At 38.7% G+C, this 143,829-nt stretch overlaps 1 protein-coding gene and 1 pseudogene across 1 annotated transcript; both read left to right on the top strand.

Annotated features, from left to right (window-relative positions):
• The first annotated feature begins 39,399 nt into the window (after window positions 1–39,399).
• On the top strand, window positions 39,400–118,094 carry LOC102406977 (annotated as a pseudogene).
• Window positions 118,095–123,504: 5,410 nt separating this feature from the next.
• LOC102406664 (olfactory receptor 1052-like) lies at window positions 123,505–124,556 on the top strand. The gene has a single exon (XM_006051171.4). It carries the CDS (start codon window positions 123,612–123,614, stop codon window positions 124,554–124,556), a length of 945 nt encoding a protein of 314 aa, XP_006051233.4. The 5' UTR covers window positions 123,505–123,611.
• The last annotated feature ends 19,273 nt before the right edge of the window (window positions 124,557–143,829 follow it).

Genomic DNA, 143,829 nt, shown 5'->3' with positions numbered 1-143,829 from the left:
TCTAGTAGAGTTAGGTTATTTATTTGATTTCTCTCCTGTTTCTTGAGGTAAGCTTGTATTGCTATGAACCTTCCCCTTAGCACTGCTTTTACTGAATCCCATAGGTTTTGGGATGTTGTGTTTTCATTTTCATTCATTTCTATGCATATTTTGATTTCTTCTGTGATTTGTTGGTTATTCAGAAGTGTGTTGTTTAGCCTCCATATGTTTGTCTTTTTAGTAGTTTTTTTCCTGTAGTTGACATCTAATCTTACCACATTGTGATCAGAAAAGATGCTTGAAATGACTTCAGTTTTTTTGAATTTACCAAGGCTAGATTTATGGCCCAGGATGTGATCTATCCTGGAGATGGTTCCGTGAGCATTTGAGATAAAGGTGAAATTCATTGTTTTGGGATGAAATGTCCTATAGATATCGATTAGGTCTAACTAGTCTATTGTATCATTTAAAGTTTGTGTTTCCTTGCTAATTTTCAGTTTAGTTCATCTATCCATAAGTGTGAGTGGGGTATTAAAGTGTCCCACTATTATTGTGTTACTGTTAATTTCCCCTTTTATACTTGTTAGCATTTGCCTTACATATTGCAGTGCTCCTGTGTTGGGTGCATATATTTATAATTGTTGTATCTTCTTGGATTGATCCTTTGATCATTATGTAGTGTCCTTCTTTGTGTCTTTTCACGGCCTTTACCTCAAAGTCTGTATTATCTGATATGAGTATTGCTACTCCTGCTTTCTTTTGGTCTCCATTTGCGTGAAATATCATTTTCCAGCCCTTCACTTTCTGTCTGTATGTGTCCCTAGGTTTGAGGTGAGTCTCTTGTAGACAGCATATATAGGGGTCTTGTTTTTGTATCCATTCAGCCAGTCTTTGTCTTTTGGTTGGGGCATTCAACCCATTTACCTGTAAGGTAATTATTGATAAACATGGTCCCATTGCCATTTACTTTGTTGTTTGGGTTCCCGTTGATAAACCTTTGCTGTGTTTCCTGTCTAGAGAAGATCCTTTAGCATTTGTTGAACAGCTGGTTTGATGGTGCTGAATTCTCTGAGCTTTTGCTTGTCTATAAATCTTTTGATTTCTCCTTCATATTTGAATGAGATACTTGTTGGGTACAGTAATCTGGGTTGTAGGTTTTTCTCTTTCATCACTTTAAGTATGTCCTGCCATTCCCTTCTGGCTTGAAGAGTTTCTGTTGAAAGATCAGCTGTTACCCTTATGAGGATCTGCTTGTGAGTTATTTTTTTTCCCTTTCTGCTTTTAATATTTGTTCTTTGTGTTTGATCTTTGTTAATTTGATTAATATGTGTCTTGGGTGTTTCACCTTGGGTTTATCCTGTTTGGAACTCTCTGGGTTTCTTGGACTTAGGTGGCTATTTCCTTCCCCATTTTAGGGAAGTTTTCAACTATTATCTCCTCAAGTATTTTCTCATGGCCTTTCTTTTTGTTTTCTTCTTCTGGGACTCCTGTGATTCAAATGTTGGGGCATTTCACACTGTCCCAGAGGTCTCTGAGGTGGTTCTCATTTCTTCTGATTCTTTTTTCTTTTTTCCTCCCTGCTTCATTTATTCCCACCAATCTGTCTCCACCTCACTTATCCTGTCTTCTGCCTCAGTTATTCTACTGTCGGTTCCCTCCAGAGTGCTTTTGATCTCAGTTATTGCATTATTCATTATTGATTGACTTTTTTATTTCTTCTATGTCCTTGTTAAATTTTTCTTGCATCTTCTCAATCCTTGTCCCCAGACTATTTGTGTCCATTTTGTTTTCAAGATTTTGGGTCATTTTTACTACCATTGTTCTGAATACTTTTTCAGGTAGACTTCTTATCTCCTCCTCTTTGGTTTGGTTTAGTGGGCTTTTATCATGTTCCTTTATCTGCTGAATATTCTCTGCCGTTTCATCTTGTTTAGGTTGCTGTGTTTGGGGTGGCCTTTCTGTATGCTGGTAGTTTGTGGTTCCTCTTTATTGTGGAGGTTCCTCCCTGTGGGTGGGGTTGGACGAGTGGCTTGTCAGTTTCCTGGTTAAGGAAGCTTGTGTTGGTGTTCTGGTGGGTGGAGCTGCATCTCTTCTCTCTGGAGTACAATGAAGTGTCCAGTAGTGAGTTTTGAGGTGTCTGTGGGTTTGGTGTGACTTTTGGCAGCCTTTATTTTTGTGCTCAGGGTTATGTTCCTGCATTGTTGGAGAATTAGTCTGGTATGTCTTGCTCTGAAACTTGTTGGCTCTTGGGTGGAGCTTGTTTTTAGTGTAGGTATGGAGGCTTTTGGATGAGCTCTTGTCAATTAATGTTCCCTGGAGTCAAGAGTTTTCTGGTGTTCTCAAGTTTTGGATTTAAGCCTCCTGCCTCTGGCTTTCAGTTTTATACTTACAGTAGCCTCAAGACTTCTCCATCCATACAACACCAATGATAAAACATCTAGGCTAATGGTGAGAAGAGTCTCCACAATGGGGGGACAGCCAGAGAGGTTCAGAGTTACATGGAGAAGAGAAGAGGGATGAGGGAGTTGGAGGTTACCAGGAGGAGAAGAGGAGGAATCAAAAAGGGAGAGAGCAATCTAGGCAGTAATCAGATCCCTATGTGCTCTCCACAGTCTGGAACACTCAGAGAGGTTCTCAGAGTTCCATAGAGAAGAGAGGAGGGAGGAAGGAGATAGAGGTGACCAGGAGGAGAAGAGTGGGAATCAAAAGGGGAGAGAACAATCTAGACAGTAATCAATTCCCTATTTGCTCTCCACAGTCTGGAACACTCAGAGAGGTTCACAGAGTTACATAGAGAAGAGAAGAGAGAGAGGAGGGAGATAGAGGTGACCAAGAAGAGAAGAGGGGGAATCAAAAGGGGAGAGAACAGTCTAGCCTGTGATCAGTTCCCTAAGTGTTCTCCACAGCCCGGAACACCCAAAGAGATTCAGAGTTAAGTAGAGAAGAGACAGTGGAGGGAGGAGATAGAGGTGACCTGGGGGAAAAATAGGAAGGTCAAAAGGGGAAAGAGCAATCAAGCCAGTAATCACACTCCTAAGTAAAAATGGGTACTGAAGATTGCATTCTTAAAGGTACAGAATTGATACCAAATATAAAAAGCAAAGATTAAAATATATCTAGGAATTTCTCTGGAGCCATTGAGGGCAGTGTGGGGTCTGTTCAGTTTTAGATAGTTACTTGTTCCACCTTATACTTCTTCTCAAGGTCTATAGGTCCCTTCCAGTGTAGCCAATGCCAACTCCAGGGTTTTAATTTGTTGCACCTGTCACTTCCAAAGCGGTTCCCTCTTTATTTTGGCTTCCTCTGTTTGCAGGTCTCTTCAGTATCTAACATCTGCCCTGATACAAGGGTGGTCTTGTTCAGTTGTGCTCTGGGGAGGGAGGAACACTGCAAACAAATACCACTGGCGTGTGTGGGGAGTGCTCGTAGTGTCTGGGCTGCACTGGGTTTGCCCCCGCTCACGGCGTGTGTGCTTTCCCGGTCTACACTGCTCAGGCTCCAGGTTGCTCTGCAGGGGCACTAAGGTGGGCCCTGGGTTGTGTGCACTTCCCAGATGTACGCTGCTCAGATTCTGGTTCTCAGGTACTCCACAAAGGCACAGACTCAGTTGGCCCAGCCTTTTGTGCCCTTTCCAGGTCCAAGCAGCTCAGGAAACCAGGTGCTTGGCCAGCGGTGCATCTTATTACCTCCCCCGTCCCAGCTGCTCAGTTTCCTGGGTGCACAGTGAGAGCGCTGTCTCAGGAGTGCCACGTGTCTCCTCTGGGGAGCTGATCTGGCTGCAACCCTCCTGGTGGATGTCAACCATCCAGGATCCCAGGATGACATGATTAGCCACTGGGAGTCTGCTCGCAGTTTGGTAGAGGATGCCCCTTGCCTTCCAGCTCTGGCTGTTGCCTGCCTGCCTGCCTCCCTGCCTCCAGCAGGGGATGGGCCAGTCCGCTGCCGGCTAGCTCTCATGTGGTATTTCCTCAGTCCTTTGTTTTGTGAGAGGCCTTCAGATCAGATCAGATCAGTCGCTCAGTCATGTCCGACTCCTTGCGACCCCATGAATCGCAGCACGCCAGGCCTCCCTGTCCATCACCAACTCCCTGGAGTTCACTCAGACTCACATCCATCGAGTCAGTGATGCCATCCAGCCATCTCATCCTCTGTCGTCCCCTTCTCCTCCTGCCCCCAATCCCTCCCAGCATCAGAGTCTTTTCCAATGAGTCAACTCTTCGCATGAGGTGGCCAGAGTACTGGAGTTTCAGCTTTAGCATCATTCCTTCCAAAGAAATCCCAGGGCTGATCTCCTTCAGAATGGACTGGTTGGATCTCCTTGCAGTCTAAGGGACTCTCAAGAGTCTTCTCCAACACCACAGTTCAAAAGCATCAATTCTTCAGCGCTCAGCCTTCTTCACAGTCCAACTGTCACATCCATACATGACCACAGGAAAAACCATAGCCTTGACTAGACGAACCTTTGGTGGCAAAGTAATGCCTCTGCTTTTGAATATGCTATCTAGGTTGGTCATAACTTTCCTTCCAAGGAGTAAGTGTCTTTTAATTTCATGGCTGCAGTCACCATCTGCAGTGATTTTGGAGCCCAGAAAAATAAAGCCTGACACTGTTTCCACTGTTTCCCCATCTATTTCCCATGAAGTGATGGGACCGGATGCCATGATCTTCGTTGTCTGAATGTTGAGCTTTAAGCCAACTTTTTCACTCTCCACTTTCACTTTCATCAAGAGGCTTTTGAGTTCCTCTTCACTTTCTGCCATAAGGGTGGTATCATCTGCATATCTGAGGTTATTGATATTTCTCCCGGCAGTCTTGATTCTGGCTTGTGTTTCTTCCAGTCCAGCGTTTCTCATGATGTACTCTGCATATAAATTAAATAAACAGGGTGATAATATACAGCCTTGACGTACTCCTTTTCCTATTTGGAACCAGTCTGTTGTTCCACGTCCAGTTCTAACTGTTGCTTCCTGACCTGCATACAAATTTCTCAAGAGGCAGATCAGGTGGTCTGGTATTCCCATCTCTTTCAGAATTTTCCACAGTTGATTGTGATCCACACAGTCAAAGGCTTTGGCATAGTCAATAAAGCAGAAATAGATGTTTTTCTGGAACTCTCTTGCTTTTTCCATGATCCAGCGGATGTTGGCAATTTGATCTCTGGTTCCCCTGCCTTTTCAAAACCAGCTTGAACATCAGGAAGTTCATGGTTCACATATTGCTGAAGCCTGGCTTGGAGAATTTTGAGCATTACTTTACTAGCGTGTGAGATGAGTGCAATTGTGCGGTAGTTTGAGCATTCTTTGGCATTGCCTTTCTTTGGGATCGGAATGAAAACTGACCTTTTCCAGTCCTGTGGCCACTGCTGAGTTTTCCAAATGTGCTGGCATATTGAGTGCAGCACTTTCACAGCATCATCTTTCAGGATTTGGAATAGCTCCACTGGAATTCCATCACCTCCACTAGCTTTGTTCGTAGTGATGCTTACTAAGGCCCACTTGACTTCACATTCCAGGATGTCTGGCTCTAGGTCAGTGATCACACCATCGTGATTATCTGGGTCGTGAAGATCTTTTTTGTACAGTTCTTCTGTGTATTCTTGCCATGTCTTCTTAATATTTTCTGCTTCTGTTAGGTCCATACTATTTCTGTCCTTTATCGAGCCCATCTTTGCATGAAATGTTCCTTTGGTATCTCTGATTTTCTTGAAGAGATCCCTAGTCTTTCTCATTCTGTTGTTTTCCTCTATTTCTTTGCATTGATCGCTGAAGAAGGCTTTCTTATCTCTTCTTGCTATTCTTTGGAACTCTGCATTCAGATGTTTATATCTTTCCCTTTATCCTTTGCTTTTTGGTTCTCTTCTTTTCCCAGCTATTTGTAAGGCCTCCCCAGACAGCCATTTTGCTTTTTTGCATTTCTTTTCCATGGGGATGGTCTTGATCCCTGTCTCCTGTACAATGTCACGAACCTCATTCCATAGCTCATCAGGCACTCTATCAGATCTAGGCCCTTAAATCTATTTCTTACTTCCACTGTATAATCATAAGGGATTTGATTTAGGTCATACCTGAATGGTCTAGTGGTTTTCCCTACTTTCTTCAATTTCAGTCTGAATTTGGCAATAAGGAGTTCATGGTCTGAGCCACAGTCAGCTCCTGGTCTTGTTTTTGCTGACTGTATAGAGCTTCTCCATGTTTGTCTGCAAAGAATATAATCAATCTGATGTCAGTTGACCATCTGGTGATGTCCATGTATAGAGTCTTCTCTTGTGTTGTTGGAAGAGGGTGTTTGTTATGACCAGTGCATTTTCTTGGCAAAACTCTCTTAGTCTTTGCCCTGCTTCATTCCGTCTTCCAAGGCCAAATATGCCTGTTACTCCAGGTGTTTCTTGACTTCCTACTTTTGCATTCCAGTCCCCTATCATGAAAAGGACATCTTTTTGGGTGTTAGTTCTAAAAGGTCTTGTAGGTCTTCATAGAACCGTTCAACTTCAGCTTCTTCTGCGTTACTTGTTGGGGCATAGACTTGGATTCCTGTGATACTGAATGGTTTGCCTTGGAAACGAACAGAGATCATTTTGTCGTTTTTGAGATTGCATCCAAGTACTGCATTTCAGACTCTTGTTGACCATGATGGCCACTCCATTTCTTCTGAGGGATTCAGAGGCAGTGCCTTAGGTTAGAGCTTTTCAAGGGAAAATTCTCTCTCTCTCTCTCTCCCCTCTTTTTTTTCCTCTCTCTGGCTATCCCATGGTTTGGGTTGCTATCTCACATTAGCTCCCTCAGATTGCCCTCAGGGCATTCAGCCCTTGTCCTTAGCCTAAGCAATGCAGCCCACGCGTCCCTATTCACCCAGCGCTTGCTGGTGGCAGACGCGAGCATCTGGGCTACTTCTCCGCTGGGAGTTGCAGTTAGGTGTGTAATCTCTGGGTTTTATTTATTTATTTTTTTCCTCCCAGTTATGTTGCTCTCTGAGATTCCAAAACCCCACAGACCACCAGTGAGAGGGTTTCCTGGTGTTTGGAAACCTCCTCTTTTATGACTCCCTCCCTGGGACGGGTCTCCATCCCTAAATCTTTTGTCTCTCTTTTTATCTAGTTTGTCCTGCCTCCTTTTGAAGAGAATGGGCTGCCTTTTCTGGGTTCCTGGTGTCCTCCTCCAATGTTCAGAAGTTGTTTTGTGGTATTTGCTCAGCATTCAAATCTTTCGATGAATTTGTGGGGGAGAAAGTGGTCTCCCCGTCCTATTCCTCTGCCACCTTAGGGCTGCCCCATTCCTTAACATTTTTTTCCTAAAAAATTTTATTTTTTTGCCTCCTATCTGTTCCTCTTACTCTACTCTGTATAGTCAAAGCTATGGTTTTTGCCGGCAGTCATATATGAATGTGAGAGTTGGACTGTAAAAAAGGCTGAGAGCCAAAGAATTGATGCTTTTGAACTGTGGTGCTGGTGAAGATTCTTGAGAGTCCCTAGGACAACTAGGAGTTCAGTCACTCCTAAAGGAAATCAACCCTAATATTCCCTGGAAGGACTGATGCTGAAGCTCCAGCTCCAGCTCCAATACTTTGGCCACCTGATACAAAGTGCCAGCTCATTGGAAAAGACCCTGATACTGGGAAATATTGAAGGCAGGAGGAGAAGGGAGTGACAAAGGAGATGGTTGGATGGCATCCCCAAATCAATGGACATGAGTTTGGGCAAATTCCAAGAGATCATGAAGGACAGAGAAGCCTGGCGTGTTGCAGTCCTTGGGGTTCGCAAAGAGTCAGACATGACTTAGCGACTAAACAAGAATCTATTACTCTTACCACCAGTCCTTGACACTTGGGTGATTATAATAACTTTAACCTCTTGACTGGCATCTTAAGTCTTAGAAGGAGAACTAGAACTCCAACAAGAGAGAACGTAGAGAAATTTAACCTAATGCACAAATAAGCTGCCTGGTGTTCGAAAGCAGCGAAAGTCCAAACAGGTAAGGTATAAGCAGATGCAAAGAAAACTTGATTGTTTGAAAGCTGTATACCCTCCCAAAGAGCTGTACTCCCTTCAGATAGCAAAGTGTGTAAGGCTAGCCACGGAGGTTTCTGAGCATCTGAGAGGGGCATCAGAACAGGGAACTCACTCCCAAGGGGAGCATAGCTAACCTTTTTCAGAGACACAGGCGATATTTTGAAAAACGGGCTGCTTTTTCACCCTATACTGTCCCCCTTGCCCCAGCCACATGAGGTTTTTCTCTGGATCAAGGCTCTGTCCATGACTGTCTGCTCCATAAGGGGGACAGGGGGAAAACAACACAGAAGTAGATCAGAAAACAACATAGCATCTTTTCCCTTAAACATGGGCCCCCTGTTAGTGGCACCTGCCTGGTTTCCCTTTTGACCTCTCTTAGCTCAGAGTCAAAAATGCTGCTCTGCCTTATCTCTGTATGTCTTTCCTGTCTCATAATCCCCTTGCTCTTCTCATCAGACGGTATCACTTTCTGGGAAGGAAGAATGAAGCTACCTACTTTATTTATCCTAAGGGTTCTGTTCCATTTCTTCCACAATGTCTTTGATGCCATCTGGCCCTCCCCTCAGAGGAGGCCAAGATAGGTCCATGAAGATAATACAAGATTTTGTTCACTGGAGAGCTTTTGTGGGGAAGTTTATACCCTAAACATCAATAAAATTCTCTGCCTATTGAGATAGTGAGGAACTTAACTTTGAAATTTGCTATGTGTACCATCTCATATATTTTCTCAATTTTTAATAAACTCTCCTTCACTTTGTAACATGCCTGTGACTTTAGTTTTTGTTCCATCAACCTAAACTACATTCTATTAAGTTAACTAATCCTTGAATTAGAGCTTGAATCAGCCATTTTAGAGCCCAGCCCATCTCTAGGCCAATGTGTTTTCTGTATTTTGCTGGCTACTTGGGGGCAGGAGGAAAAGGGGACGACAGAGGCTGAGATGGCTGGATGGCATCACCAACTCAATGGATGTGTTTGAGTGAACTCCGGGAGATGGTGATGGACAAGGAGGCCTGGCGTGCTGTGATTCATGGGGTCACAAAGAGTCGGACACAACTGAGCGAATGAACTGAACTGAACTGAAGAATAAACTCACTCTAGCATTACATGTCTTTCTCCATAATTTAACCTTATTTCCCAGAGACATCCCACAGTTGCTTCCTTGGGCCTTTGCTCATTCTAGTCCCTTCCTAGACCATCTTTATCCTCTAAACCTCTTCCCTTATTTCCAGCACCCTATTGTCCCCTGTCCAGTATAATTCTTTAAGAATCCAGAAAAATCTAATCTCTCTGTACTTGAATTACTAATGATAATTGGATTTGTGGCACTTAATTTGTTAACCTCATATTTTACTCATTGGTATATTTATTTAGTTCTCAGCTAAATCCTAAGGCCTTTGAGAAAGGTGATGTTTCATTTATTTTTCACATCACACAAACCAATTAGTAAGTACTCAGATATTGAATTGAAATGGAATGTAACTGGCTAGCAACTTGGGAAGAATATTAGACTTCCTGAATACATTGTAAACTCCAGATGGCTTAAGTACTTAAATATAAAACTTGAGAATGTAGAAAGAAACTTATCATTTTTATGGTGTCTGACAAGCAACTGCCCTTTGAAGCTTCTCCCGACTTCTCACTAAAATATCAATGGCATTAAGGTGAAGACTCACAATCACACTGAAAATAAGACAACCAACCAAATGCCAGAATATGAGAGGAAATGACACCAGTTATAAGACAAAGCTGAACTGAGACTTCATTTTAGGAAACAAAGATTGCTTAAAAACCTAGGACCTTCACCAGCTAGAAAATGAGCAGCCATCCTTCTATCCTTTCCTTACATTAACAAAAAGATCAACTGCCACACATGCCCACCCCATCTCTTCTGTGAACTCTGTCTCCACCAGCCTTCTCAATATTATCCTTCCAATTACTCTTTCTCTTACATACTCGGTTTCTTCTTTGACTTAGAATGTTTCCATTGACTTATAAACAAGTTCAAGTCACTCATTTAAAAGAACTCCCTAAATCCTTATTCCCTCCCTGTCACAGCCAAACCTTAAAAGAGTTGTTTATCTACAGTGCTTTATTTCTTCACCTCCCACTCACTCTTTAACCCAGATCATTCTGACTTTCTGCATCCTCACTTTACCAAGAGTCCGTTTGGATTAGGGCCTATCTTAATAGCCTCACTTTAACTTAATGCCCCTTTAAAGGCACTGTCTACAAATAGTCATATTTTGAGGTACTGGGGATTAAGGCTTCAGCATGTGAATTTTGAAAGACACAATTCAGCCCAAAACACTCAGCGGTTAACTGTTGGAGTTCCTCAAGGCTAATTCCCAGGCCCCACTCTCCTCCTCCCATTCTGAACTCTATCAAGACTATTTCATCCACTTAAATCTGTGAGTTAGCCTCTCAGGTCTCCAGCTCAGCTGTCTCCTCTGAATTCCAAGCCTGTTACATTCAGCTGCCTACTTGACTTCTCTTCTGAATATTTCAAAGGCACCACAAATTTACATACCCCAAATCGAGTTAATATCAGTCCTTTCCCTTTCTTCCAAACAAATATATCTATTCCGTGTAAGGCTGACCTTTGATATTTCATCCCCAATAAATTCAACCTATCATCAAGATACTGCAATTTAACTTCCTAAGTATCTATTGAATTCATCCACTTTGCTCGTTCTCCACCATCACCTTAGTATAAACCATTATACTTCACCTGGACAACCTCAAGCTTTCTGACTCTGTCCTTGTGTTGACTTTAGTTCTCCATTCTGACTGTTCACAGCCAGCATAGTCTTCTCAAAATTAAATCTATCCTGTCATCACTCATCTTAAAACTTACTATGGCTTCTCATTGTTCTTCAGATAAAACCCCAAATCCTTAATATAACTTAGTATGAATGTTATGCATCCATCATTTGCAAGTTCCAAACAATTTGGACTGAAAATAGGACATACTAGTCCCTGCCAAAATGTCAAATTAACCTGGGTACCTTCCAGAATCAACCCTGGAGGAACTAAAAATGGAAGCATGGGATCTAAGAAATAACAACATAGACCTGAGCAAATCCCAGCGGCATGGAAAGTGTTTTGAACTGGTGTGTAGGGGTAGTTGACTGGCGTGGTTGTGGGAAGCTGTTCAGGAAGAGCTGTTCTAATCATGCCACCAGCCTTCCAATCTGACCTTTGCTTTGATCCATTTTTTCCTGACACCTCTCTGCAGAAATCTGAAACAAGGACCCAGATACCCACTGGGGTAAAATCAGGGCAGGACAAAAACCTCTTGGGTCCCACAGACTGGGAATGAACAGCCTTGGGTATCTACTCATCTCTCCTTTCCCTTTGAATTCCAGGGCTGGTAGAGGACAATCTAGGGAGTGCTTCCTCCTCCCAGTACTGTTTTTCTATATAAGATGTAGTTCAGATCTAAGGAACTACTAGGTAGAATAAAATTTTCTTTAAAGCATGACAGTGGATCTGTGATGCCTGAGGCTCTCTGCCCTAAGGCTATTCCCCTCCTCTCTTCTTAAGCTGAGGATCTAAACTTCTGGGCTGAGAGCTGGACATCTAGCCTTTTCCACTGCATGTTAACATATAGAGTAGTCAAATATCCCTAGGGGAATATAGCTCATAACTGCATATCTGAGGATTTAAACAGCCTTAGTGGAAAACATTAATAACATTAAAAGAAATTTTAATGTTATTAAACAGGGACTTCCCTAGTGGTCCAGTGGCTAAGACTCTGTGCTCCCAATGCAGGGGACCCAGGTTTGATCCCTGGTCAAGGAACTAGATGCCACAACTAAGTTTGCCTGCCACAACTAAAGATTCCACATGCTACAATGAAGATCAAAGATCCTGCATGTTGCAACTAAGACCTGGTGCCGCCAAATAAATAACTTTTAAAAAATATTACAACAGAAAAACTTAAGAATTTATAATAAGTAAAATAGAAATATCAGAGACCTAAAGGAAGATTATCAGCAATATGAAATTGAAGTATTGAAGTCAAATGAAAATATTACATATGAAAAATAGATGAAAAAAAGAACTCAAGATTGGGTAAATAGTGGAATAAATAGAGCAGATGAATGACTTAGAGTTTTTTTAAAAAGTAGACAGGAATTCTTCCAAAAGGAAATGAAAGAATAAAGAAATGTAAAAATTAAATATAAATAAATGATAGAGACCACTTTCCCATAATCACAGGGAGGAATCAAGATGGCAGAATAGAAGATATAGAGCTCACCTCCTCCCACAAATACATAAAAAAATACACCAATACATGGAAAAATTCTCATAGAAAACCTACTGAACTCGGGCAGAATATCTCAAGACGCCCAAAGATGCAAGAAAGATCTTCACGTAACTGGATAGGATGAAAGAGAAAGGGGGTGGGACCTACCCCACTGGGAGGGAGCTGGGAAGGAAGAAAGGTTCCTGCATCCTAGGAGTCCCCTTCACATGTAGGGAGATCAGCCAAGACAGATAGCTTCAGAAGCTCAGAAGAGAGTACAGCAGCCAGTTTGTGGCAGAAAAGAGAGAGACCTGCATAGATGCTCCATGCTACTGCCCTGAGTTCCCCAGCCTGAGATGCATATCTCCTTCTGCCTACACAGAAGAAGCCGATGCCTGCTATAAAAGGGAAGCTCACCTCACCTGGAGGGAGGGGTGGGGCACACGATAGGCGCCTCACTCCTTGTGTGCTCACCATGGGCAAGACACCACCATTGATGACCCATTGTACCTGAAGGGAGGGGTGAGGCCTGCCATAGCAGCCTCTTTCTCAGCACACTCTGCATGAAAAGGATCATTCACCATGATCAAGTGGGATTTATCTCAGGAATGCAGGGATTTTTCAGTATCTGTTCCCTGACATCAGACTATACTACAGAGCTACAGTAATCAAGAAAATATCGCACAAAAACAGAAATACAGATCAATGGAACAGGATAGAAACCCCTAAGATAAACCCACACACCTATGGTCACCCAATCTATGACAAAGGAAGCACAGATATACAATGGAGAAAAGACAGTCTCTTCAATAAGTGGTGCTGGAAAAAACTGAACAGCCACATGTAAAAGAATGAAATTAGAACATTCTTTAACATCATACACAAAAATAGACCCAGAATAGATTAAAGACCTAAAATACTGAACACCATTAAACTCTCAGAAGAAAACATAGGAAGAACACTCTTTGACATAAATCACAGCAAGATTTTTGATCCACTTCCTAGAGTAATGAGAATAAAAGCAAAAATAAATGGTACCTAATTAAACTTAAAAGCTTTTGGGCAGCAAAGGAAACCCAAAGACAACCCTCAGAATGGGAGAAAATATTTGCAAACAAAGCAACTGACAAGGTATTCATCTCCAAAATATACTAACAGCTCATGCATCTCAGTATCAAAAAACAACCAGTCAATGGGTGGAAGATCTAAATAGACATTTCTCCAAAGAAGACATACAGATGGCTAAAAGACATGAAAGGATGCTCAACATTGCCATTTTTTAGAGAAATGCAAGTCAAAATGAGAGTATGGGGGAAAAGGAGCCCTCTTGCACTGTTAGTGGAAATGTAAATTAATATAGCCACTAGGCAGAACAGTATGAAAGTTTCTTTAAAAACTAAAAATAGAACTACCATACCACCCAGCAATCCTACTACTGGACATATACTCTGATAAAGCCATAATTCTAAAAGACACATGTACCCCAATGTTCATTGCAGCACTATTTACAATAGTCAGGACATGGAAACAACCTAAAGTGTCCATCAGCAGATGAATGGATAAAGATGTAGCACATATATACAATGAACTAATACTTAGCCATAAAAAGGACCAAAATGGGGTCATTTTATGAGATGTGTGAGGACCTAGTGGCTGTCACAGAGAGTGAAGTCAGAAAGAGAAAGACAAATACTATATATTAATGCATATACATGGAATATAGAAAAATGGTACAGATCAACCTAGTTCCAGAGCAGGAATAGAGATGCAGATGTACAAAACAGATATGTGGACACAGTGTGGGAAAGGGAGGGTGAAATAAATTGGGAGATTAAATTTAACAGAAATACACTACCGTGTGTACAATAAATAGATAGATAGTAAGAACCAGCTGTATAGCACAAGGAGCTCAGCTCAGTGCTCTGTGATGACCTAGATGGGTGGCATCGGGAAGGGAGGTCCGAGACAGAAGGAATATACATATGTATACATATATCCGATTCTCTTCATTGTTCAGCAGAAACTAACACAGCATTGTAAAGCAACAATGCTCCAATAAAAAAATGTTAACAAACACAATGAGAAAACAGCCATTTCAACACTTGAGATAGTACATATGATGAAAATTGAATATCTACCTCTCTGTCATAAATTTTATGCCAGAATCATAATATGGTTTGCACATACATGGAAATAAAGTCAACTAACATTTGGATTGTCAGTCAGCAAGAACTGCACAGGTGCTGAACAACAATGTATTAAACAGCCAACTACCTCCCTTATCATAATAAGATAATAATACATAAAAAATACATGCCAAGGAAATATAGCCAGAATCGGGATTGGCAAATGTTAATTTTAAATTAAATAGAATTCAAGACAAGGCATCAAAGAAAATTACCTCACATTGATAATTGGTGTAACATAAATATAGCTGTCCTTAACTGTTTGGTACTTAATGACTATAATTTCAAATTATTTCTCTTGCTATATCTATATGGATATATGTTGTAGTTTTATATGTCAGTTATACTTCAATAAGGTCAAAATTCTAAAAAGAAACTTAAAGTCACATGAAATAAGATGAACTATACCAAATTATATATATGGCATAGATTGAGGTTATTGTCTCTATATTAACAATATTGAAGGATATCAGAGATGCCAAGAAAATCTTTAACAAACTTCACTATTCATTCTGATGTTTTTAAATACTCAAATTAGGGTGTTTCCTGCTAGCTCACTTGATAGAACAGGAGACTCTTAAAATACTCAAATTAAGAACTGATAGATACAGGCTGAACATGATAAAATATATACACCCTACTCCTACAACCAGTATTTTACTAAATGGGAAAACACTAAGCCATTTTTATAAGGTCAAGAACCAAGAAAGATACCTATTACCTCCTCTACTGTTTAATATTGTGCTGGAGGTGGGACAAATTGAGAGAGTAGTATTGAGATATACACACACACACACACACACACACACACACGTATACTTGTAGTTTTTGTTCAGTAACTCAACTGTGTCTGACTCTGGCCTGAGGGACTGCAGCACACCAGGTTTCCCTGTCCTTCATCATCTCCCAGAACTTGTTGAAACTCATGTCCATTGAATTGGTGATGCCACAGAACCATCTCATTCTCTGTTGTCCCCCTCCCCTCCTGTCTTCTATCTTTCCTAACATCAAGGTCTCTTCCAGTGAGTCAGCTCTTCGCATCAGGTGGCCAAAGTATTGGAGCTTCAGCTTCAGCATCAGTGGTTCCAATGAATATTCAGGGTTGATTTCCTTTAGGATTGACTGGTTTGATCTCCTTGCACTCCAAGGGACTCTCAAGAGTCTTCTCCAGAGGTGGTCCTAAGATGACAAAGGAATAGGACGGGGAGACCACTTTCTCCCCTACAATTTCATCGAAAGAGCATTTGAACACTGAGCAAACTCCAAAAAACAACTTCGGAACGCTGGCAGAGGACATCAGGCACCCACTGTCTTCGAAAGGAGCTAGGACAAAATATAAAAGATAAAAAGAGAGACAAAAGAGTTAGGGACGGAGATCCCCATCCCGGGAAGGGAGTCCTAACAGAGAAGTTTCCAAACACCAGGAAACCCTCTCACCAGGGAAGTTTTCAAATGTTTGGGGGGGGGAGGGGAGGCGGGGGAAGGAGAGAGAGAGAACTATCCCGCGAAAAGCCCTAACCTAAGGCATTGCTGGCCCCGCTCACAGCACAAAGGACTGAGCAAATACCAGAGAAGAGCTAGCTGGCTGCGGACCGGCCCATCCCCCGCCGGACACAGTGGGCAGGTGGGTGCCAGCCAGAGCCGGAAAGGGGCAAACTCGGCCCCAGAGAGGGCATCCCCTACCAAACTGCGAACAGGCTTCCAATTTCTAACCAAAGACTTCCTGAGATTCTGGACGGTTGACATCTACCAGGAAGGTCATAGCCAGAGATCAGCTCCTCAGAAGAGACACACGGCACACCTGAGCAGCTGAGACCAGGGAGGTGATAAGACTCACTGCACCTGAGGAGAGTGCATTCGCCAAGCACCAGGTCTCCTGAGTTGCTCCGACCAGGGAATGGCACAAAACACAGGCCCAACCGAGTCTGCGCCTTTGTGGAGTACCCGAGAACCTGAACCTGAGCGGCTTAGACCTGGGAAGTGCACGCAACCCAGGACCCGCTCCCTGCAGAGCAACCTGAAGCCTGAGCAGTGTAGACTGGGGAAGCACACACGCCGTGAGCAGGGGCAAACCCAGTGTGGCCGAGACACTGTGAGCACATGCCAGTGATATTTGTTTGCAGTGTTCCTCCCTCTCTACAGCACGACTGAACAAGTGAGCCTAAACAAGAGACCACCTTCGCCCCTTGTGTCAGGGCGGAAATTAGACACTGAAGAGACCTGCAAACAGAAGAAGCCAAATAAACAGAGGCAAGCGCTTTGGAAGTGACAGATTAAAATCCCTGTAGTTAACACTGACTACACTGGAAGGGGCCTATAGATCTTGAGACTTATAAGCTGGAAGAAGGAACTATCTGAAACTGAACTGACCCTACACTGCCCGTAACAGTTCCAGAGAAATTCCTAGATATATTTGTACTATTATCATTTTTTTAATTAAAAATTTTTTTAATCCTCTATTACTCCTTTAATTTTCATTTTTATAACCTACTACTACCTTGCAAAAAAAAAAGACCCTATTTTTAAAGCAAACTTCATGTATATTTCTTATACATTTTGTAATTTTTTTAATATTGTATTTTTGAGAGTCTAACCTCTACTCTATAGATTTTTAATCTTTGCTTTATAGTATTTGTTATCAATTTTTTACATTTAAGAATCCAATCTTCAGTACCCATTTTTACTTAGGAGTGTGAACACTGGCTTGATTACTGTCTCCTGCTTTTGACCCTCCTTTTTCTCCCCCGGGTCACCTCTATCTCCTCCCTCCCCCTTCTCTTCTCAGCCCAACTCTGTGAATCTCTGTGGGTGTTCCGGGCTGCCAAGAACACTTAGGGAACAGTACTGCCTAGATCTATCTCTTTCCTTTTGATTTCCCCTTTTCTCCTCCAGCTCACCCCTATCTCCTTCCTCCCTCTTATCTTCTCCATGTAACTCTGTGAACCTCTCTGGGTGTCCCTCACAGTGGAGAATCTTTTCACTATTAACCTAGAAGTTTTATTATCAGTGCTGTATGGATGGAGAAGTCTTGAGGTTACTGTGAGAATAAGACTGAAAACCAGAGGCAGGAGGCTTAAGCCCAAAACCTGAGAACACCAGAGAACTCCTGACTCCAGGGAACATTAATTGATAAGGAATCATCCAAAAGCCTCCACATCTACACTGAAACCAAGCACCCACAAGTGCCAATAAGTTCCAGAGCAAGACATACCACGCAAATTCTCCAGCAACACAGGAACATAGCCCGGAGCTTCAATATACAGGCTGCCCAAACAGCAAACCCATAGACATCTCAAAACTCACCACTGGACACTTCATTGCACTCCGGAGAGAAGTCCAGCTAAACCCACCAGAACAGGGACGCAAGCTTCCCTAAGCAGGAAACCTTGACAAGCCACTCACACAACCCCACCCACAGTGAGGAACCTCCACAATAAAGAAGACCCACAAGCTGCCGGAATACAGAAAGGCCACCCCAAATGCAGCACTCTAAACAAGATGAAAAGGCAGAGAAATACTCAGCAGGTAAAAGAACATGATAAATGCCCACAAAACCAAACCAAAGACAGGTTCACAGAGTTACATGGAGAAGAGAAGAGGGAGGAGGGAGATAGAGGTGACCATGAGGAGAAGGGGGGAATCAAAAGGGGAGAGAGCAATCTAGCCAGTAAACAATTCCCTATGTGCTCTCCACAGTCTGGAACCCTCAGAGAGGTTCACAGAGTTCCATAGAGAAGAGAAGAGGGAGGAAGGAGATAGAGGTGAGCTGGAGGAGAAAAGGGGGAATAAAAAGGAGAAGGAGTCTACCTGAAAAAGACTTCAGAATAATGATAATAAAAATGATCAAAAATCTTGAAAACAAAATGGAGTTACAGATAAATAGCCTGGAGACAAGGATTGAGAAGATGCAAGAAATGTTTAACAAGGACTTAGAAGAAATAAAAAAGTCAATTAATAATGAATAATGCAATAAATGAGATAAAAAAACACTCTGGAGGGAACCAACAGTAGAATAATGGAGGCAGAAGATAGGTTAAGTGAGTTAGAAATTAGAATGGTAGAAATAAATGAAGCATAGAAGAAAAAAGAAAAAAGAATTAAAAGAAATGAGAACAACCCCAGGGACCTCTGGGACAATGTGAAATGCCCCAACATTTGAATCATAGGAGTCCCAGTAGAAGACGGAAAAGCCATGAGAAAATACTCGAGGAGATAATAGTTGAAAACTTCCCTAAAATGGGGAAGGAAATAGTCACACAAGTCCAAGAAACCCAGAGAGTTCCAAACAGGATAAACCCAAGGTGAAACACCCCAAGACACATATTAATCAAATTAACAAAGATCAAACACAAAGAACAAATATTAAAAGCAGAAAGGGAAAATAAATAACACACAAGGGGATTCACATAAGGATAACAGCTGATCTTTCAATAGAAACTCTTCAAGACAGAAGGGAATGGCAGGACATACTTAAAGTGATGAAAGCGAAAAACCTACAACCCAGATTACTATACCCAGCAAGGATCTCATTCAGATATGAAGGAGAATTCAAAAGCTTTACAGACAAGCAAAAGCTCAGAGAATTCAGCACCACCAAACCAGCTCTTCAACAAATGCTAAAGGATCTTCTCTAGACAGGGAACACAGAAAGGGTGTATAAATTCGAACCCAAAACAACAAAGTAAATGGCAACGGGATCATACTTATCAATAATTACCTCAAATGTAAATGGGTTGAATGCCCCAACCAAAGGAAAAAGACTGGCTGAATGGATACAAAAACCAGACCCCTATATATGCTGTTTAAAAGAGACCCACAACAAAACAAAGGACACATACAGACTGAAAGTGAAGGGCTAGAAAAAGATATTTCATGCAAATGGAGACCAAAAAAAAAGCAGGAGTAGCAATACTCATATCAGATAAAATAGACTTTAAAATAAAGGCTGTGGAAAGAGACAAAGAAGGACACTACATAATGATCAAAAGATCCATCCAAGAAGAAGATATAACAATTATAAATATATATGCACCCAACATATATATGCAATATATATGCATATGTAAGATGCATATATTGTAATATATGTAATATGTAAGACATATGTAAGACAAATGCTAACTGCAATATGTAAGACAAATGCTAACAAGTATGAAAGGGGAAATTAACAATAACACAATAATAGTGGGAGACTTTAATAGCCCACTCACACCTATGGCTAGGTCAACTAAACAGAAAATTAACAAACACAAACTTTAAATGACATAATGGACCAGCTAGACCTAATTGATATCTATAGGACATTTCACCCCAAAACAATGAATTTCACCCTTTTCTCAAGTGCACACGGAACCTTCTCCAGGATAGATCACATGCCGGGCCATAAATCTAGCCGTGGTAAATTCAAAAAAATTGAAATCATTCCAAGCATCTTCTCTGACCACAATGCAGTAAGATTAGATCTCAATTACAGGAAAAAAACTATTAAAAATTCAAACATATAGAGGCTAAACAACACGCTTCTGAATAACCAACAAATCATAGAAGAAATCAAAAAAGAAATCAAAATATGCATAGAAATGAATGAAAATGAAAACAAAACAACCCAAACCCTATGGAACACTATAAAAGCAGTGCTAAGGGGAAGGTTCATAGCAATACAGGCTTACCTCAAGAAACAAGGAAAAAGTCAAATAAATAACCTAAATCTACACCTAAAGCAACTAGAAAAGGAAGAAATGAAGAACCCCCCAGAGTTAGTAGAAGGAAAGAAATCTTAAAAATTAGGACAGAAATAAATGCAAAAGAAACAAAACAGACCATAGCAAAAATCAAAAAACTAAAAGCTGGTTCTTTGAGAGGATAAAATTGACAAACCATTAGCCAGACTCATCAAGAAACAAAGGGTGAAGAATCAAATCAACAAAATTAAAATGAAAATAGAGAGATCACAACAGACAACACAGAAATACAAAGGATCATAAGAGACTACTATCGGCGACTGTATGCCAATAAAATGGACAACTTGAAAGAAATGGAAAAATTCTTAGAAAAGTATAACTTTCCAAAACTGAACCAGGAAGAAATAGAAGATCTTAACAGGCCCATCACAAGCACGGAAATCGAAACTGTAATCAGAAATCTTTCAGCAAACAAAAGCCCCGGACCAGACGGCTTCACAGCTGGATTCTACCAAAAATTTAGAGAAGAGCTAACACCTGTCTTACTCAAACTCTTCCAGAAAATTGCAGAGGAAGGTAAACTTCCAAACTCATTCTATGAGGCCACCATTACCTTAATACCAAAACCAGACAAAGATGCCACAAAAAAAGAAAGAAAGAAAGAAAGAAAACTACAGGCCAATATCACTGATGAACATAGATGCAAAAATCCTTAACAAAATTCTAGCAAACAGAAAACAATAACATATTAAAAAGATCATACATCATGACCAAGTGGGCGTTATCCCAGGGATGCAAGGATTCTTTAATATTGCAAATCAATCAATGTAATACACCACATTAACAAATTGAAAGATAAAAAACACATGATTATCTTAATAGATGCAGAGAAAGCCTTTGACAAAATTCAACATCCATTTATGATAAAAACTCTCCAGAAAGCAGTAATAGAAGGAACATACCTCAAGATAATAAAAGCTATATATGACAAATCCACAGCAAACATTATCCTCAAGGGTGAAAAATTGAAAGCATTTCCCTCAAGTCAGGAACAAGACAAGGGTGCCCACTCTCACCACTACTATTCAACATAGTTTTGGAAGTTTTAGCCACAGCAATCAGAGCAGAAAAATAAATAAAAGGAATCCAAATTGGAAAAGAAGAAATAAAACTCTCACTGTCTGCAGATGACATGATCCTCTACCTAGAAAACCCTAAAGACTCCACCAGAAGTCTAGAGCTAATCACTGAATATAGTAAAGTTGCAGGCTATAAAATTAACACAAAGAAATCCCGTGCATTCCTATACACTAACAATGAAAGAACAGAAAGAGAAATTAAGGAAATAATTCCATTCACCGTTGCAACGAAAAGAATAAAATACTTAGGAATAAATCTACCTAAAGAAAGAAATCACCTCATGCGAAAAGTTGACTCATTGGAAAAGACTCTGACGCTGGGAGGGATTGGGGGCAGGAGGAGAAGGGGACGACAGAGGATGAGATGGCTGGATGGCATCACCGATTCGATGGACGTGAGTTTGAGTGAACTCCGGGAGTTGGCGATGGACAGGGAGGCCTGGCATGCTGCAATTCATGAGGTCGCAAAGAGTCGGACACGACTGAGCAACTGAACTGAACTGAACTGAAAGAAACAAAAGACCTATATATAGAAAACTATAAAACACTGATGAAAGAAATCAAAGAGGACACAAGTAGATGGAGAAATATACCATGTTCATGGATTGGAAGAATCAGTATAGTGAAAATGAGTATACTACCCAAAGCAATCTATAGATTCAATGCAATCCCTATCAAGCTACCAATGGTATTTTTCAGAGAACTAGAACAAATAATTTCACAATTTGTATGGAATAGCAAAAAACTTGAATAGCCAAAGCAATCTTGAGAAAGAAGAATGGAACAGGAGGAATCAACCTGCCTGACTTCAGGCTCTACTACAAAGCCACAGTCATCAAGACAGTATGGTACTGGCACAAAGACAGAAATATTGATCAATGGAACAAAATAGAAAGCCCAGAGATAAATCCGTGCACCTATGGACATCTTATCTTTGACAAAGGAGGCAAGAATATACAGTGGAGAAAAGACAATCTCTTTAACAAGTGGTGCTGGGAAAACTGGTCAAACACTTGTAAAAGAATGAAACTAGAACACTTTCTAACACCACACACAAAGATAAACTCAAAATGGATTAAAGACCTAAATGTAAGACCAGAAACTATAAAACTCCTAGAGGAAAACATAGGCAAAACACTCTCCAACATAAATCACAGCAGGATCCTCTATGACCCACCTCCCAGAGTAATGGAAATAAAAGCAAAAATAAACAAATGGGACCTAATTAAACTTAAAAGCTTTTGCACAATGAAGGAAACTATAAGCAAGGTGGAAAGACAGCTTTCAAAATGGGAGAAAATAATAGCAAACGAAGCAACTGACAAAGAATTAATCTGAAAAACATACAAGCAACTCCTGCAGCTCAATTCCAGAAAAATAAGTGACCCAATCAAAAAATGAGCCAAAGAATTAAACAGACATTTCTCCAAAGAAGACATACAGATGGCTAACAAACATATGAAAAGATGCTCAACATCACTCATTATCAGAGAAATGCAAATCAAAACCACAATGAGGTAACATCTCACGTTGGTCAGGATGGCTGCTATCCAAAAATCTACAAACAATGAATGCCAGAGAAAGTGTGGAAAAAAGAGAACCCTCTTACACTGTTGGTGAGAGAGCAAACTAGTACAGCCACTATGGAGAACAGTGTGGAGATTCCTTAAAAATCTGGAAATAGAACTGCCTTATGACCCAGCAATCCCACTGCTGGGCATACACACCGAAGAAATCAGAATTGAAAGAGACACATGTACCCCAATGTTCATCGCAGCGCTGTTTATAACAGCCAGGACATGGAAGCAACCTATATGTCCATCGGCAGACAAATGGATGAGAAAGCTGTGGTACATATACACAATGGAATATTACTTAGCCATTAAAAAGAATGCATTTGAATCAGTTCTAATGAGGTGGATGAAACTGGAACCTATTATACAGAGTGAAATAAGTCAGAAAGAAAAACACCAGTACAGTATACTAACGCATATGTATGGAATTTAGAAAGATGGTAACGATAACCCTTATATGCAAGACAAAAAAAGAGACAAAGATGTATAGAACAGTCTTTTGGACTCTGTGGGAGGAGGAGAGGGTGGGATGATCTGAGAGAATAGCACTGAAACATGTATATTATCATATGTGAAACAGATTGCCAGTCTAGGTTCGATGCATGAGACAGGGTGCTCAGGGCTGGTGCACTGGGATGACCCAAAGGGATGGGATGGGGAGGGAGGTGGGAGTGGGGTTCAGGATGAGAACACATGTAAACCCATGGCTGATTCATGTCAATGTATGGCAAAAACCACTACAATATTGTAAAGTAATTAGCCTCCAACTGTAATAAATCTTTTAAAAAAAAAAGAAAAAATCATAAATAAATAAAGTGTTGAGTTAAAAAAAAATGTCTTCTCCAACATCACAGTTCGAAAGCATCAATTCTTCAGCGTTCAGCCTTCTTCATGGTCCAACTCTCACATCCATAATTACTACTGGAAAAACTATAGCTTTGACTATACCAACCTTTGTTGACAAAGGGATGTCTCTGCTTTTTAATATGCTGTTTAGTTTGGTCATAGCTTTTCTTCTAAGGAACAAGCATCTTTTAATTTCATTGTTGCAGTCACCATCCATAGTGATGTTGGAGCCCATGAAAATAAAGTCTGTCACTGTTTCCATTGTTTCCCCATCTGTTTCCCCTAAGTGATGAGACTGGATGTCATGATCTTCGTTTTTTGAATGTTGAGTTTTAAGCCAGCTTTTTCACTCTCCTCTTTCACCTTCATCAAGAGGTTCTTTCATTCCTCTTTACTTTCTGCCATTAAGATGGTATCATCTGCATATCTGAGGTTATTATTCTTCTGTCAATCTTGATTCCAGCCTGTGCTTCATCCAGCCCAGCATTTCACATGATGTACTCTGCATTTAAGATAAACAGGGTGAAAATATACAGCTTTGATGTACTCCTTTCACAATTTTGCATGTTCCATGTTCCAGTTCCATGTCCAGTTCTAACTGTTGCTTCTTGACCTGAATACAGGTGAAAATATACAGCTTTGATGTACTCCTTTCACAATTTTGCATGTTCCGTGTTCCAGTTCCATGCCCAGTTCTAACTGTTGCTTCTTGACCTGAATACAGGTTTCTCTGGAGGCAGGTAAGGTGGTCTGGTATTCCCATCTCTTTAAGAATTTTCCATTTTGTTGTGATTTACACAGTCAAAGGCTTTAGTGAAGTCAATGAAGCAGAAAAGTGAAAATGAAAGTTGCTCAGTTGTGTCTTACTCTTTGCAACCCCATGGACTATACTGTCCATGGAATTCTCCAGACCAGAATACTGGAGAGGGTGGCCCGTTCTCTTCTCCAGGGGATCTTCCCAACCCAGAAATGGAGCCAGAGTCTCCTGCATTGCAGGTGGATTCTCTACCAACAGAGCTATCAGGGAAGCCAATGAAGCAGAAGTAGTGTTTTTTTTTTGTGGAATTCTCTAGCTTTTTCTATGATCCAACGGGTGCTGCAATTTGATCTTTGGTTACTCTGCCTTTTCTAAATCCAACTTAAACATTTGACAGTTTTTGATTCACGTACTGTTGAAGCCTAGATTGGAGGATTTTGGGCATGACCTTGCTAGCATATGAAATGAGTGCAATTGTGTGGTAGTTTGAACATTCTTTGGCATTGCTCTTCTTTGGGATTGGAATGAAAACTGACCTTTTCCAGTCTGGTGGCCATTGATGAGTTTTCCAAATTTGCTGGCATATTGAGTACAGCACTTTAACACTACCATTTGTAAAATAGATAGCTAGTGGGAAGCTTCTGTATATCACAGGTAGCTTAGCTTGGTGCTCTGTGATGACCTAGTAGGGAAGGGCTGGGAGGGAGGCTCAAGAGGGAGGAAATATATGTATACATAGCTGATTCATGTTGTATAGCAGAAACACAACCCTGTAAGGTAATTATACTCCAATAAAAAAATGTAACTAGAAAGCAAAAACAATTAGAGACATAAGCATTGGAAAAGATGATGTGAGACTATCTATGTTAAAAGGTATTATGAGAGTTTACCTAAATACTCAGTTATGCATAGGTGCATGCATGCTAAGTCCCTTCAGTCATATCCAACTCTTTGCAACCTTACAGACTGTAGCCCTCTAGGCTCCTCTATCCATGGGGTTCTTCAGGGGAAGAATACTGGAGTGGCTTTCCATGCCCTCAAGGGGATCTTCCAGACCCAGGGATCAAACCTGGGTCTCCCACATTTTGCAGACTGATTCTTTACCATCTAAACTACCAGATGCAGGTTTACTCAAAAATGTCCTCTGAGAAATTAAATGCAATCCAAATGAAAACACCATGTATTTTCACCTAGAGTTTCATATTGAATTTCACAGTATTTAGTATTTAGTGAAGGAGGCCTAAATAAGAAAAGCAGATTTAAAAGTATAGGGTAAATTTTCTATAAATAAATGTCTTACTGTTACTTGACAATAGAATTGAAAGTCTAAAAGTAGGTCCTTGAAATATAATGAAAATTTGTATGATTAGAGTAGAATCTCAACTTACTGGAAATGATGAACTTTATAATAAATAGTATTGGGACAACCAGATAACCATTTGGAAAAAGAAAATTGGAAGCATATCTCACACAAGAAAAAAAACCAAACAAACAAATCAGATCTAGATGAAAAAGACAAATACTGTATGATTTCACTTACATGTGGGATCTAAAAAACAAATAAACAGACATAACAAAGCAGAACCCTTCCCTCTGGCAAACAGATTTGTTACTAGCGGCAGGGGTGGGGGGTGGGGTGAGGGAAGGGGGAATTGGGTGAAGGGAGTCAAAAGATACACTTTCAGTTATAAGATAAATACTATGGATGTAAGGTTATTGTGTAGTTGCTAAGTTGTGTCCAACTCTATAACCCCATGAACTGCATGCCAGGATCCTCTGTCCTCCACTATCTCCCAGAGTTTGCTCAAATTCATGTCCATTGAGTCAGTGATGTTATCTAACCATCTCTCATCCTCTGCCACCCTTTACTCCTCTTGCCTTCAATCTATCCAAGCATTAATGTCTTTTCCAGTGAGTTGGCCCTTCACATCAACTGGCAAAAGTATTGGAGTTTCAGATTTAGCATCAGCCCTTCCAATGAATATTTTGGGTTGATTTCCTTTAGAATTGACTGGTTTGATCTCCTTGCAGTCCGAGGGACTCTCCAGAGTCTTCTCCAGCACCACAGTTCAAAAGCATCAAATCTTTGGCACTCAGCCTTCTTTATGCTCCAACTCTCACAGCCCTACATGACTAATGGAAAAACCATAGCTTTGACTATATGGACCTTTGTCGGCAAAGTGATGTCTCTGCTTTTTAATATGCTGTCTAGGTTTGTCATAGCTTTCCTTCCAAGGAGCAGGCGTCTTAATTCAGCATCTTTTTTTTTTTTCAATGATGTAAGGTACAGCATGATAAATTTAATTAACATTGCTGTATGCTATACATGAAAGTTGTTAACAGAGTATATCCTAAGAGTTCTCATCACAAGGAAAACTTACTATTTCTTTAATTTTGTATCTATATGAGATGAAAGTTTTTCATTAAACTTACTGTGATAATAATTTCATGATATGTATAAATCAAATCATTATGCTGAACACTTTAAACTTGCATAGTGTTATATAATAATTACATCTTAATAAAACTAGAAAAAAATGAAAATATATAAATACTATAAAAATGTGAGAGAGTTCCTCTGTAAACTGGGTTTTGAAAAAGTCTTTCTAACTAGAGCTCAAAATCCAAAAGAGATAAATATTGATAAATTCAAATACTTAAAACCACTCATGACAAAAAATAAGCAAAATCAAAACAAGTGATAAAGTGGCAGAAAAATATTAATAATACCTGTGAGATAGACATATACCAAAAATTCTTAAATACCAGGGTAGAAATGGACAAGAGATATGAGCAGATAACTTACAAGAATTTTATTACAATAACCCTAAAAGATACCCAACTTCATGCATGATTAGTGAAATTCAACACTCCTTTATAAACCATTTCTCACTTACCAGATTGGCAAAAATGTAAATGCTTGACAACAAGCTTTTTTAGAGATATAGGTAAATAGGCACTATTATTATATTGCTAGTGGGAATACAAATTCCCTGTATATGGCAGTATCTAACAAAACTACATATTCATTTACTCTTTAAACAATAAATCCCACTTCTAGAAATATACCCTGAAGATATATGTCTGAAGAAAATATAAATGCTCGTGATTCATTTTAATCATTATTTTTAATTGCAAAATACTGAAGCCACCTAAATATTCATACATAGAATACGGGATGAAAAATTATGGCACAACCACACAATGAAATAATATGCAGCTATAAAATTTTTAAAAACTGGTTCAACTAATGAAGAAGAATGAGCTGAGTGGCCATTGAATTGGAGTGACTGAGTTCCTGATTTCTTTCCATACCTAAGACTTGGAAAGCTTAAGGAAAGCAAGGTAAAGAGGCTTCCTCATATTAACCTGACTGGAATCAGACAACAACCTGTCTTACTGACCCACAGGGACAGATACTCTTATGCCTTCTAGTATTCCACCACTTAAGGCAGAATAACACAGCTAGTTTAAGGAGATGAGAAGTAACACCACACCTATGAGAGACCAGCAGCCAGAAAGAGGGAAGGATAAGTAAACATTCTGAATAAGCCCCTTACTAACTACAACAGCCGAAAGAGATAGATAGACAACAATTTGAAAATAAAAATAATTAGAATGCCCCCCAAATATTTCCTGGAACTAACAGTATGGTTTTTTGAACTGAAATTTTATAATACATTTTAGGATAGGATGACCTGTAAGATCAAATGAAAGAAATACTCCAAATTCAGAGATATTATATTAAAAGATGGCTGCTGCTGCTGCTAAGTCGCTTCAGTTGTGTCCGATTCTGTGCGACCCCACAGATGGCAGCCCACCAGGCTCCCCCGTCCCTGGGATTCTCCAGGCAAAAACACTGAAGTGGGTTGCCATTTCCTTCTCCAATGCATGAAAGTGAAAAGTGAAAGTGAAGTCGCTCAGTCGTGTGTGACTCCTAGCAACCCCATGGACTGCAGCCTACCAGGCTCCTCCATCCATGGGATTTACCAGGCAAGAGTACTGGAGTGGGTTGCCATTGCCTTCTCCATAAAAGATGGCATACATTCTAGTATAAAATTCTTGAACTCCAGGCACAAAGGTGTGTAGGTGTGTGTGTGTGTGTGTGTGTGTGTGTGTGTGTGTGTGACTCAGTCATGTCCGACTCCGTGACCCCATGGAATGTAGCCTGCCAGGCTCCTCTGTCCATGGAATTTTCCAGGCAAGGATACTGGAGTGGGTTGCCATTGCCTTCTCCAGGGAGTCTTCCCAACCCGGGGATTGAACCTGGGTCTCCTGCATTGCAGGTGTATGCTTTACCATCTGAGCTAAAATTCTTGAACTCCAGGCATGAAGGTAAATCTTATAAATTCCCAAAGAGAAAAATCAAGCTGTTCTTAAAATGAAAAGATGAGACTTGTGTCAGACTTCTCATCTGCACACACACCCAACATACTGCAAGTTCCCATTCTGTGAAATTTATTACATAGATATGAACACAAATATGTAATGATATGTTTACATATATGTATGCGAAGAGTTGACTCATTGGAAAAGACTCTGATGCTGGGAGGGATTGGGGTTAGGAGGAGAAGGGGATGACAGAGGATGAGATGGCTGGATGGCATCACTGACTCGCTGGACATGAGTCTGAGTGAACTCCGGGAGTTGGTGATGGACAGGGAGGCCTGGCGTGCTGCGATTCATGGGGTCGCAAAGAGTCAGACACGACTGAGTGACTGAACTGAACTGAACTGAACTGATGCACAGATGATTTTCGTCACTGAACACTAGAATGATCATACTGTTTGTGTACAGCTAGTATCTATTAGAGTTAGCAAAACTTCTGTCTGGTTGGGTTTTATGTCATACTGATTACTATTGTTTCTAACATCACTCCAGTAAAATCTTCCTGGTGGCTCAGATGATAACAACCTGCCCGCACAGCAGAAGACCGGGTTCTATCCCTGGGTTATGATGATCCCCTGGGAAGGTAATGGCTTCCCACTCCAGTATTTTTGCCTGGAGAATTCCATGGACAGAGGAGTGTGGTGGGCTACAGTCCATTGGGTCACAAAGAGTCAGACATGACTGAGCAACTAACACCGTAATATAATCTCACCAGAAATTAGAGTGATCATGTCTCCTGCCAGCGGTTTGTACATCTCTCTCTCACATACACCCACATACAGTGCTGGCAGAGACTTTTTATATATTTGCTAACCACTTAGACTTGCTCTTTTTTCTATTTACTTTTTTTCCTATGATCTAGTCTTGTTAGTCTTGGAGAAGGAAATGGCAACCCACTCCAGTATTCCTACCTGGAGAGTCCCATGGAGAGAGGAGCCTGGCAGGCTACAGTTCATGGGATCACAAGAGTCAGACATGACTTGGCACTATCTTTCTTTCTTTCTTAGTCCTATTTGTTCTAGCTCTTTACTTCTTTCTTTTTAGGTCAAGGTTTTGGTAATTAGTATTTTCATGAAAATCATCCCTTTTCTTTGTTGCTGTAGAAGTAAGTGAAAGTGTTAGTTGCTCAGTTGTGTCTGACTCTTTACGATCCCATGGACTGTAGCCCACCAGGCTCATCTGTCCATGGAATTCTCCAGGCAAGAATTTTGTTGTTGTAAGGTTGGACATTAATATCTCAGATACATGTATATATATGACAGAATGTATGTATGTAAATTAGGTTTGTAGTGACAAAAACCAAACCAAAACAAAAAACCCAAACTACAGACAAGTGTCCACTAACAGAGGAGGAATGGACATATAAATGATAATATTCACATTGTAAAACACTTTGCAGCCATTTAAAAGTTTTATATTATTGATAAAAACAAGATAAAGAGTTATAGCAGGAACTACTAGTTGCCAAAATATTAATTCTTCCTTTCCTCTATTTTCTCCATGTAACAGAATACTGTTTTATTGGGAATCTGTGTGTGTGCGTAATGTATTCAGTTAAATAATTACACATTCCAACGGCCTTTGCAGTTAGAAACAGCCATGTAATGACATGTTCTGGCTAGTAATAATATAGGTGGAAGTTCTTAGATGAGCTTTAAGAGAAATAGCTCCAAAAACTGGGAGGCTTCTTCTGCTTCTGATCATGAGTGAGAAACTGGGTCCAGAATTATGCTGCCAGAATAGACAATTAGAAAACTGGAAAAAATATAGGAAAAAAAAACTTTTCAGACGTCGGACAACAGGAAGCTCTGAACTGTGATCTCTGAAAGAAATAAGGTGAAATCTACCACACCTAAGTTTTCTTCTTAAAGACAATTCCTGGGATATGGCACAGGGAAGAAACAAAAAAGGCATGGAAAACTGTTGAGTTAAATTTAAAAAAAATTTTTTTAAAAAGACAAGGAATCTTGGATTTTTGCACAGAGTAACTGACAGGAGGAAGACACACAGAAGAGTTACCAAAATATATATAATGGGCACCACGAATCAATAGCTGAATAGAAGTCTGTGTATGGTAGGGTGGTGGGAAAGAACAGATACCAGGCAAAGAAGAGTGACTAGGAGAAGGCAAATAATTCCTAGAGATCACACTGGGCTGGAGATCATTACAGTCACAGTAGAAAATGAAGAAAAGGGCCAAGATTTAAAAGTGGGTCCAAGTGCCCTTGAGCAATGACTACTATAGACTCCTCCTGAAAGAATTTTAAAACAACTCTCAAAAGAATCAAACTGAACACAAGTAACTTCTGAGAACAAATTTCAACAATCTTTAAAAACAAAATACAGTAAGGACAGGAAAATATGACCCAGAACCAGGATAAAATTCAGACAATCAAAACAAACTCAGAAATGAAAGAGATGATGGAATTAGGCAAAAACATTAAAACATATATTTTAATTATTCTTACATGTTCAAAAAGGAAAAGAAATATGAGCATAAGGAGAGAAATGGAAGACATACTATAAATGGAACTCCAAAAGATGATAAAATATCATAAATAGAAATATCACTAGATATGGTTCATAGGCTATTAGAGAGTGCAGAAGAAATTTTCATTAAACTTGAAGACATAGAATTTATCCAAAATGAATCAAACAGGAAAAAAAGACTGAAAAAAGAAGTTGTAGTGACTTTTGGGACAATGTTAAGGATGTATAGTATATCCCAAATTGTAGTGTCAAAGACAGAGAATGAGGCAGAAAAATATTTGAAGAAATAAAGGCTCAACAGTTTCTAATTTGGGGGGTAGGGTGGGGAATAAACACACAGAATGAAGACTCTCAATGAACTCTTAAGCAAAACACACACACCATACCACAATCAAATTACTGAAAACTAGAAAACTTATCAACTAGAAAAAGACACCTACTTTCAACAAAAATCACAAGGCACATAAAAGACAAAAAAATTTAAAAATCTGAAAAGACAAAGCATGCATCATAACCAGATTCAGATATTATACATATTTTGGAATTATTGAAGAGGGAACTTAAAATAACTGATTAATAGGTTAAGGATTCTAGTGGAAAAAGTAGAAAACATGCAAATAACAGATAGGTAATATAAGCAAGGAGAAATAAACTCTACGAATCAAAAGAAATGCTATAAATCATTTGTTTTATAACCTTATTTTTTATAAAAATATTTTATTTCTATTAATGCTATAAATCATAAATCAAAAACACTGTAAGAGAAGTGAATAATGCCTTTGAGGGTAACCTGGATACTGCTGAGGGGAGAGGCAATGAGCTTGACGAGAAGCCAGCATACTACTTAGAGGGCTCTGCCATTTAAGAAAGTTGTAGTATGCACTCAGTGTGAGTATAATCGAATGTCCAGGCAATTTTTATCTCTAGGGCCCATGATTTATCAGTATATTCTATATTTAACAAGCAAATAACTGATTCATAAAAAGCTACTCTGAAACGTTTATAGCAGCATGTATATTTTGTTCCTTCACATCTGTTGTCACTAAGTTCTTCCTTCAGAAATGGATGAAGTGTTACATATTTTGCCTTCTCAAGTGATTCACAAATGAAAAGTTTTAAATTCTATTGATATAAAGGCTATTCTAGATCAGAACCATGCCATTTACTTCTAGAAATTTCTCACCTGTCTTTGCTAACTCTATTAGTTTTGGGCCTTTCCAGTTTTTCTTGTTTTGTGCATGTCAGCCAGAGAGGAATGTAAAGGGTTTAACAAAAAGCAAATATATTAATTTAGTAAATAAAAAATAAAACACAGGAGAAAAATTTTTATAAGAGATGGGAGGGAGGAATTGGGAATACTTTGTTATAAGATACCTCCACTAAACATGAAGAAGCATGCAAATTAATTGTAAATGCGTGCTGCAAACTATACCCACTCCAGTGTTCTTGCCTGGAGAATCCTAAGGTTGGTGGAGCCTGGTGGGCTGCTGTCTATGGGGTTTCACAGAGTCAGACACAACTGAAGCAACTTAGCAGCAGCAGCTGCAAACTATAGAGCAACCACTAAAAAAATACACTCAGTTACACAGAGAGTGAGTATAATTGGTATGCTAACAGAGGAGATAGAATCACACAAAATACTCAGTTAAAACCAAAGTAGGCAGAAAAAGAGGGGCAGATAAAAAGAACAAGTTCAATAAATAAGCCAATTATAAACATCAGATCAGATCAGATCAGTCGCTCAGTCGTGTCCAACTCCTTGTGACCCCATGAATCGCAGCACGCCAGGCCTCCCTGTCCATCACCAACTCCCAGAGTTCACTGAGACTCACATCCATCGAGTCAGTGATGCCATCCAGCCATCTCATCTTCTGGTGTCCCCTTCTCCTCCTGCCCCCAATCCCTCACAGCATCAGAGTCTTTTCCAATGAGTCAACTCTTCACATGAGGTGGCCAAAGTACTGGAGTTTCAGCTTTAGCATCATTCCTTCCAATGAACACCCAGGGCTGATCTCCTTCAGAATGGACTGGTTGGATCTCCTTGCAGTCCAAGAGACTCTCAAGAGTCTTCTCCAACACCACAGTTCAAAAGCATCAATTCTTCGGCACTCAGCCTTCTTCACAGTCCAACTCTCACATCGATACGTGACCACAGGAAAAACCATAGCCTTGACTAGACGAACCTTTGTTGGCAAAGTAATGTCTCTGCTTTTGAATATGCTATCTAGGTTAGTCATAACTTTCCTTCCAAGGAGTAAGTGCCTTTTAATTTCATGGCTGCAGTCACCATCTGCAGTGATTTTGGAGCCCAGAAAAATAAAGTCTGACACTGTTTCCACTGTTTCCTCATCTACATAGTAGATATTAATCCAGTGATATCAGTAATCACTTAGATTAAGGATTAAGTTAAGGAGTATCACTTAAAAGTAGTCCTAATGTATCATTTAAAAGAGAGATTATCAGAGTGAATAAAAAATAAGATTCAATCACCATATTTGAATATAGATGTTATTCCCAGATTGCCTTAAGACAACTGCTTTTTGTCATCTGGTTTCCTGTTATTAAAAATAGTTAATTAGCTTCCCTACTAACTGGCATATCCAGATAGTATGAACTTCATAGAGAGAGGCTTTTAGCAAAATGGTGGCAGACTGAACATAAAGGAGTAATAGTGTTGAACCAGTCAAGTAACCTCACCTTCTTAATCCAAGTGCCTTTAAGGATAACTATTCTCTGTTATCCTTGGGAAGCAGGGATTATTACTTCTACTTTACATTTTGTAAAAATGTGAAAGCGTTAGTCGCTCAGTCAAGTCCGACTCTGTGACCCCATGGACAATAACACCTGCCAGGCTCCCTTCCATGGAATTCTCCAGGCAATAATACTGGAGTACAGGGTAGCTATTCCCTTCTCCAGGAGATCTTCCCAACCTAGGGATTGAATTCGGGTATCCTGCATTGCAGGCAGATCTTTTAGTCTGAGCCCTTTCATTTTATGAAAATTGTTAAAATAAGGGTTTCTGATGCACTCTAGACAGGAAACCCAACTTTCTCCCACATGGCCCACACTTAAAACTCCACGGGCCCCCTCTATTCTACTCAACTCTTACGCATTTGTCCATGCCTATGCCCTGTCATCTGCCAGTCCCACTGTGGTTTTGTAGGAAAATGGGTCATCATTCCCTAAAACTGTGAACTGAGCGTTTTTCTTTGGCTTTAAAATATCAGGTATGTAATAATAAAGATCCAGCAAACCACTGAAAGCAAATGGCACCTACAAAAATCTCTGGTGACTCTGCCTTTTCCTCTTTCTTTCTTGGTCCTGCTCAGAGCTGTCTCATTGGCAGGCAGCCGCCTGTGAAATGCGCACATTTCAAAGCAAATGGTTCCAGGAGCTCATAATTGCTGCCAAACGTGTGCAGATTTTAATAGCCCATTTTCATTAGCCCTGTGTGAAATCACCTGTCTCTGTGTTGTTACCCAACTTAATTGTCAATTATGGTGATTAAGTTTGGCTTTCACTACCATCTCTGGTAATCATTAGTATTATCTCTGAGGCTGAACGAAGGAAAAAAATTATGCCAGGAAGAAAATAATTCTGTAAGTGAAGGTGAATATTTTGGTGTCAGTGAGTGAGGTAGCATTTTTCTTTTTTCAGGTTGAACCAAACCTGAGTCTAGCTGTCGTTTCCAATTTGCCTTTAGATGTCTTGGGACAGATCAACTCTCTCTTGTCACTTGGTTCCCTGTCATCAAGCAGAGGTTCCTGATACCCATCCCCTTCCGATTCTTCAGAGGTGTGCTCCATCACTAATTAGGAAAGTAAGATAATTAATACCTTTAAAGTGCTTTCAGTAATGTTGATGACTCTAAGTATAATAGGTGAAGCCCTAGAAACTTTGATGGGGTTGCATAGAAAGTGCTGCCAAAGGGAAATGAGATTTTGATGGCTGATACTTTTCTAATTTCATCAGCCCTGTTAAATTTTGAACTTCTAGCCTTGGCTTCCTATATAGAATTATCTAATTGTGACTCTTAACTAATAGTTTACTTGTTTTCTGGAATCTGGAATGAACAATAATGAAAGTAAGGAAAACCATAATTTCTTTCCTTCTTCCTTTACAAATTTTAATGTAGTAAAATCCCCAACCCCATTTCTGTTATGCTTTTATGGGATTGGGATTTCAGGACATGACAGAATAATGAAAGACATTTTAAAAATGATATCATTAGAGATTCTCTCTAATATTTGAATGCCATATGTCCCCAAGGTTTCCAACACTCTTAAGATGATAGTTTCCTTGATGGTTTCAAAACACTTTGAGGAAAAGAGTAAGAGATTTTTTTTCCCTATCAATAATTTAATGGGAAGAAATAAATTAAGTAATGCAAGCTTAAGGGATATGGAGAGTGAATCAGTAACTATTTACTGCCTTCTGGGATAGAGAGGGAATATCTCACACAATCCTCAGTAATACCACCTAAGAGCATAACCTAGCAGAGACCCTGGCAAGCCTAGACTGAGGCTGAGAAGAATTATAAAGGAATTAGCTTTCTGGATAGCTTCCCTTCTTTTCCAACTTAAAAAAAAAAAAATTTCCGTAAGTCAGAAAGAAAAACACCAATACAGTATATTAACGCATATATATGGAATTTAGAAAGATGGTAACAATTACCCTATATGCAAGACAGCAAAAGAGACACAGATGTAAAGAACAGACTTTTGGACTCTGTGGGAGAAGGCGAGGGTGGGATGATTTGAGAGAATAGCATTGAAACATGAATATTACCATATGTAAATTAGATGACCAGTCAGTCCAACTTCAATGCATGAAGCAGGGCACTCAAAGCCGGTGCACTGGGACAACCCAGAGGGATGGGATGAGGAGGCAGATGGGAGGGGGGTTCAGGACAGGGGGACACATGTACACCCGTGGCTGATTCATGTCAATGTATGGCAAAAACCACCACAATATTGTATTAGCCTTTAATTAAAATAAATTTTAAAAAATTTCCTCCAAAAGAGACTATGATTTAAAATATCACCTAGGAATAGAGGAGGAGGGCAAAATACAGCTCAAATATTTTCTCTCTTATGAAGCTTTTGCCAGCCCTTCCTCTCTCAAGTCCCCAGGACAACATAAATTGCCCCGTCTGTGTTTTCACTGTACTTTGTTCTTACGCAGGTACAGTGTGACTCTGTTTTATTGTAGTGCTTTGTTGTGTAGCCTAATTGCTATTGCTAAGTCACTTTAGTCGTATCCAACTCTGTGCAACCCCATAGACGGCAGCCCACCAGGCTGCCCCGTCCCTGGGATTCTCCAGGCAAGAACACTGGAGTGGGTTGCCATTTCCTTCTCCAATGCAGGAAAGTGAAAAGTGAAAGTGAAGTCGCTCAGTCGTGTCTGACTCTCAGCGACCCCATGAACTACAGCCCACCAGACTCTTCCGCCCATGGGATTTTCCAGGCAAGAGTACTGGAGTGGGGTGCCATTGCCTTCTCCGGTGTAGCCTAAACTTGTCCTCAAAATTTGACCAAGAGAGCACTTCTTTCTCAGCTGCTGTAGAAGTAAGGTTAAGGGTGATGAAGGAAAGAGAAAACTCAAAACCCCAAGAACTGTGACTGATGAGTCCCCTATAAGGAAGCTACTGTCTCATGGTGAACTAAATCAAGAGAGAATGAACTGCCTTGGTAATTTGGATGTGCTATAAAGGCTAAATGCTTTCTTTATTGGACAGCATTCCCCAAATTCATGGAGATTCCATGTAGGCTTGTGCTTTGTGACAGAAATGCCTCTGTAAGAACTGACTTAAGTCTAATTGAAAACTTTTTGTTTTCCCCTAGCTGTATATATCTCCCATTAGTACAGATTCTATATTATATTCATTCTTTTTCATTATCTAAAGAGGACCATAACAAATGTTTGTTAAATAGGCTTAAACTATCACTCCATCTTTTAACTCTGTAAGTCTGAAGGGATAAACAATGTCAGATATTCATTTTCTTTCTTTAAATTTCACACTTTTAATGCATTCAAAGCAATGCAAGAAACAAGGCATGATGTCTTTTGATATTAGGCTTTCAAATTTCAGCTCTACCTCTATTTTTTCACAGAACCTATGACTTCCCTCAAGAAGCTGGCAGGACAAGAGATGGCTATTTCTAGACTCCCTTCTGCTTTCCCTTTGTCCTTCTGGATCTGTTTCTTTCTGGTTAGTTGAATTTACAGCTGCCCTTGAGATTTCAGGCCCCAGAACCAAGGGTTCCCAGCATTTCCTTGCAAAGGTTCCATGATTCAGCTATCTCTGCCAGTAGGGGCTTCTGAGGAAATGAACCAAAGCTAGCAGTGGTTGCTATGGTGATCAAGTCTCTATGAAGAAAAGTCATGAGCATCCATTTGAAGTGGGGGGTGTATTATAGAATGGCCATCTGCTAAGAATGAAGTTGTGGAGAAGGAGTCGGGTCAAAGGTGAAAGGTTTAGGGAGTATGGAAAAATATAGAATCGATACTAAGAGGGATGTATCAGGGAGTTAACAGTGATGTGTAAAGTGATTACATGAAGAGCAATGAGACTCCTGCCCAGGAGAGTGTGCATATATCAGAGTGAACTCTGGGAGTGTGGCTTCATGAAAGTGATAGTCTCTCAATTGTGTCCAACTCTTTGTGATCCCATTGACTGTACTGGAATTCTCCAGACCAGAATACAGAGTGGGTAGCCTTTCCCTTCTCCAGGCAATCTTCCCAACCCAGGGATCAAACCCAGGTCTCCCGCATTGTGGGTGGATTCTTTACCAGTTGAGCCACAAGGGAAGCCCAAGAATACTAGAGTGGGTAGCCTATCCCTTCTCCAGCAGATCTTCCCAACCCAGGAATTAAACCAGGGTCTCCTGCATAGCAGGTGGATTCTTTACCAACTGAGCTATTTGTTACTCACAGAAATTCTTTGTGCTGCCTAGGGGTGGCAGCAGACAGAACAGACATGAAGAATTACATGAGGAATAACCCAAGGCTGGGTACTGGCAAAGAAGATCCAAGATTGAAGGAACCTGTGAAACACAAACACACCTCAGATTACTAAGAACTACACTCTCAGAAGTTGTTCCGTTTGCCGCAGAATGAACAGAAGTATGTTTGTGTGAAACTTCAGTGTGATGGAAAACAAAATCTTTTGTTAATAATAATCCTTGAATCACAGGGTTATTATAATAAATTTTGTAACTTATTAATTTATGCAGAATGCCTATTGCATAGTTTATAATCATTAAATTCTTGTCTAGGTATTTCAAAAAATTCTCTGAGATTCCAACTAATGTTCAAGTCTTAAGCCATACAACTAGTTAACATTTATTCAAAGAGCTCATAGCCCTTAAAAAGATGTAATGTAGAAACAAAACATATGGATGCCAAGTGGGGTAAGGAAGGTGGGATGAATTGGGTGATTGGGGTTCATGTACATACACTATTGATACTGTGTATAAAATAGAGAACTAATGAAAACCTACTGTATAGCACAGGGCTGCTGCTACTGCTAAGTCGCTTCAATCATGTCCGACTCTGTGCGACCCCATAGACAGAAGCCCACCAAGGCTCCCCCGTCCATGGGATTCTCCAGGCAAGAACACTGGAGTGGGTTGCCATTTCCTTCTCCAATGCATGAAAGTGAAAAGTGAAAGGGAAGTCGCTCAGTCATGTCCGACTCTTAGCGACTCCATGGACTATAGCCTACCAGGCTCCTCCATCCATGGGATTTTCCAGGCAAGAGTACTGGAATGGGGTGCCATTGCCTTCTCCGATAGCACAGGGAACCCTACTCAATGCTCTGTGGTGACCTAAGTGGGAAGGAAATCCAAAAAAAGGAGATATATGTATATGTACGGCTGATTCACTTTGCTGCACAGCAGAAACACAACATTGTAAAGCAACTATACTCCAATAAAAATTAATTCTAAAAAGGTGTGATGAACACACCAAAGGTAACTAAGAAACAGGAATCATTAACTTTATGATATAAAACAGCAATGTTGACCTCTAGGAGAATAAAGTCCAAGACTCTTGGGCTCTCTTTCACCTAATACTTCCCTGTCTCCTGCCCTCTCACAGGATGACTTGGGATACAGTGGGAGACTCTACCCTAAAGGAGGAGTCCAGGTTTGGATTGGCCAGTTACCAGCGGGTAAAGCTCTTAAAGAAAACAGTCTCAGTGTGTTTTGTTTCTCTTCTCTTCTCTCCTTTTGTTTCCTTCCAGGGGCAGCCTTGGCAATCTTTCCTCCTTGTCTCCTACGTGATGGCAGGGTCTAGTGCTCAGGAGTGAGAAGATCCATGGCAGGTAACAGAGGTCAAGTCCACATGCAAACTACAACTGGTACTTGTCTTTTCCTTGTTGCCTGTTATAGTTGTAGGATCAGGGAGGAGGGTTTGGTTTTGTGGAAGGTATTTACAAAGAGTGGGCCCAACAGCCTGCTTTGTTTCCATGCAATTCAATCCAACCCACTTAGAGAAATAATTTCTCCAAACAGTACAGCCTAGACCACCGGAATTTAGAGACTAGTCTACAGACATTGCACAATATTACTTTACTTTCTCTGGTTTACTTCATCTTTTGTCTATAACCATCAGAATCATTTAAATGGAAGGGTTATACAGAATCCCTAAAACCCCTGAATAAAATATCACTTTAATATAGTATTAATGTCACCCTATAATAGAATCTCCATTCTATTGTGTACAACACCTGATCCAATATCCACTCTATCCCTCAATCTCAATTCTTTCATCAATAAATGAAGCTACAAAGATGTTGACTTTAACCTCAGCTGTAAAAGGGGGTTGAACTACACATTTTTTAAATTTAATTTTAATTGGAGGAAAATTGTTTTACAGTAGTGTTGTATTGGTTTCTGCCATACAACAATGCAAATCAGCCATAATTATATATAGATCCCCTCCCTCTTGTGCCTTCCTCCCGTCCACCCTATCCTACCCCTCTAGGTCATCACAGAGCACCAGGCTGGGCTCCTTGTGTTATATAGCAACTTCCCACTAGTTATCTATTTCACACATGATAGTATATATATACGTGTATGTTGGTGCTACTTTCTCAGTTTGCCTAGCCCTGTCCTTCTCCCACTGTGTCCACAAGTCCATTCTCTGCATCTCCATTCCTTTCCTGCAAATAGGAACTATGCATTTTTACATTTACTTTTTAACCTGTCTTTTTATCCATTAGGTGGTAAGTAATTTGAATGCAAGAATCATGCCTTATTTTCTGTGCTTCAAAGCACTGATTCAGTGTCTTTCATATGGTAACTTTCTAAAACCTATTTGTGGTACCAGAATAATAAGTTCTCAGAATTGGAAGGGATTTGAGAAATCATAGGACCCAATCCCACATTCTGGAATGACTCTCCTCCCAAACTTCCCGGGTAAGTGATTCATCTTCATGGATGCTCCAGGGAAGGGGAGCCTGCTGCCTCACACAGGGCTCCATACTGTAGTTGTACAGTCCTTGTTGTTGGAAAGTGCTTCCTTACCTTGTGCTGAAATTCGTCTTCCTATGAGGGCCATCCATCATACCTCTTGCTGTTCTCAGAACCACACATTGTCTCTTCCTGAGTGCATCTCATAGCTCTTCAAGGATTCAAAGTAGCTTTCATGTTAAGGGGGTTTTAAATAACCTCCATTCATTTATATGTTCTTCAAAGGAAATGTCTTTCAGGACCCTGTATCTCTCCTTTGGAGGTTGGTTGGTCAAAATTTCTCATAAACTATGGAGTCTGGAATCAACCACACAGAACAATGAGCAGAGAAAAAAGTGGACAAAACTTCTATTCATGTATTGATGCTTGGGAAAACAGCGTTTCTGGCAGTGGTTCTATTGCCTATTTATTAATAGCTTACAGACACAGTGAAAACACACATGTCATTTCATGCAAAATTCTGTGGAGTGCAATCTTACCCATCCCAAACTTGTGCAGCCACGTTTGGAGGCCAGGTAAATGGCTTTATATTAATCCCTATTAATTGACTGTCCTCACTGATCAAGCCTATTGAGATGTTCTTAAAACCCTGGCTCAATTAGGAATAATGATCCCTTTCTCAAGTGTTACTGTGAAGATTAGATGAAATAATACATACAAAGCACATAGAATTCCCCACACATAGAAGTTACTTAATAAACAGTTCATATTATTACAGCCAACCTAATGATGGATTGACTCTAAATCTCTACCAGTTCTGGCATTCTGGGATTTTATTATTTTCAGGATAAACAGATAATTTGGAACTCCTGGTTCTCAGTTTCATACTTACCCTAACATTTTTGTTTGTTGCATGTTGTTATACCTGCTCCTGACCTAAATAGTAAAGAACCTGCCTGCCAATGCAGGAGACATAAGAGGCACAGGTTTGATCCCTGGATCAGGAAGATCCTCTGGAGGAGGGCATGGCATCCCACTCCAGTATTCTTGCCTGGAGAATCCCATGAACAGGGGAGCCTGGGGGGCTATGGTCCATGGGGTCACAAAGAGTTAGACACAACTGAAGTGACTTAGCACACACACATGCATGCAGGCCTGACCTAAAAAGTACAGAAGTAACAGGTTAAAAAGCAAAACATTCCTTTCCTACCTCTACAACTAAGTTAGCCAAGTGATACAAGCAAAGATCACCAGACTCACCGGTAGTAAATTATTTACTAGAGAAAAAGAGTTTGCTCAGAGGACAGAGTCAGAAACATTAGTGAAGGAAGCCATAAAGAAAAATACCAATACAGTATACTAACTCATATATATGGAATTTAGAAAGATGGTAATGACAACCCTGTATGCGGGACAGCAGAGACACAGATGTGTAGAGCAGACTTTTGGACTCTGTGGGAGAGGGAGGGGTGGGGATGATTTGGGAGAATGGCATTGGGACATATATAATATGGTATGGGAGGCGAATCGCCGGTCCGGGTTCGATGCAGGATACAGGAGGCTTGGGGCTGGTGCACTGGGATGACCCGGAAGGATGGTATGGGGAGGGAGGTGGGGGGGAGGGGGGTTCAGGATGGGAGCACATGTACATCTGTGGCGGATGCATGTTGATGTATGGCAGAACCAATACAATATTGTAAAGTAAAAAAAATAAATAAATTAAATTAAAAAAAGAAAAAGAAAAAATGCTTGCTCCTTGGGAAGAAAGTTATGACAAGCCTAGACAGTGTAATAAAAAGCAGAGACAAAAAAAAAGAATTATTGAGCAGGAGCAATTTCAATGTTGGGTGTGAAATCAGAAAACAAATAAAACATGATGCAAAAAAAGACATTTTTGTATTTAATACAAATTTGAGTCAACAAATGAAATAATCTGATGTATGTAGATATATAAAATGAGTTAAATATAGCTTTAAGGAGCAATTTTTAGCTGGTTGCATGATTAAGATCCTGAAAGTTGCCATCAAACTGGCATTGCCAAATTTCTCAAAGTGTGATTCAAGGATTTCATGCACTGGAATCACCTGAGGTACTTGTTTAAAAGGAAGATTCCTACTCACTACTATATATAAAACAGTCAACAAAGATCTACTGTATAGTAGAGGGAACTCAACTCAATAATTTGTAATAACCTATGTGGGAAAAGAAACTGAGAAAGAATGGAAATATGAATATGTTTATGGATATATTCATATGTATAACTAAATCACTTTGTTGTACACCTGAAACTAACATAACACTATAAATCAACTATCCTCCAATATAAAATTTAAAAAAAATTTTTTAATGAAGATTCCTAGATATTGAATCAAACAACTGAATTGGAATTGTTAAGTTTGGACCCAGGAATTTGAATTTTAACCATGGCATGTGTAGATTCTGGTGTCCACAAAAAAATGAGACCCTCTGCAGTGTAATGGGCACCTGGAGGGCAAAGAGCAGCCACTGCATGGAGGAAAGAGAGGGAACTTCTCCACCTGTACTTCACACATCTACTGTAGGCCTCAAGTCACCTCCTTGGAAGCTGTGTAGTTTGGAAGTCTCATTCCTTTTGGGCCGCAGGAGACACCATGCAGAGCAACTGGGGTCTTCACAGTCATCAGACTTCCAATATGCCTCAGTAAGTTAACTTACCCAGGAGTTTGCTAATCCCTGAAAGGCCAGAGAGACCCCTCCACCATTGACAACCCCATATAGCCAGAAAAGCATTTATAAGTTATTTTGAGGGTATTAGAGTCAACTTCCTGAATCACAATTTGGAGCCCTGCTCCTGAGTTTAGGGCTACCTGTCACATTTGTCCCATGTGGAAAAGGAACGGACATGTACCCAGGTTGTGACAAGCAAATCACTGAAGGAATTTTGGAACTGGGTCTGAAGTTGGTTATGGTTTGCTAGCGCATTTTGTTAGAAACAGAATGTGTAAATTTGAGATCTGCATCCACTCTGGACAAAAAAGCAGATAAAATTAATTAGCTATATATAAGAAAATAGGCAGAGAGAAGCAAAGACATAATAGTTCTTGTTTCTAGCTTCTTCTTTAGGGTCCATTCTTCCTGCATTCTTTTCCTCGGATCCATGAAAGATCTCTGTATCCTTATGCCAAATGCCCCTTCACTTGTTTTTTATATCATACCAAGTCAAGGGACTTTATATTACTTTTAACTAAAAGAATCCTAATTAGCTAAGTCCCTTTTGCCGTGTAACCATTTATTTTTTTTTCACCTCCTAGTATGCAATCTCTTCTGTTTATCTGCCCCTCCACTCACATCTCTGTGTTCTGTGCTTTTTTAAAAAAATCTTTTGGCCATGGCATGTGGGATCTTAGCTTCCCAAACAGGGATCAAACCTGCACCCCTGAAGTCGAAGCACAGTGTCTTAATCACTGGACCACAGGGGAAGCCCCTGTGTTCTGTGCTTTTGATTCAATTTCCTGCTGTTGTCCTCCCACCCAAAGTTTCCACGGAATGTTTCCTGTAACTGACAAGCTTTTCTCCATCTTTAACTCTCTTCTGGCTTTAACTGGCGTCCAGTTCTGCCCAGAGGCTAACCGTTCCCTGTGTCCCTCTCAAGGGGAGGCTTCTCTTTTCATGTGTCTTCTTCCCTGTGATTAAGGAATGTCCACGGGTTTGTTTAGAAAGAAGCGGCAGATTGGCTACTTGGTAGGCATCTTATGTTTGAGATGCCTTCTGTTACCCTGTTGTCTCCCCACCTCATGTGGGGAGACATGCACTCACGCACTTCATTCTCTAGCAAAACTGAGATTCTTTTCACCCTTGATCTTCTCCATGTGCTGTTCCCACAGCCTGATAATCTTTTTAACCTTCTTCACCTGACTAACTTCTACTCCCCCTTTTGTGCTCAGTTGTTAAATCACGTCCAACTCTTTGCGACCCCGTGGACTGTAGCCCTCCAGGACCCTCTGTCCATGGAATTCTCCAGGCAAGAATACTGGAGTGGGTTGCCATGTCCTTCTCCAGGGGATCTTCCCAACCAAGGGATCAAACCCACATCTCCTGCATTTGGAAGTTCTTTACCCCTGAGCCATCAGGGATGCCCACTCACCCTTTAAGTCTCCCTAACAAGTCCCTCACTCTGGGGAGTTTTCCCTGATACCTTTTCTGAGAGTCAGGTTCCCTTGCTCCGTTCTCCCATTATAGTGTGCTTCCCCTATCTTCACATTTAACTACCTTCCAATACTACTGGGCCAATCATCAGTCTTTCCTATAGATTTTAAGTCCCACAAAACCAGGGGCTTTGTAGTTCTTATTTTTACTTTCCCAACACACATGAGAGAAAGAGGTGATTTGGCCTAACTTTGTACTCCCAGTTGCTGAAACAGTGTTAGGTCTTTCTTGGCAGGAATTCCATAAAACATTTCTTAAGGAAATGAACAGTCTTCCTCTGAGCTAAGAATATATCAACCTGCAGATTTCCATAATACGATGACACATTTGGGATCCTGAGAGATAAAGAAGCCTTAGCTAGTGGCCAAAAGATATATGAGGGAGTTTTGCAACTACAAGAGAGCAAGACGTTGTTTTGCAAAGAGTTGATTATAGTACTTGGGACATTCCCTGGGTGAGAATCTGCTTCCGGGCCTGGATGCATGGGACAGATGCAGCAAATGACAGTATGACAGGAGCTAACATGGCTCTGCTTGTTCTGAACCACCCATGGATGATCCCTCTCCTTCTTACCCCCCCTCTTTTCCTCCTGTGTGGATCTTCATTTCTGACGCAAGGGAATGCAGAAAGCATGGTGGTGGTCTTTTAAATTTGTCTCCAAACCTTGAAAATCCTTCCTGCTCTCTTTGTTTCTCACCACTTATCCCAAAACAAACACTGGTGGCTTTTTTCTGTGTATATTAGATAAGAAACTGAACTTAATCCAGGTACAATCACTTGCCCCTTATTTCCCCCTTATTATAGTATTCCATATTTCATAACATCCCCAGGTAGAGATCTAGTCTAAACCTTCCGGCCTTGACTGAAAAATTCAGTTTCTTATCTAATGTACACAGAAGAAAAGCCACTAGTGTTTGTCCTGGGATAAGTACAAGTAAGATGAGCAAGAGACATGGGTTCGATCCCTAGGTTGGGAAGATCCCCTGGAGAAGGAAACAGCAACCTGCTCCAGTATTCTTGCTGGGAAATCCCATAGACAGAGGAGCCTAGTGGGCTACAGTCCATGGGGTTGCAAAGAGCAGACGTGACTGAGCACACACACACACTCAAGATGATTATAAAAGACAAATATCTGAAAGTATCTAGAGAGTGTTATTAATCAAGATTGGCCCTTTTCATCGAGAAAGCAATTGCTTTCTGAAATTTCCCTTCATATCCATGAATGACTTCATAATTATCTATCTCATGGTCCAAATAGACAGGTAACCCTGAGCACAGGTAACAGAAAGATAGTGCTTGGTAAGATTTCTGTTATATTATTCTTCATTTTTTTGAAAGCACGTTTTCTTACTTAAATAGCCAACATTAAACACAACCATTTAAAATATTATAAGTATATGAAAAATATAAGATCCAAATAAACAATTAGAAAAGAATGTCTATATGTGAATAACTGAGTCACTTTGCTATACAGCAGAGATTGGCACAACATTATAATCAATTATATGTCAACAAGAATTAAAATAGAATTAAAAAATAAGCAGGTAAAATCAGACATCTTCCTCAGGCTTCCCTGATGGTCCAGTGGTTGAGAATCTACCTTACAATGCATGGGACACAGGTTCAGTTCCTGGTCTGGTAAGATACCAACCACATGCCATGGGGCAACTAAGTCCATGCACCAGAACTCCTGAGCCCATGCTTTAGAGCCTGAAAGCCACAAGAGAAGCCACTGCAGTGCAAAGCCCACACACCACAGCTGGAGAAGAGCCCCTGCTCACTACAACTAAAGAAAGCCTAGGCGCAACAACAAAGACCCAGCACAGCCAAAAATAATTAAAATAAAAAAAAAGTCTTTCTCACATTATATATCACTGCTCAGTCTAATCCTGATTCATATTCTCAGGCTTTGGTAAAGGTTTCCTTCTAATTCATCTGAGTTCTTATATTACTTTCATTCTTGCTGCTGCTGTTGCTAAGTCACGTCAGTCGTGTCTGACTCTGTGCGACCCCATAGACGGCAGCCCATCAGGCTCCGCCATCCCTGGGATTCTCCAGGCAAGAACACTGGAGTGGGTTGCCATTTCCTTCTCCAATGCATGAAAATGAAAAATGAAAGTGAAGTTGCTCAGTTGTGTCTGACTCCTCACAACCCCGTGGACTGTAGCCCACCAGGCTCCTCCATCCATGGGATTTCCCAGGCAAGAGTACTGGAGTGGGTTGCCATTGCCTTCTCCTACTTTCATTCCTAGAACATCTTATTAGGATAAATCGTGGATTTCAGGTGATTTTGGTACCACAGCTTCCCTCAGTCACAGCCACGGGTGATTTCTTTACCCAGCTTGCCTATTAGGACTAAATATAGAATTCCACCGCCTTCCCCCCTGGCTCATCTTCTGTTTCTTTTACAACTTCTCTTATAAGCAGCATAAGTGGAAAGAGAACAATTAGTCATGTTAGTTGGTTGTATAAGTAGCAGGAACCTCTGTGACTATCTTTTTCATGATAAGGGAATAATATTTTATTTTCCTCAGAACAATAATAGGAGCTATTCCTCTTTGAAGCAGTTTTTCCCTCACTAAGAAGTCCTTAAGTTTGCATAAAATGATTTCTCACAGCAGTTGCTCTAGAAAGTTGTTGCACACACAAAGTGCTTCCAGTTAAAGGAAGCAGGTGCCTTTTCATAAAAGACAAATTTTAAGAAAAACCACACACACAGAAAATTTCACAACACTTTACAACAAATACTCTCAGGAATTCTATCTTACCACAATCCTCCATGAAGTTCAGACAAACACATGTGCTATGGTCATACGGAGGCATTCTTTTGCTTTCTAAGATTATTTGTCTTCCCCACTGTAAAAGTGCAGAAATACCAAAGGCTGCCAGCAAAATGTCCATTGGAGTCACTGAGTCAATGAGTCCTGGATCTACTGCTGGGAAACCGTGATTTATCCTCCTCGGCAACCAGGATCATTAACAGGAGCAGAGTGGCCATGTGAGGAGCCTCCTTCTCCCCACTCTCCTCCATTCAATGTTCTTCCCTTGGAGTCCTCACCTTCTGTGTGCACCATGGGATAAGTCAGGTGACCCACAATCACCTGAACCTGCCTTGTGAGTTACTAAACTGAGCCAAATGATGCCAGAGGACGTGCATTCCAGAAAGGAAACCTTTTCATCAAATTGAGTTCCAAATTTTCAGAAAACAAGTCAGAAGTTACGGATAGAGACTCATTTTTTTCTAGTGATTAATATTTATCCATTGAGATTCTAAGCTAGAAACTCAGTCTCTCTCATCTTTCATTTATGTAGGAGGGATACTTAAGTAAGGAAAGAAAGTAATATTAACAACCACAGCATGACTTCATTTAATCCCCTAGTAACCCTGTGGATTAAATACTATTATTATCTCTAATATACAGATGAGGAAGCTGAGGCTTAAATAGTGAGTAACCTGCCCAAAGTTATTAGAACTGAGATATAGACCTGGGATAAGACCCTTACTCTATCCTTGCTCAGCTCTTTTATAGTTCTTGGCTGGCATACCCCAAAGGGATATGAACAGAGGTAGGGTGGGGCTCTGGTTCTGCTCCAGGCTCTACTGAAAAGGGAAGAGGCTTCTTGGGCCACTAGGTGAAGCTAAGAGTTCTGTCCTTTTATCTAAGGGTCAGTAAGCAAATGAAAGAAACCTGGAAGACAAAAGGAGCTTCTTACAAACTTACCCAAGGTGGCAGTTTCAGCCAAACCTCTCTACCTCACTCACTCCTGGGTGAGGAATGGATGTTTAAAGATTGTTAATTTTGTGACTTGGGGGTGGGTTGTCTTTGATTTTTTTTTTTTTTTTAAGAGATCTTATGCCTGACCTGCTCAAATTCCCCTTTTCAACTGAGAGTTTCAAAGGCATTTGATATACTTTACATTTATAAACTATATTAGTGATGGGAACCATATGAAAATGACCCAATCCTAAATCTTTATAGGAACAGTCTTTTCTCTCATTTTGTAGGTCGGGTTAGCTAGTGTAACATGGAAGGTAAGAGAGAAGAGTGTGTTTCAACCACACACTGCCACAGAAAAGCAAATGGCCTGCCAGTGATGCTGATTCATTGCCAAGATGCACGATTCTGAAAGAATCAATTGAGTTATCCCGAGTGCAATCTTTAACCAGGCCCCTCCCTGTTCATATATACATATTCATCACTTTTATCAAAAGATAATCCATTCTGGAAAGGCAGCTGCTTTCTAAATAAATTGCTGCTTCCTTAGCAGCTGAATCCAACAGGCTGTTTTTCTCACTTGACTGAATTTGTTCTGACAACAGTGCATGCCAGTCATTTGCTCTTTTCCTTTCATAATTTGGTTTTATTATTAATCTATTCATTATGTTTATTGGCTCTGTCCATTATTTGGGAGCCTTAGTGCATATTTACAAGTGCAATAAAAAGAGACAGCCTCAGCTATTACAGCTTAGAGTCTAATAGGCAAAGACATAAAATGAACCCTCTATCTTCTACCTCTGACTGAAACCATGGGGGGCTACTGGGTTGACTTATCAAACTGATTAGCTAAAACAATATGATCCAGATAATGCAAACAAGTAAACGGTTTGCTTGATTTTTTTCCCCAAATGATTCAAATTCAAATTTAAATAATCCTTTTAAAAATAATTATTAATATACAAGGGGTTCCCAGGTGGCACCAGTGCTAAAGAACCCACCTGCCAATGCAGGAGACATAGATTTGACCCCGGAGTCAGGAAGATCCTCTAAAAGAGGGCATGGCAACCCACCTCAGTTTTCTTTTCTGGAGAATCCCACGGACAGAGGAGCCTGGCGGGCTGTAGTACATAGGGTTGCAAAGAGTAAGAGACAACTGAAGTATCTTAGCACACCATGCACACATTAACATAAAATTCACATACCATAAAACTCACCCCTTTAAAGTATACAATTCAGTGGGTTTTTTTTTTTACTATATTCACAAAGTTGTATAGCCATTACCACCTTCTAATTCCAGGACATTTTCATCCCCACCCCGCAAAAAGATCTCTCACCCAATAGCAGTCGTTTCTCCTCCCCCAGCACTCTTCGCAACCACAGGTTTGCTTTCTTTGTCTATGGATTTGCTTATTCTGGGCATATTATATAATGGAATAACATGTGACCTTTTGTGTATGGCTTCTTTCAATAAACATAAAGTTTTCAAGTTCATCTATGTTGTAACATACATTCATACTTCAATCCTTTATTATTCTTAAAGACTATTTTTTTTTTTAGAGCAGTTTTAGGTTCACAGCAAAATTGAGAGGAAGCATAGGGATTGCTTATACACTCCCTGCCCCGACACATGCATAGCCTCCTCCATTATCAACACCTGCCCCCCACCAGAATGGTACATCTGTTAAAGTGCAAAAACCTACATTGACACCTCATAATGACCCAAAGTTGATAGTTTGTATTGTAATTCACTCTTGGTATTGTACATTCTATTGGTTTGGACAAATGTATAATGACATATATGCATCATTATCATATCATTAAATGATATTTCATGGGTAGATGTACCACTGTTTATCCACTCACCTACTGAAGGACATCTTGGTTACTTCTAACTTTTGTCAATTATGAACAATCCTGCTATAAATAATCCATATGCAGATTTTTGTGTGAACATAAGCTTTCAATTCCTTTGAATAATTACCAAGAAGTATGAATGCTAGGTAACATATGTATCTATTCTTCGGTGAAGTGTCTGTTGAAGTCTTTGGCCAATTTTAAAACTGGATCATCTTCTTATTGTTGAGTTTTAAGAGTTCTTTGTATATTTTGGATTAATCCTCTGTCAGATGTATCTTTTGCAAGTATTTTTTCTCAGTTTGTGGTTTCCTCATTCTCTTGACATTATCTTTTACAGAGCAGAAGTTATTAATTTCAGTGAAGTTCAATATCAATTCTTTCAAGGTCTGTGCTTGGGTGTTGTATTTAAAGTCATTGCTCTATCCAAGGTAATCTAGTTTTTCTTCTATGTTATTCTTTATAATTTCACATTTAGGTCTTTGATTCATTTTCAGTTAATTTTTGTGAAGGGTGTAAAAGGCTTGTATCTATATTCACTCCTTTGCATTTAGATGTCCAGTGGTTCCATCACAGATTGTTTATTTATTATTTTTATTTATTTATTTTTTGCTGTGTTGGGTCTTCACTGCTGCTTGTAGACTTTCTCTAGCTGCAGTGAGCAGGGGCTACTCTCTAGTTGTGGTATGCAGGCTTCTTATTGCAGTTGCTTCTCCTGTTGTGGAGCACAGCCTCTAGGGTATGTGGGCTTCAGTAGTTGTCGTGGGGCACAGGCTTCATTGCCTTGTGGAATATGGGATCCTCCTGGACCAGGGTATGAACCAGTATTCCATGCATTGCAAGGTGGATTCTTAACCACTGGACCACCAGTGAAGCCCCTATTTATTTTTAATAGAATTATAGTTGATTTACAATATTATATTACTTTTAGGTATATAGCATAGTGATTCAATATTTTTATAGCTCACACTCCATTAAAAGTTTTAACAAGATAATGGCTAGAATTCCCTGTGCTATGCAATATATCCCATTGCTTATCCATTTTATACATGATAGTTTGTATCTATTAATCTCAGAACCCTAATTTGCCCCTTTCTCTTCCCTAGTTTGTATCTATTAATCTCAGAACCCTAATTTGCCCCTTTCTCTTCCCTCTTTTCTTTGGTAACTGCTAATTTGTTCTCTATATCTGTGAGTCTCTTTCTGTTTTGCATATACATTTGTTTGCATTATTTTTTTAGATTCCATTGTCTCAATTTGAAGATGATATCTAATATATAGAAAATCATTGAAACATGTATAATATCATGTATGAAACGAGTCACCAGTCCAGGTTCGATACACGATACTGGATGCTTGGGGCTGGTGCACTGGGACGACCCAGAGGGAGGGTATGGGGAGCAAGGAAGGAGGAGGGTTCAGGATGGGGAACACAGGTATACCTGTGGCGGATTCATTTCGATATTTGGCAAAACTAATACAATATTGTAAAATTTTAAAATAAAATTAAAAAAAAAAGAAAATCATAAAGATTCAACCAAAAAAACTGTTGTAGCTAATCAAATTTAGTAAAGTTGAAGGATTTAAAATCAACATACAGAAATTAATTATATTTCTATACATTAAGAACAGAATATTTGGAGGAAAATATCTCATTCACAATAGCATCAAAAACAATGAAATAATCTGGAATAAATTTAACCAAGAAGATAAAAGATATGTATACTTAAAACTACAAGACTGATGAAAGAAATTAAAGAAGACACAAACAAATGGAAAAATATCCTGTGTTCATGGATTAGAAGAATTAATGTTGTTCATACTACCCAAAGCCGTTTATATATTCAATGCAATATCTATCAAAATTCCAATGCCTTTTTTTTTTTACAGCAATACAGCAAACAATCCTAAAATTCACATGAAATCACAAAGGACCCTGAATAAGTAATCCTGAGAAAGAAGAACAAAACTGGAGGCATCACACTGGCTGATTTCAAACTATACTGCAAAGTATAGTATTCCAAACAGTATGATACTGGCATTATAACAGATATATACATCAATGGAACAGAATAGAGAGCTCAGAAATAAACCCATATATATTTGACCAAGAATACTCAATGGGGAAAGGATAGTCTCTTCAATGAATGGTATAGGATAACTGGATAACCACGTGCAGAAAATAAAATTGGACACCTAGATTACACCACCGACAAAAATGAACTCAAAATGGATTAAATGCTGAATATAAGACCTGAAACTGTAAAACTCATAGAAGAAAACACAGGGGGAACATCTCCTTGACAATGTCTTGGCAATGATTTTTTTGGTAATGACACCTTAAGCACAAATGACAAAGCAAAAATAAGTCAGCGGGACTATATCGAACTAAGAAATTTCCTAGGCAGCAAAAGAAATAATCAACAAAATGAAAAGAAAATGTTCAGAATGGGATAAAATATTTGCAAACCATGTATCTGATAAGGGGGTAATATCCAAAATATAGAAAGAACTCATAGGACTCAGGGGAAAAATAACAAACAATCTAAAAAATGAGCAGAAGATCTGAACAGACTTTTTTTTCCCAAAGAAGACAAATAAATGACCAACAGGGACACAAAAGGGTGCCCAACATCACTAATGATCAGGGGAATGCAAACCAAAACAATGAGATATCACCTCACACTTGTCAGAATAGCAAACATGGCAGAAGATAAAAGACAAAAAAAATTAGAGATAATGAATGTTGGAAAGGATGTGGGGAAAGGGGAAACTTTGGGTACTATGGTTACCCAAAGGGCAGCCACTATGGAAAACAGTGTGAAAGTGAAAGTGAAGTCGCTCAGTCGTGTCTGACTCCTTGAGACCCCATGGATGGTAGCCTACCAGGCTCTGATGTCCATGGGATTTTCCAGGCAAGAGTACTGGAGTGGGCTGCCATTTCCTTCTCCAGCGGACCTTCCCAACCCAGGGATCGAACCCGGGTTTCCTGCATTGCTTTACCTTCTGAGCCGCCAATCTGGGACACAAACAGTATGAAGGTGCCTCAAAAAACTAAATACAGAACTACCATATAGTTCAGCGATGGTAATTATCCAAAGGAAATAGAAATGGTAACTCAAGGGCTTCCCTGGTGGCTCAGTGGTAAAGAATCCGCCTGCCAATATAGGAGACATGGGTTCAATCTCTGGTCCATGGATCCCACATGCTGCAGAGCAATTAAGCCCGTGCACCACAACTACTGAGCCTGTGCTCTAGAACCCTGTCTGTCTGTGCTTAATCACTCAGTCATGTCCAACTCTTTGCAACCCCATGGACTGTAGCCTGCCAGGCTCCTCTGTCCATGGGGATTCTCCAGGCAAGAATTCTGGAGTGGGTTGCTGTGCCCTTCTCCAGAGGATCTTCCCAACCCAGGGATCAAACCCAGGTCTCCCACATTGCAGGCAGATTCTTTACCATCTAAGCCACCAGGGAAGCCCAAGAATACTGGAGTGGGTAGCCTATCCCTTTTCCAGTGGAACTTCCCAACCCAGGAATTGAACCAGGGTCTCCTGCATTGCAGGCAGATTCTTCGGCAGCTGAGCTATCAGGGAAGCAGCCCAGAAGCTGCTGAGCTCACATGCCGCAGCTCCTGAAGCCCACATGCTCAAGAGCCTGTGCTCCCCAACAAGAGAAGCCACCACAATGGGAAGCCTGCACACCACAAGCAGAGAGGAACCCTTCCTTGCTGAAATTAGAGAAAAGCCTGTGCAGCAACAGAGACCCAGCACAGCCAAAAACAATAAATACATAAATTTTAAAAACTAGTAACTCAAAAAGATACATGCAGCCTCATATTCACTGCAACATTATTTATAATAACCAAGACACAGAAACAACCAAGTGTCCACTAACAGATGATGGATAAAGAATATGTGCAGTCTCTCTCTATAGATAATATTATTTGGCTATAAAAGAGAAGGAAATTTTCCAGTTTGTGACAGCATGGACAGGCCTTGAGGCCATTATACTAAGTGAAACAAATCAGATAAAGAAAGACAAATACCACATGATCTCACTTATATATGGAATCTAAAAATGTCAAACTGGTAAAAACAGAGAGTAGAGTGGTGATTATCAAGATCTGGGGAGTGTGGGAACTTGGAGAGATTGGTCAGTGGGTACAAATTTTCCACTAGAAGATGAATAAGTTGTGGGAATCTAGTGCAAAGCATTGTGACTATAGTTAACAGTATTGCATTGTATACTTGAAAATTGCCAAGAAAGTAGATCTTCAATGTTTGTACCCCAAAAAGATATGGTAATTATGCCATAGTGATAATCATATTGTAGTATATAGTGTATCAAATCACATTGTACACTTTAAACTTACACAAAGTTAAATGTAAGTTATATCTCAATAAAGCTAACAAAATAAAGTGAAGCTGACTATTCAGCCCCTAAAACAAAACAGAACAGAACATTCCTTTAAAAAAAGATGATCAAGATACACAAACGTTCAAGAAAGGGGCAATAAATATTTTTTCTCATATAAGCCTTTGATTAATCTTGAAAAGCTATATCATACCATCCACATTATTAAGTAATATAAAAGATTTTCAACATAACTTTTAAAAGATGCAAAGCATATAATTTTCAGGGTATCATGCATATTGGCATATTTAATTAAGATAGGTACAGCACTCCTGTGGAGTCTGAATAACAATTTGATTGCTACCATGATCCATTTTTGAAAATGCATAAACACGCTCTTTTTTAAGAGTTGGAAATATACATTATTTAATTTCCTTATTGAACTTCCATTTTATTAGAATTTTATCTAAATGTATTATAGTTTATGCTCTTAAGTACATAGATTGAAGGTAAGTTTTAAAATTTCTCATGACTTTAAAGCTCTAAGTATTAAAGTATACTTCTGAATTGAATTATAATAATAATAATGTCTACACATGGACATCACCAAATGGTCAATACTGAAATCAGATTGATTATATTCTTTGTAGCCAAAGATAGAGAAGCTCTATACAGTCAGCAAAAACAAGACCTGGAGCTGACTGTGGCTCAAATCATGAGCTCCTTATTGCAAAATTCAGGCTAAAATTGAAGAAAGTAGGAAAAAACACTATGTCATTCATGTAAGACCTAACAACTCAAATCCCTTATTTGATATATACATACATTTGATATATAAATACAGTAGAGGTGATGAATAGATTCAAGGGATTAGGTCTGGTAGACAGAGTGGCTGAAGAACTGTGGACAGAGGTTTCTAACACTGTATAGAAGACAATGACCAAAATCATCCCAAAGAAAAAGAAATGCAAGAAGGCAAAGTGGTTGTCTGAGGAGGCTTTACAAGTAGCTGAGGAAAGAAGAGAAGTGAAAGGCAAGGGAGAAAGGGAAAGATATACCCAACTGAATGCAGAATTCCAGAGAACAGCAAGGAGAAAGAAGAAGGCCTTATTCAGTGAACAGTGCAAAGAAATAGAGGAAAACAACAGAATGGGAAAGACTAGGGATCTCCCAGAAAATTAGAGATACCAAGGAAACATTTCATGTAACAATGGGCATGCTAAAAGGGCAGAAACAATAAGGACCTAACAGAAGCAAAAGAGACAAAGAACAGGTGGCAAGAATACACAGAAGAACTCTACAAGAAAGGTCATAATGACTAGATAACCATGATGGAATGGTCATTTACCTAGAGCTGGACATCCTGGAGTATGAATTCAAGTGGACGTTAGGAAGCATTCAGTTCAGTCGCTCAGTCATGTCCAACTCTTTGCAACCCCGTGGATTGCAACATGCCAGGCTTCCCTGTCCATCACCAACTCCTGGAGCCTACTCACTCATGTCCATCGCATCAGTGATGCCATCCAACCATCTCATCCTCTGTCGTCCCCTTCTCTTCCCACCTTCAGTCTTTTCCAGCATCAGGGTCTTTTCCACTGAGTCAGCTCTTTGCATCAGGTGGCCAAAGTATTGGAGCTTCAGCTTCAGCATCAGTCCTTCCAATGAATATTCAGGACTGATTTCCTTTATGAAGACTGGTTGGATCTCCTTGCAGTCCAGGGGACTCTCAGGAGTCTTCTCCAACACCACAGTTCAAAAGCACCAATTCTTTGGCGCTCAGCTTTCTTTATAGTCCAACTCTCACACCTATACATGACTACTGGAAAAACCAGAGCTTTGACTAGATGGACCTTTGTTGGTAAAGTAATGTCTCTGCTTTTTAATATGCTGTCTAGGTTGGTCATAGCTTTTCTTCCAAGGAGCAAGTGTCTTTTAATTTCATGGCTGCAGTCACCATCTGCAGTGATTTTGGAGCTTAAAAATAAAGTCTGTCACTGTTTCCATTGTTTCCCCATCCATTTGCCATGAAGTGATGGGACCAGTTGCCATGATCTTAGTTTTCGGAATGTTGAGTTTTAAGCCAACTTCTTCATTCTCTTCTTTCACTTTCATCAAGAGGCTCTTTAGTTCTTCTTCACTTTTTGCCATAAGGGTGGTTTCATCTACATATCTGAGATTATTGATATTTCTCCTGCCAATCTTGATTCCAGCCTATGCTTCATCCAGCCTGGCATCTCTCATTATGTACTCTGCATATAAGTTAAATAAGCAGGGTGACAATATACAGCCTTGATGTACTCCTTTCCCATATTGGAACCAGTCTGTTGTCACGTGTCCAGCTCTAACTGTTGCTTCCTGACCTGCATAGAGAAGCATAGGAAGCATTACTATGAACAAACCTAGTGGAGGTGATGGAATTCCAACTGAGCTATTTCAAATCCTAAAAGATGATGCTGTTAAAGTGTTGCACTCAATATGCCAGCAAATTTGAAAAATTCAGCAGTGGCCAAAGGACTGGAAAAGGTCAGTTTTCATTCCAATCTCAACGAAGGGCAATGCCAAAGAATATTCCAACTACCATACAACTGTACACAATTCACATGCTAGTAAAGTTATGCTCAAAATCCTCCAATCTAGACTTCAGCAGTATATGAACCGAGAACTTCCAAATGTAGAAGCTGAGTTTAGAAAATGTAGAAGAACCAGAGAGAAAATTGCCAACATTCATTGGATCATAGAAAAAGCAAGGGAATTCCGGAAAAAAACATCTAATGCTACACTGATTACACTAAAGCCTTTGACTGTGTGGACTGCAACAAACTGTAGAAAGTTCTTAAAGAGATGGGAATACCAGACCACCTTACCTGCTTCCAGAGAAACCTGTATGCAGGTTAAGAAGCAACGGTTAGAAAGGGACATGGGACAATGGACTGGTTCCAAATTGGGAAAGGAATATATTGTTTAGGCTGTATATTGTTACCCTGCTTATTTAATTTATATGCAGAGTACATCGTGCAAAATGCCATGCTGGATGAAGCACAAGTGGGAATCAAGATTGCTGGGAGAAATATTAACAACTTCAGATATGCAAATGATACCACTCTAATGGCAGAAAGCAAAGAGGAACTATAGAGCCTCTTGATAAAGGTGAAAGAGGGGAGTGAAAAAGCTGGCTTAAAACTCAACATTCAAAAGTCTAAGATCATGGCATCTGGTTCCATCACTTCACTGCAAATAAAGAGGGAAATGTGGAAAATGACACACTTTATTTCTTGGGCTCCAAAAATCATTGTGGACAGTGACTACAGACATGAAATTAAAAGGCACTTGCTCCTTGGAAGAAAAGCTATAACAAACCTAGACAGTGTGTTAAAAGCAGAGACACCACTTGGCCAACAAAGGTCCATATAGTCAAAGCTATGTTTTGGTAGTCATGTACAGTTGTGAGAGTTGTACCACAAAGAAGGCTGAGCACCGAATAATTGATGCTTTCAAACTGTGGTGCTGCTAAAGACTCTTGAGAGTCCCTTGGACAGTAAGGAGATCAAACCAGTCAATCCTAAAGGAAAATCAACCCTGAATATTCACTGGAAGAACTGATGCTGAAGCTCCAAAAATTTGGCCACTATTGCAAAGAGCCTGGAAAAGACCCTGATGCTGGGAAAGATTGAAGGCAAAAGGAGAAGGGGGTAGCTGAAGGTGAGATGGTTAGATAGCGTCACCAACTCAATGGACATGAATTTGAGCAAACTTCAAAAGATGGTGAAGGACAGAGGAGCCTGGCATGCTGCAGTCCATGGGATTGCCAAGAGTTAGACATGACTTCGCTACTGAACAACAATAACACATAGTCAAAATAACATGAAATTTATTTGAAATCTTTTCAAATTGAAATATGTTGTTACACATAAAGGAATAAAATTTCATTGGAAATGGAACTTTTAAAAAAAGTTAATTCATATGTCCAACATTACTTATTGGAATAAAAAAGGGTTTACTGTCAATTCTACATTTTATTTTTATAGCTTTTCAGTTCAGTTCAGTCACTCAGTCATGTCCAACTCTTCACGACCCCATGAATCGCACGCAGCACGCCAGGTCTCCCTGTCCATCACCAACTCCCGGAGTTCACCCAAACTCATGTGCATCGAGTCAGTGATGCCATCCAGCCATCTCATTCTCTGTTGTCTGCTTTTCCTCCTGCCCACAGTCCCTCCCAGCATCAGATATGCAGATGACACCACCCTTATGGCAGAAAGTGAAGAGGAACTAAAAAGCCTCCTGATGAAAGTGAAAAAAGAGAGTGAAAAAGTTGGCTTAAAGCTCAACATTCAGAAAACGAAGATCATGGCATCTGGTCCCATCACTTCATGGGAAACAGATGGGGAAACAGTGTCAGACTTTATTTTTTGGGGCTCCAAAATCACTGCAGATGGTGACTGCAGCCATGAAATTAAAAGACGGTTACTCCTTGGAAGGAAAGTTATGACCAACCTAGATAGCATATTCAAAAGCAGAGACATTACTTTGCCAACAATGGTCTGTCTAGTCAAAGCTATGGTATTTCCAGTGGTCATGTATGGATGTGAGAGTTGGATTGTGAAGAAAGCTGAGTGCCGAAGAATTGATGCTTTTGAACTGTGGTGCTGGAGAAGACTCTTGCAAGTCCCTTGGACTGCAAGGAGATCCAACCAGTCCATCCTAAAGGAGATCAGTCCTGGGTGTTCATTGGAAGGACTGATGCTGAGGCTGAAACTCCAGTACTTTGGCCATCTCATGTGAAGAGTTGACTCATTGGAAAAGACCCTGATGCTTTTAGTGCTAAGCAATTAAGCTCAAGTAAATAAGTAGCTGGATATGGAAAGGGTTTTGCCATACCACTGTCACTTAATTCTTTTAATATCTTCTGAGCTATAGGCCAAAAATCATGGAGCATTGTATAATCAATTATATCAAAGTACATTATTATAGCTAATACCTAACTTTAGTTGAAAGCAAAGAACTGGAAATCATTTAACTTACAAAATGATTTATTACCCATTCATTATAGTCATTCACTTTCTCATATTCTGGGAACGATCCCAAAAAGGCTTTACCAAGACTTATCAAATTCCTATTAATTATGCCTGTTCCTCTCCAACTTAGAGATATTTGTTTTACTCTATAAATCCAGAAAGAATTCAGGAATTAAATTACTGTTTGTTTTAATACATCTTTGCAAATTTTTTAAATAAAATGTTTTTACTTTACCATTGCTTTTGTCAAAGCCTTGGAGTTGCTATTTGATACCCACTTCATTCAATTCATTGTAAATGTCCATTATCTAAGTGACAAAACCATCTCTCATTGTCAAATCAATCAGCCAATCAGGAGAAAAATGTGAATTCATTTTTTTATTCAAATAAACACATTGTTATGCATTCCTATTGGAGACATCTGCCTGTTGACTTTTTATAAGATAGTTACTATATAAATACATAAAATATACAGACTTTGCAAGATTAAAATAAGGTTTTGCTGCCTTCACTATTTCTTACTGATGCTCTCCTTGTTTTATTCTCACAGGGCCACTCCTCAGGAAAGATGTATTCTTGGTCAGGGAATGGAAGAGGTGAGGTCATATTGAAGAAAAGTTGTCATCACTTCTGTTGCAATCTATAATATAGACTTTATATCACCCCCTAATCATGTTTTTAGTGAGAGAGCAAGCCAAGATTTAAAATCACCTCTCCTGACTCAGTGATATATTAGAACATTCTCATTAGAATTACTCAAAATTTTACTTAAAACTAATTTTGTCTCAGCTGCAGATGATCCTGACAGGTACAGATCTGAATTTGTAACATCTACCATGGGTCAAAATGACACTGTTTCTAATGTGAAAGTTTTCCCTTAACAGAAATTGTGAAAGACAGATAGTCACACTAAGATGCCTTGAATTAGAATTTGCCTAAGTCAATATCATAAATTGTACCCTTCTAAGGTGCCCTGGAGAATCCCAGGGACGGTGGGGCCTGGTGGGCTGCCGTCTATGGGGTTGCACAGAGTTGGACACGACCGAAGTGACTTAGCAGCAGCAGCAGAAGGTACCCTGGGGCGATGAGCTCATTTTGGATGGGTGAGAAGTATATCCATTCTTGTAAAGTAGGAGAAAGGCAAATGGAAAAGTGGAGATGAGAAAGCATTGGAACAACAGGGAACCTCCAGCCCAGAAAAACTGAGCTACCATGGTGAAAGTCATCTCGTGAACTAGATGGGTTTTGGTCTTAAAAAAAGTACATATGCTATATGACAGGCTAGAGGCAAACTGATTTGTAAAGGATACTATTATTAATCACAAAAAATTGACAGGCCAAGGTCTGAAATACTGAAAAAGATTTGTTCTAAATAGTACCCCAAAATGCTACAATTAAAGTAGATGGTTTCCATGTTCAGCAAATGTGTAACCAGTGATTTCCTAAACACTCATTGAAATTAACTAATCAAGCAAGTAAAAGACAAGTGAAAAATGGCAGATGAATTTCTGATTCATAGTTTACGATGAACATACTGGATTTCCCCAAAATGTTTTAATTAAATCACTTCCAGCTCTTTTAAAGGAAAAATGAGAAAGAATGCAGAACAATATTAATTATTTAGAAAAACATGATAAAAACTACATCATCCTAAAAGTTGAAAGAATCCCGAAAATGACCAGTGCAGTGGTCATATCTATAATCAGTCAGATCAGATCAGATAAGTCACTCAGTCGTGTCTGATTCTTTGCGACCCCATGAATCGCAGCATGCCAGGCCTCCCTGTTAGTCAAGCTCTCTATAAATGAGTTAAGAACTTAACTCTTTTTACCACTTCCTTGTATCTACAAATCCTGCCTAAATTTATTTTTGACAAGCTTCATCTTTCTAGTTTCTTCAGTCTTCTTTCCTTGATGCTAAGAAATGTGCTGAATCTGAAGCTTCATCAGGGTAAGGAAAACACCAGCCCCTACCCTTTTCCTCATTTATTTCCTGCTCCATCAACAGTGACTGTGATTTTCCTAAAAGGAGACTAAAATTATTAGTCTCCTTACCCACAGTTACTCCAAGTCAAATATAGATTACATGAGAGATTTGGATGTGGGGGGTGGGTGATGCAGTGAATTTCACTTTCTGACATAAGCTACAGAATCCATTGAAAGTCTGACTCTGAAACAGATGAGAAGTAAATCAGGACTAATGAGACTGGGGCAGAAATAAGTAGAATGCTTTTAAACTATAAATAGAGTATCATAGTTTAGGTTGAAATTATTATTTTCTGTGCTTTTCTGATCTAGTTTGTGGATTTCTAACAGGCCTCTGAGATGAGAATAAATAAAAAGCCTAAAATAAATAAGGCAGATCTTCAAATATAGTTATTGAGTCCTTCATGACAAATAAGGTAGTGGGGAGACAGGGATGAGGGAGCTATTTGTTCTTCATATGATCTTCATCTAAGACCTCTGCAGTCAATTCTTTGCATAGCCTGGCTGTATCCCCTAACAGCCTGCCTCTGGAAGCCTAAACGCTAATCAGTGGCAATTAAAAGTTTCACTGGGCACTATTAAAACTTTCAAAGTCAATGAGTTGGAGGAACAGTGGCAAATGAGTGGCAATGGGGATTGTTAAATAGTCACTGTTTGCAAGATACATCAGTGGGAGGAGTGTGCAAATTAAAAGATTTCTCCTGCGACATCAAGTCACTGGGAAACTCATTTAATCACATCCCTAAATAATTAGAAGCTCCATGCCTTCATTAAGAACCAAAAATAAGTGCTTGCACCATGTGCAGGTAAATGACAGCAGGGACGTGCAGAAGTTGTTTTCTGGTTCAGACTCAGAAAAAATGTGTCATTTTTATTGGTTGAAGAAAAAAATTCACTATAATAATTTTGTGATTATGCTCTCATTAGGAGCCATGAGAGAGCTCAAGAAGCCCAGAGCTCACATAAAGTATCCTGTTATTTCCATCTCCTCCTCAATAACAGTTTTATGGTAAAACTAACATAATGAGACTGACTACTCTATAGTCTTTTTACCTGGGGATTGTCAGTGACATTAAACACATTAAGGTTAAGATGTGCCTCATACAAAAAATATCAGGTGGCCAGAGAGCTACACAGCTTTCACTGGATGGATTTTCTTCAAAGAAATTGTGCCTAAATTTCTTTGGAGGCTGTTTGAAAAGAGGAGTGCAGAAGAAATTTTAAAAATATGTCATCTTTTAGCCATTATTTAATGGGAAGTAATATGTCCACTCAATCACTGGTGATGGGTTCTTGTACCAAGGTGTCATCTCTGCTGGGATGAGCCTCTTATATAGATGCTAAGTTCTGTATAAACTTGTTAAGAGCTTAATAGTTTGAATAGAAGCAGAAAGAGATGACTCATTCCCTTGACAAATATTCTATTAGGCCTAAAGCTCTGGGATAATTACTGAGGGGATACAATGTTGAATCACTTGCAAATCTTGACTTCAAGAGCATTGATGGAGAAGATAAAGAAGCTCTTCAACATTGATAATGTCAAATACAGAGCGAAAGGTACTTAAAAGTGCCTAAAATATTTCTGGAAGACTATGCAAGATGTTAAGTTGTTTGGGAAAGGTGGTTGGGGTCCGGAAGAGAGAGAATTATCCAACAGAGGCAGAATACACATTCTTGGTGAAAACATTCATTGAGATAGATTACATTCTGGGCCATAAAACACCTTAAAATTTCAGAACTAGAAATCATACTATGTCTGCTGTAAGACCACAGTGGAATTAACCCATAACTGGAAAATCACAAAATACTTTTAGATAACACATGGCCCCAAGAAGAAATCTCAAGAGAAATTTTAAAATATTTTGAGTTGTATGAAAATGAAAAGCTACTTATTAGAATTTGTGGAATGCACTGAAAATAGTGCTTTGAGGGAATTTTATAGCATTGAATGTGAATGTTAGAAGGAATAAAATCTAAAATCAGTAATCTAAGTTTTTTACCTTAGGAAACTTGAAAAAGAAGAGAAAATTGAATCAAAAGTAGGCAAAAGAAAAGAAATAATAGGAATCGGAGCAGAAAGCAATGAAATTGAAAGCAGGAAATCAATAGAGAAAATCAACAAAACCAAAAGCTGGTTCTTTGAAAAGATCAGTAAAATCAATAACCCTCTAGCTGGACTAACTAAGAAAAAGAGAAGAGGGACATAAATTACTAATAACAGAAATGAAAGAAGGCAGATCATTACAGATTCTAAGGCAGAACATTAAAAGGACAATAAAGGAATACTCTGAACAATTCTATGCTCACATACTTGATAACCTAGATGAAACAGATCAATTCCTTGAAAAGACAGAAGCTGTCAAAACTCACACAAAAGAGATAAACAATCTGAATAGATTTATGTCTATTAAAGAAATAAAATTAATAATTTTCAAAAACAGAAAGCAACAGGCTGAGATGGGTTCACTGGTCATTTCTACCAAACATTTAAGAAAAAAATTATACAAATTCTTAACAACCTCTTCGAGAGGATAGGAGCAAAGGGTTTTCTTCCTAGCTCATTCTACAAGGCCAACATTACCCTAATACCAAAACCAAAAACATTATAAGAAAGGAAAGCCACAGACCAGTTATCTCACATGAACATATTGAACATATTAATAGATGCAAGAATCCTCAATAAAATATTAACAAATCAAATCCAACAATGTATAAAAAGAAATAATTGTATAGCATGACCAAATGGGATTTGTTCAAGGTATACAAGACTTAATCAACGTTTGAAAATCAATTTATTTAATCCATCACATCAACAGACTCTAAGAGAAAAACTACATGATCATATCAATGGATACAGAAAAGGTATTTGGCAAAATTCAACACTCATTCATGATTTAACAAAAAACTCTTGGGAGGAAACATATGTATACCCATAGCTGATTCATGTTGATGTATGGCAGAAACCAACACACAATTGTAAAGCAATTATCCTTCAGCTAAAATAAATTTTAAAAACTCTCAGTAAACTAGCAATAGAAGGGAATGTCTTCAACTTAATACTTATAATAAAAATACAGCTAACATCATACTTAATGGTGAGAAACTTGAAGCTTTTCAACTAAGATCAAGAACAAGCCAAGTATGTCCCTTCTCATCACATCTTTTTATTGTTATACTGGAAGGACTAGCTAATGCAATGAGACCAAAAGGCAAGAAAATGTCTATATATTGGGAAGAAAGAGTTAAAACAGTCTTGGTTTGCAGATGACATGATCGTCCATATAGGTATACCTCATTTTATTTTACTTCATAGATATTGTATGTGTTTTCTTTTTTTACAAATGGAGCATGATGCCACCAAATAGCCAAAGCAATTTTGAAAATAAGCATAAAGTTAGAGCACTCATACTTCCTTATTTCAGAAATTACTACAAAGCTACAGTTATCAAGATAGTATTGTCTTAGAATAAGGACAGATAAGTAGACCAATGGAATAGAATTGAAAGCCCAGAAATAAATTCTCACATGTATAGTCAAATATTTTTAATAAGGGTGCCAAGATCATTCAATGGGGAAAAGATGTCTTTTGAATAAATGGTTCTGGGAGAACTGGCTATCATCTGTATGCAAAAGAATAATGATGGCCCCTTATCTTATACTATACACAAAAATTAACTCAAGATGGATCAAAGACCTAATATAAGAGCTAAAACTACAAAACTCTTAGGAGAAAACAAAGGGGAATATCTTCATGACATTCAGCTTGCCAGTGAGTTCTCAGATATGATGCCAAAAGCACAAGCAACAAAAGAAAAAAAAAAAAAAAAACGCTTAAATTGAAATTCATCAAATTGGAAAGTTTTGTGCAACTAAGGACACTATCAACAAAGTAAAATTACTACCCACAAAGTGAAAGAAAATATTTGCAAATCATATCCCTGGTAATGGATTAATATCCATAATATATACAGAATTCCTACAACGCAAACCAAGAAAACAACCTATTCAAAAAAGAGCAAAACATCTGAACAGGCATTTTTCAAAGAAGATGTACAGATGACAATAAGCACATGAAAAGGCACTCAACATTGTCATTAGCGAAATTCAAATCGAAACCATTATGAGACACTACTTCATAACCATTAGGATAGCTTTTTACTAAAAAGCAAACAAAGCTCCAGAAAATTGCAAGTTTTGGCAAGGATGTTGAAAAAATTTGAACCTTGTACGTTCCTGGTGTGGGTGTAAAATGGCCACAATGGGAAACAATTTTTGGTTGCTCAAATAGTTAAACAAAGCATTACCAAATGATCCACTAATTTCTCTTGAGTATATACTCAAAAGAATGGAAAGCATGGGCTCAAACAGATACATGTACATCAGGGTTCTTTGTAACATTATTTACAGTAGCCAAAATGTAGAAACAATCCAAGTATTCATCTACAGACACATAGATAAACAAAATGGGGTGTATACAAACAATATTATTCAGGCATAACAATAAATGAAATTCTGATACATGCTAAATATACATAAGTGAAACTTCAAAATATGCTAAGTGAAATAAGCTAGACACAGGAGGAAAATAGTGTATGGTTTCCCTTATATGACCTAGAATAGGACAGAAAATAGGATAAAGGTTACCAGGGTCTGGGGGAAGAGAGGAATATGGAGTTATCATCTAATGGGTAGAATTTCTATTTGGGATGACAAAAATATTTTGTAATTGGATAGTGGGGATAGTTGTACAATATTGTAAATGAACTTAATGCCACTAAATTGTACAATTAAAATGGTAAATTTTATGTTATTATGTTTTAACATAATAAAAATATTTTAAAGTAATCTCTATATAAATCTTCAGAGAGTACTGACTTTGATAAATGCAAAGTCTCTAGTGGATACTATAAAAGCAACTTGTGGGGTCTGGATTGGTAATTGATATTCATGGCTTTTGTCAGTTCAGTTCAGTTGCTCAGTCGTGTCCGACTTTTTGCAACCCCATGAATCGCAGCACGCCAGGCCTCCCTGTCCATCACCAACTCCCGGAGTTCACTCAGACTCACGTCCATCGAGTCAGTGATGCCATCCAGCCATCTCATCCTCTGTCATCCCCTTCTCCTCCTACCCCCAATCCCTCCCAGCATCAGAGTCTTTTCCAATGAGTCAACTCTTCGCATGAGGTGGTCAAAGTACTGGAGTTTCAGCTTTAGCATCATTCCTTCCAAAGAAATCCCAGGGCTGATCTCCTTCACAATGGACTGGTTGGATCTCCTTGCAGTCCAAGGGACTCTCAAGAGTCTTCTCCAACACCACAGTTCAAAAGCATCAATTTTTCGGCTCTCACCTTTCTTCACAGTCCAACTCTCACATCCATACATGACCATAAAAGGGTACAAATTACTGATTCCTAGATGACTACTTCGAATATTAGAACCAGGTGAAAGGGAACTTGCTCATATACCTGGCAAGAAACCCCTACCTAAAGCTTCTTCTAAAGGAAGCCGCTGCTGCTATTGTGTCACTAAGTCGTGGCTGACTCTTTGCAAACCTATGGACTGTAGCCCACCAGGCTCCTCTGTCTATGGGATTTCCCAGGTAAGAATACTGGAGTGGGTTGCCATTTCTTTCTTCAGGGGATCTTCCTGACCCAGGGATCAAACCCATATCTCCTGTATTGGCAAGCGGATTCTTTACCATTGAGGCACCAGGGAAGCCCCTAAACAAGGCACTCTGTCCTAAATGAGGTAGGAAAATTCTCAAAGGCGCCCCCACCCCACCCAAGGTAGAGAAAGAGCACAGAAGAATGTCAGACGGGGAGAGACCACAAGAGACCACAAAACCAAAGGTTAAGGTTTGTGGGGAGGGGGGAGCAAAAGAATTCTAGCTGAGGAGTTGGGTCCAGCACTTTTGTGGTTTCAGAGATTATTTCTAGTAACAGATTCTATTATTAAAGAATGCTCATGCAGAACTCTAACATAAAGGACAGATAACTGAAGAGCTGCTCCCTAGGTGGGAGCTCCTGTATACTCTGTCTAACCTTGGGCCTGGGAACATAGTTTGAGAAAGAAGCTACTAATTAATGATTAGTATGCATTGTAATGCTTTGTTTATCTCTCTTGCTCACTTCTCATTAGGTAAAATGTGGTTTGTCAGTACTAGGTACTTAGCTAAGCATTTTTAGAGTGATAATGAAAGATCATTTTGCATTCTCATTTGTAGCTTTCACTAGATGTATAAATAGTGATTTTTCAATAGATTCAGGGGTTCTAGGGTACTTTTATAGACATCTAAAAGTTGCCATAGATGCTTCATCATTATCTCACATTTTTTGGGAAGCATTATGGAGGGGGTGCTGGGCTGGACCAGTAATCAGGAGACAGATTCTGGTTCTGGCTATAGATTAACCAGTCACAATAGTTAACCTTGAGAAGTTATTGGACCTCAATTTCTTCATCTCCAGATTTAAATTCTTGGATTAGATAGTTCTAGCCCCTTCCAGCTCTGATACATGTAGTTGTATCTCTTCTTTCTAATCCCACATAGGCCATATTACCGGGGTGGGGAGGGTGTCAAGGAACTTTCTCTAGCTACTTTATGCCACATATAAATCAGTGATGATGAAATCTGTTAAGATTACAAGAAAGACCAACTGAATTATGAATTTGAACTGACACCAAAAAATGTAGCTGTCACCCAGATAGTATTCAGAATATTTAGCCTAAAATTGTTAGCCACAACAAACACATGAAAAGAGGCTCAACATCACTCATTATGAGAGAAATGCAAATCAAAACCACAATGAGGTACCATTTCACGCCAGTCAGAATGGCTGCAATCCAAAAGTCTACAAGCAATAAATGCTGGAGAGGGTGTGGAGAAAAGGGAACCCTCTTACACTGTGGGTGGGAATGCAAACTAGTACAGCCACTATGGAGAACAGTGTGGAGATTCCTTAAAAAACTGGAAATAGAACTGCCTTATGACCCAGCAATCCCACTGCTGGGCATACACATGGAGGAAACCAGAATTGAAAGAGACACGTGTACCCCAATGTTCATCGCAGCATTGTTTATAATAGCCAGGACATGGAAGCAACCTAGATGTCCATCAGCAGATGAATGGATAAGAAAGCTATGGTACATATACACAAAGGAGTATTATTCAGCCATTAAAAAGAATACATTTGAATCAGTTCTAATGAGGTGGATGAAACTGGAACTTATTATACAGAGTAAAGTAAGTCAGAAAGAAAAACACCAATACAGTATACTAATGCATATATATGGAATTTAGAAAGATGGTAACGATAACCCTGTATGGGAGACAGCAAAAGAGACACAGATGTATAGAACAGTCTTTTGGACTCCGTGGGAGAGGGAGAGGGTGGGATGATTAGGGAGAATGGCATTGAAACATGTATAATATCATATATGAAACGAATTGCCAGTCCAGGTTCAATGCAGGATACAGGATGCTTGGGGCTGGTGCACTGGGATGACCCAGAGGGATGGTACAGGGAGGGAGGTGGAAGCGGGGTTCAGGATGGGGAACACGTGTACATCCATGGCAGATTCATGTTGTTGTATGGCAAAACCAATACAATATTGTAAAGTAATTAACCTCCAATTAAAATAAATAAATTTATATTAAAAAAATAAAATAAAATTGTTAGCCATGTTCATAGTTATAAGAGGAAAAAGAACTCACAGTAAAAATGTGTGATTCACTGGTAGAGCTTATCAAGGAACAGGGGTTTCTCTATTACCCCAGAATGAGCTGGTCAACATACATTAATTTTTGATATACTGAGAAGTTATATCTTCAAGTTACAAAATATTTAAATTTTTAACTGTTTTCATAGATGATCTGTGTCTCTTTCTTTTTTTTTAATTTAACTTTTTAATTTTATATTGATATAGTTCATTTACAATCTTCCAATCAGGTATACAGCAAAGCAATTCAGTTATATATATGCATATATCTGTTCTTTTTTCAGATTCTTTTCCCCTATAGGTTATTCAGATCAGATCAGATCAGTCGCTCAGTCATGTCCGACTCTTTGCGACCCCATGAATTGCAGCACGCCAGGCCTCCCTGTCCATTACCAACTCCCAGAGTTCACTCAGACTCACGTCCATTGAGTCAGTGATGCCATCCAGCCATCTCATCCTCTGTTGTCCCCTTCTCCTCCTGCCCCCAATCCCTCCCAGCATCAGAGTCTTTTCCAATGAGTCAACTCTTCGCATGAGGTGGCCAAAGTACTGGAGTTTCAGCTTTAGCATCATTCCTTCCAAAGAAATCCCAGGGCTGATCTCCTTCACAATGGACTGGTTGGATCTCCTTGCAGTCCCAGGGACTCTCAAGAGTCTTCTGCAACACCACAGTTCAAAAGCATCAATTCTTTGGCGCTCAGCCTTCTTCACAGTCCAACTCTCACATCCATACATGACCACAGGAAAAACCATAGCCTTGACTAGATGAACCTTTGTTGGCAAAGTAATGTCTCTGCTTTTGAATATGCTATCTAGGTTGGTCATAACTTTCCTTCCAAGGCGTAAGTGTCTTTTAATTTCATGGCTGCAGTTACCATCTGTAGTGATTTTGGAGCCCAGAAAAATAAACTCTGACACTGTTTCCACTGTTTCCCCATCTATTTCCCATGAAGTGATGGGACTGGATGCCATGATCTTCGTTTTCTGAATGTTGAGCTTTAAGCCAACTTTTTCACTCTCCTCTTTCACTTTCATCAAGAGGCTTTTGAGTTCCTCTTACTTTCTGCCATAAGGGTGGTGTCATCTGCATATCTGAGGTTATTGATATTTCTCCCAGCAATCTTGATTCCAGCTTGTGCTTCTTTCAGCCCAGCATTTCTCATGATGTACTCTGCATAGAAGTTAAATAAGCAGGGTGACGATATACAGCCTTGACATACTCCTTTTCCTATTTGGAACCAGTCTGTTGTTCCATGTCCAGTTCTAACTGTTGCTTCCTGACCTGCATGCAGGTTTCTCAAGACGCAGGTCAGGTGGTCTGGTATTCCCATCTCTTTCAGAATTGTCCACAGTTGATTGTGATCCACACAGTCAAAGGCTTTGGCATAGTCAATAAAGCAGAAATAGATGTTTTCCTGGAACTCTCTTGCTTTTTCCATGATCCAGCAGATGTTGGCAATTTGATCTCTGGTTCCTCTGCCTTTTCTAAAACCAGCTTGAACATCAGGAAGTTCATGGTTCACATATTGCTGAAGCCTGGCTTGGAGAATTTTGAGCATTACTTTACTAGCATGTGAGATGAGTGCAATTGTGCAGTAGTTTGAGCATTCTTTGGCATTGCCTTTCTTTGGGATTGTCATACTACATAGTTATTTATAGATTCAATGCAACCTCTGTTAAAATTCCAATGGTATTTTTCACAGAAATATAAAAAAGCAATCATAAACATTGTACAAAACCACAAAAGGCCCCAAACAGCCAAAGCACTCATGAGGAAAAAAAAAAAAAAAACAGAGGCAATAATGTTCCTGATTTCAAACCATACCTCAAAGTTATAGTAGTTAAAACAGCATGATATTGGCATAAAAATTGATATATAGGCCAATAAAACAGAATAGAGAACCCATAAATAAGTCCCCATCTACATGGACAACTAATATTTGACAGGGATGTCAGGAGCACTCAGTGGGGAAAGGACAATTCCTTTAACAAATAGTGCTGATACAACTGGATAAAACACGCAGAAAAATTAAATTGGATCCCTGTCTTACACAACTCATAAAAACTAACTTAAAATGGATTAAAGACTTGAACATAGGCCTAATGTCATAAAACTCCTAGAAGAAAATATAGGAAAAAATTTTTTATATTAGACTGGGAAATATCACAAGCAACAAAAACAAAAATCTACAAGTTGGACGACATCAACCTAAAAAGCTTTTGCACAGCAAAAGAAACAATTGGCAAAATGAAAAGGAAACTATGGAATAGGAGAAAACAATTGTAAACCATATATTGAATAAAGGTTTAATATACAAGATATATAAAGAGCTTGTGTAACTCAATAACAAAAAAGCTAACAGTTCAATTAAAAAAAATGGTCAGAGGAACTAAGTAGACATTTTTCAAAGAAGACATCCAAATGACCAACAGATTCATGAAAAGATGTGCAACATCACTAGTCATGGAAATGCAAATCAAAACAACGAGATACAGCTGTAAAAAGGAATGAATTTGAGTCAGTTGTTGTGAGGTGAATGAACTTAGAGCCTGTTATACAAAGTGAAGTAAGTCAGGAAGAGAAAAACAAATATCATATATTAATACATATATATGGAATCTGGAAAAATGGTACTGATGAACCTATTTACAGGGAAGAAATGGAGATGCTGATGTAGAGAACAGACTTGTGGACACATCAGTGGAAGAAGAGGGTGGGACAAACTGAGAAACTAGCATTGACACATATACACTATTACATGTACAACAGATAACTAGTTGGAAGCTGCTGTATAACACAGGGAGCCCAGCCTGGTGGTGTCTGAAGACCTAGAGGAGTGGGATGGGGGAATGGGAGGCAGGGGATATGAGAAAAAAGAAGAGCCAAAAACACTAGAGATAGAGACAACTATTATTATAAATCCTAGTTATAATAATATATTATAATTATATATACTATATATATAATTATGACTGATTCACATGTTGTATGGCAGAAACCAACACAATGTTATAAAGCAAATTTCCTCCAATTAAAAAAATTTTTAAATGAGACATTATATCACACCCGTTAGAATGGCTATCATCACGAAGATAAGAGATAACAAATGTTGGTGAGGATGTAGGGATAAAGGAATTGTATAACTGTTGGTGGGAATGTGATTTGGTTCAACCACTATGGAAAACAGTATGGAGGTTTCTCAAAAAGTTAAAAATAGAACTATCATATGATCCAGCCATTTCCCTTCTAGGTATATAGCCCAAGGATGTGAAACAGAAGTTCAAAGACATATCTGCACTCTTATGTTTGGTGGTTTAGTCACTAAGTCATGTCCAACTCTTGTGACCCCATGGACTGTAGCCAGCCTGCCAGGCTCCTCTGTCCATGGGATTCTCCAGGCAAGAATATTGGAGTGGGTTGCCCTTTCCTTCTCCAAGGGATCTTCCTGACCCAGGGATCAAACCTGGGTCCCCTGCATTGCAGGCAGATTCTTTACCGACTGAGCTACAAGGGAAGTCCATCAATAGATGAAAAGATGAGGAAGATGTTATATGTATATGTATATATATATATATATATATATATACACATACACACACACACACACACACACATACATACCATGGAATATTATTCAGCCATGAGAAAGAAGGAAATCCTGCCATTTTCAATAACATGAATGGACCATGAGATCATTATGCTAAGTGAGATAAGTCAGACAAATACTGTATGATATCACTTATATGTGGATTTTTAAAAAGCTGAAATGTTAGCCATCTGTATGTCTTCTTTGGAGAAATGTCTATTTAGTTCTTTGGCCCATTTTTTGATTGGGTCATTTATTTTTCTGGAGTTGAGCTGTAGGAGTTGCTTGTATATTTTTGAGATTAGTTGTTTGTCAGTTGCTTCATTTGCTATTATTTTCTCCCATTCTGAAGGCTGCCTTTTCACCTTGCTAATACTTTCCTTTGTTGTGCAGAAGCTTTTAAATTTAATTAGGTCCCATTTGTTTATGTTTGCTTTTATTTCCAATATTCTGGGAGGTGGGTCATAGAGGATCCTGCTGTGATGTATGTCGGAGAGTGTTTTGCCTATGTTCTCCTCTAGGAGTTTTATAGTTTCTGGTCTTACATTGAGATCTTTAATCCATTTTGAGTTTATTTTTGTGTATGGTGTTAGAAAGTGTTCTAGTTTCATTCTTTTACAAGTGTTTGATCAGTTTTCCCAGCACCACTTGTTAAAGAGATTGTCTTTAATCCATTGTATATTCTTACCTCCTTTGTCAAAGATAAGGTGTCCATATGTGCGTGGATTTATCTCTGGGCTTTCTATTTTGTTCCATTGATCTATATTTCTGTCTTTGTGCCAGTACCATACTGTCTTGATAACTGTGGCTTTGTAATAGAGCCTGAAGTCAGGTAGGTTGATTCCTCCAGTTCCATTCTTCTTTCTCAAGATCGCTTTGGCTATTCGAGGTTTTTTGTATTTCCATACAAGTTGTGATATTATTTGTTCTAGCTCTGTGAAGAATACTGTTGGTAGCTTGATAGGGATTGCATTGAATCTATAAATTGCTTTGGGTAGTATACTCATTTTCACTAAATTGATTCTTCCAATCCATGAACATGGTATATTTCTCCATCTATTAGTGTCCTCTTTGATTTCTTTCACCAGTGTTTTATAGTTTTCTATATATAGGTCTTTAGTTTCTTTAGGTAGATATATTCCTAAGTATTTTATTCTTTCTGTTGCAATGGTGAATGGAACTGTTTCCTTAATTTCTCTTTCTGTTTTCTCATTATTAGTGTATAGGAATGCAAGGGATTTCTGGGTGTTGATTTTATATCCTGCAACTTTACTATAATCATTGATTAGTTCTAGTAATTTTCTGGTGGAGTCTTTAGGGTTTTCTATGTAGAGGATTATGTCATCTGCAAACAGTGAGAGTTTTACTTCTTCTTTTCCAATTTGGATTCCTTTTATTTCTTTTTCTGCTCTGATTGCTGTGGCCAAAACTTCCAAAACTATGTTGGATAGTAATGGTGAAAGTGGGCACCCTTGTCTTGTTCCTGACTTTAGAGGAAATGCTTTCAATTTTTCACCATTGAGGATAATGTTTGCTGTGGGTTTGTCATATATAGCTTTTAATATGTTGAGGTATGTTCCTTCTATTCCTGCTTTCTGGAGAGAAGACATATAGATGGCTAACAAACACATGAAAAGATGCTCAACATCACTCATTATCAGAGAAATGCAAATCAAAAGCACTATGAGGTACCATTTCATGCCAGTCAGAATGACTGCGATCCAAACTCTACAAGCAATAAATGCTGGAGAGGGTGTGGAGAAAAGGGAACCCTCTTCCACTGTTGGTGGGAATGCAAACTAGTACAGCCACTATGGAGAACAGTGTGGAGATTCCTTAAAAAACTGGAAATAGACCTGCCTTATGATCCAGCAATCCCACTGCTGGGCATACACACTGAGGAAACCAGAAGGGAAAGAGACACATGTACCCCAATGTTCATCACAGCACTGTTTATAATAGCCAGGACATGGAAGCAACCTAGATGTCCATCAGCAGATGAATGGATAAGAAAGCTATGGTACATATACACAATGGAGTATTACTCAGCCATTAAAAAGAATACATTTGAATCAGTTCTAATGAGGTGGATGAAACTGGAGCCTATTATACAGAGTGAAGTAAGCCAGAAAGAAAAACACCAATACAGTATACTAACGCATATATATGGAATTTAGAAAGATGGTAAAAATAACCCTGTATACGAGACAGCAAAAGAGACACTGATGTATAGATCAGTCTTATGGACTCTGTGGGAGAGGGAGAGGGTGGGGAGATTTGGGAGAATGGCATTGAAACATGTATGATATCATGTATGAAACGAGTCGCCAGTCCAGGTTCGATGCACGTTACTGGATGCTTGGGGCTGGTGCACTGAGATGACCCAGAGGGAGGGTATGAGGAGGGAGAAGGGAGGAGGGTTCAGGATGGGGAACACAGGTATACCTGTGGCAGATTCATTTCGATATTTGGCAAAACTAATACAATATTATAAAGTTTAAAAATAAAATAACATTTAAAAAAAAGAAAAAAGAAAAGTAAAATAAAATAAAAAGCTGAAATGGTAAAAACATAGAGTAGAATGGTGTGGGGGCAGTGAGGATTGGGGATATGTTATTTAAGTGTATAAACTTGGAATTGATAGATAAATAAGTCATGGAGAGCTAATGCACTAATTAGTAATTGTAGTCAACAATGCTGTATTATAAACTTCAGAGTTGCTAAGAGACTAGATCTTAATTGTTCCCACCACAAAAAAGAAATGATAATTACAGAACTTGATAGAGGTGTTAGTTCTGTCTCTTGATAGTGCATGCTCGTGCTCAGTTACTGACTGACTCAGTCAGTCACAAGTTATATCTGACTCTTTGCAACCCCTTGGACTGTAGCCTGCCAGGCTCCTCTGTCCGTGGGATTCTCCAGGCAAGAATACTGAAGTGGGTTGCCATTTCCTTCTCCAGGGATCTTCCCAACCCAGGGATTGAACCCCACATCTCTTGCGTCTCTTGGCAGGCGGATTCTTTACCAACTGCACTACCTGGGAATCATACTGAAATGTATAAATATATCAAACCAACACACAACACGCTGCATACTTTAAACTTATACAATGTTATATGTCAATTATATTTCAGTTTTTAAGAAAACAAAATAGTTGTCTCTATCTCTAGTGTTTTTGGCTCTTTGTTCTCATGCTGTCAGCTGTGGCATGTGTCTGCTGACCCGCTTGCAACCAGCAGAGCTCTATATGCCTTGTGAGCCTTTAGCATCTTTTTTTTTCTGGCAGCGAGGAATGGTTGCAGTAGTAGGACATTTTAATAGTCTTTTCTTTTTATTAAAAATTCTTTCTGTTTCTCAATTGTGCTATGATATATGAGGTTGTTGAGAAGTTAATCTTTAGAGAAATAATATGAAATTAAGTGTCTTAGCTTGAACTATTGTCACAAAATTTTATAAACTGAGTAACTTAAACAACAGATGGCTATCTCTTAGTTCTGAAAACTGGAAAGTCCAAGATCAAGGCTTTGGCAGATTTAGTTCCTGCTGAGAGGTCTCTTCCTGGCTTGCAGATTACTGTCTTCTCTTTGTATCCTCATATAGAAGAAAGAGAGCTCTGGTCTCTCTTCCTCTTCTTACAAGGATACTGATCTAAACATGGGGATCCCACCCCATGACCTCATTTAAACCCAATTATCTCTCAAAGGCCCCACCTCCAAATACCATAAAATTGGGGTTAGGGCTTCAACATATGAATTTTAACATATGAACATTCAGTCCAGAACACTGAGACTCCGTGTTATTTCTATCTTTTTTATCCCAAGAAAAATGATGAAAGTACCCTAACTGTGAGTGAGGCATCAATAGGATATACCATATTCTATATTCTGACTCAATATCAATGAGGGGTAAACAACTTGAGGTACCTCTTCATTAGAAAAGCTAAGGAAAAAAAACACTGTTTTAAGAGTGGGATGATTTTTCTGTTGATTTCTAGTTTCTTGCAGCCTCTACTTTTAAGGGCAACTTTCAATCTTCAACCATGGGGTGATTAGGGAAAATGCTCCCTCTGATTTTTGTATGAATGATACAGTTATAGGAGAGAGAAGCTGATATTCAAACAGTACATGGTGCTGTTCGACTCCTAAGTTTGAGTGCTTTATACATAAACACATGATCTCCACAGATAACATCCCCATCCTCTAAGTGTCATGGGCTTGTTTCCTGGGTCCAGTTCTGGGGATGAGCATGTGCACGTGTGCGCACGCGCGCGCACACACACACACACACACACACACACTTTCTCTAAGAGATATGGCCAAGTCTCTTTTGCAATAATTCTACAGTTAAGCATCAATATAGGGCAAAATCAGTATGGGTAACCTATATACTCAGTTACAAAAATGAGCAACTTACCTTATAGCTTAGACAAAAATACAAAACAAACAACCCTGTTTCTATGGCTTACAATAATGAGCTTTTTAGAATTCCACCAACAAGTTGCTTTGTATGACTGTATATTCTCATTAAATTGTTTACATAAAACTTGAATTAACTAAGTTGTAATAAACTCAAGACAAGTGACTATTGAGAAATTGCTTCTAGATAATTTACCGCCAAATCAATATGGAGCAGCTAAATATTTTTAGGGTTTTCCAGGTGAGGTGAGTGGTAAAGAACCCACCTGTCAATACAGGAGACACATAGGAGACTCAGGTTTGATCCCTGGGTCAGGAAGATCCTCTGGAGAATAGAATGGCTACCCACTCTAGTTTCTTGCTGGGAGAACCTCATGGACAGAGGAGCCAGGTAGGCTATGGTCCATAGGGTTGCAAAGAGTCGGACATGACTGAAGCAACTTAACACACAACCATTTTTAATGTCTCTTTTTACATATCTACTTTCATCAAAAATTTCTTTCTGTTTAACTACTCTGACAAAAATCTTTAAAATGAATATTACTGCCATCACAGATTGATGGCATAGATACTTTCCTCTAGGAAGGAAGTATAATGGAAGTAAAACCCCCACATCAAAAACAGGATGGAGGACTTCCTTTGTGGTTCAGTGCTTAAGCATCTGCCTGCCAATGCAGGGTCAGGGTCTGATCCCTGGTTCAGGAAGATTTCACATGCTGTGGGGCAACTAAGCCCGTGCACCACAGCTACTAAAGCCTGCATGCCCTTGAGTCCATGCTCTGTAATAAGAGAAGCCACTGCAATGAGAAGCCCACACATGGCAACTAGAGTAGCTCTCACTCGCTGCAACTAGAGAAAGCCAATGTGTAGCAATAAGAGCCAGCACTGCCTACCCCACCAAAAAAACCCAGCATTGAGAAATAAAAGAAGTACATATAATTAAATGTCATATGACAGATTCTATGTCATTTGGGAAAATCACTCAACTGACTTGTGTACATGTTATCAGGGCTCTAAAAGATAGTATTTTCTATAACTCTGGGTCAAAACAATTGACACCACTTGTTTACCTGATAGTATGATTAGAACAACTCATACTCCATACTTTTACTGATTACACAATGTTGTAAACATACTATGTTGATCAGAAACTTAAATACGGAAGATTTCTTAGAATAAGCATCTCAAGACAGCTTTAAATCTATCGATGCCCTAGAAAAAGCCTAGGGATAGTTAGACAAGAAATGATTGCTTTCTACCTAAGTACCAACTTTTGACATTTTTCATAATTCAAATTTTCTCATCCAATCATACTCTTTTCTGAACCTAACCAGTTTGTCATTTTTTTCAACTTGACACAGTTGAACAAAGACTTTTGTCTAGAAGACTGGTACAGTTGGGTTGGAATCACAGCTCCAATATCTCACGAGTTGTGTGATTTTAGAAAGTTCTTTAAATTATTTGATCCTTAGTTTCTGCATCCATATATTGGGGATAATAATAGTATAGTCCTCATAATATTGTTATTAGGATTAAATGATATAATGATATTAAAGTACTTAGAATAAAGTCTGGTACATGGTGGGGTCACCATAAATATTAGTGTTATTATTTACATTATTAACAATTAATTTCCAATTAATCTATGGTACTTATAAGTCCCATGTCAATTACTTTTTCAAATTAATTACAGAATTCTAATGATAAATCTTTAGGTCATACCTGAATGGTGTAGTGGTTTTCCCTACTTTCTTCAATTTATGTCTGAATTTGTCAATAAGGAGTTCATGATCTGAGCCACAGTCAGCTCCCGGTCTTGTTTTTGCTGACTGTATAGAGCTTCTCCATCTTTGGCTGCAAAGAATATAATCAATCTGATTTTGGTGTTGACCATCTGGTGATGTCCATGTTGTTGTTGGAAGAGGGTGTTTGCTATGACCAGTGCGTTCTCTTGGCAAAACTCTATTAGCCTTTGCCCTACTTCATTCTGTATTCCAAGGCCAAATTTGCCTGTTACTCCAGGTGTTTCTTGACTTCCTACTTTCGCATTCCAGTCCCCTATAATGAAAAGGACATCTTTTTTGGGTGTTAGTTCTAAAAGGTCTTGTAAGTCTTCATCAGTTCAGTTCAGTTCAGTCGTTCAGTTGTGTCCAACTGCTTGTGACCCTATGAATAGCAGCACGCCAGGCCTCCCTGTCCATCACCAACTCCCGGAGTTCACTTAGACTCACGTCCATCGAGTCAGTGATGCCATCCAGCCAGCTCATCCTCTGTCATCCCCTTCTCCTCCTGCCCCCAATCCATCCCAGAATCAGAGTCTTTTCCAATGAGTCAACTCTTCGCATGAGGTGGTCAAAGTACTGGAGTTTCAGCTTTAGCATCATTCCTTCCAAAGAAATCCCAGGGCTGATCTCCTTCAGAATGGACTGGTTGGATCTCTTTGCAGTCCAAGGGACTCTCAAGAGTCTTCTCCAACACCACAGTTCAAAAGCATCAATTCTTTGGTGCTCAGCCTTCTTCACAGTCCAACTCTCACATCCATACATGACCACATAGGACCGTTCAACTTCAGCTTCTTCAGCATTACTGGTTCAGGCATAGACTTGGATTATTGTGATATTGAATGGTTTGCCTTGGAAACAAACTGAGATCATTCTGTCGTTTTTGAGATTGCATCCAAGTACTGCATTTCAGATTTTTGTTGACCATGATGGCTACTCCATTTCTTCTAAGGGATTCCTGCCTGCAGTAGTAGATATAATGGTCATCTGAGTTAAAATCACCCATTCCAGTCCATTTTAGTTCGCTGATTCCTAGAATGTCAACATTCACTCTTGCCATCTCCTGTTTGACCACTTCCAATTTGCCTTGATTCATGGACCTGACATTCCATGTTCCTATGCAATATTGCTCTTTACAGCATCGGACCTTGCTTCTATCACCAGTCACATCCACAACTGGGTATTGTTTTTGCTTTGGCTCCATCCCTTCATTCTTTCTGGAGTTAGTTCTCCACTGATCTCCAGTAGCATATTGGGCACCTACTGACCTGGGGAGTTCCTCTTTCAGTATCCTATCATTTTGCCTTTTCATACTGTTCATGGGGTTCTCAAGGCAAGAATACTGCAGTGGTTTGCCAGTCCCTTCTCCAGTGGACCACATTCTGTCAGACGTCTCCACCAAGACCTGCCCATCTTGGGTGGCCCCACAGGGCATGGCTTAGTTTCATTGAGTTAGACCAGGCTGTGGTCCGTGTGATTAGACTGATTATGGTTTCAGTGTGTTTGCCCTCTGATGCCCTCTTGCAATACTTACCATCTTACTTGGGTTTCTCTTACTTTGGACGTGGGGTATCTCTTCATGGCTGCTCCAGCAAAGTGCAGAGAAATAGAGGAAAACAACAGACTGGGAAAGACTAGAGATCTCTTCAAGAAAATTAGAGATACCAAGGGAATATTTCATGCAAAGATGGGCTCGATAAAGGACAGAAATGGTATGGACCTAACAGAAGCAGAAGATATTAAGAAGAGGTGGCAAGAATACACAGAAGAACTGTACAAAAAAGATCTTCACAACCAAGATAATCATGATAGTGTGATCACTCACCTAGAGCCAGACATCCTGGAATGTGAAGTCAAGTGGGCCTTAGTAAGCATCACTATGAACAAAGCTAGTGGAGGTGATGGAATTCCAGTGGAGCTATTTCAAATCCTGAAAGATGATGCTATGAAAATGCTGCACTCAATATGCCAGCAAATTTGGAAAACTCAGCAGTGGCCACAGGAATAGAAAAGGTTAGTTTTCATTCCGATCCCAAAGAAAGGCAATGCCAAAGAATGCTCAAACTACCGCACAATTGCACTCATCTCACACGCTAGTAAAGTAATGCTCAAAATTCTCCAAGCCAGGCTTCAGCAATACGTGAACCATGAACTTCCTGATGTTCAAGCTGGTTTTAGAAAAGGCAGAGGAACCAGAGATCAAATTGCCAACATCCACTGGATCATGGAAAAAGCAAGAGAGTTCCAGAAAAACATCTATTTCTGCTTTATTGACTATGCCAAAGCCTTTGACTGTGTGGATCACAATCAACTGTGGACAATTCTGAAAGAGATGGGAATACCAGACCACCTGACCTGCCTCTTGAGAAACCTATATGCAGGTTAGGAAGCAACAGTTAGAACTGGACATGGAACAACAGACTGGTTCCAAATAGGAAAAGGAGTACGTCAAGGCTGTATATTGTCACCCTGCTTATTTAACTTCTATGCAGAGTACATCATGAGAAATGCTGGGCTGGAAGAAGCACAAGCTGGAATCAAGACTGCTGGGAGAAACCTCAGATATGCAGATGACACCACCCTTATGGCAGAAAGTGAAGAGGAACTCAAAAGCCTCTTGGTGAAAGTGAAAGAGGAGAGTGAAAAAGTTATCTTAAAGCTCAACATTCAGAAAATGAAGATCATGGCATCAGGTCCCATCACTTCATGGGAAATAGATGGGGAAACAGTGGAAACAGTGGAAACAGTGTCAGACTTTACTTTGGGGGGCTCCAAAATCACTGCAGATGGTGATTGCAGCCATGAAATTAAAAGATGTTTACTCCTTGGAAGGAAAGTTATGACCAACCTAGATAGCATATTCAAAAGCAGAGACATTATTTTGCCAATAAAGGTCCATCTAGTCAAGGCTATGGTTTTTCAAGTGGTCATGTATGGATGTGAGAGTTGGACTGTGAAGAAGGCTGAGTGCTGAAGAATTGATGCTTTTGAACTGTGGTGTTGCAGAAGACTCTTGAGAGTCCCTTGGACTGCAAGGAGATCCAACCAGTCCATTCTGAAGGAGATCAGCCCTGGGATTTCTTTGGAAGGAATGATGCTAAAGCTGAAACTCCAGTACTTTGACCACCTCATGCGAAGAGTTGACTCATTGGAAAAGACTCTGATGCTGGGAGGGATTGGGGGCAGGAGGAGAAGGGGACGACAGAGGATGAGATGGCTGGATGGCATCACCTGACTCGATGGACATGAGTTTGAGTGAACTCAGGGAGTTGGTGATGGACAGGGAGGCCTGGCGTGCTGCAATTCATGGGGTCGCAAGGAGTCGGACACGACTGAGCGACTGAACTGAAGTGAATGATAAAGAAGATCTTTTGTGCGCATATACACATGCATATACAAATTCAGACATATTTATATAGGAAATAAAAGCAAAAAATAAAAAACAATTATAGAGGTCTAGAAGCAGAGATAAGTGTGATGATCACTTGAAGATGGCAGTTGATTCATCAAATTTTCATGCAGTTGTTCCCAACTTCAGCTTCATAAAACAGTACAGTAATTAAAGCGCTAAACAAGGCTGGTGTTCAAGAAAGTCCATTAAATTTGCTAGTTTCTTCTATATCACAGAAGTTGACAAAAATATAAAGTGGGAAACAGTATTATTTCTGGTTTTAGGAGAGAAGGTTGTTGGATATGAGCAGTTGTTAATAACTTTTAAAACTTGATATAATCAAAACCTATGGCTTGAGAACTCAGAGTAACAGAAGGGCTCAAAATGGAATGTGACAATTTCCTACACAGTCTAGACTGTCTCCCTCCCAAGTCACTGTCACCTCCATTGACCACTTCTCTCAGTTCTGTGTGAGCCCCTTTCTCCACTGATAATTCTATCAACGCACTTCCTCCTCAGGAAGGAATGTGATTATTTGTGTTCCCAATAAGGTAGATGATGAATAAATGACATTACTATTAATAAAAGTAGACAAACACTCCTTTTAGCCTTCTACAGCAACAGAAGTCTAAAAAGCTCTGTTTTTTGAAGAGTAAAGGGTAATGCTGAAAAGAGTGGGTTAAGCTATATGGAGAAAGCCATATTCAAGATGCTCTAAGTATATTCAACTTAGTCCTATCCACAAACTGCCAAAACAGATGAAGATAGCTCTCCAGGACTGAAAGACATCTGACTGTGTATCTGAAAGTTCCAGAGGACTCCAAGAATGAAAAGGAAAGATGATGGCCAGTTTCTGGACCATGAGGTCAGAAAACTACAGATGTGACTCTCACTTATAAAAAGGACTTCAACGTGGACAGCTGAGGAATCTCCCCTCGATACCAGGCAAGTTGGCCAAAATTAGATGATTCAAAATGAAAACAAAAATAACCTATTTAACCATGGCAACATAGTTCCTAAATTCTTCAAGTAAACAGATAGAAGAATAAATGAAATAAAATCCTCTGGATTTATCTTTATTTCTTCTTTTGGGTTTTCCACCTAGACACAGTGTAGGCAGTTGTCACATTCCATTGGAAATCTTCTGTTACCCTTTTAGAGTTTCTAAAGCCATAGATTTGGTATATTAGATTTTAGAGATTATTTAGAGATTATCCATACCCACCATCCTTGCTCTCCTGAAACTGGTGTCTTTAGAAACTCATTTAAATATCCAAAGATGATTCAAAGTGGAATCACTGTAGGCTAGTGATGGGAATTGTTTTTTTCATCATTAGGTAATAAAGAGTAAAGATAGGCACATAACTAGATGTAGAAGAGTAGGATTGTTCAAGAATCCATAGTAGGGCAGAGATTGTTAAATAGATTTATAAATGACGATAAAGATGTACAAATCTCTTCAGACATCCCAGAGCGGGGAGAGAGAGAGACCATAGAATAATCTTATGAGTCTGTGTCAGTGGGCAAATCCTTATGAGATGCTATAATAATGCATGTGAGGGAAAGGTAATGAATTTGGAAATAACTAATCTAGAATACTCAAAATGAAAGACTCTCCTTTACCAGATTTTACTCAAGAAAAAGAATCAGAATCACTACCGTGACCTGGAATACCCTGTATTCCACTGACCCTGGAACACAAACCCAAAATTCTGCATCAGCCAAAAAGGCTTAGAAAAAAAGAAAAACATTAAAAAGTACATTGGAAATAAAACTTTATTCTAGTATATCTGTGCTTGAAAGGATTTATGTAGTTCCTGCTGCCATCCCTCAAAAAGAAGTTTGCCATAAAACTTGAAAAGGTCCAGAGAAGAATAATCTAAAATTTCAGAGATAATGAGAGTAAAATGGGCATCTTTGGTTCAAAGTTAGATTTAGACTTTCAGTCTATAAATGAGAAATCTAATTATGTAGAAGTAATTAAATCTACATGATCAGAAGTAATATTGAATAGGTGAGCAGAGATTTGCTTACACACTAACCTCAAAATCCTGGGACAGGAGGATGGCAACTTTTGAAACACATAAAATAAATTCATTAGCCCAAGGAAATAGAAATGCATTTCAAAAGCATTTGGATAAATTATGACTAATACAGCTATTAATGACTTTGAGATATATTCAGCTCCAAGAATTAATGTGACTTCAGAAGGGGCAATAGAAGTATTTTGTAGACATCTTTGTGGGCAAGAGAATCCAGGTATGGATAGATCAAATGTTGCCAGAGAGCTCATGAGTTGGAAAAGTCTGAAAACTATTGATGCAATAACAAAATAACCTCCAATTCATTCAGCATACTACTTTTTTTCCCTCTTCCTCTCTATTGAAGATTTCACATCTAAGTACAGTGAAGACAAACTTTCAGCAGTGAATTCTCCACTTTGATTGATAGCCAGAGGTCAGGGCTCCCCAGCAATTCTGATGAATATATGTAACTTCTTGGTTCATCTCTATTGTTTCATCTTAAACTCTGCAAATGAGATGATGCAGATGAGCAGTGCTGCAGTTCCTCCTCATTTGCATTTTATTAGCTTTATGACACTTTCCTTCTTGCATGATATTACCTAATTACATCCTTCAAAGAAGCACTAACATATTACTCTCCACTTTCAATTATTCACTCCAATGAAGGGAATCATGAAACACCCACTCTCTCCCAGAAAATCCACCCAGCAATTGGGTCACTGTGGAAGAGTGGGATCACAATCCAATCAGAAAGTCTTATAGAGAAGCCTGGTTTTGGCCCTATTTCTTTTCAAGCCAATTTTCTAACCACACAAGAATACAACTCTCAGAACCATATAGGCTCAGATAGCATTACTCAACTTTATTAATCACATGATTCACTAGATTTATTCTAAAAATGATTTGTTTGGAATAATTTTGAGATATTTCCAAAAATCATCTCCATTTACAAAGAATCATATTTTTCCATATTTTAAAGAAAAGATTGCAGTCTCTGAAAATTTTTGAAAAGAGAAAATCCAGACTGGTTTTAAGTGCTGTTACAATTGGTGTATAGTTTTCCAAAGGATCTGTTATACCTTTTGAATACAGATGATCAGCTTTATGTAAATTTTCCTTCTTTGAACCCCCTTTTTTTATCTCAATGGTATTTCCCCTTTATTTCTTGGTACTCAGCTGAGAGGTCCTCAGACTTCCCTTTTGCTCTACCTTATTCAGTTATTATATCCTGGTTATTAAAAGAAAGAATTTAAGGTTCAATTTTTTATAAGAAATCACCTTTATTAGCATGTATAAGAATATGATGCTTCCCAGGTGATGCAGTGATAAAGAATCTGCCTGCCAGTACAAGAGACACAAGAGACACGAGTTTGATCCCTGGATTGGGATGATCCCCTGGAGTAGGAAATGGCAACCCACTCCACTATTCTTGCCCAGAGAATCTCATGGACGGAGGAGCCTGGCCAGTTACAGTCCATGGGATTGCAAAGAGTCAGACGTGACTGAGCACACACACACACAAAACATATGATAATTGTCAGAAAAAGGATATCATCTTTAACTACAGTCACTTTTCTTTAACTTTTCAAAAATTATTTTTATTTTTTAAACTTTTAATTTTGTTTTGGGGAATAGCCGATTAACAAACAATGTTATGATAGTTTCAGGTGAGCAGCAAAGAGACTCAGCCATACATACACATGTATCCATTGTCTCCCACACTCCCTTCCCATCCAAACTGCCACATAACATTGAGCTATGTGCTATACAGCAGGGTAAGGTTGAATTTTTACAATAAATTTTCTAACCAATTTTCAGTTTGTCTACCTACACGTCCTTTAAGTGTTACTCTGTTGGGTAATGAGACTATTATGAGTTGCACTAAGTAACAGAGGTTGAGTAGTAGGATAGAAAGCACACTGTAGAAAACATGGCTGTATTACTTAATCGTTGTATGACCCTGTTCAGTTATCTAAGCCCTAGTTTCCTTATTTGTAAACTGGGGTTAATAATACTTTGTCTTCCTTACAAGATTTCTATAAGTAACAAATGTTAAATGAGTCTATCTATATCTTATCCCCACCCTTCATTATTTGATAGCTTTCAGTGTCCCTTTTCTTCCTTAATCTTTCCAATCTTTTTTGTCTACTTATCCCCTTGCTTATTTTTCTTGTCTTTCACCTACTCCACTTTTTTGTTATTGAGGGTCAGCAATCAGAACTTCATACACTATTCCAGGGGCTTTTTTTTTTCTTCATTGCTCTTTATTTTATTATTTTTTAAAATTTAAATTTATTTATTTTAATTGGAGGCTAATTACTTTACAATATTGTATTGATTTTGCTATACATCAACATGAATCCACCATGGGTTGGCATGTATTCCCAATCCTGAATGGATAAGAAAGCTGTGGTACATATACACAATGGAGTATTATCCAGGGGCTTTTATCTCTGACAGCACTGTAGTATTTCATTTCTAGTTCCCTTTTTGTTGATGATCAATATTTTATTTTAAAAAATCAAAGCAGTACATGGTTCTACTGAATCATCTACACATGGTAAGAACATGTGAAATGTTTCTGAAGTTTATCCCAATACCTGATAAAGAGTTTGATTCTTAGATTCCTGATAGACTTTCATACCATTCTTGGGCTTAGAGACTAAGTTGTGCACCATCTACTGTGCTGTAGAATAAACCTGAAGATGTTAAATTAGATCAGTGCAAGTACAGGTCCTCAGGACTTCCCAGGTACCACTAGTGGTAAAGAACCTGCCTACCAATGCAGGAGAGATAAGAGATGCAAGTTCGATCCCTGGGTCAGGAAGATGCCCTAAAGAGGGGTATGGCAACCCACTCCAGTATTCTTGCCTGGAGAATCCCATGGACAGAGGAACCTGGCAGGCTACCATCCATAGGGCCTCAAAGAGTGGGACATGACTGAAGCAACTTACACACACAAGCACAGGTGGTCAACAAATCCTCAGTGAAAACTTCTCCACTCTGAGAAGCATTCCTTTACTTATTCTGTCCCAATGTCAAAGTGACAATAGCTCCAAGGTAGTTCAATTTTTAATACTCTTTGATATAAACTTTTCAAAGACATTTTTAGAAACAGAATAGTTTTCATTTTCTAATTATCAAGGATATATTGGATGATTGATAAATTTCTGTTAGCTGAATCATGGGTTTCTCTCATTTGTTTGCCTCATTCCTTACTTGGAAAACAATAAATTAGCAAGGTATGGTTTTGTTTTGCAGAAAGCACATTGCTCTTGTCCCAATAGGCTACTTTTGTTCAAGTATTGGACAACTGAGTACACTAACCATCTTGCTTTCGAATGAAAAAAAATATGGCAATTTGCAATACATTGAATTCCCACCGGAGTTTTCATAAATGAAAATTATAGATGCAATTCTCCAGACTCCGAACATACTGTTTAATACAACAAAGTACAATAGTGGACTAGAGATTCCCTGATTTTCATTCTTAACATTCTATCAAACATCTAGGCAAGAAATTTGCTGCTAATTTTTCACATAGAACACTTAATGATTGCTTTTTTTTCTGACTGCTTTTTGAACTCACTGAGGTAACATCAGGCTCACTGTGGTGAAATAAAGATCACAGGGAAAGGCTAAAGATATCTAAGTCCCCAGGCAACACCAAGTGCACTTAAAAAAAAAAATTTACTTATTTTTAATTGGAGGATAATTGCTTTATATATTGTGTTGGTTTCTGCCATACACCAACATGAATCAACCATAGGTATACATATGTCCCCTGGCTTTCCTTGGTGGTGGTGGTGCTTTAGTTGCTCTGTTGTGTCGCCAGACTCCTCTGTCCATGGAATTTTCCAAGCAAGAATACTGGAGTGGGTTGCCATTTCCATCTCCAGGGGATCTTCCCAATCCAGGAATTGAACCTGAGTCTCCTGGATTGTAGATGGATTCTTTACTGACTGAGCTACATAAACAAATGAAGCCATCACTACGCCAAGATAATGAATATTTTCATCATGCCCAAAAGATGTCCTGTGCCGATGTCACTTTCCCAAACCCGAGCAACCGTTGATCTGATTTTTAAAATTGTAATAAGTTTTAATCTTTTTAACAAGTTTTTATAAATGGAATAATGCAGTAGTCTTTTAAAAAAAAACAACTGCCTTCTTACACTCAACATAATTATTTGGAAATTCATCCGTGTTGTTGCATGTATCCACGGTTTGTAATTTTTGTTCTTTTTCTTTTAGAATGGATATTCTATTGTGGGGATATACCACAATATATTTAACCATCTACTTGTTAATAAATATTTAAGTTGTATTTAAGTTTTTTTCAGTTTGGGGTCTTTACAAATAAAGATGCTATAAATAATTCATGTACTAGTCTTTGAGGAGACATACATTTTCTTTCTCTTGGGTAAATACCTACAAGTGATTTACTGGGTATTATGGATGAATCTTCAAATAATTATGTTGAGTATAAGAAGTCAGATTTTTTTAAAAAAGACTACTGTATTATTCCATTTATAAAAATTTGCTAAAAAGAGAAAAACTCATTATAGTTTTAAAAATCAGATCAACTTAAAAATAACTTTTTAAGAAGCTACCAAACTGTTTGCTAAAGTGTCTGTTATTTTACATTTCTATTAGCAGTGTATTAGAGTTCCAGTTGCTACACATGCTTGCCCAAACTTGGCTTGCTCATTCTTTAATATTAGTCATTCTAGAGGAGGTATATTATTGTCTCATTTTGGTTTTAATTTGCATTTCTTTAATGACTAATGATGTTGAATATATTTCATGTACTTATCTGCTATCATACATCCTCTTTGATGAAATGTTCAAATGTTTGCCCATTTTTTGATTGGGTTGTTTGTCTTCTTGTTGCTGAATTGAAAAAGGTTTTTGTATTCTAGATGCAAGTCCTTTCTTGGATATATGTTTGCAAATGTTTTCTCCCAGTCTGTGGCTTTGCTTTGAGTTTCCTTTAGTGCCTTTTTGAAAAGAAAAATTGTAAAATTTGGATGAAGGCAAATACATGAACATTTTCTTTATAGCTTTTGCTTTTTGTATCCTATTTGTGAAATATTTGCCAAGCCAATGTCATTAAGATTTCTCTTATGCTTTATTTTCTGTGTATGTGTTCAGTTGCTCAGTCATGTCTGATTCTTTGCTTCTTTGGACTGTAGCCTGCCAGGCTCCTCATCCAAGGGACTTTCCAGGCAAGAACACTAGAGTGGGTTGCTACTTCCTCCTCCAGGAGATTTTCCCAAACCAGAGATGGAACTTGCATCTCCTGCATTGCTGGCAGATTCTTTACCCACTGAGCTATAATTTTAATAATTTTGAATCTTATAATTAGGACTATGATCCATTATAAGATCATGTTTTACATAGTACACATAAATTGTTTTCACTATTCTAGGTTTTTAGAATTTCCATATAAATTTTAAAATTGTCAATGTCTTTTTTTTTTTTTACTTTCTATTATTTTGATCGAGATTAAGTAGAATCTATAGAGAAATTTGGGTGGCTAATTAACATCTAAACAATATTGACTCATACATAAATTAATCCTCAACTTTGTTCTTTTCAAAACAGTTTTGGCTGTTTGGAATCTTCTGCATTTTCATATAACATTTAGCATTTACTTACAGTTTCTGCAAAAACTTGCTGGAGCTGCATAAATTCTATAGATCAATTTGGAAAGAAATGCTGTCTTAACAATAGTGAGCCTTCCAATGCAAGAATGTTGACTGTATCTCCATTAATTTAGATGTTGAAAAAAAATCTTTCTGCAATGTTTATAACTTTCTGTGTATAAGATTTGCATTTCTATTGAATTTATTTCTAAACATGGTATTCTTTTTAATGTTTTTATGAATAAAATATACCTAATTTTATTTTCATATTATTAATTGCAGGCACATAAAAATATTTTTGTGTATTGATCATGTATCCTGTGATCTTGCTGAACTCATTTGTTAGTTCTAGGAGTTATTTTGTTGTTGTTATAGTTTTTTAGATTCTCTAGGATGGTCTATGTGGACCATCATGTCATCCACACATAGGCACAGTTTTGCTTTTTTGTTTCTGATCTGCATGCCTTTTCTTTTCCCTTTCATTTTGTGCCACCTAGAACCTCCAGTATAATTTGAATAGAAGTGATGAGAGCGGACATCTTTGTCTTTTATCTGGTCTTGGAAGTAAAACCTTCAGCCTTTCTCCGTTAAAACTAATGTTTCCTGTAGGTTATTTTGTAGATGGCTTTCATCAGGTTGAGGAAACCTGTCTTGCTCCACACTTGCTGAATTTTTATCATGAATAGGTATTAGATTTTGTCAAATGTTTTTTCTATATATATTGCAATAATCATGTGGGTTTTGTCCTATACTGTTTCAACATGGTGTATTACATTAATCAATACTTAGATGTTAAACCAACCTTGCATTCCTGGGATAAATACCACTTGATCATGGTGTATAATCATTTGTATATGTTCTTAGATTTTGTTTTCTAATATTTGCATCTATATTCATGACAGATACTGGTTTGTAGTATTCTTTTCTTGTGATGTTTCTGCCTAACTTTGGTATGAGAATGATACTGGCCTTGTAGAGTAAGTTGAAAAGTGTTCCTTCTGCCTCTATTTTCTGGAGGAGCTTGTGGAATAGTGGTATTATTTCTTTTTGAGTATTTGATACAGTTTGCTAGTGAGTGTATGTAGGCCTGAACTTATCTTTGTGAAAAGACTGTTAACTAGGTATACTAAGATATTTTATTTCTTCTTGAGTTAGTTTTGATAGTTTGTGTTTTTCTACGAATTTGGCCACTTGATTTAGATGAAAACTTAGGTTTTCTAATTTATTGGCATAAAGTTTTTCATAATATTCCTTTATCATGATTTCGGCTTCCCTGGTGGCTCAGATGGTAAAGCCTCTGCCTACAATGAGGGAGACCTGGGTTCAATCCCTGGGTCAGGAAGATCTCCTGGAGAAGGAAATGGTACCCCACTCCAGTACTCTTGCCTGGAAAATCCCATGGATGGAGGAGCCTGGTAGGCTACAGTCCATGGGGTTGCAAAGAGTTGGACACGACTGAGCGACTTCACTTTACCACTTTTTCACCTATCATGATTTCAAATGGACATATTTTATTTTCTAATATAGGTATTTAAAATCATAAAATCTCCTCTAAGTATTATTTTAGCTGCATCTCACAAATATTGAAGTGTTGTATTTTCATACTTATTTTAAAATACTTTCTAGTTTATTTCATAATTTCTTCTTTGATTCACACATCATTTAGAAATGTGTTTCTCAATTTCCAGATATTAGTGGAAAATTTCCAAATATTTTATTCTGTGGTTAATCTCTAATTTAATTCCATTTTGGTTAGGGAACATACTTTGTATGATTTCAATCCTTGAAAATTATCATTATTTTATGGCTTAGTATGTGGTGTATCCTGGGGAATATTCCATGTACATTGAAAATAATGCGTAATTCTTCTGTCATTGCATGAAGCATGGTAAGCTCCAAGAAACATTTTGACAGGTCAAAATTGTCATGAGTCTTCTATATCCTGGTGGGTTTGCTGTCTAGTTGTTCTATCCATTACTGAAAATGACCTTTCCAATTATTATTGTATCATCTATTCCCCTCTTCAATTCTGTCAATTTTTGTTTCATATATTTTGGAGCTCTGTCAAGTACATACATATATAATATATTTACATATTTATAGTTATTATAGCTTCCCTCTGAATTGAACTTTCTTTCATATAGAATGTCCCTCTTTGTCTTCACAAGCTTTTTTGTCTTAAGTAAGCTTTTTTTGTCTTAAAACCTATTTTTCTTGATAATAACATAGTCATTTCAGTTCTTGTAGTTACTGTTTGCATGGTATTTTACTTAGTGATTAGAAATATTTTTGCATTATTTCACTTTAATCAATTTGTGTTTTTGAATCTAAAGTATGTCTCTTGTGTAAACACACTTTATATATAGTGAAAGTGAAGTCGCTCAGTCGTGTCCGATTCTTTGCGACCCCATGGACTGTAGCCTACCAGGCTCCTACCTCCATGGGATTCTCCAGGCAAGAGTACTGGAGTGGGTTGCCATTTCCTTCTCCAACTTTATATATAATTGGATGTATAAAATTGGATCCTATTTTTAATCCATCCTGACAACTCCTACCTTTTATTTGGAGTGCTTAATACACTTATATTAGATGTACTAAATGAAATGGTAGGGTTTACATTGCCATTTTGAAATTTGTTTTATATATTAGTCATTCTTTAATTATTGCCATCTTTTGTGTAAATATTATCAAGTGTATATTTAAATTATTTTTCTTTTATTTTGGTAATTTGCTTTTTAAAAAATTAGACTTTATTTATTTTTGGAGATGTTTTAGTTTCACAGCAAAATTAATTAGAAGGCATAGACACTTTCATATATCTGGCGTTTTTACTATATATTTTAAAGCTATTTCCTTAGTGTTTGCTATGAGGATTGCAAATATATCTTACTTTAAATCAAACTATCTCAGATTAATACTAATTTATTTCCAGTGGTATACAGAAACTGTACTTCACTATAACTCTCTCTTTTTTTTTTTTGTTTTTTTTTTCACTATAACTCTCTTACTTTCCATTGTAAGGCCATTAGTGCAGATTTGTAATTATTATTTTACACAGAAGTCAAAATCAGTTAAGAGAAGAGTAAATTTAAAATACTTTGTAATATTTTTTGCATTTACTTATTAATTACCTTTACTGGTGCTTTTATTTCTTCATGTGGATTTGAGTTGCTCTCTAGTGTCCTGTCTTTTAAGCCTGAAGAACTCTCTTTAGTACATCTTGTAGGATAGGACTCTTTGTGATTAATTAACTCTACTTTGTTAATCTGAGGATGTTTCAATTTCTTCTTCATTAAAAATTTTTAAATTTTTAAATTTTAAAATAATTGCATTAAAAAAAAGTTGTAATGATAGTACAGAGAGGTCCTATGTACCTTTTGACAAGTTTTCCTAATTGGTTACATCTTGTACAATTATAGTACAATATAAAACCAGGAAACTGACATTATACATTATGATGTATGTGTCGAGTTCTGTGTTATCACATGTAGAGATTTGTGTAACTACCACTACAGTTAAGTTATAGAACTATCCTATCACCACAAGTATCTCCCTTATGCTACTCTTCAATAGACATGTCCTTTTTCCTAGACATTCCTAACTTGCGCAACCACTAATCTGTTCTCCATCTCTATAATTTTTCCCTTCTGAGAATGTTATATAAATGAAATCATACCATATACAGCCTTTTGAGGTTGCCCTTTGGGGCTCAGAATAATGTCATTAAGGACCTTCCCAGGTGTCTCAGTGGTACAGAATCTGCCTGCCAACACAGGAGACACAAGAGATGCAGGTTTGATCCCTGGATGGGAACGATCCACTAGAGTAGAAAATGGCAACTCACTCTAGTATTCTTGCATGGAGAATCCCATGGAGAAAGGAGCCTGGCAGGCTACAGTCTATGGGGTCACAAAGAGTCAGACAGGACTGAGCACGCATGCAGTACAATGCTATTAAGAATCAATCCACGTTGCCATGTGTATCAATAATTCATTTCTTGTTGCTGAGCAGTATTCCACAATTTAAGTTAACATGAAAGAGCTAGTCAGCTCTTTGTGGCCCCATGGACTGTAGCCTGCCAGACTCTGACCATGGAATTCTTCAGGCAAGAAGAGTGGAGTGGGTAGCCACTCCTTTCTCCAGGGTATCTTCCCTACTCAGGGACTGAACCCAAGTTTCCTGCATTACAGGCAGATTCTTTACTGTCTGAGCCACCAGGGAAGCCAACTGTAGAATATTTTGATTATTTCCAGTTTTTGGCTACTGCAAATAAAACTGCCTTAAATGATAATGTACAAACTTTAATGTGGATATTAGTATTCCTTTCCTTGGGCTAAATGTCCCAGGAGAGCAATTTCTGGCTTGTGTAGAAAATGCATGTTTAGTTTCTGAAGAAAATTTTAAACTAGTTTTCAGAATGGTTGTGTCGTTTTATATTTCTACCAGAAATATGAGAGAGATCTATTTTATCCACACTTTTGCTAGTTTTGGGTACCATCACTATTTTTTATGTGAGCTATTCTAACAGGTGATATCATATCTCATCCTAGTCTTTATTTGTTCTTCCCTGGTGGTTGATGGTATTAAATATGATCTCTGATCACTATAACCTCTTATGAAATGTCTCTTCATGTATTTTGCCCATTTTCTAATTAGAATGTGTTTTCTTTACTGTTAAGTTTAAGAATCTTAAAAACATATTCTGAGTCTTCTGTCAGCTAATTGGTTTGAAAATATTTTTTCCATATCTATAACTTGTATGTTAATCCATTAATCATTCTCAGAATAAAAGTTTTTAGTTTTGATGATCAATTTATCATTTTTTTCTTTTATGGATCAGACTTTTTATACCACGTCTGAAAAGTCTTCAACAATCATAGGTCCTCCAATTTTTCTCTACATGTTCACAGTTTGGTGGTTTAAATTTAAATATATGATCCATTTTGAGTTAATTTTTAAATAAGGTGTGATTTAGGCTGAGGTTCAGTTTAGAGGCTTTTTTTCTTGTTTGCCTGTGGATATCTAATTGCTCCAACACAATATTTAAAATTTTTATTTTATATTGGAATATAGTTGATTAACAAAGTTGTGGTCACTTCAGATGTACAGCAAAATGATTCAATTAAACATATATCTATTCTTTTTTCAAGGGACTTCCCTGGTGGCTGAGTGGTAAAAGAATCCTCCTGCCAAGCAGGTGATGTGGGTTTGATCCCTGGGTCAAAAAGCTCTCCTGGAAGAGGACATGGCTACCCACTCCAGTATTCTTGCCTGGGAAATCCCATGGACAGAGCAGCCTGGTGGGCTACAGTCCATGGGGTCACAAAGAGTTAGACATGACTGAGCAACTAACACATTTATAAACAAGATTGTTTAAAGTTACTGATCATTCAATTTAAAATACATTTCCAGTATCCTTAATTTGTCCTCTCCTTTTCTCACAATTCCTGGTTTTGATATCATATTTGTGTGTAGATGATTTCCTACCTTTACTATATGTTTGCCTTTACCAATAAGCTTTTCCATTCATAATTTTCTTGTTTCTAGTAATGGCATTTTATTTTTCACCTAGAGAAGTTCCTTTAGCATGTTATAAAGCTGATCTGATGTTGCTCAGTTCTCTTAGCTTTTGCTTGCCAGTAAATGTTTTGATTTTTCCATTGAATATGAATGAGAGCCTAGAGTTTTCTTAGTTGTGGTTTCTTCCCTTTTATTACTTTAAGTATATTGTGCCATTCTGTTCTAGCCTACAAAATCCCTTCTGAGAAATCAGCTGATAACCTATGGAAGTTCCTTTATGTGTTACTTGTTGCTTTTCTCTTGTTGTTTTTAGTATTTTTGCTTTGTCTTTAATTTTTATCAATTTGATTACCATGTGTCTTGGTGTGTTCCTCTTTGGGTTTATCTTTCCTGGGATTCTCAGCACTTTGGGGAGTTGAGTAACTGTCTCCTTTCCCATATTAGGAAAGATTTTGGGACTTCCCAGGTGGCACTAGTGGTAAAGAATCAGCATGCCAGTGCAGAAGATGCAAGAGATGTGGGTTTGATCCCTGGGTCAAGAAGATCCCATGGAGTAAGAAATGGCAACCCACTCCAGTATTCTTGCCTGGAAAATTCCACAGACAGAGGAGCCTGGCAGGCTCTAGTCCATAGGGCTGCAAAGAGTTGGATATGACTGAGAGACTGAGCATACACATTAGGAAAGTTTTCAGCTATTATCTCTTCAAATACTTTCTTAGGTCTTTTCTCTTTCTCTTCTCCTTCTATGACCTATATAATGCAAATGTTGGTGCATTAAATGTTGACCCAGAGGTCTCTCAGACTGTCTTCATTTCTTTACATTTTTTTTCTTTATTCTGTTCTGCAGAAGTGATTTCCACCATTCTGTCTTCCAGCTCACTTATCTATTCTGTTTAACTTATTGTGCTATTGATTCCTTCTACTATATTTTTCATTTCAATTATTGTATAACTCATCTGTTTGTTCTTTAGATTCTCTATCTTTTTATGTTAAAGATTTCTTGAAACTTCTCAATCTATACCTCTATTCTTTTTTCAAGACCTTGGATCATCTTTACAATCATTACTCTGAATTCTTTTTCAGTAAGGTTACCTATCTCTACTTTACTTAGTTATTCTTCTGGGGTTTTATCCTGTTCTCCATCTGAGATATTTTCCTCTGCCATGTCATTTTGTCTAGTTTCTGTGGCTGTGCTTTCTGTTTCACAGGCTGCACGATTGTAGTTCTTGCTTCTGCTGTCTGCCTTCTGGTGGTTGAGGCTGTATAAGAAGTTTGTGCAGACTTCCTGGTGGGAAGGACTGGTTCCTGCCCACTGGTGAGTGGAGCCTGGTCTTGTTTCTCTGGTGGTCTGGGCCATTCAACACAATTTATTTGAAAGACTACTTCCTCCATGAAATTTCCCTTGTTCTTTTGTCAATAATCAGTTGTGTTTAGTAGTGTGAGACTGGCTTCTCTATTATGTTCCATTAATCTATCCCTACACCAACACAATATAGTTTGGTTATAGGGTAGAGTTGTTCCCATTTTATTCTTCTTTTCAAAATGTTTTAGCTATTCCAGTTCATTTACTTTTCCATTTAAAATTTGGAATAATCTTGTCTATAACTACAAAATTTCTGCTGGAATTTTGACAAAGTGAAGTGAAGTGAAAGTTGCTCAGTCATGTCCAACTCTTTGTGACCCCATGGACTATACAGGCCATGGCATTCTCAGGCCAGAATACTGAAGTGGGTAGCCGTTCCCTTCTCCAGGGGATCTTCCCAACCTAGGGATCAAACTGGGGTCTCCTGCATTGCAGGCAGATTCTTTACCAGCTGAGCTACTAGTGATTTTGATGGGAAACACATTAAACCTGTATATCAGTTTGGGGAGAATTGATATCTTTACTATGTTGAGTCTTCCAATCATGAAAACAATATATCCCTCTACTTTTTTAGATCTTTATTTCTTTCATACTCATTTTTTTAGTTTTCTTTATAAAAGTCTTTGTACATGTTTGGTTAAATTTTACAGCTAAGCTTTTTTTTTTAAAAAATTGCAAATGATAATTATTATAGCTTTAATTTTGGTTTCCACTTGCTCATTGATAGTAGTAGTTGTAGTTCAGTTACTCAGTCGTGCAAATGGAGACCAAAAGAAAGCAGGAGTAGTAATACTTATAGAAGATAAAATAGACTTTGAATTAAAGGCTGTGAAAAGAGACAAAGAAGGACACTACATAATGATCAAAGGATCAATCCAAGAAGAAGATATATGCACCCAACATAGGAGCATCACAATATGTAAGGCAAATGCTAACAAGTATGAAAGTGGAAATTAACAGTAACACAATAATAGTGGGAGACTTTAATACCCCACCACACCTGTGGAAAGATCAACTAAACAGAAAATTAGCAAGGAAACACAAACTTCAAATGATACAATGGGCCAGTTAGACCTAAATGATATCTATAGGACATTTCACCCGAAAACAATGAATTTCACCTTTTTCTCAAGCGCACATGGAACCTTCTCCAGGATAGATCACATCCTGGGCCATAAAGCTAGCCTTGGTAAATTCAGAAAAATTGAAGTCATTCCAAGCATCTTTTCAGATCACAATCTGGTAAGATTAGATATCAACTACAGGAAAAAAAATCTATTAAAAATACAAACATATGGAGGCTAAACAACACACTTCTGAATAACCAACAAATCACAGAAGAAATCAAAAGAGAAATCAAAATATGCATAGAAACGAATGAAAATGAAAACACAACACTCAAAACCTATGGGATTCAGTAAAAGCAGTGCTAAGAGGAAGGTTCATAGCAATACAAGCTTACCTCAAGAAACAAGAAAAAATCAAATAAATAAGCTAACTCTACACCTAAAGCAACTAGAAAAAGAAGAAATGAAGAACCCCAGGGTTAGTAGGAGGAAAGAAATCAAAAAAATTAAGGCAGAAATAAATACAAAAGAAACAAAGGAGACCATAGCCAAAATCAACAAAGCTAAAAACTGATTCTTTGAGAAGATAAATAAAATAGACAAACCATTAGCCAGACTCATCAAGAAAAAATGGAGAAGAATCAAATCAACAAAATTAGAAATGGAGAAATCACAACAGACAACACAGAAATACAAAGGATCATAAGAGACTACTATCACCAACTATATGGCAATAAAATGGACAACTTGGAAGAAATGGACAAATTCTTAGAAAAGTATAACTTCCCAAAACTGAACCAGGAAGAAATAGCAAATCTTAAGAGACCGCCATCACAAGCACAGAAATTGAAACTGTAATCAGAAATCTTCCAACAAACAAAAACCCAGGACCAGACGGCTTCACAGCTGAATTCTACCAAAAATTCAGAGAAGAGCTACCACCTGTCCTATTCAAACTCTTCCAGAAAATTTCAGAGGAAGGTAAACATCCAAACTCATTCTATGAGGCCACCATCATCCTAATACCAAAACCAGACAAAGATGCCACGAAAAAAGAAAACTACAGGCCAATATCACTGACCATAGATGCCAAAATCTTAACAAAATTCTAGCAAACAGAATCCAACAACATATTAAAAAGATCATACATCTTGACCATACATCAAGATCATACATCTTGATAAAAGTAGGCTTTATCCCAGGGATGCAAGGATTCTTCAATATTCGTAAATCAATCAATGTGACACATCACATTAACAAATGAAAGATAAAAAACAATATGATTATCTCAATAGATGCAGAGAAAGACTTTGACAAAATTCAACATCCATTTATTATAAAAACCCTCCAGAAAGCAGGAATAGAAGGAACATACCTCAAGATAATAAAAGCCATTTATGATAAACCCACAGCAAACATTATCCTCAATGGGGAAAAATTGAAAGCATTTCCCCTAAAGTCAGGAACAAGACAATGGTGCCTACTCTCACCACTACTATTCAACATGGTTTTGGAAGTTTTGGCCACAGCAATCAGAGCAGAAAAAGAAATAAAAGGAATACAGCTTGGAAAAGAAGAAGTAAAACTCTCACTGTTTGCAGATGACATGATCCTCTACATAGAAAACCCTAAAGACTCCACCAGAAAAGTACTAGAGCTAATCAATGAATATAGTAAAGTTGAAGGATATAAAATTAACACACAGAAATCCCTTGCATTCCTATACACTAACAATGAGAGAACAGAAAGAGAAATTACAGAAACAATTCCATTCACCATTGCCACAAAAAGAATAAAATACTTAGAAATAAATCTACCTAAAGAAACAAAAGACCTATATGTAGAAAACTATAAAACACCGATGAAAGAAATAAAAGATGACACAAATAGATGGAGAAATATACCATGTTCATGGATTGGAAGAATCAGTATAGTGAAAATGAGAATACTATCCAAAGCAATCTATAGATTCAATGCAATCCTTATCAAGCTACCAATGGTATTTTTCAGAGAACTAGAACAAATAATTTCACAATTTGTATGGAAATACAAAAAACCTCGAATAGCCAAAGCAATCTTGAGAAAGAAGAATGGAACAGGAGGAATCAACCTGCCTGACTTCAGACTATACTGCAAAGCTACGGTCATCAAGACAGTACAGTACTGGCACAAAGACAGAAACATAGATCAATGGAACAAAATAGAAAGCCCAAAGATAAATCCACGCACCTATGGACACCTTATCTTTGACAAAGGAGGCAAGAATATACAAAAGAGAAAAGACAATCGCTTCAACAAGTGGTGCTGGGAAAACTGGTCAACCACTTGTAAAAGAATGAAACTAGAACACTTTCTAACACCATACACAAAAGTAAACTCAAAATGGATTAAAGACTTAAATGTAAGACCAGAAACTATAGAACTCCTAGAAGAAAACATAGGCAAAACACTCTCCAACATAAATCACAGCAGAATCCTCTATGACCCACCTCCCAGAGTAATGGATATAAAAACAAAAATAAACAAATGTGACCTAATTAAATTTAAAAGTTTTATAAAAAAATTAATTAATTATTTTTAAAAACTTAAAAGCTTTTGCACAACGAAGGAAACTATAAGAAAGATGAAAAGATAGCCTTCAGAATGGGAGAAAATAATAGCAAATGAAGCAACTGACAAACAATTAATCTCAAAAATATACAAGCATCTCCTGCAGCTCAGTTCCAGAAATATTAACGGCCCAATCAAAAAATGGGCCAAAGAACTAAACAGACATTTCTCCAAAGAAGACATACAGATGGCTAACAAAACACGTGAAAAGATACTCAACATCACTCATTATCAGGGGAATGAAAATAAAAACCAAAATGAGGTACCATCTCACACTAGTCAGGATGGCTGCTATCAAAAAGTCTACAAATAATAAATGCTGGAGAGGGTGCAGAGAAAAGAGAACCCTCTTACACTGTTGGTGGGAATGCAAACTAGTACAGCCACTATGGAGAACAGTGTGGAGATTCCTTAAAATAACTGGAAATAGAACTACCATACAACCCAGCAATCCCACTGCTGGGCATACACACCGAGGAAACCAGAATTAAAAGAGACACATGTACCCCAATGTTCATCACAGCACTGTTTACAATAGCCAGGACATGGAAGCAACCTAGATGTCTATCAGCAGATAAATGGATAAGAAAGCTGTGGTACATATACACAATGGAATATTACTCAGCTATTAAAGAGAATGCATTTGAATCAGTTCTAATAAGATGGATGAAACTGGAGCCTATTATACAGAGTGAAGTAAGCCAGAAAGGAAAACACCAAAATGGTATACTAATGCATATATATGGAATTTAGAAAGATGGTAACAATAACCCTGTATGAGAGACAGCAAAAGAGACACAGATGTATTGAACAGTCTTTTGGATTCTGTGGGAGAGTGTGAGGGCTTGATGATATGGGAGAATGGCATTGAAACATGTAAAATATCATACGTGAAATGAATCGTCAGTCCAGGTTTGATGCATGATACAGGGTGCTCAGGGCTGGTGCACTGGGATGACCCGGGGGGGATGGGATGCGGAGGGAGGTGGGAGGGGGGTTCAGGATGGGGAACACATGTACACTCATGGCAGATTCAAGTCAATGTATGGCAAAACCAATACAATGTTGTAAAGTAAAATTAATTAATTAAATTTTTTAAAAAAGAATGCATTTGAGTCAGTTCTAATGATGTGGATAAAACTGAGCCTATTATACAGAGTGAAGTAAGTCAGAAAGAAAAACACCGATACAATATATTAACACATATATATATGGAATTTAGAAAGATGGTAACAATGACCCTTTATGCGAGACAGCAAAAGAGACACAAATGTAAAGAACAGACGTTTGGACTCTGTGGGAGTCCAAACCTCCTCTGTGGGAGGTGAGGGTGGGATGATTTGAGAGAATAGCATTGAATCGTGTATATTATCATATGTGAAATAGATTGCTGGTCTAGGTTCAATGCGTGAGACAGGGTGCTCAGGGCTGGTGCACTGGGATGACCCTGAGGGATGGGATGGGGAGGGAGGAGGTAGGGGAGTTCAGGATGGGGAACACATGTATACACATGGCTGATTCATGTCAATGTATGGCAAAAACCACTATGATATTGTAAAGTAATTAGCCTTCAATTAAAATATTTTTTTTAAAAACTGAGAAGAAAAAAATCATCGGATCATCTCAATCACTACAAAAAATTTTTTTGATAAAATTCAATATAGATCTATGATTTAAAAAACCCTCTTCACAAAATGCATATAGAGGGAACACATCTCAACATAATAAAGACCTTATATTAAAGGCCCATAGCTAATATCATACTCTGGTGAAAACCTGAAAGCATTTCCCCTAACATCAGAAATAGGAAAATGATGCCTACTCTCACCTCTTTTATTCACTATAGTATTGGAAAACATAGTCACACCAATCAGGTAAGAAAAAGAGAAAAGTAATACAACTTGGAAAAGAAGAAGAAAAACTGTCACTTTTTGAAGATTACATGATACTATACATAGATGATCCTAAAGATGCCATGAAAAACCATTATAGCTTATCAATAAATTTGGTAAATTTTCAAGGTACAAAATTAATATACAAAAATTTGTTGCATTTCTATATACTAACAATAAATAATCAGAAAGAGAAATTAAGGAAACAAACCCATTTACAATCACATTTAAAAGAATAAAGTATATAGGAATAAACATACCTAAGGAGGTAAAATACCTACACTCAAAAAACTATAAGACACTGATGAAAGAATCTGATAACACAGATAGAAAGATACATCATGTTCTTGATTTGAAGAATTAATATTAAAAGGATGATACTATCCAAGGCAATCTACAGATTCAATGCAATCTTTATCAATTACATTTTTCAAAGGACTAGAATACTTTAAAATTTATATGAAAACACAAAAGACCCCAAATAGCTAAAGCAATTTTGAAAAAGGAAAATGGAGCTGGGGGAATCAGGCTCCCTGGCTTTAGACTATACTGCAAAGCTTCAGTCATCAAAACAGTATGGTATTGTTACAAAAGCAGAAATATAGATCGATGGGAAAAGATAGAAAATCCAGAGATAAGCTTATGTACCTATGGTCAATTAATCTATGACAAAAGAGGCAAGACTATACAATGGAGGAAAGACAGTCTTTTCAATAAGTGGTGCTGAGAAAACTGGACAACTATATGTAAAAGAATGAAATTAGAACACTCCCTGGTACTTCCCTAGTGTTCCAGTGTTAAGACCCTCTGCTCCTAATACAGGATGCATGGGTTCCATCCCTGGTTGGGGAATTAAGAACCTGAACACTGCACTGGGCAGCCAAAACAAAAAAGAACACTATCTAACACCATACACAAAAATAAACTCAAAATGAATTAAAGACCTAAATGTAAGATCAGATACTATAAAACTGTTAGAGGAAAGCACAAGCAGAACACTTGCTGACATAAATCACAGCAATATCTTTTCTGATCCACCTCCTAGAATGATGAAAATAAAAACACAAGTAAACAAATGGGACTTAATTAAACTTAAAAGTTCTTGCACAGCAAAGAAAAACATAAACAAAACAAAAAGACAACCCACATAATGGGAGAAAATATTTGCAAATGATGTGACTGACAAGGGATTAATCTCCAAAATATACAAAGAGCACATGCAGCTCAATATTAAAAAACAACCCAAGCGAAAAATGGGCAGAAGATCTAAATAGTCATTTCTCCAAAGAAGGCACTTGTTGTTGTTAAGCTGCTAAGTTGTGACCAACTCTTTTGCAACTCCATGTACTGTAGCCCACCAGGCTCCTCTGACCATGGGATTTCCCAGGCAAAAACACTGGGCTATGTTGCCATTTCCTTCTCCAAGGGATCTTTCTGTGGGATTGAACATGTGTCTCCTGCTTTGGCAGGTAGGTTCTTTACCACTGACCACCAGGGAAGCCCATAAAGATGGCCCAAAATCACTAATTATAGAGAAATGCAAATCAAAACAATCAGGTATCATCTCACAGCAGTCAGAAAGTGAAGCGAGTGAAGTGAAGTTGCTCAGTTGTGTCCGACTCTTTGCGACCCTGTGGACTGTAGCATACCAGGCTCCTCCATCCATGGGATTCTCCAGGCAAGAATACTAGAGTGGGTCACCATTTTATTCTCCAGGGGATCTTTCCGACCCAGGGATCGAACTCGGGTCTCCCGCATTGCGGGCAGATGCTTTACCCTCTGAGCCACCAAGGAAGCAGTGAGAAAGGCCCTCATCAAAAAATCTATAAACAATAAATACTAGAGAGGGTATGGTGAAAATGGAATACTCCTACACTGTTGGTGGGAATGTAAATTGGAAGAACCATTATGAAGAACAGATGGAGTTTCCTTAAAAAACTACAAGTGAAGCTAATGTATGATCTAGTAATCCCATTCCTGAGCATATATCTGGAGAGACTGTAATTTGAAAAGATACACATACTGCAATATTCATTGCAGCACTGTATAATACAATAGCCAAGATGTGGAAACAACCTCAATGTCCATTAACAGATGAGTGGATAAAGAAGGTGTGGTGTGTATATGCAGTTTAGAAGTATTCCACTTCTCAGACGAAGAGAAATATGTGATATCACTTTTATTAATATGTGGAATCTAATAAAAATGACACAAATGAATTTATTTACAAAACAGAAACCGACTCCACAGCTCTTGAAATAAAACTTATTACCAAAGGGGAAATATAGGGGGAAGTGGCAAATTAGGAGATTGAAATTAATATATACAGACTTCTATATATAAAATAGATGGCTAATGAGCATCTACTGTAAAGCACAGGGACTCTACTTAATATTCTGTAATAACCTATATAGATAAAGGATCTGAAAAAAAAGATATTTATACATGTATAACTGATTCACTTTACTGTACACCTGAAACTAACACAACACTGTAAATCAGCCAGCAGATCAGATCAGTCGCTCAGTCGTGTCCGACTCTTTGCGACCCCATGAGTCGCAGCACGCCAGGCCTCCCTGTCCATCACCAACTCCCGGAGTTCACTCAGACTCACGTCCATCAAGTCAGTGATGCCATCCAGCCATCTCATCCTCTGTCGTCCCCTTCTCCTCCTGCCCCCAATCCCTCCCAGCATCAGAGTCTTTTCCAATGAGTCAGCTCTTCGCATGAGGTGGCCAAAGTACTGGAGTTTCAGCTTTAGCATCATTCCTTCCAAAGAAATCCCAGGGCTGATCTCCTTCAGAAATCACCTATACTCCAATAAAAAAATTTTAATTCTTTTTTTAAATTTTTAATTGAAATACAGTTGATTTATGTTAGTTTCAAGTGTACAGCAAAGTGATTCATATGTATAAAAATATTCTTTTTCAGATTCTTTTCCCTTTACAGGTAATTACAAAACATTGATATAGTTCCCTGTGCTATATAGTAGGTCTTTGTTGGTTATCTATTTTATATATAATATTGTGTATATGTTAATCTGTAATTCCTAATTTATCTGTCCCCAACAATCACCCCTGCTATCCACTTTGGTAACCACAAGTATGTTTTCTATGTCTGTGATACTGTTTCTCTTTTGTAAATAGATTCATTTGTATATTTTTAGATTCCACATATAAGCAATATCATATGATATTTGATTTAAAATGGGCAGAGGCTCTAAAGACACATTTTTTCAAAGAAATCAAATGGCCAACAGGTACATGAAAAGGTGCTCAAGACTACTGATAATCAGGAAAATGCAAACCAAAACCACAATGAGATGCTACCTCACAACTGTTGCAATGATTATTATAAAAAGACAAGAGATAACTAGTGTTGTCAAGGATATAAAGGAACTCTTGTGCACATACTACTGCATGTCAATTGTATCTCAATGAAACTAGAAGAATAAAAAACAGCTATAGAAAAAAAGATCAATATATTTGTAAAGTGTATTTTGCCACAAAAGATATTCACAGGCTCCAGGGATGAGGGCATGAGCATCTTTGGGGTGCCATTATTTGGTTTACCACATAAGTGTACAGGTGAAAAATGCTCATCCTATCCTTGACTCTTATACTCCATGGTACTATTTTAATAACAAATTTTATATACATTTAATGGTTTAAACAGTTACTTATTATCTCACAGTTTTGTGGGACAGAAGGTTGATACAGTACAGTTCAGCTGGGTCCTCCGCTTCACTGAAGTACAGGCACAGTGTGAGGCTGGCTCAATTTGAAATCACTGTGTCATCTGGGCTGGGTTCTTATCTAGAGACTCTGGGGAAGATTCCACCTTCACATATATTCAAGTTGTTAGCAAAAGTTAGTTTCTTATGATCTTAGGACCAATTGTTACCTTTCCTTAACACATGGCCCCATTTATATTCAAGCTAACAATGACATGGAATCCTACTTGTCATCTGAATCTCTGAATTCACCTTCTACTGTGGTTTTTTAAGCACACATGTCATTCGATTCAGGCTTCCCTGACAGTTCAGGGTAATCCACCTGCAATTCAGGAGACACGGGTTTGATCCCTTGGTCGGGAAGGTCCCCTGGAGGAGGGCATGGCAACCCACTACAGTATTCTTGCCTGGAGAATCCCATGGACAGAGGAGCCTGGCAGGCTACAGCCCATAGGGTCACAAAGAGTTGGACATGACTGAAGCAACTTAGCACGCATGCATGTGGTTAGATTAGGCACACTTGAATATACAGGATAATCTTTATACCTTAAAGTCAGGTGATTAATAACCTTAATGACATCTGCAAATCCCCTTCTGGCATAGACTAGCATATTCTCTCAAATAACAGGTTGCAAAAGATCATGAAAGCTATTTCATACCCAGTAAACTTAAAATTTGGTTCTGTGACTTCTTCCCAGGGAAGAAGGAGGTTGAGAAGAAAAGTATTTTGGTTTTAGTTTAATTCATCAACTACTGTTTCTCAATGCCAGTGCTTAAAACTGAATTTCTTTCTTTCCTTCCTTAATTCTAACAAAAGTGTTATAGAGTACATATGGATTAAAGAGAGATAAATCCCTTGCCTAATAGAAATTACAGACTGGTAGGGGAATCAAACTAATAGGTAATAGTGAAGGCATGGCAAGTAAACACAGAAGCAAAAGAGGATGGGGAGTGAGGAGGAATGCATATATCCTAGTCTTAAAGTGTCAAACTACACTATCTAAAAGAGGTGTCATCTACCCCATGTAATAAAGGATGAGTAAGTGTTAGTTCTCCCAGTGTTTGTCCTAGTATCTTGTTGTCTTTTTATTTCTTAATTTTCTTTTTTTTTTTTTTGACCAACAACAATTCAGTTTATGGAAGATATTACAGCATAGCTTCATGAACTCAATCCATATCTTTTCAATATTATTTAAAACAGCAGTATGACATGTTACAGTATTTGAGTTAGTAAGTCTTTTGTTAATTACGGTGCTTTTGCAGATAGAAGAACTCTGCTTAAAATTAAACTTCTTGGTATTGCTTAATTTTCATTTCAATTGAGAAAGAACTCAAAGAAATGAAAAATCATTGTGTGGTCACTGGATTTATGTTCCTAGGATGTTCCAACCATCCTGAATTGTAAGTGTTGTTCCTCCCAGCCTTCTTGATCATTTATCTCTTAACTCTTCTGGGAAATACATTCACATTAACAATGGTCAGAGTCAGTCCTGCCCTCTGCATTCCAATGTATTATTTTCTCAGTACCTTGTGTTTCTTGGACATCTGCTACTCATCTGCCACCATTTTGGTCATGCTGGGGAACTTCTAGAGGAAAACCACCTTGTATGAGGGCTCTTTCCCAGACCCTATTCCTTGTGACCTGTGCTGGTGCTTAGGGTGTCTTGTTGGCTACTGTGACTTACAACCACTATGTAACCATTTTCCACCTTCTTCAATATCTGCTCCTCATGAGTCTGAAGGTCTGTGTGTATTTTGTTGATTGGAACTTGACTGTGTGGGCTAGAGGATTCTGTGAAAGACACAGTGCTGACCCTCAGTGTGGACTCAACAAGATCATCCACTTTCTCTGTGACGTACCTTTGCTCCTGAAGCTCTCCTGCTCTGACACCTCTCTCAGGGAGTCTGTGCTCCATGTGGCCAGTGCCACCACTGGCCTGAGCCCCTGCCTATTCATTGCAGTGTCCTACTGCTTATCATCTCTGCCCTCCTTAAGATTCCCGCTGCTCAGGGCAGGAACCAGACCTTCACTATCTGTGCATCCTACCTCCCTGTGGTGGTCTTTTATGGAATAGCCAACTTTAACTATGATTGACCCAATATAGGCTATATCCTGGACATCCTGGTCTCTGTGCTCTTCTCTGTTGTGATCCCCATGATTAACCCTGTCACCTACAGCCTGAGAAATAAAGAAATCAAGGGTGCCCTGAGGAAGTGGATGGAGAAGGTGGATTCTCTAGGTATATCAGTGAATAGATCAATATTTTTCATTCTGGAAAATCTTTTCTTTTTCTCTTTTTTATAGTTTTTTACATTTATTTTATGATAATTCTTTATTAAAATATCATTTTAAATAATTCTTTTTAAATACTTTCAAAATTGTCTGTATTTAAGGCATAAAACATATTGATTTGATACAGATATACATAGTGAAGTGGTTACTGTTGTTGTTGCTGTTTAGTCACTAAGTTGATCTCTTTTGCAACCCCATGGACTGTAACCTGCCAGGCTCCGCTGTCCGTAAGATTTCCCAGGCAAGAATACTGAAATGAGTTGTCCTTTCCTTCTCCAGGGTATCTTCCCACCCCAGGGATCAAACCTGTGTTCTTTACCACAAAGCCACCAGGGAGACCCAAAGTGATTACTACAATTAACATACCATCTCTTCAAAAAGGGAACATTGTTGTTGGGAATGTAAATTGGTGCAGCCACTGTGGAAACACTATAGAAGTTCTTCAAGAAACTAAAAATAGAGTTGCCACATGATCCAGCCATCCCACTCCTGGGCATACATCTGGATTAAACTGTAATTTAAAAAGATACGTGCACGAGACTTCCCTGGTGGTCCAGCAGCTAAGACTCCATGCTCCCGATGCAGGGGGCCTGGGTTTGATCCCTGGTCAGGGAACTAGATCCCACATGCCACAACTAAGAGTTAGCATGCTGTAACTAAGACCCAGCACAGCCAAATAAATATTTAAGAAAAAAAAAAAAAGACACATGCGCCCTTCTGTTCATAGCAGCACAATTCACAACAACAAAGATATGAAAACAATCTAAATGTTCATCAACAGATGAATGCATAAAAATGTGGTAATATATATAATGGAATACTACTCAGCCATAAAAAGAATGAAATAATGTCATTTGCAACAACATGGATGAATCTAGAGATTATTATACTAAGTGAAGTAAGTCAGAAAGAGAAAGATAAATACCATGTGACATTACAGGTGAAATCTTAAAAAAAAAAAAAAAGACACAAATGAACTTATCTATGAAACAAACAGACTCACAGACATAGAGAACTAACTTGTAGTTGCCAAGGCAGAGAGAAGGTGGAAAGGGGGTGGATTGGGAGTTTTGGATTAGTAGATGCAAACTTGGAGAAGGCAATGGCACCCCTCTCCAGTACTCTTGCCTGGAAAATCCCATGGAAGGAGGAGCCTGGTGGGCTGCAGTCCATGGGGTCACTAAGAGTCAGACACGACTGAGCAACTTCACTTTCACTTTTCACTTTCATGCATTGGAGAAGGAAATAGCAACCCACTCCAGTGTTCTTGCCTGGAGAATCCCAGGTACGGGGGAGCCTGGTGGGCTGCTGTCTATGGGGTCGCACAGAGTCAGACACGACTGAAGCAACTCAGCAGCAGCAGCAGATGCAAACTAATATATGTAGGATGGATACACAACAAAGTCCTACTGTAGAGCACAGGGAACTATATTCAATATCCTGTGATTAACCATAATGGACAAGAATATGAAAAAGAATGTACATGTATGAATAACTGAACCACTTTGCTGTACAGCAGAAATTAATACAATCAACTGTACTTCAGTAAAACAAATTAAAGAACATATCATCTCCTCATATAGTTACCATTTCTTTTGCAATAAGAGCCCCTGAAATCTACTCTCTTAGCATATTTTCAGTGTTCAATACATCATTATTAAGTATAATCATAATGAAACACATTAGATCTCTGAACTTACTCATCCAAACTACACAACTACAACTTTGCACTCTTTGACCAATATCTCCCCATTTTCCCTACCACACTTCAACCCCAACTTCTGGTAACCATCATTTTACTCTCCACAAGTTCAACTTTTTTAGATTCTACATGTAAGTGAGATAATGCCAGTATTTGCCTTTCTGCGCCTGGATTATTTAGCATAATGTCCTCTTGGTTCATCTGTAGTGTCAAAAACGACACAATTTTCTTCTTTGCTTTTTAAGGCTGAATATATCTATTGCATAGGAACCTGGAATGTTAGGTCCATAAATTGGAAGTGTTCAAACAGGAGATAGCAGAGTAAGCACTGACATTTTAGGAATCAGTGAACTAAAATGGATGGGAACAGATGAATTTAATTCAGATGACCATTATATCTACTACTGTGGGCAAGAATCCCTAAAAGAAATGGAATAGCCCTCATAGTCAACAAAAGAGGCTGAAATGCAGTACTTGGGTACAATCTCAAAAACGAGGGTAAGTGGGGGCCACTCTTTGTTGCAGTGAGCAGGCTTCTCATATGCAGTGGCTTCTTTCACTGTGGAGTGAGGGCTTTACGTGCGTAGGCTCTAGTAGTTGTGGTGCTGAGACTAATGGGCTCTAGAGCGCAGTCTCAGGAGTTGTGATACATAGGCTCAATAGCTCCATGGCATGTGGGATCCTCCCAGAGCAGGGATCAAACTCATGTCCCCCACACCAGCAGGCAGACTCTCAACCACTAGACCACCAGGGAAACCCTCTTTGCCTATTTCTTAATTGGGTTTTTTTCTCACTACTGAGTTGTATGAGTTCCTTATATATTTTGGATATGAGCTTCCTAGTCATGTGTATGATTTGAAAAATACTTTCTTTTATTCTGTAGATTTCTCTCTTCTGTTTGTTTTCTTTGTTGTGCAGAAGTGTATTTTGCTTAATGCAATTCCATTTGTCTCTTTTACTTTTGTTGCTTGTGCTTTTGGGGTCATATTGGAAACTCATTGTCCAGACCAATGTCAAAAACTTTTGCCCAGTTTTCTTCTTGTAGTTTCACAGTTTCAAGTTTGACATTTAAGCTTTTAATCCTTTTTAGTTGACTTTTATATATGGAATGAGGTAAGTGTCCAATTTCATTGTTCTGCATGTGGATAATTAGTTTTCCAAAATCATGGCAGATGGTGATTGCAGCCATGAAATTAAAAGACTCCTTGGAAGGAAAGTTATGACCAACCTAGATAGCATATTCAAAAGCAAAGACATTACTTTGCCAACAAAGGTCCATCTAATCAAGGCTATGGTTTTTCCTGTAGTCATGTATGGATGTGAAAGTTGGACTGTGAAGAAAGCTGAGCACCAAAGAATTGATGCTTTTGAACTGTGGTGTTGGAAAAGACTCTTGAGAGTCCCTTGGACTGCAAGGAGATCCAATCAGTCCATTGTGAAGGAGGTCAGCCCTGGGATTTCTTTGGAAGGAATGATGCTAAAGCTGAAACTCCAGTACTTTGGCCACCTCATGCGAAGAGTTGACTCATTGGAAAAGACTCTGATGCTGGGAGGGATTGGGGGCAGGAGGAGAAGGGGACGACAGAGGATGAGCTGGCTGGATGGCATCACTGACTCGATGGACATGAGTCTGAGTGAACTCCGGGAGTTGGTGGTGGACAGGGAGGCCTGGCGTGCTGCAATTCACGGGATCGCAAAGAGTCGGACATGACTGAGCAACTGAACTGAACTGAATACCATTTATGGAGGATATTGTTCTTCTCTGTGCCGGAGTCCAGCTCCAGCAACCAGGGAATCAGCCTGAAGAGATAAACAGTGTCGGCGGAGAACGATGCAGCCTCTGACTCAAGGTGCGGGACTGCATGTTTATTTCAAGCATCAGGTCTTCTTTTATACTTTGACAAAAGCATTAGGACAGAGGTTTCAGATTTTCAGCTCCCTGTCACCCAGATTTATTGTCTCCTTGTTGCCCTTCAAACAGAGTTCCTGCTTCAGCCATTCTCTCAGAATGGTGTTTACTTGTGATTACATTGTAACTCATGCTTATGTCGGGGCTGCATACCACATTCCTCAGTTTATTTCTTATCTTTCTAAATCCTGCTTGCCCTAGTATCTTAAGCTATCTCTTAAAAAGGCTTCTAGCTATTCTTAATTATTCATAAACCCAGAGCTCAGCAAGCTTCCTTTGCCATAAACATTCCCCTCACAAACAGGTCTCAAATAACATCCTTCCCATGGCCTCAAGCTGTGGCCTAGGTGCTCATCCTGGAACATTCTTTGTAAAGATCCTTGAATAAATGTCAATGGTTACTTTATAGATTATTTTCTGGGCACAACTGCAGAAGGCTTTGTGCTTTCTCATACTTCTCTCAAGAACAATAAGCACCTTAACATTCTTTCCAGCCAACTCAACCGAAGAAAGGAAAAAACAAGTCAGAATCACAAGACCTAACTCCTTAATCCCGGGACCGTGCCTGCGGGATGGGGAGAGGGGGTTGGGGCCGTGCCTCCATTTTGTCAGTAATGCCTAACACAGCTCCTGACATCTCTGTTTTGTGTTTTGGTACCTCTCTCAAAGATCAGTTCAGTTCAGTTCAGTTCAGTCACTCAGTCGTGTCTGACTCCTTGCGACCCCATGAGCCATAGCACGCCAGGCCTCCCTGTCTATCACCAACTCCCAGAGTCTACCCAAACTCATGTCCATGGAGTCGGTGATGCCATCCAACCATCTCATCCTCTGCTGCCCCTTTCTCCTTTCGTCTTCAATCCTTCCCAGCATCAGGGTCTTTTCAAATGAGTGAGCTCTTCGCATCAGGTGGCCAAAGTATTGGAGTTTCAGCTTCAACATCAGTCCTTCCAATGAACACCCAGCACTGATCTCCTTTAGGATGGTCTGGTTGGATCTCCTTGCAGTCCAAGGGACTCTCAAGAGTCTTCTCCAACACCACAGTTCAAAAGCACCAATTCTTTGGCTCTCAGCTTTCTTTATAGTCCAACTCTCACATCCATTCATGACCACTGGAAAAACCATAGCCTTGACTGGACGGACCTTTGTTGGCAAAGGAATGTCTCTGTTTTTTTTAATATGCTGTCTAGGTTGGTCATAACTTTCCTTCCAAGGAGTAAGCATCTTTTAATTTCATGGCTGCAATCACCATCTGCAGTGATTTTAGAGCCCCCCCCCAAAAAAAGTCAGCCACTGTTTCCACTGTTTCCCCATCTATTTCCCATGAAGTGGTGAGACCAGATGCCATGATCTTCATTTTCTGAATGTTGAGCTTTAAGCCAGCTTTTTCACTCTCCTCTTTCACTTTCATCAAGAAGCTCTTTAGTTCTTCTTCACTTTCTGCTATAAGGGTGGTGTCATATGCATATCTGAGGTTATTGATATTTCTCCCGGCAATCTTGATTCCAGCTTGTGCTTCATCCAGCCCAGCATTTCTCATGATGTACTCTGCATAGAAGTTAAATAAGCAGGGTGACAATATACAGCCTTGACGTAAACCTTTTCCTATTTGGAACCAGTCTTTTGTTCCATGTCCAGTTCTAACTATTGCTTCCTGACCTGCATTCAGTTTTCTCAAGAGGTAGGTCAGGTGGTCTGGTATTCCCATCTCCTCAGAATTTTCCACAGTTTATTGTGATCCACACAGTCAAAGGCTTTGGCATAGTCAATAAAGCAGAAATAGATGTTTCTTCTGAAACTCTCTTGTTTTCTCAATGATCCAGTGGATGTTGGCAATCTGATCTCTGGTTCCTCTGTCTTTCTAAAACCAGCTTGAACATCTGCAAGTTCATCTCAAAGATCAAGTGACCATAAACATATGGATTTATTTATGGACTTTTTATTCTATTCCACTGGTCTATATGTTTTTTTATTTATGATCATGCTATTTTGGTTACTACAAATTTGTAGCCTATTTAGAGATCAGGTAATGTGATGTCTTTTCATACTGTTTATGGGGTTCATGAAGCTAATGGCAAAGGAGAAAAGGAAAGCTAGCTATACCTATCTGAATGCAGAGTTCCAAAGAATAGCAAGGAGAGATAAGAAAACCTTCCTAAGTGATTAATGCAAAGAAATAGAGGAAACCAATAGAATAGGAAAGGCTAGAAATCTCTTCAAGAAAATTAGAAATACCAAGGGAACATTTCATGCAAAGATGGGCACAATAAAGGACAGAAACAGTATGGACCTAACAGAAGTGGAAGATATTAAGAAAAGGTGGCAAGAATACATGGAAGAACTATACAAAAAAGATCTTCATGACCCAATAACCACGATAGTCTGATCACTCACTCAGAGCCAGACATCCTGGATTCCAAAGTCAAGTGGGCCTTAGGAAGAATCACTATAAACAAACCTAGTGGAGGTGATAGAATTCCAGTTGAGCATTTTAAGTCCTAAAAGATGATGCTGTTAAAGTGCTGCATTCAATATGCCAGCAAATTTGGAAAACTCAGCAGTGGCCACAGGACTGGGAAAGGTCAGTTTTCATTCCAATCCCCAAAAAAATGAAGTTGGGGCTTCCCTGGTGGCTCAAAGGGTAAAGCATCTGCCTGCAATGCAGGAGACCTGGGTTTGATCCCTGGTTCAGGAAGATCCCCTGGAGAAGGAAATGGCAACCCACTCCAGTATTCTTGCCTGGAGAATCTCATGGACACAGGATTCTGGTGGGCTACAGTCCACGGGGTCACAAAGAGTTGGACACAACTGAGGCAATGACAAAGAATGTTCAAACTACTTCACAACTGCACTCATCTCACATGCTAGAAAAATAATGCTCAAAATTCTCCAAGCCAGGCTTCAACAGTATGTGAACCATGAACTTCAAGCTGGATTTAGAAAAGGCAGACAAACCAGAGATCAAACTGCCAACATCTGCTGGATCATAGAAAAAGCAGGAGAGTTCCAGAAAAGCATCTACTTCTGCTTTATTGACTATGCCAAAGCCTTTGACTGTGGGAATCACGACAAACTGGAAAATTCTTAAAGAGATGGGAATACCACACCACCTTACCTGCCTCCTGAGAAATCTGAATGCAGATCAAGAAGCAACAATTAGAACCAGACATGGACCAATGGACTGGTTCCAAATTGGGAAAGAGTACACCAAGGCTGTATATTGTCACCCTGCTTATTTAACTTATATGCAGAGTACATCATGTGAAATGCGGGGCTGAATGAAGCACAGGTTGGAATCAAGATTGCTGGGAGAAATATAAATAACCTCAGGTACAGATAACACCACCTTTATGGCAGAAAGCAAAGAAAAACTAAAGAGCTTCTTAATGAAAGTGAAAGAGGAGAGTGAAAAAGGTGGCTTAAAACTCAACATTCATTTTGATATTTGGCAAAACTAATACAATTATGTAAAGTTTAAAAAATAAAATTAAATTAAAAAAAAAACAACAACAAAAAAAACTCAACATTCAAAAAACGAAGAACATGGCATCCGGTCTCATTACTTAATGGCAAATAGTTGGGGAAACAATGGAAATAGTGACAGACTTTATTTTCTTGGGCTCCAAAATCACTGCAGATGGTGACTGCAGCCATGAAATTAAAAGACGCTTACTCCTTGGAAGAAAAGCTATGACAAACTTAGACAGCATATTAAAAAGCAGAGACATCACTTTGCCAACAAAGATCAATCTAGTCAAAGCTATGGTTTTTCCAGTAGTCATATGGATGTGAGAGTTCGACTATGAAGAAGGCTGAGCACTGAAGAATTGATGCTTTTGAACTGTGGTGTCAGAGAAGACTCTTGAGAGTCCCATGGACTGCAAGGAGATCAACCAGTCAATCGTAAAGGAAATCAGTCCTGAATATTCATTGGAAGGACTGATGCTGAAGCTCCAATACTTCAGCCATCTGATGCAAAGAACTGACTCACTGGAAAAGACCCTGAGGCTGGGAAAGACTGAAGGCAGAAGGAGAAGGGGACGACAGAGGATGAGATGGTTGGATGGCATCACTGACTCAATGGACGTGAGTTTGAGCAGGCTCCAGGAGTTGGTGGTGGACAGGGAAGCCTGGCATGCTGCAGTCCGTGGAGTTGCAGAGAGTCGGACACAACTGAGTGACCGAACAAAGTGAACTGAATGTGATGCCTTCAGCTTCTTCTTTTTGCTGAGGATTGCTCTGGCTATTTGGTGCCTTTAGTGGTTTCATACAAATTTTATAATTATTTGTTCTATTTCTGTGAAAAATGCTAGTAGTATTTTGGTAGTGATTGTAATTAATCTGTAGATAATTTTGCATAATATGGATATTTTAGCAATATTAGTTTTTCTAATCCATAAACATAAATATATTTCCATTCATTTGTTCCTTCAATTTTTTCATCAATGTTTTATAGTTTTAATGTACTGATCTTTCACCTCTTTGGTAAAATTTATCCTAGGTATGTTTGATGCTATTGTAAATAAAATTGTTTCTTAAAGTCTTTTTCATTTTATTTCTTATTAGTATATAGATATGAAACTAACTTTTATAGGCTGATTCTGTACACTGAATCTTTATTAAATTGTTTATTATTTCTGTTTTTTGGTGAAATCTTTAGTGTTTTCTATATATATCATATTATGTAATCTGCAAACAGTGACAATTTTACTCCCTCCTTTCCAATTTGGATGTCTTTTCTTTCTTTTTCTTGCCTAACTGATCTGGTTATGACTTCTAGTGTTATAGTGAATAGAAGTGATAAGAGTTGGCATCCTTGTTTTGTTACTGATCTTAAGAAGAAAAGCTTTCAGCTTTTCACTGTTGAATATGTTAGCTGTGGGCTTATCAATATAGCTTTTATTATGTTGAGGTACATTCCTTCCATATCTAATTTGTTAAGACTTTTTATCACAAAAGTGTGCTGAATTTTGTCAAATGCTTTTCCTACATCCATTGAGATGATCATATAATTTTTGTTCTTCATTCTATAATGTGGTATATCACATTTAATGATTTGCATATATTAAATCATCACTACATCCAAGAATGAATCCAATTTGCTCATGGGGTATGATCCTTCCCACTGTGCTATTAAATTTGGCTTGCTAGTAGTTTTTTGAGGGATTTTGTGTCTATGCTCAGAAGGATATTGACCTGTAATTTTCTTGTAATATCTTTGTCTAGCTCTGGTATAAGGGTAATGTTGGCCTTGTAAAAATGAGTTTGGAAGTGCTCCCTCCTCTTCAATTTTTTGGAAGAACTGAGAATTGGTACTGATTCTTCCTTAATCTAAGAAGATCCCTTTAACTTTAGAGACTTAACTCTTTACTCTGTCTAATGTTTATACTCTAATTTTGATGAGGTAAAATACTGCAAGATTTTTAAACATATAGCTTTCTCCCTTTCTGAGCCCTACAGAGCTGTTTGATGAATCTGCATTTTCCTCCTTAGAAGTCACATCTCCAGTGTCATCACCGGTGCCATCATCATCTGCCACATGGCAATGGCACAACTAGAAACCAGGGGACATGAAGACAGAAGGATGCTGGTGAAAAAGAAGGGACGCACCATGTCTAAGTGAGCAGACTAACTAGTATGATTTCATGCCAAGAGAGCAGATACACTGTTAGTACTATAGTTCCAAAAACATGTTCAATTGAGCATGCAACATGAAGAATCTAGTTCTAAGATCCAAGGCCATGGCTACCAGAACAAGTGGACAAAATTCTCTTGTGCTTTGTAGAATCCCAACTTGAATAAACCTACACCCATGCATCTCTTTTCTTTCCCTAATGGAAAGGAGGAGAAGGCAAGTCTTTCAAGCTTTAACTTTCACTCACATCCTAACAAAAAAAAATCTGTCACTAAAATTCACCCACAAATGTCCCAAAAGAGATAAGAAGCTGGTCTCATTGCATGCTGAGAAAAGATGATTGATATGACTTTAATGAATACACAAGAGAATTAATTGCTCTTCATTCTAGTTTCTACTCAGGCTTTTGCCTTGCACCTGCACTCTGAAGAGTCCCAGAACAGCTGCTTAAAGAAAGATTACATGGTACTCCCAAAAGGTCAGTTCACAGGTACTTATAAATGTCCATGCTAGAAAAATGAGTTCCTAGAGAGAATATAGAAGGATTTTCAGCTCTTGCAGTAGACAGTGAACATGTTCAAGGTAGCTCCTAGAATGGAAGTCCTCCTCATGATGCATGGCAGTCAACAGCCTGTTTTACAGAGAGTGTCTTTCCAGCCCAGGAACTAGAAAGAGAGCAGCAAGCCCTGTCTAAAACTTTCGGCAAGAGTCAGTGGTAAGTTGTTCATTTACCATCACAACTGAGAAAAATGCTGCCAAGTGTCAGGATATATATACTTCTTAAAAGCGTTAAACACATAAAGTATTAAACACATATTTTCAATACCAGTTTCACGACATCTGTGTGATGACATAAATTTAGTATCATTTTTGTGTGTCTATGTCTATAATGGTAATAATAAAACTAGAGTTGAAATGACCATAGTGGTCATTTATTTGAAAGCCTGAGGGGTTCTTGAATTCCTTAAGTAATAGAATATGAAGGAGAAATTTGTTCATGGTAAATAATATATAATGCATAGTATTACTCTTATTCTAATTTTGAGAAGATAGAAATAATTTTCAGGGGGAAAGCATATCTCCTAGCCTATGCCATAGTATGACATTAAGGGCACAGAAAATATTTGTTTAAATAAAATGTAATTGAATTTGCATAAAACATATTTGGAACTCCTTTTGTTCACTACCTTGGGGAGTTTCATCTTTATGTTGAGCACATTGACATTTGGGAGATGTGTTGCAAACAACATATCTTTATTAACTATAGAAAGTCTTGTACTTTGTGAATCATTTGCTTCTCCTATAGTCCCTTTCTTTTTAGAAATCTCATAGATTCAGGGTGATTCCTAGATAACTTCTTTCTCACTCATTTGCCATTGAGATGATTTATAGGTTGGGAAAGAATGAAGCAGAGTTGCTGGTCTCTGGTTGGGAACTGAGCCATTGGTCTCCACTGGAACCACTGCTCTTATGGGAAAGGAGGACATTAAGACCACCACAGTCCAAGAGGCCATGGCACCACATTTATGTCCCCAAATAATGTTAGTTGTCTCAGGTCAGAAAGCTGTTTGCACCAGAACCACTAGGACAGAAATGTCCTCCTGATTCGGCTGAGATATTCCATCACAACCTCTTCCTTCTCTCTGGGCCTGACGGTAGTGCTGGATTTTGTGTTTTTCTTTTTCCACTGACTTCAACCTAAGTTGTTTGTGAGTGGTCTTTGTACCCCAAGCTTGGTTCCCCCATTCAGCTTCAGTAGGCAAAGGGATCAGATGCCACTGGGAGTATTAAGCCTGGGTCAGTGACCTGAGGCTCCCTCTCTTGGAGAGGTCATCAGTGGAGGCCAGCCCTTCTCCTCTCTGACAATCACATTCATGAGAAGGAACTCAGGTTTTTAACAATGGCTCTGTACTATCCATGGGATAGGCTGGTGGACAGGTACAATTTCCTGTCAAATTTCTATAGAGCCACACTCTTCTCAAACCTAAAACTAAATGCACTGGTTAAGAAATGACCACTGTTGGTGGGAATGCAAACTTGTACAGCCACTATGGAGAACAGTGTGGAGATTCCTTAAAAAATTGGAAATAGAACTGCCTTATGATCCAGCAATCCCACTGCCGGGCATACACACTGAGGAAACCAGAAGGGAAAGAGACACATGTACCCCAATGTTCATCGCAGCACTGTTTATAATAGCCAGGGCATGGAAGCAACCTAGATGTCCATCAGCAGATGAATGGATAAGAAAGCTATGGTACATATACACAATGGAGTACTACTCAGCCATTGAAAAGAATACATTTGAATCAGTTCTAATGAGGTGGATGAAACTGGAGCCTATTATACAGAGTGAAGTAAGCCAGAAAGAAAAACACCAATACAGTATACTAACACATATATATGGAATTTAGAAAGATGGTAACAATAACCCTGTGTACAAGACAGCAAAAGAGACACTGATGTATAGAACAGTCTTATGGACTCTGTGGGAGAGGGAGAGGGTGGGATGATTTGGGAGAATGGCATTGAAATACATATAATATCATATATGGAATGAGTCGCCAGTCCAGGTTTGATGCACGATACTGGATGCTTGGGGCTGGTGCACTGGGATGACCCAGAGGGATGGTATGGGGAGGGAGGAGGGAGGAGGGTTCAGGATGGGGAACACATGTATACCTGTGGCGGATTCATTTCGATATTTGGCAAAACCAATACAATAATGTAAAGTTTAAAAATAAAATAAAATAAAATTAAAGAAAAAAAGAATTTACTCAAACCAAAAGACAAAGAGAAATAAAAGTAAAAAATCACCCCTCCCCATATTCAGAGTATCTAAGAGCTATCTTACAGTGCCAAACATAAACATAATTGGAGTCTCAGAAGTGGGATTATTAAAAACACCACACATACACATCTCAATAGACGTAGAAAAAATTCAACAAAATGTAACATTAATTTATAACAAAACTCTCAATAAAGTAAGTATAGATGGAACTTCCTTAACTGTTAAGGGCATCTTAAAAACAAAAAAACAAAAAACACCCTACCCTTAACATCGTATTTAATGGTAAAATGCTACAAGCTTTCCCCACAAGTTCAGGAACAGACAAGGATGTCCTTTCTAACCCCTCCTAACTCACATTGTTTTAACTTGAATTTACCTGATGTTGATGCACCTTAAGTTATTGGCTATGTAGATATAGTCTTTTGTGAAGTGTGTACTCATATCTCCCGATTTTCAATTGGGTTGTTCATTTGTTTTTTGTGGTTTTGTTACTGATTTATAGGCATTTAAAATACATTTGGAATGTTATTGCTTTGTGAGATAAATATATTTTCCAAGTCTATATACTGCTCTTTAACCTTTAATAGTGCTTTTTGAAGAGCAAAAGTTCTTAATTTTGATAAAAAGTAGGATTATCAATTTTGTTCAAGTTGAGAATTAAGATTATTTATTTTTCATACCTATATTCAGTTGCTTCAGCAACTTTTATTGAAAAATCTTTCTTTAATATATTGAATGGCTTTGGTAGTTACACTGAAAATCAATTGCCAGAGTATATTATGGGTCCATTTCTGAGCTCTATTATGTTCCACTGATCTGTTTGTCTTTCCTTACAATAATGCCGCACTATCTTATTTATAATCATTAATTCTTGAAATATGAAGGGGTAAGTTCTCCAACTTTATTTTTATCCTCCAAGATTATCTTGACTATTCTAGAGCCATTAAATTTCCATATAAACTTTAGAATCAGCTTGTAAATTCCTCAAAAAGGACTACTGAAATTTTTATTTAGGTTGTATTGAAACTATAGTATGATATTTATCTCTAATTTCTCTAAGCAATATTTTGTGCTTTACAATGAAGAGATCTTGCAAATTTTTTGCTAAACTTATTACTACATACTTGTTGATAATTAGAGCTATTGCAAATAGTATTGTTTTAAATTATATTCCCAGGGTTTATTGATTATAGAAATATAATTAATCTTTGTATATTGACTTTGCTTCCTGAGATATTCTTAAATATTACTTCATTAATTCCTTTTGATTTTCTACATACACAATCATGACATCTGTAAATAAAGGCAGGTTGACATCTTTCTTTCAAACTTTTGTGCCTTTTACTATTCTTGCCTTATTGCATTAGTCAGGACGTCTAGTACAATTTTGAATAGAAACTCTGAGAATGGCCATTATTGTTAAATGTGTTACACAGAATGTGACACTATTAAGTATAATACAAGCTATATATTTTATCAGGTTGAGGAAGTTTCATTTATTCTCAGTTTGTTATATGTTTATTTTTTATTATGAATGGGTATTGAACTTTGTCAAATGCTTTCTTTGGCATTTATTGAGATGTTTACAGTTTTTCTCCTTTATTCTGTTAATAGAGGATGGCGATGATTACTTACATTCCTGTAATAAGCCAAAACACACTCTTGTATATTATCTAAGTATCACTGGATTTGATTTAATGGTATTTTGTTCAGACTTTTTGTGTCTGTGTTCCTGAGGGATATCAGGTTATAATTTTATTCTCTTATAAATATCTTATTACATTTTCGTGTCAAGATTTTGTCCTTATAAAACAAGTTGGGAAGTAATCCCTGATTTTATTGCTGAAGAGATTTTATAATACTGTATTATTTCTTCTTAAAATGTTTGGTCGAATTCACCACAAAACAATCTGGGCCTGGAATTTCTTTTTAGAAAGGTTTTTAATTGCAGATGAAATTTCTTTGATAGATTCATATCATTAAATTTTGTGTTTTTACATAATAATTCTCAGTAAGAATAAAGATAAAACATGGTTTATTTTTATTTCTCCCATATAAATTATCAATAGCAAGATATTATCAAGATTTCCTCCAATGTTTTCTTATAAAAATATCATAATTTTAGCTTTTAAGTTTTAGTCGTTAAACATTTTGAGTTAATTTTGTGTATATACTCCTAATAGTCTAAAACTACAAGCAAATCTCAAGATTTACATAACTGAAAAAAACCTACAATGGAGTACACTGAAAAGTAGCACTGATTCTGATTCAGCAGGTGATTAAATTCTTTTTATTTTTCTACATTTTCCTAATTTTTTGTAATGAAAATGTATTTCTTAGAAAAAATTAAGATGTTTACTAAAAAGGGCAATGATAGGAGGTAGGTATTACCAAAGTAGTGAAAAATTAGTTCTTTCCAATGAAGGGGTTACTGGCTTGTTGGTTTTACCAAGTTTGCATTTATTTTCGCATACCAGTAGCCCTGCAAATGTGTGGGTTGTCCCTGGGCCTGAGTTGGGTAGATCTGCTAAATGAGAAGTTCTGGTTTCTCTGAAGACACTTCTGCACACTTCCTTCATCAGTCCAGGCTGTCTATTTCCAGCATTATTTCACATGGCCCTATAAGGTTTCAAGTCCATTTGGGGTGCTCTTTGTACATTTCCCATTATGGCTTCTTTTTTTTTCATTGTTTTGTAGCTGTGGTGCCACTTGAAATGAACAATCAAACAGATGTCACTGAATTCATCTTCTTGGGATTTTCCAACCATCCCAGTCTACAGAGTTTGTTCTTCCTGGTCTTCCTGGTCATTTATCTGACAACTCTTTTGGGGAACACACTCATAATAATGGCCACCAGAGTCAGTCCTGCCCTCCACATCCCAATGTATTATTTCCTCAGCAACCTGAGTTTCTTGGACATTTGCTACTCATCTACCACTATCCCAGGCATGCTGGTGAACTTCTTCCAGGAGAAGAAGACTATCTCCTATGAGGGCTGCCTTTCCCAGATTTTCTTCCTTGTGACCTGTGCTGGCACTGAGGGTGTGTTATTGGCAGCTATGGCTTACGACCGCTATGTAGCCATATGCCACCCTCTTCAATATCCACTCCTTATGAGTGTGAAGGTCTGTGTCTGTTTGGTGTCTGGGTCCTGGCTATGTGGACTGGTGAATTCTATGGCACACACAGTGTTGGCAACCACACTCACTCTGTGTGGACCTAACCAGATCAGCCACTTTCTCTGTGACATCCCATTCCTCCTGAAGCTCTCCTGCTCAGATACCTCTCTCAATGAGTTTATGCTCCATGTGGCCAGTGCCACTATTGGCCTAAGTCCCTGCTTGTTTACTTCTGTGTCCTACATGCTCATCATCTCTGCCATCCTTAGGATTCCCTCTGTTCAGGGCAGGAGTAAAGCCTTTTCTACCTGTGCATCCCACCTCACTGTGGTGGTTATCTTCTTTGGAACAGCCAACTTTAACTATGATAGACCCAATGTAGGCTACAACCTGGATATGGACATCCTGGTCTCTGTGCTCTTCTGCATTGGGACCCCCATGTCTAACCCCATCATCTATAGTCTGAGAAGCAAGGAGATCAAAGGTGTCCTGAGGAAGCTGGCTAAAGAATGCTGGTTCTCTAGTGAGATCAGTGGTTAAACAGTTTCATTCTGGAAAATTTCTTAATTGGAGAAAAAATTGAGTATTCCAGCTACAATTTAAACAGTACTCTTTTTATATATGATCTCTTGACAACTGTGATGACTGATTCCACCAGGACAAATAGGTACACTTGTACTGAGCATTTCACACACTGTGATCCTAAATACTGTGTGTTCTCCAATCCACTGATAACTTAGAGCATTTTGTAACCTCCTAGATAAACCCCAGTATACATTAGCAGTCACTCCCCATATCCTCCCAAATTTGAATCACTAGAAAACCACTATTCTGCTTCCTGGGTCCATGGATATCCTTATGCTGGATGTCTCATATAAATAAAATTCTACAACATGTGCCTTTTGTGTCTGGCTTCTTGGGATGTTTTCAAAGCTCATACATATGCCATGTTGTACTTCATTCCTTCTTCTCATTGAATGATTTCCATTTTGCAGATATACCACATTTTACTTGCTGACTCAATAGACATTTTAGTCATTCTCACTTTTTACTATTATGAATAATGCTGCTATGAACACTCATATTCGAGTTTTAGGAGAAATATTTGTATTTATATAGAGTCTATAGTTTTGAGTGGTATTGCTGGATCACATGATAAACTTTAAAAGGACTGTTAAATTTTTTCAAAGCAGAGGCACTATTTTACATTATCAAGGGCAGTGTATGTGGGTTCTAATTTCTCCACATCCTGACCAACATGTTATATGTCCTTTTTTTATATAGCCATCCTAGTATGCGTAAAGTACTGTATCATTTTGATTTGTACTTCCCAGATGCCTAATGATTCTAAGGTCTTTAATAAGCAACATTACTACTTCACAGGCAAGTTTGCCCTCAGAGTACAAAATGAAGTAGAGCAAAGGCTAACAGAGTTTTGCCAAAAGAACGCACTGGTCATAGCAAAGACCCTCTTCCAACAACACAAGAGATGACTCTACACATGGACATCACCAGATGGTCAACACCAAAATCAGACTGATTATATTCTTTGCAGCTGAAGATGGAGAAACTCTATACAGTCAGCAAAAGCAAGACCAGAAGCTGACTGTGGCTCAGATCATGAATTCTTTATTGCAAAATTCAGACTTAAATTGAAGAAAGTAGGGAAAACCACTAACCATTCAGGTATGACCTAAATCAAATCCCTTACAATTATACAGTGGATGTGACAAATAGTTTCAAGGGATTAGATCTGATAGAGTGCCTGAAGAACTATGGACAGAAGTTTGTAACATTGTACAGGAGGCAGTGGTCAAACCATCCCCAAGAAAAAGAAATGCAAAAGGGCAAAACAGTTGTCTGAGGGGGTCTTACAAACAAGAGAGAAAAGAAGAGAAGTGAAAGGCAAAGGCAAAAAGGAAAGAAATACTCATCTGAATGCAGAGTTCCAAAGAATAGCAAAGAGAGACAAGAAAGCCTTCCTAAGTGATCAGTACAAAGAAATAGAGGAAAACAATAGAATGGGAAAGACTAGAGATTTCTTCAAGAAAATTAGAGATACCAAGGAACTATTTCAGGCAAAGATGGACACAATAAAGGACAGAAGCAGCATGGACCTAACAGGAGCAGAAGATATTAAAAGGTGGCAAGAATACACAGAAGAACTATACAAAAAAGATCTTCACGACCCAGATAACCACAGTGGTCTGATCACTCACCTAGAGCCAGACATCCTGGAGTCTGAGGGCCTTAAGAAGAATCATTACAAACAAACCTAGTGGAAGTGATGGAATTCCAGCTGAGCTATTTCAGATCCTAAAAGATGATGCTGTCAAAGTGCTGCACTCAATATGCCAGCAAATTTGGAAAACTCAGCAGTGGCCACAGGACTGGAAAATGTCAGTTTTCATTCCAATGCCAAGATTGGAAAGGCAATGCCAAAGAATGTCCAAACTACCACACAGTTGTACTCATCTCACACGCTAGCAAAATAATGCTCAAAATTCTCCAAGCTAGGCTTCAACAATTACGTGAACCATGAAATTTCAGGTGTTCAAGCTGGATTTAGAAAAGGCAGAGGAACTATAGATCAAATTGCCAATATCCATTGGATCATCAAAAAAGCAAGAGAATTTCAGAAAAACACCTATTTCTGCTGCATTGACTACACCAAAGCCTTTGACTGTGTGGATCACAAGAAACTGTGGAAAATTCTTCAAGAGATGGGAATACCAGACCGCCTCACCTGCCTCCTGAGAAATCTGTATGTAGGTCAAGAAGCAACAGTTAGAACTGGACAGGTAACAACAGACTGGTTCCAAATTGGGAAAGGGCTACATCAAGGATGTTTATTGTCACCCTGCCTATTTAACTTATATGCAGAGTATATCATGTAAAATGTCAGGCTGGATGAAGCACAAGCTGGAACCAAGATTGCTGGGAGAAATATTAATAACCTCAGATATGCAGATAACACCATTCTAATGACAGAAAAGGAAGAACTAAAGAGCCTTTTGATGAAAGTGAAAAAGGAGAGTGAAGAAGTTGCCTTAAAATTCAACATTCAGAAAACTAAGACCATGGCATCTGGTTCCATCACTTCATGGCAAATAGATAGGGAAACAATGGAAGCAGTGACAGACTTTACTTACTTGGGCTTCAAAATCACTGCAGGTTGTGACTGCAACCATGTAATTAAAAGACACTTGCTCCTTGGAATAAAAGTTATGACAAACCTAGACAGTGTATTAAAAAGCAGAGACATTATTTTGTTGACAAGGTCCATCTAGTCAAAGCTATGGTTTTTCAAGTAGTCGTATGGATGTGAGAGTTGGACCATCAAGAAGGCTGAACACCAAAGAATCGATCCTTTTGAACTATGGTGTCAGAGAAGACTCTTGAGAGTCCCTTGGACTGCAAGGAGATCAAATCAGTGAATCCTACATGAAATCAACCCTGAATGTTCATTGGAAGGACCAGTGCTGAAGCTCCAATACTTTGGCCACCTGGTCCTAAGAGCTGACTCATTGGAAAAGCCCCTGATGCTGGGAAAGATTGAAGGCAGGAGGAGAAGGGCATGACAGAGAATGAAATGGTTGGATGGCATTACCAACTCGATGGATATGAGTCTGAGCAAGCTCTGGGAGTTGGTGATGGACAAGGAAGTCTGGCATGCTGCAGTCCATGGAGTCACAAAGAGTTGGACGTAACTGAACTGAACTATTTCACATGTGGAAAAACTTAACTTGCTAAGGAAGTTTTTGAGCTATAGATACTTTTTACTCTAATTTTGGTGAGGCAGAATACTGCAAGATTTTCAGGCTTGGAGTCTTTCTCCTATCTGTGCCCTACAGAGGTGTTTGATGGCTCTGACTTATTCTTTTTTAGAACCGAAATATACAGTGTCATGACCAGGTCACAAGCAATTGCATAACAATACCTCAGGGGACATGAAGATATGAAGGATGAAAGTTAGTTGAGAGCAACCAGAGATGGTCCTTTCAGGTAACCATCCAATAGCCACCTAATCCCACCAACCAATTTACCAGCTTTGCCCCTAATGTGCTCACCAATACTCCAGAAACAGTCAGGAGGCCATAAAAACCTGCCACCAGCCAACTCAGGAGACTTTCCATACTTTAGTAGTTGCACACCTCACACTATCCTGTACTAAAGGTTTTTAGCAGCCACTGGATTCATTAACTGCTCATAAATATTCCATGAATACATACATCTAATTATAAAAGACTGAATTATGGGAAGGACATGCACAGTAGAGCATCTTATTATAGAACCTGTAGCTGTTGTAGCTCAGTCAGTAAAGAATCTGCCTGCAATGCAGAAGACCTGGGTTTGGTTCCTGGGTCAGAAAGATCCCCTGGAGAAGGAAATGACAACCCACTCCAGTGTTCTTGCCTGGAGAATCCCATGGACAAAGGAGTCTGGCAGGCTACAGTCCATTGGGTTGCAAGAGTAGGATACGACTTAGTGACTAAACCACCACCAGCTATCAATCAAGGCTGCCAGTCAATGACACCCCTTCCCCCGCAGATTATACAAATGACCCTGCCTTAAAAACTCTGTACCCTAGCCCTCCAGGGCCATTGGCCTCCCTTGGCATGGCCCACCTCTCTCTTGAGGTGTTCTCTCTGTTCTTTCTTCATGTGTGCTCAGTTCTGTCCAACCTTTTGCCACCTGTTCTTTCTTTCCTTATTGTTAATAAACTTTCTTGCAATGGGTAAGACCTTAGACTCTTCTTGCATCTTTACCAAGAACTAAGGCCCACAGGAGGGTCTCCAGACCCTCCTTCCACTAACAGAAGGAAGGATGCATCATGCTCAGGTGAGCAGACCTAATTGGGAGTGCTTAGCACCAAGAGGGTGAAGGCAATGGCAGAACTCTTGCCTGGAAAATCCCATGGAAGGAGGAGCCTGGTAGGCTGCAGTCCATGGGGTCGCTAGGAGTCACACACGACTGAGCGACTTCACTTTCACTTTTCACTTTCATGCATTGGAGAAGGAAATGGCAACCCACTCCAGTGTTCTTGCCTGGAGAATCCCAGGGATGGGGGAGCCTGTTGGGCTGCCATCTCTGGGGTCGCACAGAGTCAGACACGACTGAAATGACTTAGCCGCAGCAGCATCAGCACCAAGAGAACAGATAGGTTGCTAAAATGGTAGCTCCAGATACACGTTCAACAGGCAGATCGTGCATCATGAGGAGTCCAAGTCTAAGGGGGAAACTCCCCATACCGTTGGAATCCAAACAAATAAGCCCACAGGAGGATAAGCCAGTATCCAAGGCTTCTGCCACCCATGACTTCTTAATAGAAATCTAGTATTGAACTTCACTCAAAAATATCCCAGCTAAGAACAAGATGGCAGAGGAGTAGGTGAATGCAGAATACATCTCTCTCCACGGATACATCAGGAATATGCCTTCAGACACAGAAGTGCATGCAGAACACCAGCTGAGAGCAGACAGGAGTACCTGACCAGGAGAAAAGAATATAGAGATCCAGGCAAAACTCGGTAGGATGAAGGAACTAGGGGGAAAAACGGGAGTGTTAGTAGTGCCCCTGCCCTTGGTGGGCCCAATCCCCACATTGGGGCAACTGTCTGAATCAGAGGAGAAACATTTAAGGCAGAAAGGGAAATGGCTGATCTGTGGCACCCTAAATGGAATGAGAATATGACAGTCCTTGCCGTAGCCATGCATACCCTAGACAGTGCAGTGGCTGGGAGCTGGAGTTTAGGGATTGTGGAGTAATCCCAAGGTGAGGGCTGCTGTTGACTGGAGAGACTGACTAAGGGGATGTGAGAGAGGAGGTTGTGGTGGGAAATGCCTGTGGAGGAAAGGTGGGCAGCAATGAAAGCAAGGCCATACTGCTGGGTCACACGTAGTGGGTGGAGCCATCCCCATAACCTCTCTCCCCTCATGCACCCCCCACCCCCATGCATTGGCAGCTGAACAGTAGAGAGGCTGGCCCATCAAATGCCTGATGCACTGAACTACAGAGTAAGACCCCAGGCTGGGGGACCCTCTATGTGCCTGATGTGCGGAACAACAGAGAAGGACCCCTGGAAGGAAGCCCTCTAAGTGCCTGAACGGGCGGGGCTTCAGAGAAAGACTGGCCAAAGAGGCCTTCTGATCGCCAGCTACAAGAAGCTTGAAAGAAAGATTCTGATAAGGCCATAACTCCTGCGGCAGAGGCAGTCCGCGTCCCTGCACTCCTGCTGCCAGGGTCCCCGCAAGCCAAGCAGCTGTGCTACCTTCATCCTCAGCTCTCACTGGGGCAGAGCTGTCACAGGCAAAAAAAGTCTTGCATTTATGCGTGCAGAGTTGCTTTGGTAGTATCTGAGTCTGAGACCCTGTGGACTGTGGCCTGCCAGGCTTATCTTTCAGGGAGGGGGATTCTCCAGTCAAGAATACTGGAGCGTATTGGCCAATACTGGTTGCCATACCCTTATAGAGCACTACATTTCCTACTGCCCTAGCCACAAACTCCTCTGGGTACCTGGTGCTGCCAGAAACCCTGAGACTCAAGCAGCTGCACCACCTCCACACCTGGCCCTCAGATGGGCAAACCCAAGTCCTCCAGGGCAGCCTCAGGAGCAAACCCCAGTGGACGACCCATATCCAGAGGTGGAAATAAAACCATAATTGAAACCCAGGGGCAGTGTGACTAAGGAAGAAGATCCAAAACCCTCCCAACCAGCTGCACAGGCTGTAGATTAAATCCACCAATCAACTAGGCAGACTCTGTGTCTGTGGAATATATAAAAGGTCATTGAGAGCTCCCACAAAAGAAAATGCACTAGTTCTGATAGCTGTGGACATTGGAGGCAAGAACACAGAGGAGTAGGAGCAGATTAGAATCTGAGCTGCCCCCATACAGCAGGTGCAGAGATAGCACAGTGTTAGAGGGCATCCTAGGGAGGTGAGGGGGACTGTGACTCCCAGGGAGGAAAAGGACTCTGACAGCAGTGACTCAAGAAAAACATTTATTATTCTTATGTTTTGACTTGTTCTGTAGATTCTTTTGGACTTTTTTTTTCTTTTTTCTTTTTCCTTTTCCCTGCCTCTGTTGTAGTTGTCAATTTTATTGGCACTATGAAATCTAACTTAGCTTTTGAGCTTTTTTTTTTCTCAGTCACATATTTTGTTGTTGTTATAAACCTCTGACTCTATATTGGGCTTTTGCAGTTCTAGGGAGGATTGTTTTTTTTTTTTTTTCTCTCTCTTTTTTTAATTTTAATTTTTTAAACCTATTATTATTTTTTCTATATTTATTCCTTTGTTTGCTTTTCCTACTGTTCTTTTCCCCTTGCAGTTAATCTTTAATATATATAAATCTTCTTTATCTACTTCTATTTTACTTTGCTTATCTATTCTTTCTTTCTTTTCTTTCTTTCCTTTAGTCTCAACATATTTGTTACTTTTATTTTCATTGCTTTATTCCCCAGTTGGCACCTTGCTTTAGTTTTGTTTTCCAGCTTATGCTTTACTTAGTTTTGTTCTTAACTGGTGAATATAATTTTTGATTTCCTTTGTTCACTGGGTCAATCTATTATACTTTATTTTTGTTGGACTGTTTTGACTTTGCTCATGGGTGTTTATGTATATGTGTATATTTCATTATTTTAATTATTATTTGCCTGATTTTATAACTGCCATTTGTCTGGGGTTCATCTTTAGTTTCTCATTTTTGGGTATTTGTTTTAATCTTACTTAATGCCATAACAAACCACTTGTGGAATCTTCATTCCTGACCAGAGATCAAGCCCTGAGCCTTTGAAGTGGGAGCACTGACTCCAAGACCCTAGACTACCAGAGAACTAACCCTAGGGGGTGTCAAATAGTGAGAACTCACACAAAGGAAACCACTGTAATATAAGACCCAGCATCACCCAACCACCAATAGCACCCTGTACAGGACGCCTCATCTAAAGAAACAAAACAAAAATACAAACCAAATCATCAGCAGACAGGATTACCACCTCACTCAGCCTTGCCCATCAGAGGAAAACCAAACAAACAAAAACTCAGCACAAATCTCACCTAAGAAGAAGCTTACACAAACCAATGGACCAACCTTAAAGGGCAGAAACCAAAAGGAAGAAAGAACTCAACCTTGAAGCCTGGGAAAAGGAGACTTCAAACACAATAAGTTGAAAAAAAGAAAATGCAGATAAATACTACATGAATGAAGGAACAAACTAGAAACACAGACGTCCAAATAAATGAAGAGAAAACAGGCAAACTACCTGATGAAGAATTCAGAATAATGATAATAAAGATGATCAAAAACCTTGAAACCAAAATGGAGAAAATGCAAGAATCAATTAACAAAGACCTGGAAGAATTAAAGAATAAACATGTTAAGACAAACAACACAATTACTGAAATTAAAAATACTCTGCTGCTGCTGCTGCTGCTAAGTCACATCAGTCATGTCCGACTCTGTGCGACCCCATAGATGGCAGCCCACCAGGCTTCCCCAGTCCCTGGGATTCTCCAAGCAAGAACACTGGAGTGGGTTGCCATTTCCTTCTCCAATGCATGAAAGTGAAAAGTCAAAGGGAAGTCGCTCAGTCGTGTCTGACTCTTCGTGACCCCATGGACTGCAGCCTACTAGGCTCCTCCATCCATGGGATTTTCCAGGCAAGAGTACTGGAGTGGGGTGCCATTGCCTTCTCCAAAAAATACTCTAAAAGAGATCAATAGCAGAATATCTGAAGCAGAAGAACGAATCAATGAGCTGATGGAAATAACTTCTGTAGAGCAGAATAAAGTAAAAAGAATGAAAAGAACTGAAGATAGTCTCAGAGACCTCTGGGACAATATAAAACACACCAACATTAGAATAATAGGGGTCCCAGAAGAAGAAGAGAAAAAGAAAGGGTATGAGAAAATTTTTGAAGAGATTATAGTTGAAAATTTCCCCAATATGGAAAAGGAAAACTTCAATCAAGTCCAAGAGACACAAAGAATCCCATACAGGATAAACCTAAGGAGAAACACACCAAGACACATACTAATCAAACTAACAAAGACTAAACACAAATAAATAATATTAAAAGCAGCAAGGGAGAAGCAACAAGTAACATACAAGGAAAACCCCACATGCTAAACAGCTGATCTTTCAGCAGAAACTCTGCAGGCCAGAAGTGAATGACAGGATATATTTAAAGTACTGGAAGGGAAAAATCTACCACCAGATTACTGTATCCAGCAAGGATCTCATTCAACACTGATGGAGAAATCAAAAGCTTTTCAGACAAGCAAAAGTTAAGAGAATTCAGTATCACCAAACCAGCTTTACAACAAATGTTAAGCGGACTTACATAGAGAAGAAAACAGATCTACAAAATCAACACCAAACAATTAAGAAAATGGCAATAGTAACATATATATCAATAATTAATTTAAATGTAAATGGATTAAATGCTCCAAACAGAAGACACAGACTGGCTGAATGGATACAAAAACAAGATCCATATATATGCTGTGTACAAGAAATCCATTTTAGACCTGAAGACACATATAGGCTGAAAGTGAGAGGATGGAAAAAATATATTCCATGCAAACGGGAAGCAAAAGAAAGCTGGAGTAGCAATCCTCATATCAGACAGAATAGACCTTAAAATAAAGAAGATTACAAGTGATAAGGAAGGACACTACATAATGATCAAGGGATCAATCCAAGAGGAAGACATAACAATTGTAAATATCCATGCACCCAATAGGAGCACCTTAATACATAAGTCAAACACTAACAGACATAAAAGGATAAATTGACAGTAACACAATAATAGTAGGAGATTTTTTAACACCCCACTCACACCAATGGACAGATCATCAAAACAGAAAATTAATAAGGAAACACAAGTCTTAAATGATACATTAGATGAGATGGGCCTCATTAATATCTTTAGGACATTCCATCCAAATGCAGAAGAATACACCTTCTTCTCAAGTGCACATGGAACATTCTCCAGGAAAGATCACATCTTGGGTCACAAATCAAACCTCAGTAAAGTTAAGAAAATTGAAATCTTAACAAGCATCTTCTTCAACCACAATGCTATGAGACTAGATATCAATTACAAAATAAATAAATAAATAAAAACTGTAAGAAACACAAACACATGGAGATTAAACAATATATTTCTAAATAACCAACAGATTACTGAAGAAATCAAAAGGGAGATCAAAAAATTTCTAGGAACAAATGACAATGAAAACACGACAACTCAAAACTTATGGGATACAGCAAAAGTAGTCCTAAGAGGGAAGTTTATAGCAATACAATCCTACCTCAAGAAACAAGAAAAACATCAAATAGACAGCCAAACTTTACACCTAAAACCACTAGAAAAAGAACAAAAACAACAAAAATTAGTAGAAGGAAAAAAATAATAAAGATCCAAGCAGAAATAAATGAAAAAGAAATGAAAGAATAAAACTAAATGCTGGGGTTTTGAGAAGATAAACAAAATTGATAAACCTCTAGCCAGGAAAAAAAAAAGAGAAGAATCGAATCAACAAAATTAGAAATGAAAAAGGAGAGGTTACAACAGACAATGCAGAAATACAAAGGATTATAAGAGACTATTATGAACAATTATTCGGCAATAAAATGTATAACCTGGAAGAAATGACAGATTCTGAGAAACATTCAATTTTCCAAGACTGAACCAGAAGAAATAGAAATTATGAACAACCCAATTACAAGCACTGAAATTGAAGGTGTGATCAAAAATCTCACAAAAAACAAAAGCCCAGGACCAGATGGCTTCACAGGAGAATCCTATCAAACATTTAGGGAAGAGCTAATGCCTATCCTTCTAAAACTCTTTCAAAAAATTGCAGAGAAAGGAACACTTCCAAACTCATTCTACAAGGCAACCATCACCCTGATACCAAAATCAGACAAAGATAACACACAAAAAAGAAAACTACAGGTCAATATCACTAATGAACATAGGTGCAAAAATCATCAACAAAATTTTAGCAAACAGAATTCAGCAACACATCAAAAAGCTCATACACCATGATCAAGTTGGGTTTATTCCAGAAATGCAAGGATTCAATATACACAAATCAATCAATGTGATACACCACATTAATAAATTGAAAGATAAAAACCATATGATAATCTCAATAGATGCAGAGAAAGCCTTTGACAAAATTCAGCAGTGATTTATGATTAAAACTCTTTAAAAAATGGGCATAGAAGGAACCTACCTCAAAATAGTAAAGGACATATCTGATAAGCCTACAGCAAATATTATTCTCAATGCTGAGAAACTGAAAGCATTCCCCCTAAGATCAGGAACAAGACAAGGGTGTCCACTTTCACCACTATTATTCAACATAGTTCTGGGAGTCCTAGCTACAGCAATCAGAGAAGAAAAATAAAGGAATGCAGATCAGAAAAGAAGAAGTAAAGCTCTCACTGTTTGCAGATGACATGATACTGTATGTAGAAAACCCTAAATATAGTATCAGAAAATTACTAGAGCTAATCAGTGAATTTAGCAAGGTTGTAGGATACAAAATCAATACACAGAGATCACTTGCATTTCTATATACTAACAATGAAAAATCAGAAAGATAAATTAAGGAATCAATCCCACTCACCATTGCAACAAAAAGAATTAAATATCTAGGAATAAACTTACCTAAGGAGGCAAAAGAACTGTACACAGAAAATTATAAGACACTGATGAAAGAAATCAAAGATGACATAAAACAGATGGAGAGATATTCCATGTTCCTGGGTGGGAAGAATAAATATTGTGGAAATGACTATAGATGGCAGCCCACCAGGCTCCCCCGTCCCTGGGATTCTCCAGGCAAGAACACTGGAGTGGGTTGCCATTTCCTTCTCCAATGCAGGAAAGTGAAAAGTGGAAGTGAAGTTGCTCAGTCGTGTCCGACTCGGAGCAACCCCATGGACTGCAGCCCACCAGGCTCCTCTGTCCATGGGATTTTCCAGGCAAGAGTACTGGAGTGGGTTGCCATTGCCTTCTCCAATGACTATACTACCAAACATAATCTACAGAATCAATGCAATCCCTATCAAATTATCAATGGCATTTTTCACAGAACTAGAACAAAAAATTTCACAATTCATATGGAAACACAAAAGACCCCAAATTGCCAAAGCAGTCTTGAGAAAGAATAATGGAGCTGGAGGAATCAACCTTCCTAACTTCAGATTATACTACAAAGCTACAGTCATCAAAACAGTATGGTACTGGCACAAAAACAGAAATATAGACCAATGGAACAAGATAGAAAGCCCAGAAATAAACCCATGCACCTATGGGTACCTTATTTTTGATAAAGGAGGCAAGAATATATAATGGGGCAAAGACAGCCTCTTCAATAAATGATGCTGGGAAAACTGGACAGCTACATGTAAAAGAATGAAATTAAAACACTTCCTAACACCATACACAAAAATAAACTCAAAATGGATTAAAGACCTAAATGTAAGACCAGAAACTCTTAGACAAAAACATAGGCAGAACGCTCGATGACATAAATCAAAGCAAGATCCTCTATGACCCACCTCCTAGAGTAACGGAAATAAAAACAAAAGCGAACAAGTGGGACCCGATTAAACTTAAAAGCTTTTACACAGCAAAGGAAACTATAAGCAAGGTGAAAAGACAACCTTCAGAATTGGAGAAAATAATAGCAAATGAAACAACTTACAAAGGATTAATTTCCAAAATATACAAGCAGTTCATATAACTCAATACCAGGAAAACAAACAACCCAATCAAAAAGTGGGGAAAGACCTAAACAGACATTTCTCCAAAGACAACATACAGATGGCTAACAAACACATGAAAAGATGCTCAACATCACTCATTATTAGAGAAATGCAAATCAAAACCACAATGAGATATCACCTCACACCAGTCAGAATGGCCATCATCAAAAAGTCTACAAACAATAAAGGCTAGAGAGGGTGTGGAGCAAAGGGAATGCTCTTGCACTGTTGGTGGGAATGTAAAGTGATATAGCCACTATGGAAGACAGTATGGAGATTCCTTTAAAAACTAGGAATTAAACCACCATACGACCCAGCAATCCCACTCCTAGGCATATACCCTGAGGAAACCAGGGTTGAAAAACACACATGTATCCCATTGTTCATTGCAGCACTATTTACAATAGCTAGAACATGGAAGCAACCTAGATGCCCATTGACAAATTAATGGATAAAGAAGTTGTGGTACCTATACACTATGGGATATTCAGTTCAGTTCAGTTCAGTTCAGTTGCTCAGTCACGTCCGACTCTTTACGACCCCATGAATCGCAGCACGCCAGGCCTCCCTGTCCATCACCAACTCCTGGAGTTCACTCAGACTCACGTCCATCAAGTTGGTGATGCCATCCAGCCATCTCATCCTCTGTCGTCCCCTTCTCCTCCTGCCCCCAATCCCTCCCAGCATCAGAGTCTTTTCCAATGAGTCAACTCTTCGCATGAGGTGGCCAAAGTACTGGAGTTTCAGCTTTAGCATCATTCCTTCCAAAGAAATCCCAGGGCTGATCTCCTTCACAATGGACTGGTTGGATCTCCTTGCAGTCCAAGGGACTCTCAGGAGTCTTCTCCAACACCAAAGTTCAAAAGCATCAATTCTTTGGTGCTCAGCTTTCTTCACAGTCCAACTCTCACATCCATACATGACCACAGGAAAAACCATAGCCTTGACTAGACGGACCTTTGTTGGCAAAGTAATGTCTCTGCTTTTCAATATGCTATCTAGGTTAGTCATAACTTTCCTTCCAAGGAGTAAGCGTCTTTAAATTTCATGGCTGCAGTCACCATCTGCAGTGACTCAGCCATAAAAAGGAATGCATTTGAGTCAGTTCTGATGAGGTGGATGAACCTAGAACCTATTATACAGAGTGAAGTGAGTCAGAAAGGGAAAGATAAATATCATATTCTAAGGAACATATATGGAATCTAGAAAAATGGTTCTGAAGAATTTATTTACAGGGCAGCAATGGAGAAATAGACATAGAGAATAGACTTATGGACATGGGGAAAGGGGAGGAGAGGGTGAGATATATGGAAAGAGTAACATGGAAACTTACATTACTATATGTAAAATAGATAGCCAACAGGAATTTTCTGTATGGCTCAGGAAACTCAAACAGGGGCTCTGTATCAAGCTAGAGGGGTGGGATGGGGAGGGAGATGGGAGGGAGGTTCAAAAGGGAGGGGATATGTGTATACCTATGGCTGATTCATGTTGAGGTTTGACAGAAAACAACAAAATTCTGTAAAGCAATTATCCTTCAATAAAAAAATAAATTTTTGGCGGATTCATGTTGATATATGGCAAAACCAATACAATATTGTAAAGTTAAAAAATAAAATAAAATAAAAAATCCCCAAAAGAGACAGGAAGTTGATCTCCTCTTTGCACGCTGGGAGAAGATGTGTCATAACTTTAATGAATCCACAAGAGAATTAATTGCTCTTTCTTTCTACAGTTTCTAGTCAGGCTTTTGCCCTTGAGCTGTTTGCACTCTGAAGAGTCCCAGAACAGCTGCTTAGAGAGTGATGACATGGGTAATCACAAAAGGTCAGTCCACAGGCATTTATAAATGTCCATTCCAGAAAATGAATTCTAGACAGACCAAAGAAGGACTTTCAACTCTTGCATTAGGCAATGAGCATACTCAAGACCCACCTTATGATACACAGAAGTCAACAACCTGTTCTACAAAGAGTGTCCTTTCCACCCCAGGAACTACAGTGAGAGCTGCAAGCCCTGCCATCAAAGCCAGAAATCCAAGGCTTTTGGCAACAGTCAGTGGTAAGTAGTTTATGTACTATCACAATTGAGAAAAACTTCCCAGTGTCAGAATATACCTACCTCTTCAGAGAATATTATAAAATATGGGGTATATTTTCATGATCATATTGATAGCATTTAGGTAATTATATGTTTAAACATTTTTTCTGTGCATATCTCAATTTTCAACCATAGCACTTATAGAATCAGAGTAGAATTATTTTAGGGATTATCTATTCTAAAACCTGATGGATGTTTGAATTCCTTAAGGGAAATAACAGGAGTGGAAAATTTGCTTATAGTAAATAATATAGAATGCAAAGTATTATTCCTCTATTTTTGACAAGCAGGACAGAAAGGAACAATTTTCAGAAAGGAAACACAGGGACACATTTATCCTATGATATATTACAATGTGACAACTGGTACACACAAAATATTTGTTTAAATTAATATAATTAAATTTCCATAATGCATACTTAGAAAAATTTTTATTCAGTAACTAGAGGTTCTTACCTTTATGCTGCAACACACTGATGTCTGGGAGATGTGCTGCAAGCAACTTATTAACTGTAATAAAGCCTTGAAATTGAATCATTTACTTCCCCTACCATCCATTTTTTCAAAAGAAATCTCATAGATTCAGTTATTCCTTGATAATTTCATTCTCACTTATTTGTCATTGAGATGATTTATTGATTGGGATAAAAAGAAGAGTTTCTGCTCTCTGGTTGGGAACTGAGCCATGGCCACCACACGGTCCCCATTGGAACCATTCCTCATCCCCACATAGTGTTAATTTTCTTAGGCCAGAAAGCTGTTCACACCAGAATCACTGGGACAGAAATGTCCTCTTGATTTGGCCCCTTCTTGATCTCTTCTTTCTCTCTGTGGATGACCACAGTACTGGATCTTGTATTTTTTCTTTTCTACTGATTTTAACCGCAGTTGTTTGTAAGCAGTCTTTGTACCTGCCATCCCCCTCCAACCAAGGCTTGGTTCCCGTTCCAGCTTCAGCAGGCAAGGGGATCAACTGCCACTGGGAATATGAGGCTCCATGATGGTGGGGTCAAGGACCTGAGGCTCCCTCTCCTGGAGAGGTCATCAGTGGAGGCCAGCCCTTCTCCACCCTGACAATCACATTCATGAGAAGGAAGTCAGATTTTAACAGTGGCTCTGTGCTGTCCAGGAGATAGGTTGGTGGACAGGTGCAATTTCCTGTTGGATCCCTGTAGAGTCACCCTCTTCTCAAACCTAAGACTAAACGCACTGGTTAAGAAATGACCATCTAGATCACATTTGAAGCAGAGATGTATGTTGAGAAATCCTTACCAGATAAACACCTCATGCTTTCGTGTTTGGGTTGCTGAGGGATAGAGACAGTTGGGTGGAAAAGTAAATAGTCAATTATTTGAGTCTTTTTATTTGAAGAATTCTAAGAAATTGGTCTGACTGATATTATCATTAATGTTGGGTTTTTTTCATATTTTTAAATCTGATTTGACTGAATTCTCAGGAAATTTTAAAAGTGTAGATATTTCCCCTCTTTGTTTCTCTCTCTCTCTTATTCCATGGAATGTTCTAGCAGGACAGAAAATTGGAAAGATTGTAGCCTTCAAAGTCAGATGGTGTTTGCATTAAATTCCAGGCTCTACTTTAGTAACTGAATGACCTTAAGTATCAGTTTCCTCGTTTGCAAATCTTAATGCTTTCTAAATACAATTGCTGTGGTTGATACATGAGATTATGTGTACAAAGCACGCTGGTACATCATAAATACTCCATAAACAGTAGCTACTATTATATTTGGGGCTACTGTTATTGACAATTATAGGACTTTGGGTAAAACTATGAAAAGGAAGCTGGAATTATTTATATTCTGGCTTCTTTTATATGGTCAATTATATATAAACAAAGAACTAGAAGGACATATGTAAAACTGTTAACAATGGTGTGGGCAGAGTGTTGTGTGAAGGTGAAGATATCCCATTTAAATCTTATGTGTTTTTGACTTATGTGGAATTTTTCAGAGGATATGGGTTACATTTGAAATTTAAAGTTCTGTAATTTCTTGTTTAAAAAATGTAATGACTAGACTTCCTGTACATTTCTTTATTATTATTATTATTATTATTATTATTTTTACTTTACTATATTGTATTGGTTTTGCCATACATCAACATGCATCCACCACAGGTATACACGTGTTCCCCATCCTGAACCCCCCTCTCACCTTCCTCCCCATACCATCCCTCTGGGTCATCCCAGTGCACCAGCCCCAAGCTTCCTGTATCCTGCATCAAACCTGGACTGGCAATTCGTTTCTTATATGATATTATACATGTTTTAATGCCATTCTCCCAAATCATCCCCCACTCCTTCTCCCACAGAGTCCAAAAGACTGTTCTATACATCTGTGTCTCTTTTGCTGTCTCGCATTCCCTGTACATTTCTTTGCAATTTCCTGTGTATCTATAATTGTTACACAATAGAAAATTTGAAATCTTTAATAAGAAAATAATGGACATATATATTACTAACATATTTTATTATGTAATATTGGAGCCAAGGAGGCTTTCAGTCATTGTAAAACCTTTACCAAACTGAAAAGATATTCATAAATGCTAAAAGGGAATTTTCCTAGATAGGTGAATACTTGGGAGTGCATTGATATATTGGGCTTGATTTAGTCATATTAAGTATGAAATGTTCATGGTCCTTATCATGCCATGTTTTCAGATATGTGATGATGATTTTGTGAAATAAGCAGCTAAAAAGTTTTTAAAAATGGATATAAGGTCTTGATATTCATACACGTCATTTAAGCAGAAAGGTGAAGTTTCAATTCAATATGCCGAGTGGATTACCATGAAATGCTTGAGATGAATCAAGTAAGTAGAGTTGTGAGCAGATCCTGAATATTCATATGTTAAAATGGGGAAGGAGTGCTGCTCAGTGGTCAAAGCTGAAGCTCTGAATTCAGACTACTGGTATGATCTCTCAAAAGCCTTAGTTTTCTCGGCAAAATGGGGTTAATAATAGAATTAACACTTTCAAGTTGCTTTGAGAATTAATGAGCTAATGCATGAAGAATGCTTGGCATATAGCACATGCTCAACAAGTGCTAAATGAGAAGAGCAGTAATGGTATTGGAAATGTGTGCAAATGAATAGGAAAATGCTGTGCCCTATTTTGGAGTAGCCTTGACTGGTGAGTCACAAACTTGGTAGAAAGGTTTCTAAAATTAAGCAGGTGGCAACAACTAGATCATCTTTATATCATCACTATAGATTGCTTGGGATTGGAGAAACCTCACAGGTATATCAGTCTGGGTCTTTGTTTTGGAAATAAGGAAAAAGAAGCCTTGTCATGCTCTGAAAGTGTTAGTTGATAGTTGTGCCTGATTCTGTGACTCCATGGACTCTTTGCAACTGCCAGGTTCCTCTGTCCATGGAATTTTTCAGGCAAGAATACTGGAAGTGGGTTGCCATTCCCTTCTCCAGGGGATCTTCCCAATTCAGGGATCAAACCCTGGTCTCCTGCATTGCAGGCAGATTCTTTACTATCTGAGCCACCAGGGAAGCCCTAGTCATGCTCTAAAGAGAAGCAAATCTATCGGTTTACTGTCTCTGTTTTTAAAGAAATGTATGACTTGGAACAAACATGAGAGGAACAAAACGAAGCAACTCAGAAGGAAAGAACCAACTTTGGGCACTCAACCTCCATGCCTTTGCTTCCCTGCTCTCCCTGCCCCAAATGCCCATTCTCAAAACTCCATCTATTTAAATCCTTTAGGGCCCATGACAATGCCACTTCTTTAAAGAAATTTTCGATGTCTACTTCCACAGATGTTCTTTACAGCCCTTTTTTCCTTATCAAACATTTATTAACTTCATACTCTATGAGTGATCCCTAACTAGTTTTTAGCACAGAGTTGAGAAGCCCAGACCATAACCTCAAGGAGCTCATATTCAAGGTGGAATGAAGGGCTTTAAACAAGTAATGAGTGTCCTATTCCTGGAGGTGTTCAAGCAGAGGCTATCCAACCAAATAAAAGTAAAATGATAATTTTAAAAGTAAACAAAATGTTACAAAGCTTTCTGCCTCATGCTATAATTTATCTTCCCAGGAAATGGTAAGTTCATTAAGGACAGGAATCAAGTCTTACTCCCTTTTGGATTCCTTCGTAATACCTAACCTAGGGCTATATTGGACCTGATAGAGGAATTAAATTGGTTTGAATTGAAAACTAGCCACTATGAAGAAAAGACTGTTGGAAAATACTAAAAGGAAATGAGAATTTCATAGCTTGTAGAATCTTATAGCTAGAAGGCTCTTACATACCAAAAAAGGTAGTAGTTTACTTGTCTTCCCTTCCCCCTTTATACTAGGAGAAACACAGGTGAGATTTAAAGGGCTGAAAAAAAATGTTAATGCTGCAATGAGTTTCTGAGATAAGATATAGAATTTTTTTTTTCCTTTGGTAAATGGGTTAAGAGAGGACTTTTAAACTAGTGTTTAGGGGTTACGGCAGCTCTGTCTGTTTGGTGGGAACAGTCTAGACTGGTGGCTCAGATGGTAAAGAATCTGCCTGCAGTGCAGGAGACCTGGTTCAATCTCTGGGTCAGGAAGATCCCCTGGAGAAGGGAATGGCTACCCACTCCGGTATTCTTGCCTGAAGAATTCCATGAACAGAACAACCTGGCGGGCTACAGTCCATGGGATCACGAAGAGTCAGACACGACTGAGCGACTAACACTTTCACACTTGCCACTAAAGCATGGTTCCTGGACCAGCAGCATGGTATCACCTAGGAGCTTGTTGGAAATGTAGATTATTTACATACACATTAAAGTTTGAGAAGCCCTGGCCTATACAATAACCTCTGATTATTCATTCTAGTCCCAGGCACCCATATTATGGGGAACTATACAAATAGAAATTTCTACCAGGTGAAAATACCTCATATATTCCACAGCAATA

Source organism: Bubalus bubalis, chromosome 6 (assembly GCF_019923935.1).
Source record: "Bubalus bubalis isolate 160015118507 breed Murrah chromosome 6, NDDB_SH_1, whole genome shotgun sequence".
Classification (NCBI taxonomy): Eukaryota; Metazoa; Chordata; class Mammalia; order Artiodactyla; family Bovidae; genus Bubalus; species Bubalus bubalis.
Note: the sequence above shows the minus strand (reverse complement) of the source record. Positions and strands in the feature narration are given on the sequence as shown.

Coding starts and splice junctions, on each gene's coding strand:
- LOC102406664 (XM_006051171.4), top strand. CDS start 123,612: ATGAACAATCAAACAGATGTCACTGAATTCATCTTCTTGGGATTTTCC.